We start from the raw sequence: 143,831 nt of genomic DNA, 5'->3' as shown, positions 1-143,831 counted from the left end.
TGTTATAAAAATAACAAACTCTTTTGCTGTAAACTCTAGGGGAGAAGATGTGGCTCAAAATAACAACAGCAGCTAGATTTTCTGGCCTGGAAATTATTTATTATACTTGTACCACACCAAAAATAACTCTTGGTAGCTTGTAAACTATGGAGGCTTTTTTAAAAACTCTATTTCCCTTTATAATTATGAAAGCTACTCAGTTCTTAGGAGGTAGCAGTCTTCCAAGTCTTTTTTTTTTTTTTTAAATTCATCCATCCAGATACATCCACCCTCTCAAAATCCCAGAATCTTGGTAGGTTGAAACCGTTAGGTTTCAAGACTGTCATGAACTTAATATAGGTAGTCCTCACTTAATAAGGGTAATTGGAACTGGCAAGTATTACTAAGTAACTAAGTAATGTGTGATGTCACACCCTTGCACTGATGACAGCAATTGGGAGTTTCTAGTTGCTATTGTTAATTTAATCCCATGCAATGAGTGACCAGTAGTTAAATGATCCATCACTATTTGCAACCACCTGCTGACTTCCCCGTTGACTTCGTTGGAAGCCAGCAGTAAAGTTGCAAATGATGACTGTGACTATGTAATGCTGAAATGTCATAATTATCACCTAGATGCCAATCGCGGTCACGTGACCGAGAATGCTGTGACCGCCACAACTACAAGAACCTGTTGCAAGTTCCTCTTATTCAGCGCCATCATAACTTCAAACTGTCTATTGCTGTTGGGGAATTCTGGGAGTGGAAATCTGCACATCTTACAGTTGTTAGGATTGAGAAGGGTTTGGTAAAGAGCCAGGCTAAAAACCAGGAGACTGTGAATTCTAGATCTGCCTTAGGCATGAGGCCAACCGGGTGACCTTGGGCCAGCCACAGACTCTCAGCCCTAGGAAGGCAAACGATGTCCAAAACCTTGCCAAGAAAAGTGGAGGGACTAGTCCAGGCAGCCGCCAGAACAAAACACTGACTTGAAGATATTTTTAAAAAAATGTTTTATAAACGGCAGACTACAAACATCCAAAATGCCACGAAAAAAATACATCTTTCTCTTCCCTCTCCTCTCACTCCTCCTTGCCCCGCATATAGCCGACTCTGAGAGCCGCAAAGATAAGGAAGGCGCCTACCCCGGACGTTTTTCGGGCGGAAGTACTTCCGGAGCTTGCTCTCCTAGTGTCACTGCAGCCGGAAGCCGGCTGAGAAGGACCAGGCGTGCTGGCGGGCGGCTCTGTGGGAGAGCGGTACATAGAGGCCGGGCATGGCGTTGGCGCTGCTGGGCGATATTTGGGCCGAGAACCCCGTGGAGAATCGGATTTTCGGCTCCGTGCTGCTCTTCTCCTGGGCCGTCTACCTGTGGGAGGCCTTGCTTGCCTGGCGGCAGGTCAGACCCTTCTCTTCCCGCCCAAGCCGGGAGAGCCCCGTCAAGTTTAGGGCCGTGAGGAGCCGGGTCATCCCCGCCGCCTTGTGCTGCGCCGAGCGGTGCTTCCCTCTGGGGGTGCCGCGTACCTCTGGGGATTCGATCGGGGGATGGAAGGCTTGGTTTCTAGCTTGCGGGCGCAGCTCTCCCGAAGCCTCCACAGACGGCCGCGGGTCTCGACGTGGGAGGACCACGCGCTCGTTATTTCTGTCCTGTCTTGAATGTAACGGGTCGGCATGAGAACCACGTTACAGTACTGTGCCACGCGAGCTTAGATAGATACAAGCCACGCTCGGCACACGGCCAGTTGGGTTGGGCAGAGGCTTGCTTGGGTTTGGCCGGAAGGAATGCAAGTCCGTGCACGCCTAGGAAGGAGCACGCCGTGTGAATTACACCCGCCTAGGACAGGTGTCTACGGAGATTCTCAGTCGTACAGGTCATGGTTGTCCCGAAGGTGCTTTTTCAAGAGGCAACCGGACTTTTTTTGTTTTTGCTTGAAGATGTCTCGCTTCTCATCCAAGAAGCTCCTTCGGTTCTGACTGAATTGTGATTGACCATTCAGTCAGAACCAAAGAAGCTTCTTGGAGGAGAAGCGAAACGTCTTCAAGGAAAAACAAAGGAAATCCAGTTGTCTTTGAAAAAGCACCTTTGGGACACTGTAGGACGGACTCTTTTCCTTAAAGTGGCTTCATTTGCATTAAGGCTGCATTAAGTGCTAGGCTGTCATTGAACTTGTCTTCTCCCAAGGGTGTTTTCAGATTCCCACTCTCATAGGCGCTAGGAAGGAAGGAGTTGGAAGTCCAGTGCACAGTGGCATCCCATATTTTCAAGACCTATGTAATTAAGAAACCTAAGATCTTTGATAGATTATAAAGCCTGTTTCCTGAGGTGCCACCTATATGATACTGGTTCTAAAATGCCCCTTGTTCTCTCCCCCCAGCAGAATTGCTGTGTGTCTTAGCTTCAAACACTTGCATGCTTCATACTTTTAACACTGCGTTTATCTTCAGCACTGGTATTATTAAGGCCAATATCATATGAAAATTACACACCCTTTCCTAGGGTACTTAGAAGGGTCTCTTAACTGGTAGAGTTTGTTTCTAGGGTGGATCCTTTTAAATTTAATGAAAAATAAGCCAATCTATCATATCTGTGGAATGTTTGACAGGGCTTATTTTGTCACATAGCCTCAGAAACAAACTTTGATTAGTTTTTCCAAATGGTTTTGTCCCTAAACCTTAAAAGAACTGATCAAATCTATTCAGTAAAAGCTGTCAGGTAAACTGTAAGGAAGATTCTTCACCCAGCATAGAACTTGGATTCATTGATTTAGAGATGTATTTCCTAGTCTCACACGAGTGCTTTTGTAATCATGGTGTCTTTTAACTATCGTTATATATTTTAACAATCCTTGCACTGTTGGACATTGAACTTCCAGTGGCACATGAAAGTATCCTTGAAAATGCAAGCTAAATTACTGCTTATTTTTAAATATTTCAGAGGACTGTCTACAAGACAACCACCCATGTCCCACTGGAATTAGGGCCAATCATGGACTCAGAAACATTTGAAAAATCCCGTCTTTACCAATTAGATAAAAGTGCATTCAGCTTTTGGTCAGGACTGTACTCAGAGTTAGAGGGCACGGTAGGTATCTTCTCCTTTGGTTTCATGTATTTTGAGTGAGCTAGAATGTATTCTAAAATGTAAATTTGTGAGTATATTTGCATGCTTACATAAGAATATTGACAAAGTAATTGAATAAAATTGCCAGAAGGATATATTCTGTGATAGAATGTAGAAATCCGTAGGGTTTGTTTTTTACTTCATAGAATATTGAATAAAAGGGATCTTGGGCTGGAAGCAAATGCTACAAAGAAGCCCAGATAGATTTCCTTCAGGCAGAAGTGAGGGTGACTTTTCTTCTGTCTGCTAACATTTCCTGAAGTTTGCCCTTTTCAAGGACTGTGTGTCAATAGTAGAGGAAGACCTAATAGATCAGGGGTGGACCAACTATGGTAACTTTATGACCTGTGGACTTCAACTCCCAGAATACCTGAGTCAGCTGGCTCAAGAATTCTGGAAATTGAAGTCCACGATTTGTAAAGTTGCCATAGCTGCCCACCTGTGCAATAGAACTAGCCATGAATGCAGTTTGCAGGAGTAATTAATGCACTTGCATTCCGTGTCATCTGTCTTAGGCAGCATTTTGTCTATGATGCTCCATTTTTCTCTCTCTGCGACCTGCATATAATTGAGCTTTAGCTCAGAGCTTCCATGTCCCTCTTTTTTTTCCAATGTTATAGAGAATGGAAGAAATTTTCAGTGAAAGTAGTGCTCAGGTGATTAAGCTGCAACATTAAATTATTTGCTGATACATGAATGAGCTTTGGGCTCACGTTAGCTCTGGCTGTTAGTTGATTGACACCTAGCAAGGTTTACAGTTAAATACAGTTTTAAATCTGGACCTCTTTGATTTCTGGAATCCCACACTTAAAAAAGATTATATACCATGTTAGCTTGTTACATAAAATCATATTTTTGTTCTTACAGGTAATCCTTCTTTGTGGAGGAATTCCTTTCCTTTGGTCTGTATCTGGAGACATTTCAAATCGTGCTGGTTTTGGACCTGAATATGAAGTAAGTGTATTGGTTTGTTTGAGTCAGCTGAATACTAACCTAATTATGTTTGATCAAGCGCCAGGTAACCCCTTAATTTCTGTTTAAATTTCGGATATGTAAGAAAAGGTGTGCTGGACCAAACCAAAGAAGTATCTGGTTTAGAAGGCAGAATAATATTCCCATCTAGTCTGGATTCCCATTTAAAATCTCTCTAGCTAGTTAGTATCTAGGTGGGGCAGTATTCAGACATACCTCTAAGAAACCTGAAAACAGGGTCAGAAATCTGTGAATGGTCATTAAGCGAATCCAGCTTTCCCCATTGATTTTAACTGAACAGTCATAAACAAATGATTGTAAGTAAAGGACTATGTGTATGATGATTCTAGAGCAGTTCACATTGTTTTGGTGCAGTGATCAAGCAATTAAAAAGAAGGAAAATATATTTGAATTTTGCTTCATTGCTGTGATTGTAGAAAATCTCAGTAACAACTAAGAAAGTGTCACATTTCTTGTTCTGGGAACAAAAGGTTCTATGCCACCCCAGCAACATATCTATCTGACCATTCTCTGGTTTACAACCATTAATCATCCAGATTGCAAGCTAACATTGCATTCATCCAGAACATGACAAACGGTTTCCTGTTTGGAAGACTGAGTACGTCAGGTTGGTGTAAATCAAGAGGGGGGAATGGAAAATACAAGAGTTTTCCAGAATGCTCCTTTCCTGGATTTATAGATTTTGCCAAATTTCCATCTGATATTTTTCATAATGGCTTTTCTTGGCTAGTGTCTGCTGCTTGATCATGCAAGCTGGGCAGCTAAGCTCAATGGCATTGACTTAAATAAATGTGACAGCTTTGTAGTTTGGTTAGTGCTATAAATGTATCAAATACTTTGTTTTGTTTGTTTTTCCAAACAAACTGGTCATTAGCCATGATTTATTCTGGCTCTCCTAGAGAGAACCCAACTGGGAGTCCTGGTTTGTTTGTAATATACAGACTGTGAATGTATCTACTTATGATTTTTAAACTCATTTTTTCTCAGACTTGGCAATTTTAAGCTGCGTGGAGTTCCAGAATTCCTCAGCCAGCATGGGTGGTGAATTCTGGGAATTGAAGTCCATACAATGTAAAGTTGCCAAGATTAACTTTTATTTAAACTTAACCTTAATTTAAAGTTGCCAAAGTTGAGAAACTGGATTAATTGCTTTCAGTGGCAGAAGGAACTTCAAACTGTTTGCACCAGCATGTAATCAAAATAGTTGTAACTAATTGATATCCCGTTTATATTGTAGGGAGACTTTGCAAGTAGGACTAAGTCTCAGTCTGACCCTATTATGTAGCTAAGGATAATATTTATCTGTAACAATTATCTTCTTCATTATTCTGATGCACAGATTGTCCAGTCGTTGGTGTTCCTACTGCTTGCTACACTTTTCAGTGCAGTCACAGGTCTGCCCTGGAGCCTCTATAATACTTTTGTCATTGAGGAAAAGCATGGTTTCAATCAGCAGGTATTACATCATTTCTACCTTCTCTGATGTCTTCTCCATGTTTTGGAATGTAATATCTTACTGTGGATGTTTTAATGATGCACTTGTTTGAGTTCTCCTATCCATGTTCTATAGGGTAGAACATTGTGGATGTTTCATGCTGTAAACTATCATGGGTCAATTTACTGAAATCAGCTATGGAAAAATGTAATAATAAATACCCATGACTAACCATGCTGCCTAGCGGCTGAGGGAGAGTATAATCCAGCTAAACTTGAGGAATTGCTATCCTATATTTATTAACAGGCAAGAGCTCTCCCTGCCTGTAACAATAATAAGATAACCTTTAGTATCATTTACCTGTATACACTGCAGCACACATTAAAATGAAATTCCAATGCCCCACTCTTGAAAGAAGGAACGCCACCTAGGGGAGACATGATAGCACTGTTCCAGTATCTGAGGGGCTGCCACAGGGCAGAGGGGGCCAGGTTGTTCACCAAAGCACCAGAGGAAAGGACTAGAAACAATGGTTGGAAACTAATCAAAGAGAGAAGCAACCTGGAACTAAGGAGAAACTTCCTGACAATGAGGACAATCAACCAGTGGAACAGCTTACCCCCAGAAATTGTGGGCACTTCATCATTGGAAATTTTTAAGAGACTAGACAATCCAAGATGGTATAGGTTCTCCTGCTTGAGCAAGGGGCTGGACTAGAAGACCTCCAAGGTCCCTTCCAGCTCCTATTCTATTCCTGTTCTATTCCTGTTCTATTCTATTCTATTCTATTCTATTCACAATGTCACCATCCCAAGGATTGCAATAATAATAAAATAACAGCAGCATCACCAAAAATGCTCAAAGCTATTAATCACAGTCCATTTGGAAAAAAGAGTCTTGAAGAGTTAACAAGCTTGATACTACATGGAACTGAGCTGTTACAATATAGACTCTAGTTGTTCTGCTTCAGATACCACAAAGCTTCCTCCCAGAAGGCAACAATGAAAATGGCTGCATTGCCATGATTAATTGCTGAAATATGAGCTTCACAGAGAACAATCAAAACATTTAATGTACTTTGCCTGTGTTCTTTTAGCCCTAGTTCCTTTGCAGATGTTTTAGGGAGTTGCCCATATCCTTTATTTTCTGTTTTACTTTAGTTATTTCCTGGTAGCATGTCTAAGCACATTCTCTTTCAGTGCCATCTTGAGTAAACTTTTTATGTTTGGGGATTTTGGATGTGCTGCTTTGTCATACTTGGGCAATGGATGTTTTTAATGTTCTGTTTATTTTAGCTGTTTTGGCAAAATGGTCGGACAATTCTGAAATGTAACTAAGATTCACACAATATAAAACTTGTCATATTTATGGAGTCCATTTCAGATTTCCCCTGCTTATTATGTATGCTTCTCTTTAATAGACCCTGGGATTCTTTTTTAAAGATGCCATCAAGAAGTTCATCGTGACACAGTGTATTCTCCTGCCGGTGACCTCGCTCCTACTTTACATCATCAAAATAGGTGGAGACTATTTCTTCATCTATGCCTGGCTTTTCACTTTAGTTGTTTCCTTGGTGAGTTCACAACATCCGGATGTTTTGTTTAGAATTAATTCAAAAATCATCTCCGCTATTAAGGTTTTGCTCTTTATCCCTTTGCTGATAGTGATTTTCCTTTTTTAAAAAAAATATTGAATTTACAATAGAAGTTTAAAAAATGAAAAGAAAAATGAGAAAGGGATGAGTAATAGGAAAAAAGTGAAAAATGGAAAAGAAAGAAAACATAGAATTTTGACGTTCCCCTGTATATTTAATAAGGACCATCTTACTCTTTCTTCTCCCTCCTAAATCATCAATTCAGTCTTTCCTTCTTTCAGCAAAAACTCCATTATGAGACTTCCATTTTTTAAAACAGTCCTAATTGCTTTTTCCCAGACCAAACTGGTCAGCTTTGCTATTTCTACGAGCTCCATCATTTTTATAATCTAGTCCTCTGCTACTGATGTTTCTTCCACCTTTGTGCATACAATACTCTTACCTCAGTTAGTATATACAAACTTTGTTCCCGCATGTTTTTTTTTTGTAGTTCAGCATCCATAAAATCAAATAAAAATAATTCTGACTTCACTGATAATTACTTTCCAACTTGCCCTGTAAGTGTGCAAGCTGGATTTTGTAAGTGAACAACAATATCTTTATCATTGTAAGGGATTTGTGTTCTATCCTTTTGCTCCATTCCAGGTTCTTGTCACAATTTATGCTGACTATATTGCTCCGTTGTTTGACAAATTTATTCCACTGCCCGAAGGAGAACTCAAGCGGGAGATTGAGACAATGGCAAAGGATATAGACTTCCCGCTCACCAAAGTTTATGTTGTGGAAGGTATGAGAATAGAGTGCTCAGGTTCTGATTTTGAAGACAGTCCTTCACTTAAACCATTCATTGTGACTGCTCAGAGTTACAACTGCATTGAAAAAAGTGACATATTTTTCACACTTACGATGGTGATCATGGGATTAAAATTCACTTGGCAACCGGCATGTACTTATGACAGTTGCAGTGTCCTGGGGTCATGTGATCTCCTCTTGCGACCTTCTGATAAGGAGAGCCAATGGGGAAGTCAGATTCTCTTAACAATGGTGTTACTATTTTAACAACTATAGTGATTCACTTAACAACTGTGGCAAGATAGATTATAAAATGGGGCAAAACCCACAATTGCCTTATTTATTTATTTTATTTTATTTATTTATATGCCGCCCAATCCCAAAGGACTCAGGGCAGCGTACAAAATTAAAACAATCATCGAGAATAAGACAATAAAATAATTCAATCATACCGCAAGTCCGATCATGTCCCGCCCCCCCCCCCCTGGGGACATCAGCCCCAGGCCTGCCGGAACAGGAGAGTTTTAACGGCTTTCTTAAAGGCCGGCAGGCTGGGAGTTGTTCGAATCTCGGGGGGAAGTTGATTCCACCAGGTCGGAGCCACCACAGAAAAGGCCCTTCCCCGAGGGCCCGCCGGCCGACATTGTCTGGCCGACGGGACCTGAAGGAGGCCCAATCTATGGGACCTCACCGGTCTCTGGGAACTGTGCGGCAATATGCGGTCCTGTAAGTAAACTGGCCCTATGCCATGAAGGGCTTTAAAGGTGATAACCAACACCTTGAATTGCGTCCGGAGACCCACAGGAAGCCAGTGCAGCTCGCGGAGGATAGGTGACACGTGGGCGTACCTTGGCACGCCCACAATCGCTCTCGCGGCTGCATTCTGAACCAACTGCAGCCTCCGAACGCTCTTCAAGGGTAGCCCCATGTAGAGCGCATTACAGTAATTCCTTACTTAGCAAAGGAATTTTTGGACTCGTGGTCATAAGTCAAGGACTACTTCTATTGCCAAACTACGCTGGTTTTCTGAAATTATGCTGTTGGGGAGGCAGCCTTAGCTTGCTGACCATGGAAACCTGTTGCAGACATAGAGAAAGAACATGAATTCCTCCAGGTGTGTTCCTTGGGATCTTAGCCCATTACTTTGCAGCTGAGCATATAATAAAGTGGGGAATTGATTCAACCTCTTGAATTGTCCAAATTTATTATATGCTCAGCTGCAAAGTAATGGGCTAAGATCCCAGGGTTAGTGATTATAACAATAATCAAGCAGTGTCAACTTTCCGGTTGGCGAATCCAACATTAAAGAAACTCTATGGCCTTCAGATGCCATAAGAGTTAAATTTTTATCCTGGCACTGAAGAAGTAAAATCAATCCTAAGTTTCCCGCGTAAAGTTCTGATTGGTTACCAATAGCTTTTCATTAGCCCTCCACCACCATGTGTTTATGTTGCCCAATCACATTCTTTCTGTTTGCTATGGGAACGGTCCACTTCTCTGTCAGACACCTGCTTTGGATGATCTTGGTTCTCACAGTCAATGGACGGCTTCTTGACACTCCTGTTTCTTTCCCAGACTTCCCCTCCCCCCCTTCAGAGGTTAGCAAGCGTCTTAGCAGTTCAACCTTGATAAGCAGTAAGGTTCAGAGAACTTCAACATTGGCAGTATAAGCCAATGTTACAAGTACCTGCAATAAATCTCAGTCCTTTAACTGGTACTATATAGCCTGGACCTTTAGATCTTAACCTAGCTTCCTCCAGTCTGGATGCCCTCTAGATGTGCATGACTGCTACTGAGAATTCTGGGAAATTTGAAATCTGCTTATCTGGAGGGCATCCAGAGTGAGAAGTGTTGCCTTAAGTGCTTGAAACCTCACAGTCATATTACAGGTTTGCAATGTTGCCCAGGTGGTCCTCCACTCTGCTAGTATGGAAAGAATGGCCCATAGTCACCATCAAAGTTTGCTAGTGCACAGTGCCACCTCCTTCCTTGGGTTAAGCAGTTTGATCCTGCTCAGTATCTAGTTGGATAGTCTCACAAAGTCCCACAAGGGAAGACAGGTATGATATTTATACCCTATTCTGCCTGTGCCACTTTTCTCTATGCTTCATGGAAACCATTCACTGAAGCTACATCATTTGAAATAACTTCTGTTTAGCACTCAACCTTAAAGCTATGCTGGATGCTAAACTTGATTCAGGCATTTCCAATTGCGCTATAGTCCATGTGGTTGGGTCACCAGCTGCATGCAGCTGGAACAAGTGAACAGTTTCATACCCAAGCAAGCTTACTGGTCTCTTAACAGGAGGCTGATGCTGTAGGCCAAAAACACATAAGCCCTCTCCCTCATAAAATCTAGTGGGTGAGTATACTTTAATATGACTGAATTTTGCCCTACTCTTTCTCCCCAGGCTCCAAACGTTCTTCCCATAGCAATGCTTATTTCTATGGTTTCTTCAAGAACAAACGTATTGTGTTGTTTGACACTCTCCTGGAAGATTATTCTGCCCTCAACAAAGAGCATTCTGAAGAGCCTGGTGTGGACACGGAAGTAGCTGGAGCAGATGATGGAGGACCCGAGACGAAGGCTAAAACCAAAGTGAGCCCTGATCTGTTTATGTTATCATTATTGACAGACCTGATCCAAAGTTTCCAAATAACAAAGATGCCTAAAAAAGAAATCCCAAGCAGGAATTACAGGAATACTAGCATGCCTACTGAATCTTTGGCTATTAAAATTAAAGTGATAATGAATTGCCAAGAAACAATTTCAACATGGTTTATTACTTGTGTATGTGTGTAGTGACAGTCTTGGTCTGGGTTTTTAAAGGAGCTACGAGCATCTTAGGCAGTGGTGGGATTAAAATATGTGAACAACCAGTTCTTTGTATGGATGCCGCTTCCAGAAATCCATTCTGGGCCTGGGCAATAAAAAATTAGCTACCAGTTCTGCTGAACTGGTACGAACTGGCTGAATCCCAGCACTGATCTTCGGTCTTGCCCTCCTCTTTAAAATCCTTTTAAAGAATCCATCCAGACCTGGTAGTCCAAACAAGAACATTGTGTCCTATCCATTCGTATTTGTGTGTGCATGCCCGCAAGTTAAAGAAATGAATTTATATTTTTCTCCACATGTCTAGAGTAAGAAGCAAGGTTGCAAAAATGAAGAAGTTTTGGCTGTGCTGGGTCATGAGTTGGGACACTGGAAACTTGGCCACACCATTAAAAATATTGTCATTAGCCAGGTATGTAAGAAATAATTAGGCACCTATCTACTGTTACTATTTTCTCAGAAAATAAAGTGGTTCCATTTTTTTGCTCACTTTCTGCTTTCTTCTATCTCTGTTGTATAATTGAAAAAAATGGAATGAGGACATATAAAAACTTTGGGCAACGTTGATAACACAGACTAAATGAGACATTACATAGGAAATCTGAACCTTTAGCCTTTTTTTAAAGTTATAAGAGCAACCCTGGATAGGTGTAGGTATCAGTGGACTGGATCAGAGCTGAAGAGAGGTTGCTTTTATTTATCATTTGTAATTTCCGTTTTATGTTTTAATCTTCCTTGGATTGTTATATAGAAATGATTGCAATAGAACTGAAAGATTGCTGGCTCTGAGTGAAATGCATAGCCAAACAAAATCGAAAAAGTCCCTCTAGAGTTTGGGAATGCTTCACATTCTATAAAATGGTATATCTTTACCCACGGAAGTGTCCATGGCCCTTCTAACATGAGAGGTTCCTGTCTTTGGAGACTCAGAAAAAGCTGTGGTAGACCAAGTCAAATACTTCTCTGGTCCAGCATTCAGTACCTATGGTAGCCAACCAGATGCTCTAGGACACGGGTGTCATACTTGCCGTGTCACTTGACGTGTTGCGATGTATCACGACTTTTTTCACATTGCCGGAGCTGGGGTGGGCGCGGCCTCCATATGATGCAACCGGCCCATAGGCTGACAGTTTGATACCCCTGCTCTAGGAGTATATCCATTCAGGCATGATATAAAGGATGAAACACCCACTTCCCTCTTGCATTATCCAGCATGTGATATCCAACTTGACGTGAGAAGATAAAAATGACAGATTAGCTATTAATAATCACTTGTTCAATGCATCTTCATAATTTTGTGTACTCAACTTGCCAAGACCAAACACATCAGCTGCAATGTGCTACTTTTTCCTTCTGAATGCCCAACTGATTTATTATAGATCATTTTTAGTGTAACATTTACTGTGGTTAACGATTCCTAACACTCTGTGTCTTGTTTTCTCTCAGATGAACTCCTTCTTATGTTTCTTCTTATTTGCGGTGTTGATTGGTCGAAAGGAGCTTTTTGCTGCCTTTGGATTCTACGAAACCCAGCCTACCCTGATAGGCTTGCTGATCATTTTTCAGTTTATTTTCTCACCTTACAATGAGGTAAACTTCAGTTTTGATTGGTGCTTTACTCAACTGATAAGAGCTGCTTTCCTGGCAAAGTTGCCTGGGTTCCATGTGGAAAGTTTGGTTCCTAAATTACTGTTACAGTTTGTCTAAATGGATTGGATCCCAGCATCCTCCCGTGAAAGGAGACGACTTTTCTGTTCTTAGTTCTCCATCCAGACCTTTGGTCTTCCCAGAAATGTTTTTCCCAGGACGTCCTTCTCACCCCTCTCCCAGAGGTTCTTCTCTGAGGTTTCCCAAAACTCTTCCATTTTTCAATTCGCTAATTCATAAGAAAGTGACTTCTTTCACTCTTTGTAATATTTTTTGGGGAGGGTGGAATCTGGGGCCTGACAAGAAGGAAAAAGAGCTAGTTCCTTTCTGCAAATATCTAAACTTAAGAATTAATCCCAAATCTGGCCTATTTTCTCCTCCCTTTTAGTCTTTGGAAGGTTTGATGAGATTTGGAGAAGTGGTTTCGAAAGACTGTTAAACTCATTCTGAAATTTCATCTCCTCTTGTTTTCCATTGCAGGTGCTTTCCTTTTGCTTGACTGTATTAAGTCGACGATTTGAATTTCAAGCTGATGCATTTGCCAAGAAACTCGGAAAGGCAAAAGATTTGTATTCTGCGTTGATCAAGTTGAACAAAGATAACCTGGGATTCCCCGTTTCAGACTGGTTATTTTCAATGTGGCATTATTCTCACCCTCCACTGTTAGAAAGACTTCAAGCTCTAAAGGAATCTAAACAGGACTGAGGGAAAAGAACTGAGGAGGCCCAGAAGAGAAACCTAGTCTCTCCAAATCAAGTTTCCAGGTTTTTCTTTGTTTAAAAAAAGAAATATATACAGTATACCCATTTCATTCCTAAACACAACATCCTGCATAGCTCTATGCACTGTTCACTTGATTTGAAACAACCTCCCCAAAGTCCTGCTTCTGACTAACAAATGAATTGTAATCAGGAGCTGAGGGAGAAATGTAATGTGTAACATTTAGCTTAATCACAAAAGCCATGCTTGAAAGGAAAAATAATTTGTCACAACCAATGTGTCCATGCTTGAATCTGTGAAAGCTTTGAATGTGACTTTTGTACCTTTTAAGCACTTTGTCCAGATGTTCTTATACAGTATGGGAAACTCTTAACTCATCTGTGGCAGAGGTGGGTGGAGGATAAAGACCTGAAAAATAATTTTTGAACCATTGGGATTTGACATTTCTAAACCCAATCGCTATCTAGATAGGAACAGTGGAGCTTTCTTTCACGGTTCAAGTTCTTATCTGCAATGAAATTACAGGTGTGATGAAAACACCTCTTTCCCCGAATAGGGGAAACAGAAAATAAATTACAGATGATATGTATCGTAGTTATGTGTCCTACATATATTACTGTTATAATGGTTTGGAATTTGGTTTACCTTGTCTGCTGTCCCTAATTTTTCCTGGTAGGAAATAACTGCAAATTTTTCCCCAAATATCACATAAGGTGTTGGTATACCTACAGACACCCCTTGGTTTCTATTGTCTGTCTTTCCGACTTTCAGTATGAGAATGGGAAGCTGACACATTCCAGATTAAAGTTCCAGCCTCCCTATTGTATCTGTTTCCAAGAAAGCTTCTAAGACATGAGGGTCTTTTTCTGTTTGGAGGCTTTCGTAATGCATCTGTTGAGGGAAAAGCGGGCAGGCAAAAGTTTAATATTAGAAAGAATATTCAAGTCAAGTTTGTGAAAAAAAAACTTTTACTATAAGAAGTGGAGTGCCACCCATTCAGGACTATTACTGTATTTCCATACAGTGTTGCTGTTTTTCCCAGGGGAAAAACAAATCCGAAATTAATCTATCCTAACATAATCTTTAAAATGAACCAATCTAGAAAATAATATTTCTTAACAAAAATATTTGAGACGTATATTGTGTGCCGTCTCTGGGTTCACAGTCGTCCGTTTGCTACACAAGCGCTATACCAGTGTTCCTCAACCTGGCTGGCTGAGGAATTCTGGGAGTTGAAGTCCGTGCACCTTCAAGTCGCCAAATACTGCACTAAATCCTTTGGTTCCCGTCCTCATCCATCCAGGGAAAGCGGCGCTTGGCAAATCAATGGCTTTTGGCACGCGTTGCATTTACCTGGGACGGAGGCTACAGCGCGCGCGAAGGGACAAAACGCCTCGTTTCTCTACTCCCGCTTCCTCGACCGTTCCTCACAGAGGAACCGGCTTCGGGCGGGGCTAGAAGGATGGTGACGTAGCCCACGCCGCGGGGGGGTGGAGCTTCCGGCGCGCCCGGGCTCCTCCGAGCGGAGTTGCCTTTGTCCCTCTGGCTGAGGCGATGCTGTCGTCGAGCAAGAAAGTGGCCGCCGCGGAGGTCCCGGTAAGCAGTGGCGGGAGCGGCGCGGGGAGCGATGGCGCTTCCGAAGCGCCTGCGCCCCCGCCGCCTCCGCCGCCCCCGGCCCTCTCCGCTTCCTTGGGGGCCGCCGCCACAACGGCGGAGGCCGGCGGCGCCTCGGAGCGCACGCCGCGTAAGAAGGAACCGCTGCGCGCCTCGCCGCCCGGGGCTTTATCCGAGCCGCCTCCCGCCGGCCCCGGTCCCGCCGTGGGCTCCGAAACGACCGGCATCGCCGAGACCCCCGAGGGCCGCAGGACCAGCCGCCGGAAACGGGCCAAGGTGGGTTGCTGCGCCGGGTTCAGGATCTCCCCCGGGGCTTTCCTGAGGGTGGCGGCGGAGGTGATGGTCACCCCCAGGTCGACCTGCTCCCCGTGCTCCTTTTCCTGACCCGGTGAAATCTCTCTCCCCGGATCGAAATATAAAATTAGGATGGAGTGGTGCTACTTTGGTGACCTTCGACTTGACCTTTCAGGCAGACCTGCATTGCAGGGGTGTTGTGAGGGCACACTGGGAGAGAGAACGGCATTTCATCATGAGTTAGGCATAGGACTTTGCTAGCCTCTGTCATTAGTCTGCAGATATTTTCCTCCTGCTGTATTCTTGTAAACCGCTCAGTCCAAGACAAGAGCTTTAAATAAAAGTGGCATTCCCCTCCTAGACAAAGATAAATTTGTTTTCCTAGTATTGAAATTATTGAAAGCTTATGTAGCAATAGTAAAGCTTAATATCATAAGCTTAGTGTTGAAAGCTTATATGGTTTCGAAAGACTGTTTTGTAATTTAACTTTTCAAAGGACTATAAACCACATTTCACTGAAAGCAAATTTTTATGTTTGCTCAATATTAAAATTGTATTGCATTCCCCAGAGTCATCTCTGCCTTTTTGGGGAGGTGGGAGGCTGGCCTGCTATATACCCATTCTAAAATCCTTTAATATCCCAAGCGCATAAAAAGGCAGACAGCGGGATAGGATTTTAGTTTAGTTCTCTAATTTAATTGGTTTATGGGTGGAGTCATGATACAGTTGTTCTTCCCGTGTTCCGTTTTTTTGCCATTTGCAAAATGTTTTACAGAATGTTACTATTTAGATAGAAAAATAACTTGGGAGCTTCTAGAATTCTTCTCTTCTTCCTAGGAAGAGTAATATTATTATTTGCAAAATTACTGAAATAGTTCCGAAAAATGTAATTCCATGTTTTTTTGATATCTTGTGCTATATCTTTTATGATATCTGGCCAGATTTCCTCTGTGCCAGATTTGAGGGCAAAACTTAGTTATGAATGTGTGGTAGAATGTGTGTGAGAATATGACACTGCATGATATGAGAGGGGAGTAGGGCTGTGTATATTGTCTTACATAATATTAAGCTCTAGCCCTAAAATTAAACTCTGTTGTTGAACATGGTTTTGAATAAATATTTCAGGATTGTATAGACCAGTGGTTCTCAACCTGTGGGTCGGGACCCCATTTGGGGTCAAACGACCATTTCACGGGGGTTGCCAAACAACGCAGTCCGCCATTTTTTTCCCCTTTTCCTTAGCTGTGCTACTCCCTTTTATTCTATTGGCTTTTGAAAGCCAATAAAATAGACTCTCTTGAATTGAGTCTAATTCTATTGGCTTTCAAAAGTCAATAGGAATTGTCCAGGCTGTCTCTGCCCTGCTGAGCCCACCAAAAGTCCCATTCTGCAAATGGTGCTGCACCAGTTGAGTAGTCCTCGACTTACGACCGGTTGGGGGTCGCGGCATTAAAAAGGTTGTGAACCACTGGTATAGAATATTGAATTTGCATGTCATTGTGGAATAAAATCAAATTCTATTATCAAAAAGAACTGATACTTAACAGTTTTGAATTTGTAATCAAATTATGAAATAATTTCTCTTAAGCGCTACTTTGGAATCTGTAATGACCAAGTGTGGATTTCTTCCAGAACACATCATAGGATTTGATAATCTTATGAGGATAACTCTGTGACTTTGTCTATGATGTATTGCATCTTTAAGCTTGTTCATTTTATTCAATACAATTTGCATTCAGTGTTTTTTATATTGATCACCTCTCCTACTGCAATTTACTTGATTGGTCAACATTTTTTCTGGCCAACTCCAATTACAGGTGGAATACAGAGAAATGGATGAGAGCCTTGCTAATCTTTCTGAAGATGAGTATTACTCTGAAGAGGAAAGAAATGCTAAAGCAGAAAAAGAGAAAAAGCTACCGCCTCCCCCTCCCCCTCCCCCTCCTGAGGAAGAGAATGAAAGTGAGCCGGAAGAACCCTCTGGTGAGTGGAAGGTCCCCATCCAGCAAGGCCACAATTATTTTACTCCTGAGATATCTGTATTTTTTTCAAGACAGCACAGACAGGCACACAACCTAATGCTTGAGTTCACCATAGGTTTTGCTGTGGAACAAAGAAAAAAAGTTATTTCAATCAATTTCTTTTTTCTCTTTAAATGTAGTCAGTTACATCTTTTAAGTACTACACATTTTCATATTTTAGTTACTCAGCAAGGTAGAAATTGTTGGACAGTGTTTTAAAACAAGTTAAATTTTCATGAGAACTGCTTATAGTTTTTTTCCTCTGCACTTTATTAAATAATCACCAGGCATTTCTGTTTTAGAGAAAAAGTCATCCTGCATGCTAGGCAAATTTCTAGCATCTAGTTTTTCTAAGGTCCAATTACATGTACAGTATAGTGTTAACATTGTGTCATGCCTTAAGGAAAAAGAGTTGACATCTGGCTTTTTTAAAAACACAGTGAACCTTGCATGGCGCATGGTTGGTAACTGGCAGTCTTTCCTGCAGTTGAAGTTCTAAACCCATTGTTTCAATTAAGAGGATGGCATCAAGTGAGAAGGCATAATTTAGTAGATACCACAGTTTGGTTTTAGACAATTGAATAGATTCAAGTTTAGTCGTTGTTGAATTGTTGAATATATCTATTTGGAGTATTGAATGAACTTTATAAAATTAGATAACAAGGCAGTTTAAGTGTATTTGGAGTTGTGTAAGTAGGTTAAACATCAGTTTTGTGTTTCTTGATTATATTATTTGTGGAGAAGACATGGCTTGGTAGCATTTCTAATCTATATATTTTCTAACTTTCAATCTTAATTTGCTGAATTGCCAATTGTGTTAGCCATTTCTTAAGAGATGCAAGCTTTGGCTTTTGCTGCTAGATATTTTTGCCAGTGTTCTCTGTACCAGAAATCATTTTTCTATTTAATACTTAAGTGCTGGGAACATTTTCCTCTGATGCAGAAATACACTAAAATTTGTCAATTGATAGGAGTGCAGTTATAAAGGTAAAAGAATTGAAAATCCAGTTGTAACCTGCACTTATATGGGTAGTAGATAAATACAGTCTTCTCACATAAACATTCATTTCAGGGTCACCCAAGCTCCTTTTTTAGTGTGTAATATAGGGCAGGCTATTGGGAAATACTTGAGGGTCTTGCTGATCTGTTGCAAACCTACCAGAGATCTATCAGTAATTCCAGATCTGTCTTACTCTTTGTATTATGTGTTATATATGTAGATACTTCAGAGAGAGCAAGAGGGAATACACAGTTAAGCCTGAATATTTTGAAGGTGCAGATATATCTCCAAATTCCATATCTTGGAAGGAATTCAACATAAATACTTGCTAATTTATGTACTGTATGAATCAGAATTATATAGTTAGTTGATTTGAATTCACTTCTTTACCTGGAGATAAGAGGAGGCACAATAATTGAATAAAGCATGTAAGTTGCTGCTAATAAGAAACTTTCATTGACAGTTTAACGTAAATTTCATTAATTAGGAATTTCAATCTTGGTCTTTGAAAAATGTTTTGACCGTGCCTTACTACTTTGTCGTAATCTTATTTTTTTGAAAAATGTATTTCTACTGACTGCAGAGTTAGCAGAATAGTACACTGGCTTCAATTTCACTACAAGGTATCTAGCTGTTATCTTTATTCTTTAGCATTATTTTCAATCTATTTCTGTTGTCAGCTTATTTATGATACATTATAAATATATCTTTCAAATTTTGACAGAATGTGTGTTCCTTTTCCAGATCCCAAGTATTTGTTTCATTGATAGTTTGCCTTTTGTTATAGAGCTCAAGGCAGTGTTCATAGCATTTCCTCCTTTCTTTTTTCCCATAGTAACACTCCTGTGAGGTAGGTTGGATTGTGTGGCTGTGACCAGTCCAAAATAACTCAGAAAACTTTTACATCAATTAGTGGATTTGAATGTGGATTTCCTTAGTGCTAATCCAATACCCTAACCCAGGGTAGGCAACCTTGGCTCTTTTATGATTCGTGGACTTCAACTCCCAGAATTCCTGAGCCAGCCAGTGCCCTAACCAGTGCAAAGTCAGGTTTCCTTTTCATTTCTGGAAAAGATCTGTTACTTCCCTCAGATCCATTCTTATAATTGTGTACTTCATTTTTTTCCATTTTTTGACATTGGCAGAATATCTGAATAAAACATGTTAGAATCCCCTGATTGCATTTCTGTGGGTTTTTTTTTAGTTTGCAACAAAATAAGAGGCAACCTTTCAGTTAAAAGAAATTCAACAGCTTTGAATATATCTCTGACCCGTAAATATTTCATGACCTTTTACTGCACATGAACACTCATTCAGAGAAAAAGTGTCTACTACTTTTTTATTTTTGTCAGCAAAGAAGAAGAATGCTGGTAGGGCTACAATAAGAATGCTACTTTAATAATTTTGCCATAGAAAGGGGCTGCAAAATAAAATAGGATGAATTACTTTCAAATATCATGCAGTAAACATCAGAGGGGTTATGAACTCCAAACACAAAAGACTACTCTTTTGCATGTATTTTGTTGAGAGTGAAAATAACAACATGTAGAAAGGTAGGAAGAAAGAGTTGAGTTCAAATACAATGAAGTGCCATGAGTGTTAAGTTGTGTTAGTGCTGTGCTAAATACAATATGAGCATTGCCCTCAACAGTAAAAGAAGGCAATTTACATGTCACTTACCCAAAAATGTGGAATGAATTATGTTTTTTAAATTCATCTGGGTTACAAAGAATCAATATATGTATAATTCAAAATCACAATCTTGAGGAAAGAGGAGAGTACACATTCCTGAGATTCAACTGTACCTAAAATTGTCTTACAAGGAAAAAGATGGGCAAAAGACACAGTACAAAAGTTACTTAATTTAAAAAGAGGTTTGGAGTGTCTCTTCAACCACAAATATTGTTCTAGGATGCATCTTTTATTCATTATCTGTTAAGCAATTAAATAATCTTTGTCATATTTGAAAAATATGTTTTAGTTTAATCTACTCTAATTCTTATTTATATAATAATCATATAGCATTATATTTTACTGAGATTGCTCTAAGCTGTGAAGAGGAAATTGATATATGCTAATGTTTTTGTTTGGAGGAAGTATAAAGCTTAATTTTCCTACAGTACAGGTTATCTACTAATTTGTTTTTCTACAACAGAAAGGGTTTATTCTACCAAGATTGAGAATTGCTGTTCTACAACTCTTGTCATCCCTCACTGCTGGCCAAGCTGACCGTACAGTTATACTTAATCTACATTTAGAGGGCTGCAGAATTACCAGCTGTATCTTATCTATCCACTAAATAATTCCATGTCTCTGTTGATAATTAGAAACCTTGCTGTTGTATAACCATGTCCTTCTAGGTCTTGGCCATTCCCTCAGGTTTTCCTTCCTTTGTAATATTGTTAATTGTGCAATCCCTCTTTCCTACACATTTCTTTGCTTGCATTGTCCTTACTGTAGCACTGCATTCTGTGCATTAAAGGGACATAATGGTAAAAAAAAAGTCATGCCATCTCATCTCCCCTTTTAGATGTTATAACATTCATATAACCTTTCTGTTTTCTTATTTGTCCATTGTCTAACACTAGGTCCCCCTTCTGTGCCCCAACTCCACTTCTGTAGCTACATGAAGGTTGACTTTTTAATAGGACCCAGAGGAGGTTCAGTAAGCAATTCATTTTTCTATAACACCTTTAACTTCCCCTGCATCTTCAGATGAAAAAGTGTTTCATCCCATTTAGGTTGCTCGTTTTTGCAAATGAAAGGAAACTTTGGGAAAAATTGAGAGAAGCTTTCTTCAAAGTAAGGCAAATTTTGAAGAAAGCTTTTCTCACTTCTCCCTTAGTAAGGAGGCTCTGTTGGTTATGTGTTCTTTAAAGTTATTTTACTTTGAGTTAGGACCCCCCCCCAATTTGTTACTGTTAACGAGGGAAAAGAAAGCTAATGGAACAAGAGGGAAATTACCTTTTTTCTGTTTTTTAGCTTATATACTGGAATATATTACTGCTTTTTGTTTCCATTTGCTTTTTGGAAGCGGCAGTAAGAAAATTGATATTTCTTATGGAAGCTCAACTTATTGCAGGTGAAAAACCCTTTTTCTTTTTCTTTTATCCAACTGGGGCTCTGCTTCCTGAAAAGTCCTGATGGGAAAGAAATTAACAGTTCAAGTACAAATGATCCTTCCTTCTGTTGGACATGCCATGGGTTTCTGGAAAGCATATTTTTGGGGGCTGATATAACAAGACAAAATGAATTAATAGAGTACAGTGTGGTATATTTAATGTAAAATAGTTGTTAACTATTGCTAACTGTTGTTCTATAGCCCTTAACTCAGCAAAAATGGGTGAGGTTGTATTGTGTTCTGGCTGGACCATAATCACTGGCTCATTCCTGATAGTAGTTTCTTGTATTTATCAAGGATGCTGTGTTAATACGTTGTGCTTGAGTCTCAGTAAATTCTGCTGACAAGACTGGATAGACCTTAGTGTCAGAGCTTCTAGTGTAGGACTGCTGTGATAAAAGATTACTGATAAATAGCTGAATTACATAACTATCTGCATGGGGAAATTTTTTTAATTAAGGTTTATTATAAAATACAAATGAAAAATTGAGAAAGTTAGAGAAGAAAAGTGCAGAAAGATAATTATATAACTGTATTCACAAGTCTTCTCTTCTGAAATGAGACACATGGTAGAAGATTTTTTTTTCAGATATACTTTTAGTTTAGCTTGTGGGAAAATAAGAGGAGGAAAGTCTGTGAGGTATGTTTGCCCCCTTGAGTTGTTTATAAAAATAATAAAAGAGGGATACAAATAAATAATATTCTGTCCTGCAAGGTGAAAGTTTAATTTATTGAAACAACCTGAACATTTCTTCTTCAGAGTTGCTTCAACAAATTACCCCTTGAACTATTCACCATTATTTAGGTACTTCTTTTCTTCTGGTATTGGGCAAAAGTGGAAACGAGAGTAGAGGGAAGATTAGGGCTTCCTTCAAGTGTATTTACTTCCCTGCCTCTGAATAGGCCGAAAGCTTTAACACTGTAGGATAATTCAGTGATACATGAATAAATATGACAGCATTGTATATAATGTGAATCCTAGCATAGTAAAAGTTATGTAGCATTTAAGTACTTGAAGGTGCACAAAATCAGTCTTAGAAAGTAAGAGGTTATGGGAAAGAAGAACAATATATCAGATTTCTTGCCCTTTAAATAATATATGTTTCCAAGGACATCCCAACCAAGACTTTAAAAATCCTTGGTGTTTCAGACCCTTGGTTAGACTACTCACCTACATGGTCTTCCTAATTATAATGGGAAGTATATTTTTATTTTGTCATAATCTGTTAGTACACTGGTTCATGCATATTTATCCACCAGGTGACCTGAAAATACTGTATATATCTATCTTTTCCCTATAAGAGTCTGACAAAGGGTTCCAACAACAAGGATGAAGCATTAGAAGACTGGAGAGTATGTGAAGCCCACGACTCAGATTTCCGAATTTCGAATTCTCAGAAAATGTTTTCCCTCCATTAGTTGGTGAACTTCTAAACTGGAATCACCAATTATCAGGCCTCCCTGTCCCCAAATGACTTGAACTTATGGAGAAAGGTCCCTGAGATCTCCTCTTTCCTTCCACAGGGCAAGCAGGAGGACTTCAAGACGACAGTTCTGGAGGGTATGGAGACTGCCAAGCATCAGGTGAGGGTGGCGTTTGATGCTTGCCACTTAGTAGCAAGAGCCCCCAAATCAGGGATTGATGCTTGCAAATGCGTGTGGGTGGGCGGGCTCAGACTTAATTTGAAGTACAAGGGACGTGCATTTGCCTGTTGAAAAAGGAAGGTAAAACTTCAAATCCCAGCTGGTGAAGATGATGCGGAAAGGAAAGCATTCTGAATTTTTTAGGCAGAATTCCCAGCCCTCTGTTCTTCCATGAATTTGGTGGAAATCAGAGGCTTATGTTTATACAACTTAAAGGGCAGTTTCCCTCCCTCCTTTCAGAGCTGTAGGCCTTTTACATTACATACTGTAATTCTGCACTTTAACCAATTTAGCTTACACTTTCTGCTTATATATCCCACTAAGAATTAGACTTATTTTCAAATAAATGTATATAGAAGTGTGCCGTTAATTTAGGGATTGATCACCAATCTGTCTTAGTTTCTTACTTTGACAACCTTTTTGAGAACCTTTGATACAAATGATAATCTCAGTTCCAGCTGATGCCTGCAGGGTAGAATTTTTGTATCTAAGGACAGACGTGGTCAGTTTAAGGTGCAGCTTTGGTCTGCTTTTCAGAGCAATTTATCATTTGTTTAATTTTTGAAGCCTTACCTGTTTAAATGGGTGGTTATTTTGGATATACATGTTGAAGAGATAAAAGTAGAGACCTTGAAATAAATTTATTTGGCCTGTCTTAATGATTATTTCGAAGTCTGGATTGGGTTTGAAATTCTGAGCAAACAGATCTGTTAAGTGCTGCTATACTGCAATGCTGAGAAGTCTTGGCAAGTCTGACAAGAATTTAAGGTCCAACTTGTAAGTCGTTATGTACTAGTATTAGACATTCTAATACTTTGATCTTCTTTCTTAAATTTCAAAAAGGTGGTATGGGTATCTATCTGGAATTATGTTCTAAGTATCAATGGTTCTGAATTTGTGATTTTTGTGTTCTCTTCTTCCTTGAAATATTTCCCAGTTCTGATCCCCCCCCCCCCGGTACATTGAATAACAAATGATCCTCAGTCATCATGACTTGGATGGTGTCTAAGAAAGATGATTAACACGTGGGTGGCATTAGTTGGGAAATTATTATCTTAAACATTTAGATTTTCCAGCCAAGCTCAGGTACTCAGGAGGCCCTTTATAGCTTAAAAAATGGAAATACACTTTTATATGGTTTTATTTGGGAAGGCAAAAATTTGGGAAGGCAACTTTGGGAAGGCAAAAATTCCAGTGGTTAATATATGCTTATATGAGGACCACAACAGTGTCAACTTCCAATTATTATATTCAAATTACTGTACATTTGTGTCAGTGACAGAGATGAAAGGTTCTTCCTGCTGAGCCCTGAATCTTCCTTTCAGCACACTTTCAGTCCATAACTGTGTGTTTCTATGGTCTGCATATTCCTTTGAAAAGAATACAGTTAAGCTATTACTTAATTACAGGTAGTCCTCCACTTATGACCACAATTGAGCCCAAAATTTATGTTGCTAAGTGAGAAATGTCTTAAGTGAATTTTGTCCCATTTTACAACTTTCTCGCCACATTTGTTAAGTGAATCACTGCGGTTCTGAAATTAGTAAAGTTAAGCGAACTGGGTTTCCCCATTGACTTTGCTTGTCAAAAGGTTGCAAAAGATGATCACATGACCCTGGGACAATCCAACCAGCATAAATATGAATCAGTTGTCAGACATCCAAATGTAAATCAAGCCATGGGGATGCTGCAATGGTCATAAGTTAACTTTTTTCAGTGCCATTGTAACTTTGAACGGTCACTAAATGAAGCTTGTAAGTCGAGGACTACCTGTACACTTTAAATGACTTGTGGCTTATTTACAGTAGTAATATTTTATTTAGTTGTTTTTCTTATACCATTAGGCAGTCACTCTCAGCTGAAATGGGAAAGCTGATCATCTTATAGGACATCATCTAGCAAAAGACAAATCTATCTTTGTTTGTACAATTGGCTACATCTATGTTACACTCAAGGATTATGTAAATGTTACTACACTTAAATATGCAAATTTATACATACATACATACATACATACATACATACATACATATTTGTTTTCTGAGGTTTTCGCAGGTGTTTGTATGTAGGTCTTTGGTTATTCGGGTTTTCTCCCACGTAAAATTGGAAGTGTCTTGGCAATGTTTCGACGAAGTCCCATTCGTCATCTTCAGGCTGGTGTTTTCAGCTTCGTGCTTCGAGGGGCAATGTGTGGTCTTAGCTGTTTCTTCCTTTTAACTGCCAGTGGAGTTATGAACTGATTGGGTGGGACCAATCAGTTCATACCTCCACAGGCAGTTAAAAGGAAGAAACAGCTAAGACCACACATTGCTCCTCGAAGCATGAAGCTGAAAACACCAGCCTGAAGATGGCGAATGGGACTTCGTCGAAACGTCGCCAAGACACTTCCAATTTTACGCGGGAGAAAACCCGAATAACCAAAGACCCACACACACACACACACACACACACACACACATATGCATGTTTCAGTTTCAACCTTGTAATTTCAACTTTTGTCTACAGAAGAGCTAATTATAGAAAATAACATTTGAGAGACTCAGACTGTTACATGCTATGTAATTATTCAGCTCTTGCACTCATATTGTAGCTATACAGAGCTCTTATATCTGTAAGGATGTGCATTATATCATTTGGGTTTCCTGAGGGTATAAGTTGTAGATGAAAGTGCTGCTGGCAGACTTTTGTGAATAGGAACAATTTATAGAAGAACAGAATGCTGGATGAATTGTTCTTTGGATTGGGTCCAGTATAAAGCCAATTTTGTTTCTAAAAAAGTTCATTACTCCATCCAAACTGCATTTGGATCGCATGGTTTATTTTTAAAAATGCAAGATTTATTTGCACTTGACATCTTATGAATGAATATTTAATCAATTTGTAACTGCAGCAAAAACATTCTAAGGTCAGTTCAGGGATTCATGTTTGCCCAAAGCAAACATCCAGTAGGAAGGGAAACAACAGTGCCCTAATTCTCCCAGTGGTTGCTTACATAAATAACAGGTAATATTAACTTGGGCATCCATTTATAAATAATTGCAATTATGCACATTTGTGGGCCTGTATTAGCGTTTATTACTGTTGTAGATCAAGCATCACAAATGAGCAAATGTGAAACCTTAATACTAATTTGTACAGAGATAGGCGCTTCAGTGTGGTTTCCTCCTATGTTCAACTCTAGTACCGGTAAGCACTCAGGCAGAACTGTTTTCTAGTGACACATAAATCATAACTCAGTCCTGCTCCTATTTGCGTTTTTCAGCACAACTAAAATATCCGTGATTTTCATTCTGAAATGCCAGTGTTCCTCAAGAGTTAAAAATTTTAAATATACAAGCTTATATATTAGGCACATTGGCATCTGATATTGGAAATTTATATTTCTTTTTCAGTAGTTTTGCTTAGTGGACACGTTTAAAAACCTGAGAGAGATAGCCAAAAATATGCTTAGGTTTTTCACCCAAAAGCTAGGAGAAAGATTGACAGTCTGATTTATATAGCATGTGAGGAGTTTGTGTGACCCTGTCTTGATCATATCTTGCTAAATATCTTTTTGGTAACGTGCCATAGAAAGACACAATCTTGGCTAGATTTAAAGAGAACAGTTGATAAAACTTGTCATTCTATGTGAGTGTTGCTAATATTTTAGGCATTCCTGAAAGTAAATGCTTTTATCTTGGGACAATACTTTTATGTGAGAATGAAATCCCAGATCTTTGCAGAACTGTCCATCTCCTCCTCATCTCTTTTCACCAGCTTATTTTTTATTTATTTTTTTGAGCATGAGCATTAGAGTCTCCCATGCTATGTACCTTATCAGGCATCAAGGGATCTCCAGTATTTTCAGTTTGGGGCGAGTACTTAAATGTCTTCCCATGTGATGTTTAAATTCTTTAAGTTGTCCATGAATGTTCTTTGCCGTGTATTTCAAGGGTGCCCTTTGGCATTGTGGGGCAGTCCATCTCATTGCCATCTTGGGAATTTGGTTGTTCTCCATACCGAGTATATGACCTGCAAGCTGGACATTGCCGGTCCCAAGTCCTGATGAAAAAGGAGGAGGGTTGGAATCTGAAGAAAATTTAGTTAACCAGCTTATTGGGCCAGCAGATATTTACAGATAGTGCTCCAACTTATGACCACAATTGAGCCCAAAATTTCTGTTGCTAAGCGAGACATTAGTTAATTGAGTTTTGTCCCACTTTACAACATTTCTTGCCACTGAACCACTGCAGTTGTTAAGTTAGTAACGTGGTTGTTAAGTGAATCTGGCTTTCCCATTGATTTTGCTTGTCAGAAGGTCACAAAAAGTGATCACATGCCTCCGAGACACTGCGATCGTCATAAATATGAACCAGTTGCCAAGTGTCCTAATTTTGAGCACATAACCACGTGGATGCTGCAATGGTCATAATTGTGGAAATGGTCAAAAATCACTTTTTTCAGTGCTGTTGTAACTTTGAACGGTATTAAATGAATCACTGTAAATCGAAGATTACCTGTAGGAGGAAAGGGAGAATTGTATGGGGAAAGAATTAGTGTAACTGTCCAAACACTTCATCCTAAAACCTAGGCTAAAATAAAGCTTTCTTATTAGATAGGTGTGACCTGCTGGGAAATCAGCATCAACCAACCAGTTTTCTGCATCCTATTTGGCTGTTAAATGATGTGTAATAATTAAGAAAAAAAAGCATTACAGTTCCAAATGTCAGCAGTTTAAAAAGAATAAAAAGAGGAAAACACTATAAAGAAAGCAAGTAGAGAAGGGAAACTTCATTGCATGTTATATCTCAACATTATGATTCCGTTTCCTTTTTCATCATTGTGGCATTAGTGATCCTTATGATGAAGCCATCACAGATTTCGTGAGATATTGTTCCTAAAATAGGAACATATTCTTGGATTTTTCTAGAGAGCATTATGGAAGACCTTTTGCTTCAGCTCCAATGACGTCTTCTCAAGGCTAAATGTGATCAAATACCACAGCTAGATCATATAATTTTAGGCTCAAATCTATGCTATCCTAATATGTAATTGTCCTATAAGTTCAGGAAACCTAGGGAATTATTAATAAAAAGAGCCATGGTGGCGTAGTGGCTAGAATGCAGTATTGCAGGCCAACTCACTGCTCACTGCCAGGAGTTCGATTCTCACTGGCTCAAGGTTGACTCAGCCTTCCATCCTTCCAAGATCAGTAAAATGAGGAGCCAGATTGTTGGGGGCAACAGGCTGACTCCATAAACCGCTTAGAGAGGGCTGTAAAGCACTGTGAAGTGGTATATACAGTAAGTCTAAGTGCTATTGCTAAAAACTAAGGCAGAATTGGAGACAATAGCACCACATATATGACTTTTATAGAAATCAGTACAGTTTCCTGATGTTACAAATACATTGGAACAAAGACTTATAATAAGGTGTTAGAAAGTTCAGAATGGGCTAGTTTTCTAAAGCTGTAATAAGCATAATTACAAATCTGTGGGCCTAATAATGGGTTGCTGATTACTCTTGCTCTAGAAATTTTTATTTCAGTGGGTGCATAATTGGTGCTATTATAGTACCATAATACAAAATTAATGTTTCCAAGTTTGTGGAACTGGAAAGAAAAGGTTCTTTCCAAATTACTGAGGATTAAAAGAAAGCGTCCAAGTAATTTTTCAATAGAGAATTCATTAATTGCTTGTTAGAACGTCGCAAAAGGTGATCACATGACCCCAGGACAATGCAGTTGGCATAAATATGAGCCAGTTGCCACGCATCTGAATTTTGATCACCATGGGGACACTGCAATAGTCGCAAATGTGAAAAACAGTCATAACTCATGTTTTTCAGTGCCGTTGTAATTTTGGTCACTAAACAAACTGTTGTAAGTTGAGGATTACCTGTTCTTTTGTTTATTTATTTTTATTTATAATTTCCACTTTTAAGGCCTGTACCCAAACATGAATCTGCAGGACAATGCCTTTGTGAAGCATTGATTGCTTCTTTTAGCAAGCCTTCTCACTTACTAGCAGGATCCTGATGGATGTTTGACTTGGTAAATAAATGCTTCATTAAGATTGCAGTGTCTGCACAGAAGCTCAGTAGTACATTTGACTAAAGATGTTTTAAGACTATATGCTAAAGTCTCAGACTTTTGAATAAGTTTCCTGAGATAAGAACCCTCCAAGTAAACTAGGTTAGGTGTGCCCTTGCAAAAAGTAGAATAGGATTTAAGAGGATTGTCAGTCAGTTCAATGAACAAAACTGTGAGAGGTTGAATTGATTTTCATTACTCAACTAACTTTGCAACATTTTCCAATGTCTCAGCCAATAGTTTTAAAGAAAAAGACAGTTGCATTTAGAAATGTGTTTCGAGTGTAATGTCAATAGTGCATTAAGAGATGTTCTTTCTGTGAAAGAGTAAAAAACATATATCATCTAAGACTGTCTGTTTCTTAGTTTCTGCACTGTGTAGCAAGATTTTGCTCTTTCCTGTACTTTTGCATACTTGTCACATGCTTGTTCTTTCATTTTAGGTGTGGAAGGCGCAGCTTTCCAGAGCAGGCTTCCACACGATCGAATGACATCACAAGAAGCAGCTTGTTTTCCAGATATTATCAGTGGGCCCCAGCAAACTCAGAAGGTTTTTCTTTACATCAGAAATCGAACGGTATGCTAATTATTTCAAGCTCAAATACTTTCCCCCCCCCCCAGGTCGATAAGGTTTTCCAAATGGTTTTGGATCTCTCAGACATGCACTTTGTAATTTTGTGTTTACTGAATTCTTCCAGTGTTCCTGTTCTGTCCATATGTAGAAAACTGAAGCTGTTCATTGTAAAGCAGCTTATTTAATACTAATTCTGATGGCACATACTGAGAAATTTCCCTTTGTTAAGAGAAGCCATAAAATAAGGGAATCAAAGCCATGTTTTAGTATGCAATTAATGTATTCCACAAATGGAGCCACACACATTAAAACTCCTCTTCCCTTAGTCATTTTCTGTGCTCTTTCTCTTTCCACAGAGTTGAAATTATTTTCTGCTGACACTTTTTGGTTGGTTTTGGTAACATTTTGAAATGAAAAACCTGCAGTTCTCTTATATAATAATAGGGAGTCAGTTTGGTCTAGTGGTTAAGGCTCTAGGCTAGAAACTGAGAGACTGAGAGATCTAGTTCTGCCTTAAGACATGAAAGCCAGTCACTTTCTCTTAGCCCAACTTATCTCAGAAGGTTCTTGTGGGAAAAATAGGAAGGAGTATTAGGTATGTTTTCTGCCTCGAGTTATTTATTAAAACAATAAAGGTGGGGTATAAATCAATACATAAATTCAGCTAAGGATGTGGTTTCATGATTGGTTCCACAATAGGGACACAGTGCTGTGGACTTTAAGGGTACAAGTAAACTTAAAATGTTGTTTAATGATGGTTCAAATAAATAAATCCACCCCTTCCAATGTTTTCTTTCTCTTCTTTGATACTCACAACTTCCTCTTAGCCACCTGGACTTATGCTTTGTTTGCATTTCTTTCTTTTCTTTTCTTTCCTTTTTTTTGGTCTTAGTTTTTCTTTCAGTTTAGGGTTGCAGCTTATATAATGTATACACTGCTTTTCTGATCAGGTGCTTAGAGAAAGAAGAGGAGAATTTATCATAAAACCATGCAGGCTTGGTTCACGTGAGCTTGCTCACAACCCATTCAAACTCTTCCACTGGCATAATTATGGGTTCAGGTCGATGAATATTTTGTTTGCTCTTTTTTTAAAAGCCAAGTGAATTTCTGGCAGTGTGGGCTACATGCAGCCTATATCTAAAAAGTGTTTTTGCAACCTTGATTATTTTTAAACAAATTTGTTTTCACTTTTAATATTCTACCAGAATACAGGTAGTCGTCAACTTAATGACAATTCATTTAGTGACTATTCACTAAAAAGTGACTTATGACCGTTTTCCATGCTTACACCCATTGCTGTATCCTCATGATCACATGATCAAAATTCAGACACTTGGCAAGTGACTCACATTTATGACAGTTGCAGTTTCCCAGGGTCATGTAATCCCCTTTTGCAACCTTCTGACAAGTCAAGTCAATGGGGAAGCCAGATTCACTTAACCAACCATGTTACTAACTTAACAACTGCAGTGATTCACTTAACTGTGGCAAGAAAAGTCGTAAAATGGGGCACAACTCACTTAGCAAATGTCTCACTTATCAACAGAAATGTTGGGCTCAGTTGTGGTCATAACTCAAGGACTACTTGTATAAATGGATCCTCATGCTTTAATTTTTTTTTCTTAAATTAATGTTAAATGCATGTAAAATTGCAATGCAAATTCTGCTTTTAAAATGGTTAGTACCTGTATTAATGACAACATTTTGTGTGTGTGTGATTAAACACAGTTGCAGCTTTGGTTGGATAACCCAAAGATTCAGCTGACCTTTGAGGCAACGGTACAGCAGTTAGAAGCACCCTATAATAGTAAGTTGCTGACGGGGGGCGGGGATTTGAGCATGTCATAGATGGTTCTTTGGTGGTAACAGGCATCGGGAAGAGCTCAAAATAATTACAGCAGAAACGCTGAACCTGAAGAGGTGCTTCAGATGGTCATATCTCCATTCCAGCCTCTTTTCCCTTTTCCTGCTATTTTGCCTCTTACCTTTTAACCAACTGGTGTTTGTGCTTGGGTCTGTGTGACATGCTGCCCTTTCTATTCCTTCTATACCAGGGGTCTTCAAACTTGGCCCTCTTATGACTTGGGGACTTCAACTCCCAGAATTCCTCAGCCAGCCACGCATGCCTGGCTGAGGAATTTTGGGAGTTGAAGTCCCCAAGTCATAAAAAGGCCAAGTTTGAAGACCCCTGTTCTATACAGAGTGGTACGTATTTCATCCGTGTTTTACAAGACTTCTGTGCCAGAGCAAAATAGATTTTTCATACTGCCTGCAACTTACACAGACTAGTTCTCACATTTGTGGAACTTGTGCCATTTCTCCTGGTAATGGGAATGCTCAAAGAGCAGCAATAGGTGCTAATACCCTGGCTGCTGGGTTGGGGACAGACTCCACTCCCCCCCCCCCCCCGCTCTCTGCTCTCCACCCATCCATGTTTTTGTTTTCATGCTGATGTATTCTCATGTTCTTTTTCATTGTTTATTGTTCTGTTGTTTCACCTATGCTCTGTTTACACTCTTTTCATTTCTTCCTTTTTATTGTTGTAAGCCATCTAGCACAGCCCCATGGCGAGATAGGTGACAAATAAGTGTAATAAATACCACAAATCCCCTAATCACAGTCCTTTTGGGGCTCCTCTATTTCTTGAGGTTACACTGCCTTATCAGTTCATTTTGAGATATTGCTGCTTAGTCTCTCTGTGCTAGCATGTGTGGGGAAAGTAAGTTTTCAGATGAATTGGGACCATTTAAACCAAATGGAAACATAATTTGCCATGGCCTAGGACAGACATGTCAAACACAAGGCCCGGGGGCCAGATGCGGCCCGTGAAGTGGTTTCATGTGGCCCATGAAGCCATCCTGGAAACAGTGAGGGAACGGCCCCCACTGCCTTGGCCCTGGCCCAGGCCAGCCGGGAGCCAATGTATAATTTTATGGTGGCCATCTATGCTGAAACACATTCAGTCTTAGCTCCACAAGGCCGCCTGGAAATGGCTTGGTGCCGCAGGTGCTCGAGGGCCAGGCTGGGCATTTGACCTCTGCTGCCCAGGGCTCTGGGCAGCCCGTGCCACCATCCAGCCTCCCACACATGGCCTGAGAGGAACGGTGAAGCTCCTCCAGTGGACCATGGCTTGGCACTTGCCCTGATCCCACCCCCTTCTGCCAGAGACCCTCAGATCTGTCCCACTCCTGCCCAGGCCCCCACAGGCACTCTTGACACGAACGATGTAGAGCTGGCCATGCCCACATAATAGGCCACACCCACTATGTCCATGCCCACCCAGTAGGCCGTACTCACCCTGTCCACCCCCCTCCCGAGGGCAACTGCAGTGCTGATGCGGCCCTCAATGAAATTGAGTTTGACACCCCTGGCCTAGGAGCTGGGTCATAGCTCTCTGTTCTAGCACTTATCAGAAAATTCCCATGGCAACCCTTTTCATCTATTTTTTCTCAGACAATTATTTGTTTGACATTTGGGTAGTAGAAAGGCAGGAAGTAACCCAAGATCTGTTATGAATATGTATACTTGCATCGTCTAATACTTATGAATATTTATGCCTGCATCTTTTTTCTCCTTTCACAAAATGAATAAATATCACCGCATTTCTTTATTTGCAGGAGTGATTCACTTTGGTAGGGTCTTCTTCAGTATGTACTGTTTATATAATAGCCACTTCAGTGAGCTTTGATTATTTGCTTTGGGTCCTGTGTTCTTTTCACACATGGTTACTGGAGAAAAGGGCTGTATTAAAAAGTAAAAGTCACTGGTGGACTATGAAATATTTGTTTATGGAGATTTTTAGGAAAAGAGTTTCTTGGGTTTGTTCTACTATGATACTTTTTTAATTAACTCTGACCCTTTCTTGTTTGTTGGACTTTGTATTGGGAAACGTGTAATTAGAAGTGAAGACTGGAGTGACACTGTCAAGACCGATAGAAATATCCCCACCTCGCCATAATCAGTGCTCATTAAAAAATATTTTGTTGTAGGTGATACGGTACTTGTCCATCGAGTACATAGCTACCTAGAACGGCATGGCTTAATCAATTTTGGTATCTACAAAAGAGTGAAGCCCCTACCAAGTAAGAACTTAAATTATTTTTTTATTTCAAGATACATCATTTCATCTTTTAAGTTAAGGCTAAGTGATTTCTGCCATATGTAAACTGCTCTCTAAAACTGAACGCTTTTTCTAGATACTTCCTTTTTTTTAAGGAAGTAGTTAGGCTCACACATCCTTTTGAGCTGTGCTTATTTTGACATGGTTTGACATACAATTTATGTTAAATGCTAAACCATTGCCTGTAAAACATTGTAGATAAATTTGCCTATCAGTAGCTCAGAATGAGACAGACCATATTATAGCTGATTACAATGTAGATAGCTGAAGCTTTGAAGTTTAAAAGAAAGACCAGCTATTGAGTTGATCATTCTAATCACTGAATGTAGCTCGCTTGTCAGTCAATAGTTATATTCCACCTCAAAATAAAAAAATATATACTATTCCAATAGATCAAGTGGTCTGGCTGATCACATTTGAAATCAGGAAGAGGTTAGATGGCAATAGGGGAGAGCAGAGAAATACAGATAATTCTCGATTTACAACAGTTCATTTAGTGACCGTTCAAAGTTACAACTGCGCTGAAAAAAGCAGCTTATGGCTGTTTTTCACACTTACGACCTTTGTAGCATCTCCATGATTAGGTGATCAAAATTCAGATGCTGGGCAACTAGTTCATACTTACGACCTATCCTGTGTCCTAAGATCATGAGGTCACCTTTTGTAACCTTTTGACAAGCAAAGTCAATGGGAAAGCCGAATTCACTTAACAACCGTGTTATTAACTTATCAACTGCAGTGATTCATTTAACAATCATGACAAGAAAGGTGGTAAAACAGGGCAAAACTCACTTAACAAATGTCTCATTTAACAACATTACAATTGTGGTTGTAAAGTCAAGGACTATCTGTATCCAGCCCCTGAGCTGGAGAAGCGCAGAATGCCTGGGTGCCAGTCAGGCTGGAGAATTCAGCCCTTGTTTAGGTATATTTTATATTTTATTATGCTTTATTGCATTCAGAGGATCAGGATTTCCAGAAACCTCTGGCCCCTTTGGAAGGATTCGCTCCTTTAGTCAGAACCTCCTTTAGTCTCTGTTCATCTGCTCCCTAACGCAGTAGCACTTCTTGATGTTTCTAGCCAAGAAGACTGGCAAGGTCATCATAATTGGTTCTGGAGTTTCTGGGTTGGCAGCAGCTCGGCAGCTCCAGAGCTTTGGAATGGATGTCACACTCCTAGAAGCACGGGTGAGTGGACAAATGTCAAAGTGTATCAATCTTATAAAAAGTACACTCTTATAAACCAATTTTCTCCATTAATCTTGGCTGGAAGGACTCACAATGCATAAAGGAGAGGCTAAGATTCTTTGTTACCCTTCTTAGATCTTCACTTTGCATGCTAACTGAGTATGTAATTTCCAGTTCACTTTATTTATGCAGAGCCTGTCTTTTATAGAAGCGTAAGAATAAGGCTGAATAGACTTCCTTAAAATGGCACATATTAGTAATAGTAATAGTAGTAAAGTTGGAAGGGACCTTGGAGGTCATCTAGTCCAACCCCCTGCTCGGGCAGGAAACCCTACGCTATTTCGGACAAATGGCTGTCCAGTCTCTTCTTAAAAACTTCCAGTGTTTGAGCATTTACTGCTTCTGGAGGCAAGCTGTTCCACTGATTAATTGTTCTCACTGTCAGGAAGTTTCTCCTTAGTTCTAGGTTGCTTCTCTCCTTGATTAGTTTCCACCCGTTGCTTCTTATCCTGCCTTCAGGTGCTTTGGAAAATAGCTTAATTCCCTCTTCTTTATGTCAGCCCCTGAGATATTGGAATACTGCTATCATGTCCCCCCTTGTCCTTCTCTTCGTTAAACTAGACATACCCAATTCTAGCAACCGTTCCTTATATGTTTTAGCCTCCAGTCCCCTAATCATCTTTGTTGCTCTTCTCTGTACTCTTTCTAGAGTCTCAACATCTTTTTTACATCGTGTTGACCAAAACTGGATGCAGTATTCCAAGTGTGGCCTTACCAAGGCATTGAAGAGTGGTATTAATACTTCACGTGATCTTGATTCTATCCCTCTGTTAATGCAGCCTAGCACTGTGTTGGCCTTTTTGGCAGCTGCAGCACACTGCTGGCTCATATTTAAGTGATTGTCTACTAGGACTCCGAGGTCCCTCTCACAGTTACTACTATTGAGCATGGTGCCACCTATGCTGTACTTGTGCATTTGGTTTTGTACGAGGTTTTCTCCTTGCCTAAGCTGTGGTAGTTCAGAGGGCTTGCTAATATGTTTATAGTGAAGACTCTGAGGTTGTCAGTCTTCAACATTGTGTGTTTTTTTTTAAAAAAAGGATCGTGTAGGTGGCAGAGTTGCTACTTTTCGCAAAGGAAACTACGTTGCAGATCTAGGAGCCATGGTAGTAACAGGACTTGGTGAGTCTTACCTTGAAAATGTGCCTGAATTCAGTTTCCACGGCCACATGCCTGCACAGAATACAATCTCATTATAACTCTAGGTACTTCCAGATTTTGAGCCCTTGTTTTGTTAAATTTATGTTTTTTTCTCTGTATAAAATCTTTGAAGGTGGAAATCCAATGGCTGTGGTAAGCAAGCAAGTAAACATGGAACTGGCCAAAATAAAACAAAAATGTCCACTTTATGAAGCCAATGGACAAGCGGTAAGTCTCATTGTTCTTGGAAAGCAGTTTTGAGGAAATAGTTTAGTTGAAAATACTGTGATCTGTTGACAGAATGCAAGAGTCTTTGCCAAGGTGGTTTTCAGCATTAAACTCTCTTGCCTGAATTTCCATGTTGCACGCAAAGAGTCAATGTTTTCCCTAATAATGTTTTAAGTTTTAATTAAATATTATTCTCACATCATATGCATTTTCGGATCTGATACATTAAGTCTGATGTTGCAAATATCAGTATAGTAACTTCCTAAACCTCAGTGATTATTTAGTCATAAAACAGAAGTGAACCTTCTACAAGTCATTCCTTCTCTCCTGACTGAGTACTCAGAATACGTTTCTGGCAGGGTTTGAAATGCACATTACATGGAAAATGCACTTTAAGGTTAAGGGCTTGATCTGACCTCTCCATTTTGAACTATCTGCACCTGTTTACTTCCCCTTGCTAAACCACAGGTTCCAAAGGAAAAAGATGAGATGGTAGAACAAGAGTTCAACCGTTTGCTAGAAGCTACCTCATACCTCAGTCATCAACTGGACTTCAATGTCCTCAACAACAAGCCTGTTTCCCTTGGTCAGGCTCTGGAAGTTGTCATACAGTAAGTAAAATTAAAGGTCACGTCAAGAGACAAGCCGAGTATTAAATCTCAGAGTTTGCACCCATGTTGGGGTGATGGCATTGTATGTTACAATCTTGCACATGGCACTTTACATGGCCCAAAACTTTAAAGTCCTCCTTTTTATGCCTCCATGGTTCATTAGCTTCTTCTGTTTCACTTTATTGCACTTTTCTACCTTGAGAAGACTGAACACCAAATGTCTTGCACGCTCTGGAGAGGATTGGCATGGGAAGATGTTTCAGTGTAGTTTCCTCACTGAAGTATAGTGGCGTCCTTGCTAAAGGTTTGTGGTAGTTGCTGACTCTATGGCTACTTGTTTCCTTTCCATAGATTACAGGAGAAGCACGTCAAGGATGAACAGATAGAACATTGGAAGAAGATAGTGAAAACTCAGGAAGAGCTTAAAGATCTCCTTAACAAGGTTAGCATTGTTTTTAATGCATGACTTTGAAAAAAGCTGATCTGCTTTTAAGGAGTTGACTTAATTTAATTATAAAGCAGCCCCAGCTTTTTTCATGGAACTCCAAAAAACTTAGGCTTCTTTAAAAGATTGCCAGAATGTGTTGTGCTTATACTTGTGCAAAATTCAAAGTACTTTCTTCTAAATCATCTTCAAAGTATGCACAGTCCTAATATTTGTGAACGCAGATTAACCAGTTCAATAATAATGGGCTTCAGTAAGCAAGTGATTTTTACATGTTCAGTTTTTATTTGTATTTGATAATACAAAAGATCAGTTAATAAACCACAAGATTCACGTTAAAAAAAAGATAAATTTCCTTTCCTTAAAATTCTGCAGCAATCAGGAAGTGCTTTGCTTCTCTCTGTTGACTAATGATTTTCCTCCCTGTTACAGATGGTGAACTTGAAAGAGAAAATAAAAGAACTTCACCAACAATACAAAGAAGCTTCGGAAGTAAAACCGCCTCGAGATATTACTGCAGAATTTCTTGTGAAGAGCAAACATAGAGATCTTACTGCCCTTTGTAAGGTATGAATTACTGGGTCTACTGAATATGTATCTTTTTTCAACATTGGCTATTGTTGAAATATCTAATTTAATATTAGCTATTCTGTATACCTAATAAGAACTTTTTTCAAATATTGCCTTTTAGTAATCATCTATATATTTGTGTCCGTATCTTATTTTGTGATTAGGAGTATGATGAGTTAGCCGAAACACAAGTAAAACTGGAAGAGAAGCTCCAGGAACTAGAAGCAAATCCTCCAAGGTAAAATTGTAGGAAAGAGACTGGATTTTTTATGCTGGTGACTGCCCTGGTCAAATAGCTCAATTGTGAAGGAAGAATACTTTGTTGTTTAATTTATAATATGCAAGTACATTCATAAGTTGTCCTATAGTTATGCAGATAAACATAATCAGAAGAGTTGCAGATTCCTTTGAAGAGGAAATTTGCAGCTCAACTGAAATGCAATGAATTAGATTTTAAAAACTGGTTTTATCTCATGCTGTAGAAACATGTGAGAACTCCTTTGTTCTGTAAAATTCTCTCCTACATGATCAGTTTGCTAGGGAGTAGCAGTAAAGAACTAATCCAGCATTCAGATTTCTTGCCATTATTCATACTAAACCATAAAGGACAAGATATGTTTTTAATCCAGGCATCCTTCATTTAGCAGCCGTCTCATTTAGTGATCATTCACAGCTAAAGTTCCTTTTTCATCACCGTTTTATGGCCTATTCTCTCATTTATGCCCTACCCCGTTAAACAATAGTCTTCTAGAATAGCGAAGAACTTTTTTTAGACCAGCTCGGGTGCAGGAAACCTAAGTATAACACTGTTAAAAGTTTATGGAGAAAAAATGGTGAGAGCATATACTCAGTGTTGTATTTTTTTCTCCTTTCAAAAATGTGCAGTGATGTGTATTTATCATCAAGGGACAGGCAGATTCTTGATTGGCATTTTGCAAATCTTGAGTTTGCAAATGCCACACCACTTTCTACTTTGTCACTGAAGCATTGGGACCAGGTAATTACTCTTTTTTTCCCCCATACTAAAATTTCAGTGGGGCTGAATGAATAAACACAAACGGCAGGGGAATGCAAGCATTCTTCTCCATTGAGGTATAAAAGTGATACTGCAAATAATAAGGCTAAAGCTAAAATTCAGAAAACTCAGCCACAAGTCTGCATGCACTGCTCTAAATTGAACTGATCTTGCATAAGCAATCCAAAAGGAAAAGTGGAAAAAGAAATACTATGGTGACGTCTAAACATTAGATGTAACTGGCCTGAAGAACCATTGTCCCTAGCCCAACAGAGCTATTCTTTACCAGCAAATTCAAATTAGAGGCACCAGGATTATTCAGAAAAACATCAAGTGACAAATATTAAAATTTACTTGATAAATACTTCTGAATTTTTACAGGGGAATACAAAATTTAAAAAAGACATGGAGGGGAAGAGAAGATAACTAGACTCATGCTCTTATTCGTCAAAACAGAAACAACCCTGTTCTTAATGATGAAAAGCTAGGGGAGGAGGGATTTAATTGTGCAGTTCCCACAATTCCTGAATATTGATTAAGGTTGGAGAAAGTTTGAACTGGACTTTGTGTAACAACAGATAGATGGACTTCTTTTCCTATTGGTTGCCTATATTCAAGTAGTATCCTCTTGGCTGTCACCCGTGGCAATTAGTCACTCTAGAGTATGGAACATTAGAACAATATGAGGGAGAAATTACTGACGTTACAAATGCTTTGTGCTGAGGAGTTTTCTAAATCTCCTCCCCTCTCCCCCCATTGCAGGATGATGATTTTGAATTCACAGGCAGTCATCTGACTGTGAGGAATGGCTATTCTTGTGTGCCTGTGGCTCTAGCAGAAGGATTAGATATCAAACTAAATACAGCCGTTCGTCAGGTTCGCTATACCGCTTCTGGTAAGCAAAATTTAAGAATTCTCTCTGATTATCCTGTTGGCTCAAGTGCTTCTTTTGGAATAGTCTTCCAGCAAGTGCCGTGAATGGATTTGAGCATGCGTTCACGCACAATTTGTCAGTGCTTGGAGGTCATATTATCTGTGGGTGCAAAACTGATAACCTGTTTTCCCATGGGTCTCCCAAAATAAATAAATGCAATAAAGGGAACAGTCAGATAATGGATGCAAGTATGAATGCAAAATGAATATTTAGTAGTCTTATTTATGGTGCATCAATGATATTTTATAGTGGAAATATAAGCAAATGTAAGATGTTTGAAATGGGCAAACCCATTTGCACAGGAAGTTCAGAAGTGCAGCTAAAATACGGTGCACTTGCTTGGAATTACAGAAAGCTTAATAGGAAGTAAGAGAAATAGAATTGGTAGAAAATAATAAAACTTCCGAAATGGTTTCAGACGAGGATAATCTGGTTCCAGTAGCACAGGCATTTTTTTGGCTCAAACAAAGGCAAATCTGAATTAAATCTCTTCAGTGCCATCATGTTGTATTGGCCAAGTAACATGGAAAAATTGTCAACTAAAAGAATGCTAGATGGAGATTATGGCATTGAGAACTCGTAGAATTTGAATTTTCCATTTAATTTTCTGAAGCAATGAACTGAAAACAGTCACAATGGCACTTAATTCATCCATTCATCCTCCTTCCTCACGGGACGGTCTCTTTTTCTCCATTCTTTCACTAGGATGTGAAGTGATAGCTGTCAATACCCGTTCTACTAGTCAGACTTTTATTTACAAGTGTGACGCTGTCTTGTGTACCCTCCCCTTGGGAGTACTGAAGCAGCAGCCTCCAGCAGTCCAGTTTGTCCCTCCTCTTCCGGAGTGGAAGACATCAGCTGTTCAGAGAATGGGATTTGGAAACCTTAATAAGGTAACATGAAAAACACAAAGAGATATTTAGCAGAATTGGTCTGCTAGTGGACTGTCTGCATGAATTGGCATTTTGAAGTTCTTTCATCTGCTGTGAACAGGGACTTCTTTAATTGGCATTATTTTCCTCCTTTGCTTGATAGGTTGTTCTATGTTTTGACCGCGTGTTTTGGGATCCGAGTGTTAATTTGTTCGGCCATGTGGGCAGCACAACAGCAAGCAGAGGAGAGCTTTTCCTGTTTTGGAATCTTTACAAAGGTAGTTGTGTGAAGGCATGTGACACTCTCATGTTCGAAGGAATAAACTGGAATCGCTGAATACAGAAAGTCCTGTACTGGGAATGTAAACTAAGTGTTCAAAGCGCATGAAATATTAAACACTGATATCTGTTTAAATACAAAGTTGTGCTTCCTTTTAAGAACATGGGAGCTTGCAAACCTGGAAAAGTTTGACGTGGCATTAAACAACAATGTAGGAAATGCAATGGAGTTCTTCAGGTTGCATGGGCCTCAAAGGAAAGAATCAGAACTATATTAAGTGAAAAGTAGTTCCTTGACCCCTGTATAGCTCTCACTGGCTCTCTATCCTTCTATAACTGGGGACGCCAATGCCAGCCAGCGTTCCAGTATGCGCTTTCAGCATAGTATGAGAGCTTTTCTTAAACCTCTTCTTTTTTTGGACAGACCTGACTGAACAAAATAAATCTTAAGTTTAGCTGCTGTCATTGGCCTACCCAAGGCAGTTTAGAATACCAAGCAGTACAATTCAGCAGCATCATAAGACCACCTTAACTTCAAACCATTTACATGGCTGAGAAATCTGTTTCCTTTCTAGGCCAGAGGTCCCCAATCTTTTGGGCATCAGGGACCAGTTCCGCGGAGAGAGGTTTTTCTGCGGACCGGAGGGGGTGTGGTTTTGTGTGCTGCCTGCATCCCATGGATGGGGCTTTGCTTGTTTGCGCAGACCGGTTTCTGGCATGCTGCGGACCAGGGTTTGGGAACCCCTGTTTTAGATTGTTTGCAGACGTTCACGAGGTGGGTGGCGTTAATATCTCTCGGACTTGCTCTCTGTTAATGCCCCATAAACTCGTTTCCCTAAACAGCCCCGATCCTTCTGGCCTTGGTGGCAGGTGAAGCAGCAGGAATCATGGAGAACATTAGCGATGATGTCATTGTTGGACGCTGCCTTGCTATCCTCAAGGGTATTTTTGGCAGCAGTGCTGTCCCTCAGGTATTGTTTTGTGTCCTTTGTAATGCAGGAAGTTTTGTGTGATGTGTAGCAGCCTAAAAGCTGGACTATTCTAGAAGCCCTTTTGCCCACGTGGCCTCCTGTCTGTCTATCATAGTAATGCCCTCCAACTTCCTTCAAGGGGCTGTTATTAAAGCTAGTGTATTTAGAAAAGGGGCTCTTTTCATAACACAGCCAACTTTGCCTAGCCTTAATCGTCTGAGATGCATAATTTAAGGCAGGCGGGGACTGCTTCGAAAAAGTTATTTTGATTTCACCATCATCTGCTATCAAGGGCAGAGTTCTTCTGGGCTGGGAATTCCCTTCTCTGCTTCATCTTTTATCTGTGTAAAGAAAAGTTACGATTGTGGAATTCTCCACGCTAGTTAAATAGCTTAATGCCAGCCTCATTGCTGTGTGGTGTTGTTAATCTGATCAGCTTTGAGGTCTCAGTGCAAGAGGAAAACGAAAAATCCTAATATCCCATGATTATGGCTTGGCAAATGTCTCTTTCCATTTTGCATTCTTTGTGAAGGAGGTGAGTTGACAGAAATCTACCTGTTGCTTGTCCTCTCTTGGATGTTAAGGAATCATAAAACCTTTTGTGTAGGTGCCCCAGAACTTTTCAGATGTTTGCTGCTTGCAAGACTTTTAAATTTTGTTGTAAGCTTGAATTGCCTATTAATACATTCTCGCCCTACCCTTATCCCAAGGACTTCATAAAAACCTCACTTCAGCAGTGTTCCCATTGAATCTCTCTTCTCATGCCTCTTCTGCTTCTCTCTCAGCCCAAAGAAACGGTGGTATCTCGATGGCGGGCTGATCCGTGGGCCCGAGGCTCTTATTCCTATGTAGCAGCTGGTTCGTCAGGAAACGACTATGACTTGATGGCTCAGCCAATTACTCCTGGACCAGCCATTCCAGGAGCTCCCCAGGTGAGTCGAGAACAGTCGACTTTAACCTTATGTTGCTAGGATGTGACTTCAACTCCCAGAATTCCTGAGCCAGCCATGCTGAGGTGAAAGGGAGACGTTTTCATACTGAGCCATGCTGGCTCAGGAATTCTGGGAGTTGAAGTCCACGAGTCATAAAAGAGCCAAGGTTGCCTACCCCTGTGCTAGCATAAGGAAGCCAGCAACCTGGGCTTAATTCTGGCACTTCCAATGATGTGTTTTATTTATCTGATGCAGGTTTGCTTCTTTATGTAACTAATAGTTGCCTTTAGTGGGGGTGAAGTTGCCTTTATGCTTTTACCTCAGTTTGTCTTCAAGAGAGTACACATAGTCCTCGACATGACCACAATTGAGCCCAAAATTTCCATGGCTAAGAAAGGCAGTTGTTCATTTTATTTATCAAATTTATTGGCCACTTAATTGAGTTTTCCCCATTTTATCACCTTCTTTGCCATAGTTGTTACGTGAATCACTGCGGTTGTTACTGGTCATTAAGCAAATCTGGTGTCCTTCATTGACTTTGCATGTCGGAAACCCACTGGGAAGGTCACAAAGGGTGATCACATGACCCCAGGACAGTGTAACTGTCATAAATATATGCCAGTTGCCAAGAGCCCAAATATGATCGCAGGACCGTGAGAATGATGCAATGATCAGGTGAAAAACAGCTTTAAAGTCACTGTTTTGAGTGCTGTTGTAACTTTGAAGGGTCACTAAACAAACGGTTGTTAAGTCAAGGACTATCTATATTGTTTTCTACTTGATTCCTTGAATCAGCTTCCCTCTCTGAGTTCCTATTAATTACATGCAGCCAAACTTAGGGTCCTGTTGTCCATAGAAGTCACCTGGACCCTGCTCTACAACCATATCAACCTGATTCTCACAACACACTCAATTAGAAGAAAGTAACTTGGGTAATTTGTGTGCTGGGGAAAACCCAGCCGTTGCCTTATACCATGGGTCTTCCAAAAACTTGGCCCTTTTATGACTTGTGGACTTCAACTCCCAGAATTCCTCAGCCAGGCCCGGGAGTTGAAGTCCACAAGTCATAAAAGGGCCACATTTAAAGACCCCTGCCTTATACTGTGTGGATCAGGCCATCATGCTAAACTGCTGTGTTATTTTATATATGTATTGCAACTGCATTTTGATAACCCATTTTAAGCAAGGGGGGGTTAAATGCATTCAGGCACTAAGGGGTCAAGGAGTTATGCCATAAGGCAGTGTTTCCCAAACTTGACAATTTTAAGGCATGTGGACTTCAACTCCCAGAATTCCACAGCCAGCATTGCTGGCTGTGGAATTCTGGGAGTTGAAGTCCACATGCCTTAAAATTGTCAAGTTTGGGAAACACTGCCATAAGGGAACAAAGAAACCGATCGTACTCACAGGGGGCTCTGTAGAAGTGCTGCATTAGTCTATGAGGGCAGAAAAATCAGGTATTTGGTGGCATCTTTTCCAACTAGCAAAATTTTATTAACTGGCATCAGCTTTCATGAATTGTAACGGTCAAATACATAGAGCGGCTAGACCAGTTTTTCTCAGCCTTGGTGACTTTAAGATACTGAAGCTTCCAGAATTTTCCAGCCACCATGCTGGCTGGGGAATTCTGGGAATTGAAATCCATGCTTCTTCAAGCTGCCTAAGTTGAGAAACACTGGGCTAGACTGATGTGGAATTTAAGTCTTTGGTGCAGGGCTCTGGGTAAATTCAAGAAGGGAGATAGAGGGCAGGCTGAAGGTGTGTCATGCTATGGAGGTTGATGCTTAAGAAAGGATGTCTTATTACTTGGTTCGGAAGCCAGTTGAGTCCCCACACCAGGTTGAGCAAGTCCTTCCATCCATGTTTTAAAAAGTTTCCTATCTGAACATGTTTTGAGGCTCACCATTATCATTTGCTAAATTTAAATTCTTGTTTTTGTATCAGAGAAATATGCTATTTTCCTTTGCCCTCTTCTTCTGAAGCGCATGACACATTTTTGCAATTCTTATTGCTGCTTCTGCAAAATTTACAAATTATTCTCCCATCCAGTCTCCATTTCCCAGGGGTATCACTAAAAACAAAGCTGACTCTGACTGTCCTTATTTTACCAAAGCCCCATTACCCTCCCCAAAGGGTCTCAAGCCATTGCCCACCTGCTCTTTCTTTTCCAGCCCATTCCTCGCCTCTTCTTTGCTGGAGAACATACAATTCGTAACTACCCAGCGACAGTTCATGGAGCACTGCTAAGTGGCCTGAGAGAAGCTGGACGTATTGCAGACCAGTTTCTTGGTGCGATGTACACTCTCCCTCGCCAAGCGACCCCTGTGGCAACAGCACAACAGACGCCTCCTATGTGAAGATGCCAGTGCGAGAGATGGTGCAGTAGGCTCAAAATTCTTGGCGTGGACTCTGTTAGAAGCAAGTGAAATTGTGTTCTGTAGCACTACTGGTTGGAGGGCTTAATCCAGAAGTTGGAAGTGGAGAACAGAGAAGGTATCCATCACTTGAAAATGCTTTCCACCAGAGTAGCATTCATACTACTCCGAAAATAAACTGAGTCTCTCAAGTTGGAACATCTTAGGTACATATGTGGTTTTGGTTAACTTTCTTCCTATGGTTTAGAGTTCTTGTAAGATAGCTGTTAGTAATTAAGGTAAGTTCGTTTTACATTGATTTGGCTTAGAAAGCAAAAAAAAAAAAAACCTTTATAAATTTTTTTTAAAAAAACTTCCAATGTGTTCTTTTTTTGTTTAAGTACAGCATGCTATTGTGTTGTAGGGTCCTAGGTGTTCTGAGTTTGGTTGTTTCCTTGCAAACATTTCATTATCCAATCAGCACTGATACTATTACCTGGTTGGGTAATGAAACATCGGCAAGAAAAACCACCAAATTCAGAGAGCACCAAGGGTCCCACAGTTCAACTTTGAGCTACAAATATTCTCTTCTGTTGGGTCTCCTTTGTGGGTTTTAAAAGTTAAAAAACTCCCAACTATGGACCCCGTCAGAAGGGTGAGGAGATGCAGGCTTAACTATCAGAATGGTACACTTTGTGATCCATAACATTGTCAACACATCATCCCATGGAAGAAGCAAAAGGACTTTTCTGCCTCACAAGTTGCATTAACATACAAATAATTTTATTGATTATGTACTGCAGAACAGATAGCATTAGTCAGAAGATAACATGCGGACAAAAAAAAAATGTGTTTAAACATAACATGCAGACTCGTTGCTCTGTGTAACTGGCAGGTTCACACTGCCTGCTGTCCAGTGCATAGGCGAGTTTGAGAGGTGAAAGAATGGGAGCCTTTACCCAGCCAGCATGCTAGTATTCTATTGCTTCCTTGCGAGTCAGGGGGAGCGTGACCTGGATAGTGCTGGTCATTGGCTGAGCATGTGGCGGTCTGGGAGCTGAGGCGCTCAGGATATTGTGGGCTGAAATTGCACTTGCTTTTTTTCTTCACCTGAAAAGAACACAACACTGTCTGACTTCTGCAGTCCCTTTTCCACCTGGCCTGGACATTAGCAAATAGAAAAAATATATTTTCATCTCTTAAAAATACATTCCACAGAAGTTGAAGGATTCTCAAGTGTTTCATGGCAGGAAGACCAACATGCCTCTCCTTTTGTGCAGGTATGGAAGACGAATTTGGGCTTCCAACAGCTACAAAAAAAGAGAAAGTAATTCCTTTGGTCTCTAACCAAGAAGGAAAAAGAAAGGGAGAACTTCTGCACAGCAGTCTCTCCCTGCTCTTTCCTTCTTTGGCGATCACGTTGGGCTTTTAACTAAAGCAGCAAAACAGCCTTCTCATTACGTAAATTGAGTGGGCAGGGAAGGGGCTGCTGCATACATGCAGGGCCTTTCTGACTGACCCTATGGCTAAAACCCTAAGTTCTTGGCACTCGGATGTCAGCGTTTTATCACTAAATCAGTCTTGCCTCTTAATGGCATACTAAAGTATGAAGCTAAGTACGCCAAGTACTGTCTACTCTGGCTGGCAGCAGCTTGCATATCGGTCTCATGAAGTTGGGACTTCATGCGTACAAAACTCTAATTTGGTCAACAAGATACCTGGCTCTCGATCAGAGCTGCAGTGTTGCTTCAGCAGTGATAGGAAAGGAGCAAGGACAGGTCATTGTGCTTGTTAAGAAGCGCACGTCTCCTGATCCTCTGGCGGGAGAAGCTGCATGGTTTAAGTTTCTTGAGTTAAAGAAAGAAATGAAGAAAATTCACGTGCATCAAATATAATTACAACACTGGATTGTTGTTTTTTGTTCCTTAAAAGTCATACAATTTTTCAGCATCAGAAAGTCCCTGGGGGATTCCCTACGGTAGTTATACATCTTACACTTTAAAACAGAAATTAATTAATTCACCCCAAACACTGGCAAATATTTACAAATACACTTTACAGTTGTCTTTCATTAAAAGTGTGCAAGCTGAACCAATCATCATGTCCTGAAATCCTCACTTATGTTCACAAATACAATCAGCTCTTATTGCACTCGGGGTTAGCCTTCCTGTAGGGTTTATAATCCTGATTTTATGGAGCCATTTACTGAATAACACCCCTTCCCCTCTCTGGCAATAAGGATTATTTATTGCTCTACATCTAGTTTAATACAAGATTACTGATGTGGAATTACAAAACTGAGAATGGGAAATAGACTCCCTGATATGTAACAGTGAAGACACGGTCTTAATATTTAATTAAGGAAAATATATTTCTTCTGCAGAATCTTATTTCTGCCCCCACCCAATCCCTAATAAGAATGGATATGGTAGCTATCAATTCAGTGGATTTTGTAAATACATAGAGCAGAAGAAAACTTTGCTCAAACGAGGACAGATTTATGTCCCAAACCGTTCTCAGAAAGATCTCCTCTTCTTCCCAGCTGTTCAAGTATATTCTAAGGCAGGCAGTGTCCAACCTTGACCACTTTTAAGACCTATGGACCTTAACTCCCAGAATTCCCCAGTCAACGATGCGTAGCTGGCTGGGGAATTCTGGGAGACGAAGTCTGCAAATCTTAAAAGTGGCCAAGGTTGGACACCCCTTTTCTAAGGCCTAAGAAACAGAAACCGATCGCACCCACACCCCCAAAATAAAGACTGCAGTAGTGGAGAAACAAAGCTGATCTTATCGGCTGTGCCAGAGCTATGATAGCATGTTGGCAACTTTTTAGAGCTAGCATAATTTAACTTCCGGAAGGAATAGAGAAATGAAAAGGCCTCTACTAGGGTATACAGACCACTTATATTTGGGCTTGGACAGGTTACTTGGAAGACAGCTTGTTTTTCACAAGTGAAAGCTACAGAGTTCTGACGAGTTAACTGAAGTAATCTTGGAGGTAAAAAAAAGAGATTGTCCCTGCCTTGTTGAGTTAAAGACTGAAAATATTTTCAGGGGCTGTGTTTGCATGTAAACTGACATCAACATGTTGAACCTGGTTCCTGGATTAAGCTACTTTCTGCGTTTGGACAATGCATTGAACCATAATTTAATTCAAGGGTTTCAAATGGAGTTGGGCCAGCCCAGTAAGGAAAGGATCTTTTTAGAAGAGGGTTATAATCTTTGTAACCATCCATCTAGCACAGGTAGACAGATTTAAAATTTATTCTGGCCTTTGCTCTTCCCTTTGTCTGTTTGCTGCAAATGTTATGATTGCCTCTGATATGCAGGCTAACCATGATTCGAAGTAAACGGAACATTTATTTCTTGCTGAAACTCTACCCTCATTAAATCAATTATTGGGAGAGGGTCTCACAAAAAATGCATTTATTGTTTTAGGAAAGCACTAAAAAAAAAATTGGAAATCCCTGAACTACCCAAAGGGACTTGGATCAGTCCACACCCTAAGCCCAACAAACAACCACCAAGTTTAAGACTAATCAAGCTTAGCATGCCACTAAATGGTGCTCAGCTTTGCATAAGTGTCTTGGTTAAGTATCTACTAGGGCTGCAGTTGACGAGGCACAAATGAAAATGACCACATTTTAGCCCATAATGCAGGGGTCTTCAAACTTGGCCCTTTTATGACTTGTGGACTTCAACCGTGCCTGGCTGAGGAATTCTGGGAGTTGAAGTCCACAAGTCATAAAAGGGCCAAGTTTGAAGTAATGTTAGCTGATTGAGGAACGTTAACACCTGGAATTTCATTGCTAAAAGGAATATGCTTTAGGAAGGAATTTAAACACCCTGTAGGAACCACAATCTTTAGAATTAGGGTTAGATGTTGCAATTGCCCCCTTCCCCCGGCATTGCAGTATCTCTGACCCAATTGAAGGAATGGCTCAAATAGCAGCAGAATCATTGCAGATTTAATTTTCAAGTTGCCTGAGATCAAGAAGAATGGAACTGTTTATATCGTGTTTCATATGCTAAAGTGCTTTCTTTAATTCATGGTGGAATGGCTTCTTTTTGAGGGGAGGCACTATTTTAAAAAAGCATCCTTTGGGGGGGATTAATCCACAAGCCTCATCTTATTACTAGATCAGGCACACAAAGCACACTCATTAAAATGGCTACTACAGGTTGGTTACCACATAGAGCAGTGATGGCAAACCTTTTAGAGACCAAGTGCCCAAACTGCAACCCAAAACCCACTTATGCATCGTCGGGTGCCAGGTGGATGTGGCCTATTGGCTGGGCATGGCCAATTGCGTGGGCGTGGCTGTAGTGTTAACGGCAGACTGGGTGGGACTAAAAAGTTCAATCAATTCCAACTTTGCAAGACCTTTTTTTCCCCGCGAGAAGTTGAAATTGACTGATTGAACTTTTTTTTTTTTTTTTTGCACACGGTGGCAGAGGCCTAAAGTGAAAAAGTTTTATAAAACCCAGCTGAAGGCCTAGGACTGGGGTGACGGCACGCATGCCCACAGAGAAAGTTCTGAGTGCTGCCTCTGGCACCCGTGCCATAGGTTCGCCACCACTGACATAGAGCAAATAAGACTTTCATGTAAACTTGGCACCCATCAATGGACACAAATCAGTTAAGGTTTTCTTCATTCCCCATCCCTCCATCCTCACAAGCTGGAAGACTTGCCAAAAAATAAAAATAGTGTTACGTTGCAACAACCTATCCAGAAATTGCTGGAGCATGAAATAAAGGCTTAGATCTTAAAAAGAGGTGCAAAACTTGGTCACCATCATTTGGTACTACTCCATCAAAGGCTGAGCCTTGGCCCACTGAACTAACCCTGGTTATGCAAATACAATGTGCAGAAATGTAGTTTTGGAACTAAGGCATTCAGTCTCTTGACTACCTCCCCAATTTTCCCTTTATTCTGTTATGAGACAAGAACCAGCTGTGATACCCTTTCATAAGCCAAACCAACAGTGGGTTGTTTCAGCTTCATGTCTGAAGCACTAGCAGATAGAAGCCCACTGACATTTTTTAGCCTGCCTTAGGCTTCCCAGGCTTTTTAAAACAAAAAACAACCCTTCCATCTCCTTTTATTCCTGTTGTGCTAAAGAAAACGTGGCATGCAAATGGGAGCATTAGTTTAGATTCAAAATATTACAAGGTAAAGAAATAAATACCCTTTGTGGTTCCAGAACTGAATTCATGTTGAAATCCTCGAAAGGTACCAAAATGGCTGGTTTTTCAACAGCAATGAAGGAATGACAACACTGATTGTGTTCCCACCTGGCCCCCATTCTGGTCGCGCATAAGTTTTTAAATAAAGTCTGATTGTGTTATTCAAATCCTTGTTTGACATAAAGCAGACCTTTGCACATGCAGCATACTCTGGCTATAGTCTCCTGTTTCTGTAAGTTTAACATGCTGACAACTCCAGCCACGGCTGCCACAGTAAGTCTAAACTTTCCATTAAACTCATATTCAGTGGGAGTAAGATGGCATGGAACACATGCACTTGTTAACGGTGCTTCTTGGTTTAGCCTATTGTGTGAACACAGGCACTCATCTTTGCGGGGAAGAGATGAATGGGGGATGTGGGTTCTTTTCTCTTGAGCAAAGATATTCCAGTGGGATTTCCCCTTCTATATGGTTGAATAAGGTGACGATGGCTTAGAGCAGGGCTCTCCAAACTTGGCAACTTTAAGACTCATGGACTTCAACACCCAGAATTCCTCAACTAGCCATGCTGGCTAAGGAATTCTGGGAGCTGAAGTCCACAACTCTTAAAGTGCCAAGCTCACAGACCCTTAGAACAGGGCTTCCAAACATTTTCCTTCATTACCCAAAACTGCTTATCAAAAAGCCTCATCAAACTTTGAGGACCTGTTGTAACTCCCTTCCTCCAGCACCATTGTAACTTCAAACTGTCACAGAATGAATGATCGTAACTCGAGGACTACCGGTATTAAACAAACATTTATAACCCAATTATCTTTACGTCATTTCAACAAATTACCAATTGTAATTTCCTCTACCATCTTAATAGGAAAGCTTTGTGAGATACTTTAGCGCACGTGGCAATCTTTAAGTCAACTGAAATGTCCCTATCCTGATTGGTAAAGGAGTCATGCGCTGTTGCTCAAAGAAACAAAACACAATTTTGCTCAGTTTTGAGTAATGTCTTCCCATTTGGGAAGCACCGGCTCAGAGGGAGGCAAATCTTTTTGAAGCGCACAATGCTACACTCTGAGGCCTAACATCATCAGACAGCCATCAAATGCTTTTGGAGGAAGAAATTGATGGTGGGTGGTGGTAATAGGTAATGACTGACAGTGAGGAGGTGATGGTTGATGGTGAGGAGGTGACAACGTTGGGTGGTGCTGATACAGCCCTCCCCTTTCCCCCCAAAAGGTGACTACTATGCTTCTGAAGCAGAATGACACCAGAAGCAAGGGAATTATAAGGCTATTCTGGGGGGGGGGGGGAGGGAAGAGAAAATGACCAAGTTTGAATAGAACCTGGTTTTGAATGCCAAGAACATCAACTTCACGTTTACTTCCCGGTGTGTGGGTGAAGCAACTTGCAGGACAACATTCACAGGAAAAGGAGAAGCATGTTACCCACATATTCTCACACCTCAGAACTTTCCCACGTTTGCTCCCAGCTACCCAAATGCAGAAGCTTTGCAGGTAGTAGCTTTGCAGTGAGGAAGGTGTGCAGGTGAGTGAACTCAGCAACCCCTGGCTAATCCCTCAACCCATTACTGTCATCTGATCCTCATGGACTGTCTGCCATAATAATTGCATTTTTAATTAACTCTTGGAACCCATGCACATCTCTTCTCAAATAGCTGGAGGCTGGAAAGGTGTTATTTGTGAGTTGAATGACGACTCACAGGTCACATGCCCTAGAAAACCCCTGGACTGGTCCTCATCATTTTAGCACTCGGCATGTACATGTGCATGAGAGAGATTCATTTAAAAGGGGAAGAGCAGCTAATTGTGATCAATTCTCGAGTCGCACCTTGGCAAAACGGGCAGAGGCGGGTAAGAAGACCTACAATACAGCAGCATCTGAACAAAGCACATAGAGTACAATGGAAAACAGACCTTTGGGGGGGGGGGGCTGGGATGATTGTGTGAACAAAATTCAATTTGCTGTTTCAGAGGTGGAAGAGGGGCAGCCACTGGATCTCTGGAAGATCGTACTCTGGTCCTCCTGTCCAAGCAAGTGGTGAGGTAGCAGAAATAAAAGAATGTGTTCCCCCCTCCCCCCAAGGATGCGCTGAGGAACTGAACAAATCAGACGCCTCCAACTGCCGGCCACACTTGAGTCTTCTAGGTCTTTAGTTCAAATGACGTCAGAACAGCCTCACCGAGCAAGCTGGGTCCCGGGACAGGCTGTTCCTTTGGATCAGGCTGCAAGTTGATTGGGAGCAGAGTGGAAGGCTTGCCGATGAGATTTGTGGTTGTATACCCCAAGTCTGGCTGGGTTTGCAAGGAGTGTGCTGTGCCAACAAGAAAGGAAGCAGAGACCGTTTTTTTTTTGAGGCCAAAGAGAACCCACCAACCTTTGCTGCTCCAGTCCCTGCCAGTGGAGCAGGAGATGCTGGAGGAGATGCATCTCAATTTATTGCTTCTCTGGATGGCTCAGTCAAACATCGGTATGAGCGGCCAAACTGTTACAGTGCGGGCAAGGAGGAGGAAGAAGAGAGGCTGCTACTGTGAAGCAGTGGCCCATGAACCCTGCTAGGCCATTCTTCAAGAGTTATGGCCAAGAGGGGTCAGGTAAGTGGCTCTCCAAAGCTGAGGACCACACAGAGACGAGTCCAAAGTGGTTCTCCATGAGACTTTCAAGTCAAACCAAACCAAAAGTTTTTCCTGGAGTGGAGTCAACGAACACCCAAGTCGAGAATCCAAAGTTCTTGGAGATTTCCAAGGAGTTGCAAGCTGAGAGTCTCTATTGATTCGCGCTCGGTAAAGTTCCAGAGTGGGATTCCCCTGAGCAAAGTCTCCCCTTCCTCCTTCATGGAGGAAAAGGAGAACGCAAAGCCACCATTAAAAGAAAAGTCCATCTGGGTTTTGGGGAGAGGAGAAGGAGAGTACTTGAGCACTGAAAGGGGGTAAAGGTCAGGCACTGTATTAGTCCCCCCATGGTGGACTGGCAGCAGCAGCAGCAGCAGGAGAAAGATGGGAATTCCAGGTCTGGAGGTCATGCAAACTGCAACAGGAAATATGCTGGGGATACAGAGAGGGAAAGAAAGGACAACATCAAATGTCAGTTTGAGAGCTAGTTTGATGTAATGGTTAAGATGCTGGCCTAGAAACCAGGAGTCTGTGAGTTCTAGTCATGAAAGCCAGTTAGGTGCCTTTGGGCCAATAACTAGGAGACTGTGAATTCTAGTCCCACCTTAGGCGTGAAAGCCAGCTGGGTGACTTTAGCCTGTCATTCTTTCTCAGTCCAACCCATCTCATAGGGTTGTTTTTGTGGGGAAAATAAAAAGGAGGGGGAGTATTAGTTATGTTTGCTGCCTTGGATACCATACTTCAGTCATATTGGGAAAGACCTCAAACCTACATTCTGAGGAGAATCTATTCAAGAACTTCAGGAGGCCATTAAGTGACCATCTTCCACACAAAATAATCTTCATTCTGTTTACAGGCCAATTCAAATGCTACATATGAAGTTCTGTAATATTTTTTAAAGCCATATATTAAAAATGCTTGAGGGACAATTGTGCAAGACCCAGTATGGAAACCTCGCAGTAGTTTCCACCTGTAGAAATTTTAATCCATGTACTTCATATGATTTATGTATGCATTGAGCTCCATCAGTAACTCACTAAGTGGCTAACTGAGGTGACATTGCACTCTGAGAGCAATACCACCAGCAGTATTCTGCAAGAAATCAAAATGAGGCCAACATTTCTCTATTTGTATGTCATTTTACACTCTTGGTACACCTCCTTGTTTTGGTCTGAGTTCTGTAGATTTCCAAATAGTTTTAAGAGTTAACAAGAGAAGCAAATTTCAAACAGAATAGAACTGGAAGGGACCTTGGAGGTCTTCTAGTCGACCCCTTGCTCAAGCAGGAGACCCTATATCATTTCAGACAGGTGGCTGTCCAGTCTCTTCTTAAAAACCTCCAGTGATGAAGCACCTACAACTTCTGAAGGCAAGCTGTTCCACTGGTTAATTGTTCCCATTGTCAGGAAGTTTCTCCTTAGTTCCAGGCTGCTTCTCTCCTTGCTTAGTTTCCATCTGTTGCTTCTATGTCTTGCCTTCTGGTGCTTTGGAAAACAAGTTGACCCCCTGTTCTTCTTTGTAGCAGCCCCTCAAATACTGGAATACTACTATCATGTCATCCCTAGTCCTTTTCTCCAGACTAGCCATACCCAGTTCCTGCAACTGTTCATATGTTTTTGTCTCCAGGCCTTTAATCATCCTAGTTGCTCCATGCATTTTTTCCCCAAAGTCTCATCATCTTTTTTGTAAGGTGGTGATCAAAAGTGGATGCAACATTCCAGGTGTGGCCTTACTAAGGATTTATCAAGCAGTGCTACTACTTCCCGTGATTTGAGATAGTCTTCCTTTCCAAGCCAACCTGCAAGGTTGCTGTGGCAAAAAGGGAAGAAAGGAACACTATCTAGGCGGTCTAGAACTCCCGAACTCCCGAAAAGACAGACTGAAGCAAATAAAAAGGTTCAAAAAGGTGAATGTAATTCCTAGCCTTACCCTCAGCCAGTTCAGTGGGCTTCTGAGTGGTCTCTGGACCACCGCCTCCGCTCCTCGGCCCTGCTGCTTGGAAATTGGCGGCTCAGTTCCGCCTTGACCTCTGGCCTCCTCCTTGATGTCAGTTGCTCAGAGGAGCTGTATGCTTTTCTCCTGGGAGCAAAATCTTTGTCTTCCTGTATCAAAAGCAGGAGAAAGAACTTTAACAAAGCAATCCCTTGTGAGTCACTTATACAGGTAGTCCTCGATGTATGGCCACGATGGAGCCCAAAATTTATGTCGCTAAAGGAAACATTTGTTAAGCGAAGTTTGCTTCATTTTATGACCTTTTTTGCTGAAGTTGTTAAGTGAATCGCTGTAGTTGTTAAATTAGTTAAGTGAACCTGGATTCCCCACTGACTTTGCTTGTCAGAAGGTCGCAAAAGGGGATCACGTGACCCCTGGGACACTGCAACCGTCATAAATATGAGTCACTTGCCAAATGTCTGAGCTTGGATCACACGACCCTGGGGATGCTACTACAATCGTGTGAAAACGTCACTTTTTTCAGTGCCATTGCATCTCTGAATGGGCGTCACTAAACAAACTGTTGTAAATTGAGGATTACCTGTGGTCATCTGGTGGTGAACATCCACCAAGGGCCGAGATAGCCACAGACAGAGATGGTACACACACACACACACACACACACACACACACACACACACACACACACACATATACACACACACACACACACACACACACACACACACACACACACACCAAACAGGAGCAATATGGGCAGGGTTTTTTTTGTCATAGAATGCCCAGAATGGAGTTCCGGCACCTTTTTTGGATGGAACCTTGTAGGGTAGGCAAGGTAGGTTGTATGACATGTGTGAGTTCTGGCGTTTTTTTTGTTTTGTTTTGTTTTGTTTTTTACAAAAAAAAGCCACTGAATATGGGGATTGGGTGGAGCTGGGAATCTCCAGTTAGCTGCAAGGTTTCTGGTGACTAGGCACCAGCATGATTTACAAAACACAACTGTTCTGGTTTTCCACATTTGGAACCATAGTCTATCAACTCACTCATTTTATCCTAGTTGAGGATATTGTATGAACTTAACTTTTCTGTTTCTTTGCCCGGTCTAATTTGCTTCTCTGAACCATGGAGCTGGACTAAATGCTCTCTAGAATCCCTAGTTCTAAACCCAGGCTTGTTAATCCTAGTCCTAAATTCAGGTTTTGGTTTCCCTCAAATAGTTCTCCCTCTTAAGGAGCCAGTAACTCTGGAAGTTCCATTCCTGCAGGCTTTATCTTCTGAACTGAAAACATTTCCCCAAATCTTAGGTGGTATTTAGCATTGAGTTTTGATTTTACTTTTAATTGTCCCACTGCTGTTTTTTTAGATGTGATTTGGATCTACTGGCTGTGACTTTTAATCCATTAAATAAGCTAAACAGACTTCTTACTGTACAATCCTGCACTTTCAGGCTGATGCCAGCAGAGTGCATTGTATTACAAGATCTAAAATCTTTCAAACATTCAAAACTGGCTCCTTTCAAAAAACCTGCACCTTTACACATTTTTAATTGCCACTTTCTGGTTTCATGAGCAGTAGGGGAGGGGTGTGTGTGAAAAGACAAGACAACCCTTCCACTCCTTGCCAGAAAAAAATTTGTATTTAATGATTGTTTTGCTGAACCAAACTGCTTCCATAAAACCCTCATCCAGAGAAGTCACTGCAGAGAAAAAAGGCCTCCGTGATGGACCTTAGACTTTTTCAGTCAGAGAATTACATCTGCAACTCTTGTTCTCTACACGCTCACCTTTAGTGAAATGGGTGGCCACATAAATGTGTGTGTGTGTGTGTGTGTGTGTGTGTCCATGTGTGTATGTGTGTGGAGAGAGGGAGGAAGAGGGAGAAAGAGACAGAGAGATGTATAGATAATATATATATATAAATAGACAAGGCAAATATTGAAAGATGAATGAGATGATAGGTACATAGATAGATACTAGAGATAGATATAGATGATAGATATAGACAGAGATAGATAGATACATAGATATATATAAAAAGATATGTTAGAGGTGTGTGTGTGTGTGTGTGTGTGTGTGTGTGAGAGAGAGAGAGAGAGAGAGAGAGAGAGAGAGAGAGAGAGAGAGAGAGAGAGAGCTGTGTAAATTACTAGTGCATCAGAAAAAGAAAACATTTGCATCAGGTACCTATTGTTGGTACTTCATGGCAGGATCCGGAATTAGGTGAGGAGAAATTTGCTTCCCAAGAGTTACCCCAAATCAATTGGTAGTCATCATCCACAACTACACAGATTGCAATTTACAGGTCTCTACTTCTTGATGGTTATACAATTAAGCAAAAAGTCTACAGTCAGCAGGTTGTTTTTAAGGCAGCATTCTGAAGGTCAGTTAGGACAATGGGTCTTTTTCCTTGGGTATTCTAATTTCTGAGACAAGATTCCTTTTCTGGTGTTCAGATGGGAGAGGGAGAGAGAAAAGCTGGCAAGGAACATGGCGAAACAGGAGTGCAATTCATGACCAGCTCTAACCATCTTGTGAATTTTCTGGCCAGAGTTAGACTCTGCCAAAGGGGTCAAGACTGTATCGCTGGTGCTCAAGACATCCTAATGGTTGGCGGGCACCACACCGAGCAGAGCACTGTCCTTCCTCAGAAGCCAATAGTCATGCTATGCCTTTTCACTGACACTATCTGACTCATGCAACCATTCAGCGCAAATAGAAGAGGATTTAATTTAGATCTTTCAGCATCTAAGAGGCAGCTTTCCAAATGCAATTAATAAATAAAGGCTGGAGAACTACAACTCATTTGGGGCAGTTTCCATTGAAAAGGTTTGGCTTGGAGAGACATAACAAAAGGAGAACAAAAATGCAATCCTGGAGACCGGATACTGTGGTGGCTTGCCTAACCATGGTCTATGGGAGAATTTCTCTGGGGGTCCCTATAGATCCCCGAGAGAAATTCACCCACAGAACGTGATTAGTTGAGACATTCAGATTTGGGGTGGAAGGAAGGAACTTCAAGTTTTTACAGAATCCAAAGTGCTGACAAGTTCTTAAGGACAGGAAAAAGAGCCATGGAAATGCTTATTGCTGTGAACTGTGAGCAAGTAGCACACAATGATGTAATAGTTAAAGCAGACTTGTCGGATTCTGGACAAGAAAATCCTCCCCTGGATTCTTGGAAAATCAGCAGGTTATGAATGGAATAAACAAGAACCTTCCTAACAATCATGGGATTTCTCAACAGATATTTGGTTCCTTCCCTATATGGATTACTGGTGAGCTGCATTGCACCACATGTTGTGGGCCAGAGTGTCATGACAGGATCCTTTGAAAAATGAGCACAGCCAGGACAAAAGAGTAAGGGGAAAATAGTTTTAATTCAATTAGGTTTTAATTCCTTTTTTTTCTTCTGTTCAGTAGTGTCTGGTTCTTGGAAACTGCCTGGACTAACTTAAGCCCTTGCAATTCACTTGAATTGCAAGATTTTTCATAAGTGGTTTGCCATTGCCTCCTTCCTAGGGCTGAGGGAAAGAGATTGGCCCAAAGTCACCCAGCTGGTTTTTCATGCCTAAAGCGAGACTAGAATTCAGAGTTTCCCAGTTTCTAGCCTGATTCCTTAACCTCCGCACCAAATTGACTCTCTTTTAATTAATTAAATGCAGTTAATGTGACAACTCCCAAATCTTTAAAATTTGAAAGCAGCTCTTCTCAAAAAGAGTTTCTGGAGGATGGATTACAAGCCTGGGGTGCTAGGTTGGATATATAACTGATCCATAAACTGAGCTGTTAGGACTTTCTATCTGTTGCAATTTGATTCTAGTTGCACAACACAAACAAAGACTTTGGAACGTGCTACTTTTAGAATCCTAGCATTGTTATGTTTATCTGATTCGGCTGGTTTTCATGTTCTCACCACTGTTATTTTATTTTTACCATCGTCCAGCATTAAGTCAATAAGTACCAAGGATTGAGGGAAAATAAACACTATCAAATAAGACAGCATTGGTAGAAATTCTTGAAAGAATCAAAACATATCCAATGTAGAGGGACTAATAGAGGCAACCACAAGCATTTTGTGATGATTTAAGTTAATAAAAGTATAAGAAAGGATGGGCGTGCCTATGTTGCTTAAATTCTTTTGCATGAGTCTACTTTCATCCCAACAGGGCAGTCCAGCTAACCCTTTGTCAATCTTGTGCTTAGATTTGTGAACCCCAAATATCTAACTCAATCAACCAACCAAAGGCATTCTCTAAAAGAGCTCACCCATTAAAAAAATGTGGTCCAGAATCATTCTGATCAGCCATACCATCTCCCAGATTACAAATTCTATTCCCCTTTATTTACTATTTCCGATCCCTCCCCCACCACACCATAAATCAGCAAGCATTCAATACTTTCTAGGCATGCTCAATTGTCACACATGAAGACTGAAGAATCATTTCAAAAGATCCCAAAAGATCTCCCCCAACAAACACACACACACACACACATAAAACGGGGGAGAAAGGGGTATGTAGGATTGTGTGTGCCTGTGGTTACTTTTCATCTGCATGAAATTAAGCATTTGAGAACTGCAGACATAACTGATGCAAAGGCTATGCATTGTTGCAAATCCAGAGGGAAAGGGGAACTTTGACTGACTGCAACTCTTTAAAATAGCCAAGTTTTTCTCTGGGTGCCTTCTGCAAAATCCTGAGAAAAGATACAACCTATATTCGTATCTTCATGTGCTCATCTACCTTTGGCCCTGAGAATCTGAAAAGCACAAATTAACAGTCCACATTCTGAAGAGAAGCTTGATCAAACTGAAGCAAGGATGGCTGACCTATAACTCATATAAAAAGGCAGACACTGAGTAAGATGTTCAGAGGAAACCACTGACATTTATGTACATGTTGATGTATTTATTAGTCGGAGTACAATGGTTTTTTTTTAGGGCTGCTTTTCTTTAACTTTTTTTCTTTTATTTTTTTCCTTGCTCTTTTGTTTTCTGTTTAAATGATAATATCCATTTATCCTTTCAATAATGATAAATAGTCAGCATACTAATATTATGTTCAGGTTTTTATAAAGTTCTCCATGGAGGTTTTTGTAGATGATATAATGAACTTTGTTCTATGCAATTAATTAATGAAAATCATGAACTTTCAATTTCATGACAATTGTAAACTTCCTTCCTGTTTACTATTTTGCTCTCTTTATCCACTGTGTTTATTTTTATTTTTCTTCATTTGGTAGCTATTTATTCTTTTTAATATTTCAGTAAATAAAATGAAAAGTTAAAACAAACCCTACCTAGTGCAAAAATTAGACCACAACCCAAATCTGTTTCCAATATGCCATTAAAATTGAAACAAATGTGTTTCGTATCAGAGACACAACAAGATACAAGGACTAAGTCATTCTGGTCCTTGACATAATTGTGGGGAAATTCCACACTATCCATGGGAACACAGGAAAGACCCAAATATCTAGAGATGAATCAAGAAGTAGCAGATCCTAGAAATGTCAACTGTAGGACAAGCCCTTTTACTGCTACTCAGTTCTGCCGCAGCTCCAAGCACAATATCAAGATTTAACATTTAAGGCCAGAAAAAACAGCAGTTTATGGAAGAGTTCTGAATGAAAATTAACCAGCTGTTGAGTTTGAGGCACAAATGAAGATGAACAGAATGTTGGAAAAAGCAAATATCTTCCCTTCCCTTTGAGGTATAGAGAGATCTTGCTGCCCCAGCCCTTTTTAACTGTTCTTGAAATTGTTGTAATTCATATTGTTGTCAAAGTTAGGTTGCACATGGACCATAAGCTATGCAAATTTAAGGGCTGAAAGTGCAAAAGTATAAAAAAATGTTGATGTACATGGATGACCTACAGAAACACAATCATCAAATGCAGGATAGATATGCCAAATCAGCAAAGCACCCAGATTATGGGGCATGAAATGAATGCTGATTGGGTAATTTCTATCTAATGGAGTTGTACAGACACATCCTAAGCATCCCTCTATATGCACATGAATTACATCTAAACTCTCCTATAGGGCAAGGATATCAGTAGAACCCCTTAATAGAGAAATTGAGAAATTTATAGAGTTGAGTCAGTCAGATGCATACAAACATGTAAATGTGATTAACTCTGATTATTACCAGAACGGATGGAGGAAGGTTAAGGCCAGGTGAGACAATTCTCTTGCTTAAAGCAAAGGTTCCAGCCCCAGAAAAGAGTAATTTCCCCTTTTTATAAACAGTCCCCTTCCGACCTTAATTTAACAATGCAATTATTCCAGAACAAAAGAACACACTTACTGGCATTACTGTGCAATTCCAAGAGGAAGCGGTCACAAGCTCATTGACGCAGCTTTTCTGGCTTAGCATCTCCGAGGCACTCAAGTTACTTTTGGTCCTTCTAGAGTCTAATTCTGGAGTATTCCAAGAATTTGTCCCGGCACTTGCCCTTCTGGAATTCTGCTCAATCGCGTAGATGCGTGCCGTGGTCCCTTCTGGTTTGGAAGGATCAGTAGATGACCTACATGGAGTCCGAGGATTTACGTGTTCAACCTCTTTGGCTAGAGAGTCTTCCAAAGAACGCAATCCTCGTCTTGTCCGCCATGAGCTTCTTACCGTGATGTTCTTGGCCTCAGATGAGTTTGTCCCCAGAATACTGTGACTCTTCCAACCGACTGTCTCCGTGGGCGGTTCACTGTTTTTTTCGGTGGTGTCCAAAGGCCTTATTGTAATACTGCTTTTGGAAATGACCGTTTCTACTCTGCTTCTTAGAACAGACTCTCCATTTTTATCAGGCTCTGGTACCTTTACGGTTATACTGCTCTTGTTAAATGAGAAATCGTTAGGAATGCTGGTTGCATCTGCTCCTGGAGAGAGTTCACTTGGAATGGTTTGAATTGTAGCATCAACTGTGCTGCTCCTTGGAGTAATTGGCTCAGATGGGTAAATGGTGATGCTGCTGGTCATTTTATGTGCTACTGTCTTACAGGTGGCAGGCTGTTTTTCACAGCTGGTTTCCAGACCAGAACCCACACCACCCATGATTTCCTTCACATCTTTCTCCACAATTGCAGGTTTGATGACGGCTTTTGAACGCAGAGCTTCTCTTGGACTAAATGGCCGTCGGGATTTCAAACCTGACATCGCACCAGCTGCTGTCATTTTTGATGGTCTACTAAGGTCTTCGCTGCTTGCACTTCTATCATTTTCAAAGGAAGAGATGTGAGCGGATCCCCTGGAGGTTGTGAATTCTCGGGAAGTGGTTTCTTTTTTTATTCCTAAGTCTAAAGTAGCAGAAATATTTCCAAATTTGCTTGTCCCTTCCTCAGTGCGGGATTTCTCAATGCGGCTGGGATTGACAGCTTTGGATCTTGTTGCTTTTAGGTCCAAATTGTTGCAGTTTACAGTCGACAAAATAGCTTGGTTCATTTCCTCTTTTTGAGCAATTGGATGGTTCTGCGAGGTATCTTCTTGGCTTTTTGAAATGAGCCAAGGCTTCGATAAAAGAGAAGGTTTTGTCATTCCAAGTGGAGGCTCCACAGACTCTCGGAAGTTGATTACCTTTTGAGAGTCCTCTTCCAAGTGCTGTCTGCAAGCTGAAAATGTAGCTTCCATCTTTGAGCTCACGGATTCAGAAGTCAGGGTTTCCCCTGAGGGATACTGCCCATAGGATGAAGCAGCACCATTTGGAGGCCCACCATTAGTTTTGGAGGTATGAGTCTCAGTGGTAAGAACCAGTGATTCTGTGACATGCATCTTCAGGCCCTTTTCAGAAGATGGTCCTGCGAATTCTGGTTTGCTAGGCTGGTCTTCGAGGTCTTCAAGTTTAACATGATGAGCATCGTTCAGTGGCTGGGGTTCTTTTTCAACTCTATTCCTTGTGGTATGTTCATTTTTGGGTTTTGAAGAGATCTTCCAAGATTTATGCTCCTGGGCTGCAGGTGGATAACGGCTAAGCACTGAAGGCTGCTCCCTAGATTTCTTCACTTCGGTGGCTGAGGTGCCGCTATCTTTTGGCGGAGAACTGTTCACACCTAAGGTTGATTTGTCTTCTACCCGTTTAGCATTAGTTGATAAAGAGTCTAATACTGTATATGTGCCAGATGTTTTGGCTGCTCTTCTGCTGTTCATATTAGGGCTTGTAACTCGCTTGCTACTTTGGCCATAGCATTCATTATTCAATTCTCGATTGCGTAGCCTCTCCCGCCGGTGTTGAGGTGAAAGTTCCCGTGACTTATGCTTAGAAACTGCTGACTCAATTGTAACAGTTCGATGCTTGGGTCGGTCGTGCTTAACTCGGCTGGGCACATTCACGTCCTCCATCTCTGCTTCACCATTCTCCAGCTCCTTCTGCTTTTTCATCTCTATTTTTATTTCTTCCAGCTGGCCCATGAGGATCATGTTCTTATTCTGTTCACTCAAGTAGCTGTCGTGGAGGTCATTGTTTTTGGCTCTAAGGGTTTTAAGCTCCTCTTCCAAAGACTCAAAATGTTTCATCTGGGTCTTAAGCTTCTCAATTTCTTGATTGAGGTCCCTCACTTTGTTGTCTTCTTGGTTTTTATTCTTCTGGTTTTCAGATTTGTTTCGAGTTTCATTTTCCACAAGCTTTAGGTAGTCCAAGCTGGCTTTTCTCCTGGTTTCTTTTGAAGATAGTGCTGAAGTTGTCAAGTCAACCTCAATCCTTAGGTCATTTCTGTCAATTATACTATTGGACGATCTCTCCAGCAGATTTGATGTATTGCGAGTTTGGTCAGCCCGATTAAGTTTATTATTCTGTTCCAGCTTTTGGGTGAGCTCTTGGATCAGCTTTTCGTTCTGCTTCTCCTTTTCAGTGAAATGTTTTCTTTCACTGACAAAAATGAGAGCTAAAGATTTCATCTTTTCCAGTTCACTCATTAAGCTTTGCTCTGTTTTATCGAGCCGGTCTTCTGACTGTTCCAGTTCTTTCACTTTTGCCCTAAGAACTTCCAGTTCTGTTGAAATCTTCTTGGTCAGGTTTTTCTCCTCGTTGAGGCTGAGGCAGAGCTGAGTACAGTCATTTTTACTCCGACCGAAAGCCTCCTCCAGTTTCTCCAGCTCAGCCATTCGCTTCTGAAGCCTCTCGATTTCAGATTTCAGCTCTCGGGTGAGGCTCTCCTCATCCTCAAGCTTGGTCTTCATCAGCTGGCACAGCTCTTCTGCCTTTCGGATTTCCTCGTCCTTGCCTTCTATTTTCAAAACTCTCTTTCGCAAGGTTTCCACATCAGCCAACATGCTGGAGTTGCTGCCTTCCGCCTGGATCACTTTATCCTGCAAGTCTAAAAGCTCATCCTCTGCTTTCTGGAGATTTCGTGTGGCTTCCTCTAATTCATCAAGGCGGCGGCTGAGACTCTGAAGTTTGAAGCGCAAATGCCGATTGGAGGTCTCTTTATAAGACGAGTAGTCAGCCATGTTTGCCCCTCAGTTTATTTCCTTTCCTATGTCTCAAACGAAATTTTCAGTTGATGGGTTCTTTTCCGTGATTTCATAAAGCTTTGTAGAGAATCAGCAGCTAAAAAAAAGAAAGAAAGGAGAAAGTCAATACAAAGAATGTGACCTGTTTTACCTTTGAATGTATAAATAGTTTGTGAATGGTTTCATATTCGCTCATTGAGAATGTAACTGTGACATATTTTTTAACATTTTCACCACAGGCTAAATAAATAATTAAAGGACTTAACTTTGATTACTGCGAAATTAAATGAAATCAGATCCAGTATTTGTGGTGGCCCCATCCATTTTGGCATGGGTCCTATGACACAGGGTCCCAATATCTTGGCATAAGCCAGGGGTGTCAAACTCTCAATGTCACGTGACGTGATGCAACGTACCGTGACTTTTTTTCCATTGCCGGCAATGGGGTGAGTGTGGTTTTGATATGATGCATCCGGCCGGGAGGCCGGCAGTTTGACACCCCTGGCATAAGCAACCAGAAGCCCCACTGATTTAGGGTACAGCCACCGAGATGGCACGGAGACCTTATGTGCATACTAATTTATTATTCTCCGACATAAAATGCACAATGGGCATGAAGGTTCAGTGGGCCAGCATGTTGTGAGACCTCCTTGGACATGACGTATGTCATCCATGTTGTACACTGACCAACAATGGCACAACCCCCGCAGTCACACTAAAGCAGGGCAGATCGTTTCCTTATAGTGGAAGACATGGCTTGCTTTCCATGTCTCTAGCCCTGTCCAGCTGGAACTTCAAGAGAAGGCAGGGGATGTGTGCACATCAGGTACAGGTGAGCAAATTGTACCCTTCTATGACCCAAAGACAGAAATGATGGCATAGAGTCCCTAAGAGGGCCAAGGATGAAAACGAAAAAAGAAAAAATCAAGTTGATATCACACACTTAAACAAGCCAACAATATCATGCCGCATCTTCTTCTCCTTGGCAAGCCCTTCCCTCTACATCCTGATGCCATCTGGTTGCAAGGGAAACCCCTTTATACCCCAAGTGCAACCTCTTGTGATACAAATCGCCCACAGTCCTGTTACACCATTTCCATCTATCAGATGTCCTTTTCCAGAGAGTTAGTTCACTTCCTTTTCCTTTCCTACTGGTGAATTACTCAGCCTTGTAAAAAAAAAATGGGCAAAGAAGCATTTTGTATATTTGAGACAGGGAGCCCAGCTTGAGGCTGGGACTGTTACCTCCTACAGGCTAGAGAACACTTGGACTTGGCCCATGGAATTAAAATGGACATCAGAGCAATTAACAGAAGAGAAAGGAAAATCACTGCAGGAAAGTCTGAGATAATTACAACTTCCATAAAGACTTCTTTCTTTCTTTCTTTCTTTCTTTCTTTCTTTCTTTCCTTTCTTTCTTTTCCTTTCTTTCCTTTCTTTCTCTTCTCTTTCCTCCTCCTCCTCCTCCTTTTTCTTCTTCTTCTGCAAAATGATCCCAAATTCAAGTATGGAGCTAATTTGGAGCTAATCTCTACAGGCCTACAACCTGACCTACTATACTATTCATACAAAACAGTTAACCAGGTCAGTTACAAACCTACTGGTTCCTTGAATCCAAGGCATTGTACAAATCCAAATTGTCGCTTAAATTCAATAAACATTTTGTATGTAACAACCACTGTAAGATTGCTTTCCTTACTCCTAACTCCATGCTAGGTTCAAATATCACATTAAGCCACAAAGGGATTTGTTTGGTTTTGCTTTATGAGATCTATGAATCCAGCAGAGTGTGTAAAATATTCTTTGTGGTTTAGTATTATGTCAAAATTAGATCACTGTGGCTTGTTCAGACCAAACACAGTGTGTCTAACAAAGCAATATTTTAAAAGATATTAGCTTTTCCCAATATTTTTACCAAGTCTGTGGGCCTTCAGATGCTGCTGATCTACTATCCTAGCATAGCCAGTGGTGAAAGAGAAGTGGGAGTTGTTGGGATGGGATGTCTTACTAACCTGAAAAGAAGAAGAGGAAACAAGACCATTGCAAATGTCTATGGAGATTCTCAATCATCCAGGTCATGGTTGTCCCAAACACGCTTTTTCCAAAAGACAACGGGACTTTCTTGTTTTTTTTCCCTTTGAAAACATTTCGCTTCTCATTCAAAGCTTCTTCTTCAGATGATAAGCGAAACGTTTCAAAGGGGGGGGGGGGAAACCCCAAAAAAGTCCAGTTGCTTTTTGGAAAAAAGCACCTTTGGGACAAGACCATTGCAAGAGAGACCTTGGCCCAAGGCAGTAGGGAGGCTTGTGGGGAGAAAGAAACTTAGAGCACTTCCTCCTTAATTACATTATGTATAGACTGAGAAGGATAACCTCCTTGATAAGCTGTCAAGGTTCTGTTTTATCAGGGGTCTTCAAACTTGGCCCTTTTATGACTTGTGGATTTCAGCCAAGCACACTGGCTGAGGAATTCTGGGAGTTGAAGTCCACAAGTCATAAAAGGGCCACGTTTGAAGACCCCCGTATTATATTATTCTCCTGGTAATAAATATCTTCCAGAAATCCAAAGGGTTCTTCTTTCCTACATTTGCCAGCCTCAAAGGGCTTGGCCACTGTACTTCAGCCATGGTTATTGTCTTCACAAAGCTATTTAGCCTTTGACCCACACACAAGATCTTGCCAAGGCTGGGAAACTCTGTCTTAGTCCAACATCTTATTTCTCATTGTGGCCAAGGGACTGCTTCTCTGACACATGTAAAAAGAAGACAGAGGGCAATTGCTCCCCTGCCATTCTTCCCCTGCAACTTGAACTAGGCTGCTCACAACTTGGGAGGTAAGGCTAGGTCTTCAAGGCTAATAGCCCTTATTAGACTTGTCCTTCATGAATTTATCCAGTTTATTTTAAAGTCATCCATGTTCAGGGCTATCATCATGTATTCTGGCAATGAGGTCCTCAAGGTAATTTGTACCATGTGAGGTTGTGTTTTCCTTTGTTTGTTCTAAATCTCTTTCCAATCAATGTCCCAGGATGACCCTATAACCACCCAACCACTTCCTTCTAGATCTTCCTCATTCCATCTAGGTCTTCCTCACTATTCTGCAGAATTATCCTTCTTATCCAAGAGCTTTTGGGGGGGGGGGCTTCTTTTAAATTGATCAGCTGTTTCCACAGCTTTCTTTGCAGCCTTAGAGTATTAGAAAATTGCATTAAAATATAAATTGCAATGCCCCACTCATTCAAGTGATGGATTCTCCATTTTCCCCACGAAGTGCATTCCAATGGCAGGGTTCTAATTATTGCAGAAAATTTAGGGCTTAAATGGAACAGGGGTCCTTTTATCATAAATATTTATACGTTGCCTTTGTGTGGAGAAAAGTATTTAACACAAAAATATTCAAAATAAAAAGGAGGGTGTGGAGATGGTGAAAGCTCAGAGGGCAGGAATACTATAAACAGCCTTTCCCCATTCCCCCTTTTTAGTTTTAGTTTTCCATTGCTTTTTATCATTCTTTTTTATTGGGACAAACCAAACATCAACAAAACATTCAAGATAAAAAGGAAGTAGTTGTAAAAAAAATGGAACAAGAACAAAAAGCAAACACTGGAGAGGGGAAAACACAGTTGTGGGCATATGGGAATATACAAACACACATTTGTGGTCTTAAGGAGAAAGACAAAAAAAAAAATAAACATCTGCATTCAATACTTCTATCTGGAAAGGCACTGACACAGATGGAGTTTATCTACTAGATATGACATTATTGCAAATAGTGAAAAATTTTTCTTTCCGTTCCTGAGATGGCACTGCTGTAGCTGCTCTTAAAACCAAAACGATAACTGAAGGTTGGCCTGACTTTGCCTCTGGAGTATTATTTACCAACCAAGACCATGCAGATGTTTTCTTCCCTTTTTAAAGAGCAGGGCTTCCTGTCCACCAGACAGGAATAGGGTTTTTTTTTCTTTATAAATAGCAACCACTAAAGGTAGCTTTGGGCTAAGTTAAATTAAAAATATAAAATGGCTTCTCCCAGCTCCTTAGACAGTCACTAGGAAGACTCAACATCTGATATTCTCCAGATGTTTTGGATGACACTTCCTTGCCATAAATCATAAATCTGGAAACTACCAGGTGACCTTAGAATACTCTTCCTTTCCCTGATGCTTGGAAGGCACTCCCGTAGCGAGAAGAGGTTTACTGAAATGTCTTTATATTGTAAAAATGAGAATATAGGGCAATGACAGCCAGTTTGGTCTAGTGCAGGGGTCTTCAAACCTGGCCCTTTTATGACTTTTGGACTTCAACTCCCAGAATTCCTCAGCCAAATTTGAAGACCCCTGGTCTAGTGGTTAAAGCGCCAGCTAGAAACCCGGAGACTGTGAGTTCTAATCCCACCATAGGCATGAAAAAGCCAGTTGGGTGACTTTGGGCCAGTCAGTCTCTCTCAGCCCAACCCACCTCACATGGTGGTTGTTGTGGGGAAAATAAGAAGAGGATGGTGTGTTGTATATGTGCATCGCCTTGAGTTATTTGTAAATAATTAAGTTGGAAGCAAATCAATAAATGACTTTCTATATGGTCTAGATGGGGGGGGTCCAAACTTTGCAAGCTGAAGGTGTGTGGACTTCAACATCCAGATTTCCATATTTTTAAAGTTGCCTAGTCTGAAAAATACTGATCCAGGATTTAATAATATTGTAAATGTTGAGCTAAATCTATATTAATGTATGATAGAGTTTTGATTTAATGATGTTGCTTTGCTGAGTATTCTTCTAGTCCTCAAACCTAGGACCCTAAATAAGGGACTGGAGAATTTTAGGAATGTAGAAATATGCAAAATTAAAGCTCCAGAGTGTCTCTGCTCTCATCACTTCCCAATTATCTGTCCAGAAACTTTGTTTCTCATTCGGTAAGCTAAAGTCAGCAGCTTTTGCTGACAGCATTAAGCACACTAATGTATTGAGATTCCAGCAAGTTTAGATTTCCTGATGATTTGCTGACCTTCTAAGCTAAGGGAAGCAAAACAAAGGAAAAAAACAACAACATTTACACACTATGCAGATGATATGTTCTGCTGCAGGAGCAAATTATCTTGTTTCAGCCTGTCAAGGTAGGTAAGAAGAATAAAGAACTGAAAAGGGGGGGGATATTAAAGATAAAAGCTTTCTTTTTTCTATACTACTAGTAGTGAAGAACGTTTTTATTAAGACACACATACAAATTGCAGAGGACTAGAAATGTGTTCCCGTAGCACCTTTTTTGTGATTATTTTTTAGTTTATCTTTCTCTTTCACCAGTTCAAAGGCTCCAAGTGACTGGAACAGGCAATAAAAGACACAGCCATGGCCTCATGTTACTTTTGAAATGAAGAATAACATGGATGCTATCTAATAGCACTTAGACTTATATACCGCTTCACAATGCTTTACAGCCCTCTCTAAGCAGTTTACAGAATCAGCATTTTGGGTCTGGGTCCTCATTTTACCGACCTCAGAAGGATAGAAGGCTGAGCCAACCTTGAGCAGGTGATAATCGAACTGCCGGCAGTTGGCAATCAGCAGAATTAGCCTGCAGGACAGCATTCTAACCACTGTGCCATCTAAGCAGAAGGAAAAGCAGAAACATAGACTCCTAGGGCTGGAAGGGAGCTGGGAGGTCTTCTTGTCCAACCCTGTGATCAAGGCAGAAGACCTTATATCATCCTAGTCAAATGGTTATCCAGTCTATTTTTGAAAACCTCCAGTGATGGAGCACTCACAACTCTGGGAGGCAAGCTATTCCATTGATTAATTGTTCTCACGGTCAGAAAATTTCTCCTTATTTCTAGGGTACATCTCTCTTTAACAAGCTTACATCTATTACTTCTTAACCTGCCCTCAAAATTCATCAGAAAGCCCCTTTTGTTTTCTCCATTTACCTCACAGGAAGCTCATGTCACTGTAGGTTCCAAGGAGAAAATGGCACTTCTTTGTATGCAATTTTTATTAAAACTTTTAAACAAGAAGATGAAAAATAATGCAAACTAATATAAAGTAACGAAGAAAAAAGAAATTAAAAAAAACTGAAAAGTGCTAGAAAAGAAAAAAGTTGAAGCAAAATAGAAAAAAAAAGTTATAAAGTAGTGGCTTCTAATATTCTTCACAACAGTTATAAAGTACAAATATATTTTAACTTCTCTCTCCAAAGTTACAACTCATTACTCTTGTTTCTATACTCTATCCTATCTAATCCTCAAAACCATAAATCAGAAGTTCATTTATTTTCGTGCTTATGCAAAAAGGCTCTAAGAGGCTTCCAGACACCAATAAATGTAGGTAATACCTTTTTTCTAATCAAAGAAATCAATTTATCCATTTCAGGAAAGTCTGACAAGTCTACTAAACATTCCTCCACGGTCAGCAGTGCTGAATCTTTCCACAGAGAAAAATGACAACTTCATCACCACCCCTGGTCATTTGTCAAATACAACCCAGAAAAAAAGAAAGGAAAAATTCTGGTCTCTGAAAAAATGCTGACCAGTCAAACTGTGAGACAGCTCAGTCTATGGTAGATAAATTTGTGCAAGGAGAAAGCCTGAAATGAACTCTTACAGAGCCGGCTGTTTAGGGCACCAAGTACAGATCTGGGACAAAGAGATGGATGGTCACTAGACAACATAACAAGAGAAGGGGCGTTGTCTTACCTGAACGCCTTTTCTCAGCATGATTATGTAGAATCCACTGGATGGGCAGTTTCAGCCCTCCAGCTCAGCAAGAGACTAGGTCAGAACTTTGGCCAAGCCTCCCTCTGGGTGTGTCTTCCCAGTTTTGACAAGGCGAAGCATCACTGACGAAGTCCAGCGCAATGGCTCCAATTTTTGTGATACCTGCCTAGACTATCATAACGGGAGGGTGTGGATTCTACATCATCATGCTGAGAAAAAGCGTTCAGGTAAAACAACGCCCCTTCTCCAGCATGATGAATGTAGAATCCACTGGATGGGACATACCAAAGCCGTTCATGTCCCCACGGGTGGGAAAGTCTAAGCTTGTGTCCCTTGAGAAGAAACAACCTGTTGCAGGACTCGCCTGCCAAATGCAGTGTCCGCCGCTGCAAAAGTATCTAATAATGTCTCACAAAGACGGAAGGGGATGACCACGTCGCCGCCCTACAAATCTCAACTGATGCCTGCTTGGACCAAGCAGCAGACGCAGCTGCGCTGTGCGTTGAGTGAGCAGTAATGTGTGTGGGAACTGGAAGTGACTGAGAAATATATATACCTATGGTGGAAGATGAAATCTTCCGACCCATGGCAGAGGGTTGAAAGGACACGAACAAGGCCTCTGACTTGCGAAAGACCGAGGTTCACTTGACATAGTGGCGCAGGGCCCTGCACACAACCAATTTATGCCACTGCGGTTCCAGTCTATGTGAGGGATGCGGACAAAAGTTGGGAAGAACTAATTCTTGTGACCTGTGAAATGAGGTATTAACTTTTGGAACGAAGAAAGGATCCAATCTTAGGACCACCCTATCCTCGAAAAAGGTACACAAATCATCCCTAACTGAAAGTGCAGCCAACTCCGATATTCGCCTAGCCGATGTTATAGCTACCAGGAACGCCACCTTTAAGGACAGAAAGTGAAGAGAACAGGAACTAAGAGGTTCAAAAGGAGGGGAAGTCAAAGCCTGCAACACCTTGGGTAGATCCCAAGATGGATAGCGGTGTACCACGGGTGGCCTGGTATTGACCGCCCCCTTTAGAACGGCATTGACTGCTGGATGTTGTGATAATGGGCTCAAATTGTCGCAGGAAAGGACCGTTGAAAGGGCCGCGATCTGCCTGCAAATGGTACTGGGTGCTAAGCCCCGGTTCAAACCCTCCAACAGGTAATCTAGGATATTGGGAATTGTAACTGAAAACTGATTGAGGTTATGTTTGGCACACTACGTGCAGACGTTTCTCCACGTGGCGTCATATATCCTATTAGTCGAAGGGCGCCTCGAGGCTTGAATCAACGAGATCACCCTGCACAAATAGAATTGCTTAGCTAGAGTTTCCTGCTCACGTGCCAGGTGGCCAGCTGGAGCCACTGAGGATCGGGATGTTGAAGGTTCCCCTGACTGAGAGCCACTCGGTCCGGGGGAATCCTCCATGGTGGTGAGATTGAAAGATCTACAAGGTCGGCAAATCACGGATGCCTTGGCCAATGTGGAGCAATGAAGATGACCTCTGCTCTTTCCTGGATCAACTTGCGGATAGTTGCCGGTAACAATGGAAGGGGAGGGAAGGCATAGAGTAGACTCGCCGGCCACTGGCATCGGAGGGCATTCGTTCCCTCCGCTCCCCGTGCCGGGAACCTTGAAAAGAACCTGGGGAGTGTTCGACGGGGAGGCAAATAGATCCAGCTGAGGGCGCCCAAACCTCATTGAGATGTCCCTGAACAGGGCTGGATCCAGTCACCATTCTGAGTGGTCCACCGTGGCCCTGCTCAGGGAAACTGCTTGTCGATTTGCCTCTCCCGAAATGTGTTCTGCCCTGATGGACTTCAAGTTGGACTCTGCCCAGAGTCCCAGATCCAAAGCCTCCTGCATGAGCGCCCAGGACCCGGTCCCTCCCTGTTTGTTGACGTGGGCTTTGGCTGCCATGTTGTCCGTCAGGATGAGGACATGTTGTCCCTTCACCAGGGAGGAGAACTGTAGTAGTGCTAGATGTACGGCCCTGAGTTCGAGTCAATTTATATTGTGGGCTAGGTCCGATCGGGACCACTGCCCCTGGGCCAGATGAGTTTGGAGATGGGCACCCCAACCGAATAGACTGGCGTCTGTGGTTAGGGTGATCCTGAGAGGCTCCTTGAAAATGCTCCCCCTGGTCATCGTGGATGTGGTCCACCATAGTAGTGATAGCAAGGTGTGGTGGGGAACCCTGACCCTCCTATTGGATGCACTCAGATTCTGTTTTGGAAGGGAAGGAGGAACCATTGTAGGAGCCTTGAATGGAGTCTGGCCCATGGAACGATGCCCATGCAAGATACCATCTTTCCCAGGAGTTTGGACAACTGTACCAGAGGTATTGTTTTGTCCCTCCGAATTTGAAGTACCAGCTTTTGGATGCTGATCCGACGCTCCTGGGAAAGATAAACCTTGCACAGATCCGAGTCTATGACTGCCCCAAGGTGCAAAAGTTGTTTTGTGGGAATAGTGTGGCTCTTTTTGAAGTTCACTGAGAACCTGTGTGTCTGAAGAGTGTGTATCGTGATCTGTAGATCTGACTGGGCCGACTGAAAGGAACTGGACTGGACCAGAATGTCGTCTAGATAGCACTGCACCCGCACTGGTATCAGCCTGAGGTGAGCCGCCAAGACTGCCAAGACCTTTGTGAAAACCCTTGGAGCTGAGGATAGACCAAAGGGAAGTGCTCTGTATTGGTAATGCCGGTGTGCGTAGCAGAACCTGAGGAATTTTTGATGATCCGGATGTATGGGGATATGTAGGTACGCCTCTGTGAGGTCTATGGATGAGAGGAAATCCCCTTTTCTGATGCTGGCGAGTATGGACTTTAGGGTCTGCATTTTGAACCTTCTGTATGTCAAGAAGTGATTCAGACCCTTTAAGTCCAGTATCACCCTCCATCCTCCTGAGGCCTTGGGAACCACAAACAGGATGGAGTAGAACCCCTTTCCTTCCTGAGCCCTTGGTACAGGTTCTATGGCTCGAATTTCTTCCAGATGGGAGATGGCCGTAGCTACCAAGTTTGCCTTGGTTGCGTTTCTTGATATTGGGCATCTTATAAAGCTGTTTGGGGGGGTGAGAGTAAAACTCTAGGATGAGATTGTACTTGACGGTCTCTCATATCCAAGAGTTGGAGGTAGTCCTTTCCCAGACGTCGCTGAACCGCTCCAGACGACCCCCGGTGGGAAATCCCTCCCTGGCGTCACTTGGACCACCTATACAGGCAACCACCTGATCCCCTGAAGGGACGCTTAGATCAGTGGTTCTCAACCTTTCTAATACCGTGACCCCATAATACAGTTCCCCATGTTGTGGTGACCCCCAAGTGGGTGTGGCCATCAATAAGAGGGAGTAGAACAGCTAGGGAAAAGGGAAAAAATGGCGGACAGCGTGGTTTGGCGACCCCCGTGAAATGGTCATTCGACCCCAAATGGGGTCCCGACCCACAGGTTGAGAACCACTGGCTTAGATTGAAACTGGCCTTTAGCTCCAATGTTCTGGCGATCCTGCGGACGATCCTGCCTGGGGGTGGAAAGATCGCGAGCCTCTTGACCAATCCCAGGACTGCCCCACCCGAAGGGGGTGTCTCCACTCCCAGGATCTACTGGGGTGGAAGGCCTGCCTACGGAACTCCTGCTAGGGCCACCTGTCTGACAATTTGGAAGGATGAGCAAGTATCTTGCGTTTGTCCTTGCCCTCAATAATGTGAGGTTCCAGGATCGATCCAAATAACTGTGTCCCGCTATATTTGGATGTGGACAAGCGCCACTTTGATTTCAAATCAGTTTTCCACTGCTTCAACCAAAGAAGCCTACGAGAGCCAACCGTGGCCGCTATGGACCTGGCAGAGTATCTGGTAGAATGCAGAGAAGCATCTGCCACATACTCTGACGTGGCCAGTAGCTTTCCCAGGGTCTGGTGTGTTCGAACCTGATCTGGTGGAACGATCGCTTGCAGCTCCCGAAGCCACATGATAGAAGCCCTGGCAAAGAAGGAAGACGAAGTTGCAGCTTTGATCACCCAGGCCGAAGCCAGGTGTGCTCGACGGAGGGAGAGTTCAAACTTCTTGTCCTCTACCTTCAAGGCCTCCGCCATGTCCCCTGGGATAGCATATGTGGAGAATAGAGAAGTCAATGGAGTATCTACAGAAGGTACCTCCAAGAGAGAGGCAAATGAAGGGGAAACGTTAAACAATTTCCTCTCTGAACTGTTAAGGGAAGGCGGAGTGGCAAGAGCAGTCCACTGTTTTTCCACTGAAGTACGGAAAACCTGTGGACAAGGAATCTGCATGTCCTCCACCACCTTTTCCCGCAAACAGAGGGTTAGACTCCTGACTGGTGGAGGTAGAAGGCTTCTCCTCCTGCATTGAAGTGAGGTTGACAGTGGTAACAGCCTTCAACAGTAAAGACCTGAAGAGAGAAGGGTCAAATAGTCCAGAGGTTGACGCCTGTTCGGGCGCTGCCTCTTCATCCTCTGACAAGGCGTGTCAGCTATCTCCAGGTCAACAGACTCTTCCTCCCCTAGTTGTGAAGAAGTCTCAGAAACCCCTGAACCAGGGACATTAGAGAGTCCCACTTGAGAAGGAGGTATAGAAGCAGGTGGTGGTAGATGAAGGGATCGTTGGCCCTTAGAAGACATGAACTGCCTAAATGCATTGTGCATGAAGGACTGAAATTTGGCAGACCACCTCTCCTCCTGATCCACGTGACGTCTGCCAGCCTTAGCTGGGATAAACGTGGCCTCATGGCCTTGGTGAGGAGAGGGAGATGAGGAGCGAGGGGGATCAGCCTGCACAGTTTCCCCCTGAGGAGACCAAGCCCTTGTAACATCTTGAGGAGGTGCAAAATGAGGCTCAGAAATAGTGTCCAATGGGGCGGGAGAAGCCACTTCAGCCTCACTTGACCTGAGCCTTTGGGCTTTGGAAAATTCCCTTTCCAGTACCAAATGTCTCCTCGAGGTCTCTCGCTCAGCAGATTTTGAGAGCTCCCTGGGAGAAATATGCTTTGTCTTAGCCTTTTTCTCCCCCCCCCTCCGTGGCCAAATCAGTAGAACTGCGCTTTGGTTGAGGTGGGGGAATACCGGAACCCTGTGATGCCTGAGGTGAGACTGATTCTGATGACACTGAGCTTCCTCCCCGCCCGGTAAAGTGTCTGACAAGTCAGACCTACAAAGGGGCCTTCTAGTCCTTGTATCTGCTAGGCATGATAAGACCCCCCCCCCAATGGCTGTCGTATTCAAAATCCGCACGAAAATGGCGACCGCCTCAAGGTCACACCCAAAATGGCGTCCGTTCTCTTCTGAACCCTCTCAAGATGGCGGCCGCCTGTAAACCATGTGGCCAAAATGGCGACCGCGCCCTTCTAAAACCTCCCCAGAAGTATTTACTTCAAGAAGAGAGGATTTAAAGATGGCGGCCGCCTGTGAAACATGCGGCCAAAATGGCAACCACGCCCTCCGATAAACCTCCCAAGAGGATTTACCCAGGGAAGGGAGGATCGAATGGGAAGCAAAGCGAGAGGAAAGGATCCCAGGCAGAATATGGCTATAGGAGTAATGGGAGAGGAACCCTCTAATCACATGCTGTTTGAGACGAAAAACCTCCGCCAGAGAAGACTGAAGCAGACGTCTCGTGTCAACGAAGCCAAGGAGAAACAAACCACTGATCAGACCGCGTCATAGGAGGTTTGAATCGCCAAAAAACAGCTGCTCATCTGTCCCTCGCCCCACGGACAGGAAAAACACTGAAAATCTCTTCTCTGAAAGCTAATAGCTTTCAGCCTCCAAGAGGGCCTATAGCCCAAAGCCAAAGAGCCCAATAACAATTCTGAATTCCCAAATCTATCAATTTGTACTAATTTAAATTAAATATCTAATTAAATATACTCAATTCTGACTGACTAATTTAGATTCTCTAAAATCTTTAAAACTAACTTAATCTAGCTATGGAGTTAAGAAATTTGTGCCTAGCTGAGCCAGAGACTAAGTCAAAACTGGGAAGACACACCCAAAAGGAGGTGTGGCCAAAGTTCTGACCTAGTCTCTTACTGAGCAGGAGGGCTGAAATCCAGTGGATTCTACATTCATCATGCTGGAGAAGATTGGTCTCTAAACAGCGTAACGAGATTCTTAATACAGAGCAAGGAAGAGAGAATGGAATGGAATAATAATAATAATGTTGGAAGGGACCTTGGAGGTCATCGAGTCCAACCCCCTGCTCAGGCAGGAAACCCTACACCATTTCAGATAAATGACTGTCCAGTTTCTTCTTAAAAACTTCCAGTGTTAGAGCATTCACCACTTCTGGAGGCAGGTTGTTCCATTGGTTAATTGTTCTAACTGTCAGGAAGTTTCTCCTTAGTTCTAGGTTGCTTCTCTCCTTGATTAGTTTCCACCCGTTGCTTCTGGTCCTGCCTTCAGGTGCTTTGGAGAATAGCTTGACTCCCTCTTCTTTGTGGCAGCCCAAGATATTGGAAGACTGCTATCATGTCCTCCCTCGTCCTTCTCTTCATTAAACTACACATACCCAATTCCAGCAACCGTTCCTTATATGTTTTAGCCTCCAGTATCCTGATCATCTTTGTTGCTCTTCTCTATACTCTTTCTAGAGTCTCAACATCTTTTTTACATCGTGGTGACCAAAACTAGATGCAGTATTCCAAGTGTGGCCTTACGAAGGCATTGTAAAGTGGTATTAATACTTCACGTGATCTTGATTCTATCCCTCTGTTAATGCAGCCCAGCACTGTGTTGGCTTTTTTGGTAGCTGCAGCACATGCTGGCTCATATTTAAGTGATTGTCCACTAGGACTCCAAGATCCCTCTCACAGTTACTACTATTGAGCAAGGTACCCCCTATACTATACCTGTATATTTGGTTTTTCTTGCCTAAATGTAGAACCTTACTTTTTTCACCATTGAATTTCATTTTGAAGGGACCTTGGAGGTCTTCTAGTTCAGCCCCCCCCCCCCCACTCAAGCTGGAGAACCTGTACCATCTCAGACAAGTGACTGTCTAGTCTCTTCTTAAAAATCTCCAGTGATGGAGCACCCATATATCACCTTGATGTATATATTTCAATGATAGCACAATTTACATGTTAGTCCTTTCCCAGAGTCTCTGAATAGCACACAATCAATTTTTTGTTACAAGGAATTTACATCCAGGAAGCAGCCACAACACACACAGAATGTGTGGTCCCACTTTCTCCCTCTCCAGATGTTAATTGCCTCTGTACAAGCAGGTTCATTTAGCCATTGTGGCTAATCCTTGCCTCCTAAAGTTCAGAGCATTTTCGGGGACTCCGCCAAGTATAAATACTTCCAGTAGTCCTCAATTTACACCCATTTCTTTAGCGACCATTCAGAGTTACAATAGTATTGAAAAAAGAGACTTAACGGCCAATCCTCACCACCTACCACTGTTGCAGCATCCCCAAGGTCACAATTTGGGCCTTTGGCAATCGGCATGCAATTTGTGAGACTTGCAGCATCCTGAGTTCACATTATCACTATTTAAGACTAGCCAGTTTCTACCAAGCAAAGTCAATGAGGGAAGATGGAATGGCTTAACGGCCACATGATTCATTTAATAGCTGTAGTGATTTGCTTAATGAAGCTGGCAAAAGAGTTTGTAAAATTGGGAGCATCTCACTGAACACACTGTCTGGCAACGTAAATTCTGGTCCCTATTGTGGTCATAAATAGAGGACTACCTGTACTTCAATAGCATCCTCAGGATGCTATTTATCCCATCAAGCTGCTTTTTCAGTCCTGCCCCTCTTCTGTCTCCCACTAGGCTGATGATTGATTTGTGTTAAAGGCCCTGCACTCACCTAACCAAACTCACTGTTGCATAGCTGAGATGAAAATCTATAATGTTCAGTTTATACACATTGATATCCATGCTAATAAAATACAGACTGAATTTAGCCAACCCTTTCTGGAAAGTAACAGTTTATCCCATCAAGCTGCTTTTTCACTTTTATTGCTGAATTAGCCTGTTAATATTAATAAAACACAAAGCCCCCAGGGAAACTGAGGTTAACTTTTTCATTTCCATACTGCAAAACAAACATGCCCCTCTCTTTAAATCTGCCTTGAACCCAACTGAATACATCTGGCACTGCAAGCAGCTCCCCCAACTTCCTTATTTACAGCATCAGGACACTTACCAGGCTTGCTTCTTTTCAACAAAAGGAAAAGCAACAAGGGTGCAAATAACCAGGAACACTTGCTGGGTTCAAAGCACTAAAGCAGGGGTGTCCAACCTGGGCATCTTTAAGATCTGTGGACTCCAACTCCCAGAATTCCCCAGCTAGCATGGCTGGCTGGGGAATTCTGGGAGCTGAAGTTCACAGGTCTTAAAGTTGCCATGATTGGACATTCCTGCACCACAGTTTATTACTGCTACCTATGCACAAGAATCTGGTCAACTAACAGTCAAAACTAAATGGGCACTAGATAAGAGTCAATGGAATTCATGGGACAGGGGCTGGACTTGAGTTTCTTGTGGCTGCGCAATGATTCCAAACTGATGACATGTTTTAACCCCGCCTTCCAGTTCAGCCTGCTCATCTCCTACAATGGATGTGTGGAACTTTTGCTAGGCTTAAGTCCCCTCTATTATTAAAAAGCAATCGATCTCCCCCGCTTCCCTTCCTCACACCTCAAATGACTGCCAAATGTTTTTTTGCTCTTCACTGCTGATGCTGCTATACCCGCTTTGCTTCTTTGCTTTTTAAAAGTGACCCAAAGCAATCTGCTTGATCGGTGAATCTAACCCAATCCTTGCTGAAATTCTCCTTACGACCACAATGGGACCCAACATTCCTGTTGCTAAACAAGGCAGTTGTTAAGTGGGTGTTAAGTGACTCCTGCCCCATTTTATGAACTTCTAGCCATGGTTGTTAAGTGAATCACTGCAGTTGTTAAGTAAATCTGGCTTCCCCCATTGACTTTGCTTGTCAGAAGCTGACTGGAAAAGTCACCAATGATCCTGGGACAGTGCAACCGTCATAAATTATATGCCAGTGGCCAAGCACCTACATTTGATCACGTGATCTTGGGGATACTGCAGTGGTCATTAAGTGTGAGAACTGATCATAAGACACTTTTTTCAGTGCCGTTGTAACTTTGAATGGTCACTAAACAAATGGTTGTAAGTTGAGAACTACCTGTAATGTCTTCAGAATGGACTATGTTGGGGCTGACATCCACTGCTCAAGGCTCCTTCTTCCACTTTATCCCAAGGGTTTTGCTAAGGCCCAGGATAGAAATTGACTTGAAGTCTAAGGACAACCGGAAGTTATGACCTGCGGATTAGGAAAACTTGCTTTGCAGTTAATCAGAAATGTTAGCTACTTCACCCATTTCTGCTGGACTGAGTCACCTGCCAAATAGTTTTGCGTGAGTCCCCTGCCTTTGCATTCCAGGTTGGTGGCAGAGCTTAATAATCAGCTCTGTCGAATCTTCCAACACGTCTTTGCTTTGCACACCCCTCCGGAACCCGGCTGCTTGGCTCACAACACCGCACACTTTTGAGTTATTGTTCCTGGATTTCCTCTTGGCATTCAAACACAACTTAGGAAAACAATGCCAGGGCCCCATGTGAGTCAGCTGCAGGAGGCACAACATTCCATGTTGGTGTGGCTCAGGAGTCACAAGTACGCCAATGGGGACCGTTCAGGTTAGCGCACAGGGCTCCGGGCAGTGCCACCCAACGGGAAAGCCATAAATACAAGCACAAAATTTAGCACTTTGCAGTCGGTTTTTAATTCGGCATTGTCAAGATGTGTTCAGTTGGCTTCTCTGGGATCTCGCCCAAGAAATCCATGGAATTTGGCATCTGGAGTAAAAGTCGGCACTTAGAAACACCCAGTTTTCCTGTTTTGCTTTGTTTCTTTAAAAAAAAAACTGGCTTGAAGCCTGCATCCTAATCTCTATGCCCAAAGCAAGCTCTGAATTTGATAATTCCTTTCCTCTCTAGCCTTAGAACTATCAGCAGGTTTAAGAATAGTTGCGGACATTTTGAAGCCAAGTGCTGCTGGTATGGGAAGTCCTTGCTAGGCAGATAGACTACTCCCGTAAAGCGGGTGCTATATAGAAAATCCAAGCCTAAAGAGCTGTCTATTTTTCTCCTCTCCTGCCAAGGTACATTCCTGTGTTAGGCTCCAAGAACAATTACCGAAGAACCCCTACTAACTTCCCAATATCTTCTGTTTTCATTCTAACTAGCCTTGTGGAAACTAAGTCTGTTTTTTCTGTCATGTTGTGGTCCATCAAAGTTGCACGCAGATCATTTTTTAAACTCCCTCCTCTCAGCTAAGCTCCGTTGAAACAGGCAGCTAAACTGGCAACAATCTGGATTGAAGCATTTCAGATTGCAGGCAAGGAGCTGTGCACAAAAATGTCACGGATGAGCATAAAAGGCCTGAAGCATCGCCTATCTAGTTCAGAATTCTGGAATGCAGAACAGGAAGTCTCATGAATCCAGACAGTTCACAAATATGGACAGGAAGAAGACTATCTCATTTTTTTTCCTATCCTCATTCTGCAGAAACTGGTATTGAAGGAATGTTGTCTACAATTCTAGGGGCAATAAACAGCCAGCAAGTTGACTTACCACTGATAGGCCAGACCTGTACAAATTTGTCCATTCTCTTTTAAAAGCCTCCCTACAGGCATCTATGACCCCACAAACAATGGAAACAAATTCCATTGTTTAATTTAGCATCATGTAAAGAAGACTTTCTTGAATCCGTCCTCATTTTCCTTGCTCTTCATTCTGACTGCCGGCCTCAAGTTCTTCTAACATTATGAGAAACGAAAACAAAAAGTTTATTTTTCCACTCTCCCCCATGATTTGACATACCTGTGTCATGTCTTCTTTTAACTGCCTTCAGTCTAAGCTTAAAAGCTCCAACTGTGGACATCTTTCTCCATAAATGATCTGCCTCATCTCTCTAATCATTTCAGTTGCTCTTTTTTTGCAAACTTTTTAGCTAGGTGTTCCTCTATTGAGGAGACTGGGTTTGCAGTGGCTAATCCTTAGATGCCTGGTCAAAATTTGCTACCCTAGAACGCCTTTTCTCAGCACGGAGATGGATAATCCACTCAGAGGGTTGAGACTGTATTCCTGCCCAATCAGATCAGTCAGCCAAAGTTGCCATGCCTGTCCTGGACCACGTGATCCCAGTCTTGACACGAGCGAAGCCACTGACTGACAGTAAGACATTTTAGCTCCAACTAAATATACCTTACTATTCCTGTCTAGAAGGGTGGGTGTGGATTATCCATCTCCGTGCTGAGAAAAGGCGTTCAGATAAGTCAACGCCCCTTCTCCAGCACTGGAGATGGATAATCCACTCAGTGGGACATACCAAAGCCTATTGTCCCTTGGGTTGGAGACTAGACTGGTCCCGTGTGTAACTTTGGTCTAGAACCTGTTGGAGAACCCTCCTACCGAAGGAGGCCTCTGCAGAGGAGTACTTGTCGATTTTGTAATGGCAAATGAATGGAGAGGGCGAAGCCCAAGTGGCCGCCCTGCAAACCTCTTCAATAGAGGCTTGCGTGGCCCATGCTGCTGAGGTGGCAGCGCTCCTTGTAGAGTGGGCCGTGATATGTCTGGGAACTTGTAAGGCCTCCGCCTGATATGCCCCAGTGATGCATGCCCTAATCCACCTTCCAATGGTACAGGACGAGACCTTCCGGCCCCTAGTGGAGGGGTGGAAGGATATGAAAAGCGCTTCTGAGTGTTGGAATTCCGCTGTACGTGAAATGTAATATCTTAATGCCCTGCATACATCCAAGGTGTGCCATTGTTGCTCTAGGGCATGAGTTGGGTTTGGACAGAAGTCTGGTAGGACTATCTCCTGTGCTCTGTGAAAAAGGGAATTGACCTTTGGGATGAATGAAGGGTCTATTCTTAAGACAACCCTGTCTCTGTGAAAGTGACACAGATCCTTCCTCATTGAGAGAGAAGCTAACTCGGATATTCGTCGAGCTGACGTGATAGCTACTAAGAATGCTACCTTATGGGTCAGGTAGCGGATGTCACATGTCTTGAGTGGTTTGAAAGGTGCTCTGGTAAGAGCTTGTAGTACTCGAGGCAATTCCCACGATGGGTACCTGTGTACGGTTGGTGGTCTGATGTTCGCAGCCCCCTTGAGAAAGGACCGTATTAAGGGATGCTTATCCAAGGTTTCACCGGGGCTGGCCGAAAGAATAGTTGAGAGGGCGGCGATCTGCCTGCGCAGCATGTTTGGCGAAAGGCCCCTCTCTAAGCCATCTAGCAGGAATTCTAGGATCTTGGGAACTGTGATCCCTTTGAGTGGCGATTCCTGTTTAAAGCACCATGATTGGAAGCTCCTCCACGTGGCCTCGTAGATATGGTTCGTGGAAGGACGCCTTGAAGCCTGTATTACCCTAATTACACCCTGTGAGCAAGACCCCTTGGCTAAAATTGACCGTTCAAGTGCCAGACGGCTAGTTGTAGCCATTGTGGCTCTGGGTGGGAGATCTCCCCGTCTGGGAGATCCTCTCCGGAGGAATCCGCCATGGATTCGTGCGGGAGAGACTCCTCAGGTCTGCGAACCAAGACCTCCTTGGCCAATAAGGGGCCACAAGGATTACCTCGGCTCCTTCCCGCAGGATCTTGCGTACTACCACCAGAAGGAGAGGTAAGGGAGGGAACGCATACAGAACTTCCCTTGGCCATGGGGTTCGTAATGCATCCGTCTGTTCTGCTCCCTTGGATGGGAATCAGGAGAAGAAGCGAGTCAGGTGGGCATTGGAAGGAGAGGCAAATAGGTCTACTTGGGGAGACCCGAAGCGGTGACAGATCTCCCTGAAGATCCTCGGGTGAATTTGCCACTCCGAGTGATCTATTGTTGATCTGCTCAGCTGATCTGCCTGGATGTTTGCCTCCCCCGATATGTGGTCGACCTTTATGGAGGCCAGATTTTGTTCCGCCCAAGCTCCCAGTAGGAGGGCTTCGGCCGAAAGAGCGCGAGAGTGTGTGCCCCCGACGGTTTATGTGGGCCTTGGCTGTCACGTTGTCCGTCAGGACTAGTACATGCCTTCCTTTTATGCTGCTCTGGAAATGTCTTAATGCTAGGTGAATAGCTCGGAGCTCGAGCCAGTTTATGTTGTGTCTGAGGTCCACTGCTGACCAGCGGCCTTGTGTCCACTTGGTCCCCAAGTGGGCTCCCCAGCCGAATAGGCTTGCATCTGTTGTGACTACTATTCTGTCTGGTTCCCTGAAGAGAGACCCTCTGAGGAGGGCCGGAGATAGCCACCACCTGAGGGAATGTCGTACTCTCAGAGGTAGGCCTACCCTTCTTTGGGATGCACTGAGCTGCTGTCTCTGAAACGGAAGCATGAACCACTGTAGTTCTCTTGAGTGCAGTCTTGCCCATGGAACAATTGCTATGGTCGAGATCATCTTTCCTAGCAGCTGGGAGAGGTAGACCAGCGTCACTGACTGACCGCAGCTTACCTGTTTTACAGTTTCCCTTATGCTGCTGAGGCGTTCCTATGATAGGTACACCTTGCACTCCCTTGTGTCTATGACAGCTCCCAGATGGAGTATTCTCGTAGTTGGGATTAGGTGACTCTTTGGAAAGTTCACCGAGAAGCCATGGTCCTGCAGCAGTTTTATTACTAACTTTAGGTCCGCCTGAGACTGTTGGGCGGACGATGATTGGATTAGAATGTTGTCCAGGTAACACTGGACTCTGACCGGGATGTTCCTTAGGTGTGCTGCCAGAACCACCAGTATCTTGGTGAACACCCTGGGCGCTGATGAAAGGCCGAAAGGAAGCACCCTGTATTGGAAATGGTGTCCCCCCGTAGGCGAACCGTAGAAAACGGCGGTGAGCCAGAGAGATGGGGATGTGCAAGTATGCCTCCGTGAGGTCGATCGATGCCAGAAAGTCCCCTTTCCTTACGCTCCCTAGGATGGAGCGCAGTGTCTGCATTTTGAACTTGCGGTATTTTAGGTAGAAATTTAGCCTCTTTAGATCCAGAATGGCTCTCCAACCCCCCGATGGTTTCGGAACCACGAAGAGGATAGAATAAAACCCCTGATCTCTCTGGTTCATGGGCACCGGTTCTACAGCTCGTATGTTTAGGAGGTGCTGAACAGCCTCGTTCATGAGCCTCCTCTTTACTGGGTTCGTGGGGTAGGGGCAGGGGCGGAAACGGTTCGGGGGTTTTGAGAGGAATTCTAGGGATAGGCCGTGACGTATGGTGTCTCTGACCCATGCGTCCGTGGTGGTCTCTTCCCACTGGGGGACAAACCTTCCCTATGGGAAGGTCTGGGAGGGAGTTATCTGGTACGGCGGAAGGGGTGGTTGTTCCCCCGAAAGGGCCGTCTTCCCTGTGTCTGCCTATGTCTTGTGTTCTGTCTGTCCCCCTGTCTTTCCCTATCCTGCCTAGCTTGGAAGGGTTGGGAATTTTGAAAGTAGTTGACCCTGGTTTCTGCGTGAAAGGATTGCTTCCTTCCCCAGGAACCGGGTCTCTTATCCTGTTTTTTAAGCATGTGTTTAAGGACTTTGCGCTTGTCCTTGTTCTCTGTTAGGTATGGCGTTAGTGCCTCACCAAACAGCTTTGCCCCTTGGTACGGAGCCGAAGCCAATTTCCACTTGGATTTGGTATCAGCCTGCCAATTCTTTAGCCAGAGGAGGCGCCTGCTCGCGATTTTGACGCCATTGCCTTGGCTGAAAACTTGGTCGCTAAGAGTGTCGCGTCCGACACAAATTCCGTGGCCGCTACCATTTTGCTGAGTTCCTGGTGGGTACGTATGTCCTCCATGGGGACCCGACCCTGTAACTCTCGGAGCCAACAGAGTGTGGCTCTGGTAAAAAAGGATGCGGAGGTAGTCGCCCTGGTAGCCCATGCTATTGCCTGGTGTGTTCTCCTGTAGTTGGACTCACCCTTTCGGTCCTCAGCTTTAAGAGCCTCTGCAAAATCTCCTGATATGGCCGTGTCCGATATCAGGGGTCCTATGGGTTCGTCCACCACTGGTACCTCCAAGGTTCCCTCCAGCTCCCTTGCTACGTTAAATAGCTTCTTCTCTGCATTGCTGGGAAGCGGTAGGGAGGTTGGTGCTGACCACTGTTTCCTTATTGTGTTTAGGAACATGGTCGGGCATGGTATGCGGTGTTGAGTGGTTACCTTTTCGGCGAACGTTGGCTCAGCCTCCGTGTCGACTGTGATAGGTTCCACTGTTGTTCCATGCCCAAGATGGGCTGTGGCCTCAGCCTTGCGCAGAATGGTGACAAAAAGAGAAGGGTTAAAAAGGCCGTTGAAGGACGGTACCTGAGGTGAATTGTCCTCCTCCTCGGACATTTGGATCCTCTGTGACATACCTGGCTGGTCCAGGTAAGGTTCCTCGGAGACCGACGAGTCTGAGAGGGAAGAGAGGTCCTGATGGTCCTCTGTTTCCTCCCGAAGCCTCGCTCTGAGCCCTAGAGGCTTGGCCTTGGAGGTCTGAGCCCTGGCCTCAAATGCCCGGTCTACTGCCTGCGCTATTAGGGTAGCTAGTAGATCCCCCGTCAGTGCAGGAGGAGTAACCATTGCCTGCGACCCTGCTGGTGCTGTGGTTAGCGTGGTCACCGGAGTTTCTTGTATCCTCCGTGGAGAGGGTGATCGGGAGAGCGATGAGAATTCGCCTAACCCGCCCTCTGTTTGGGACTGGGATGAGTTCCTTATAGACCAAATGCCCCGTGGGGATGAAGGGAGTCCCAGCGGTAGTTCGGGAACTATTCCCCCGCTCTGCCTATTTTCAATTCTGGCCCTTTTCTGGGCTCTGTTGAATTCTTTTTCTAGGGCTTGGTGCCTTCTGATTGCCTGTTTGTCAGCCTTTTTTGATGACTTCCTTGCAGCCTTTCTAGGGGCTGCAGAGGATTCCGAATCCTCTGAAGCGGGTGCTCCAGAGGTTGAAGGCAGGGCTCCAGCAGAGGGAATGATTGCTTCTTCCATCCTCCACTAACTCCGGGCCACGATAGGGGGACCCAGGTAGTAGGAGAGTTCCAACTCTGAGTAAGGACAGGCGCACTACAGGGGGCGCCTGGAACTCAGGAACAGACTCTACAAATGGTCAGAGTTAGTCACTGTGCACGGATAAGGACAGGCACGCTAATGGGAATGCCTGGAATCCGGCTTGACTGTGGTGGGTAAGGACAGGCACACGACTGGGGATGCCTGGAACCCACCGCTAAATCCAGACGCGTACGGGCCACTAATGTGGGACCCGAAGTCCAGAAGGAGCCAAAGGCAACTTATTTTTTTTTATTATTATTATTTTGGGGGGTGAAGACACCAAGTCCTAGGGTAAAGGCTCTGAAAACACCCTTGCAAGGGAATTATGTATTTCAGTAAGGAGCTCTATTATCCTAGTGCAGAAGAGCTCCTTACCTTTAGGCCGGACCAAGAAGGAGGTCTTTAAGGATTCTTATTCTATACCTGCTTCCTTAATCCAAATTCCGGCCATGCGTGCGCACTTGCTGGCTGCGCACGATTTTCTGGCCCTTTGTTTGTTCCGAAAAAATGGCCTCCGTAGGCCGGAAACTACTGTGCATGCGTTAAAATGGCTACCGTGCATGCACAGTAGCTCCCCGTTGCTTGTGCCACGTGCGTGAGGAAGACAAAGGCCGCGCGTGTGCTGAGCCACCCCTGTAATGGCAGCTCTTTTAAAAGTCCCGGAGAGTGCCTGGTGAGTTAAGAGAACAGCGACTCGCTTCCCCAGCTGCTTAGCGCCGCCCGCAAGCGTCCCCGGACTTCCCTCCCCCCCGCGTGCGTCCCTTTAACTCTCTGCTACCCCCGCAGAACTAACGTTTGTTAAAAACCGGCCCTACATGGATAGCAGAGGGAGAGGGATTGGGTCAGGGAGGGATTCTAAGGGGTTTACTCCCTTCCTTAACTAGGGAGATAATCCTTTAGGAGTCTAAATTTCAGTTCCCTTTAGAAGAATTTAGAAATTTTAGAGTATTCAATCAGATTAAACCTATTTAATTCCACCAACCTAAGCTAAAATCCTAGCTACTGGAGAAATAATCCACCAATGGAAAGAAACTATACCTGCCTAGGAGCCAAAGTTGAAAACATCTGTCTTCTGGGCGAGATCAGTCAAGACTGGGATCACGTGGTCCAGGACAGGCGTGGCAACTTTGGCTGACTGATCTGATTGGGCAGGAATACAGTCTCAACCCACTGAGTGGATTATCCATCTCCAGTGCTGGGGAAAGTCTGAGGAGTCCTTGGTGGCTTCTGAGCTTGGTTGTTTTCTTGCAAATATTTCACTACCCAAACTAGGTAGCATCAAATGTGCTCATGTTTGGGTAATGAAACGTGTGCAAGAAAACAACCAAGCTCAGAAACCGTCAAAGACCCCTCATTTCAACCCTGAGCTACAAATATTCTCTTTTATTGGTACCTAGAAAGTCTTCATAAGAACAATTTTTGCGGGGCAAAGTCTACCTGAGAGCTGAATGTTAGGATTCTCAGGCTGGAGTCCTACGTGAGCTTTTAGGAGCATAAAACCAAACTTTTCTCAACTCTTCCGTTGCCTCTGACCACATCACTGTCTCTTGGTTCAAAGCAAAAGAAACCAGCAACAACAATGACAACATCTTCCTAAGAACACCTAAGCTCCCAGAAGGACAGGCAGGATAAGAACATGTCCAGAAGACTTGCAGTGGGAAGTAACTCCAATAAACCCCATATGGAATTTCCTTTGGGAGACTTACTTGCTTAAAAACCATGAATTACTTTATTCTATGCAGCTGTTTCTTCCCCTACCCTGGAGGTTTTGAAACAGAGACCGGATAGTCATCTATCAGAGATGGTGTGGTAGTGAATACACTAGTCCACAAGGGACTGACTTAATGACCTCTTAGGTCTCTTCCAATTCTATAATTTGAGTGTATTAAATCCTGACTAATCAAAACAGAAGCCAGCTAGCAAAAATAAAAGCACAACACTTGTCTTAAGGACTTTCCTAAAGGAAAGCAGAGTGTGGGGGGAATTGTGGAAAATCTGGTGGGGGGGACATTCCAGAGCACAAAGACTGCCCCCAACAGGCACATTTCTAGGCCCCATAAGGGAGCAATGAAGGGGCATCAATATAGGCAGCCAAGAAATTGGGGCAGAGCCAAAGGAAATTTCTTAGCTTTGTTATATGAATACAGCAAACACAAAGTTCCCTGGCAATTTGGAAGAGCTAGATCAGTGGGGGGTTTTCCCCAAGCTTGGCAACTTTAAGATGTGTGGCTGGGAGAATTCTGGGAGTTGAAGTCTGCACAATTGCCAAGTTTGAAATACACTGAGCTGGATCATAGTTGATCTTGCCAAGGGTCCAGAACACAGCACCCACAGTGGGCAGAGAGGACAGGCTCTCCACAAGGAGGTTATGCCTGATGCTGAGTCATTCCAGAAGAAAGCATCTTGTCTTTAGCAGGGACTGGTTTCTGACTTGAGGCAGAACTTGTCTGCAATTATTTTCCCTCAAGTGAGGAAAGGTGGTTCTTAAGGGTGGGGCTGGACTAAGATGGGTTCCAGATCCTTAATTTGCCTATGAATTTCCTATGGACAAACTCTTTCAAACTTCATTTTTTTCCCCATGCTCTAATGTCATTCTCAGATCCCACCTGAAGTCACCAGGAATTGCTTCAGAGGGAGAACTCTAGGGAAAATGAAAGACACCATAGCCAACTTCCAATTATTAAGCAATTTCGTTTCTTCTCAAGGTGGTGCTTTGCTTAGAACTTCCCCTTGGCTGTCTTGGACAGAGAATTGAGCCAGTGGACTCAACAGCATCAAGGTGGGAAAGTCATTCCATCTTTATCTCCATTAACAGATAGTAACTATTCTTTACTGATCATTTGAAGTTACAAACGGCACTGAAAAAAGAGACTTATGACATTTTTCACACTTACAACCATTGCAGCATCCCCATGATCACGTGATCAAAGTTCAGACTCTTGGCAACTGACTCATATTTATGACGGTTTCAATGTCCCGGGGTCAAGTGATCCACCTTTTGTGACCTTCTGACAAGTAAAGTCAATGGGGAAGCCAGGTTCACTTAACAATCGTGTTACTAACTTTACAACTGCATTGATTCATTTAACAACTGTGACAAGCAAGGTCATAAAATGGGGCAGAACTCACTTAACAAATGTCTCATTTAGCAACACAAATTTTGGGCTCAGTGGTGGTCACAAGTCAAGGACTACCTTTATTCCACCAGGTCATTACTCAACAACATCAAGGTGGGAGATCCATTTCATCTTCATCTCCAAATTCGCTCATGCACCTCTCCTCCTTTTCCTTTGATATCATGTCTCCTGGATTTCATACTCATTATTTACAACAGACTTTGGTGGGATGTGTCATTAGAATTGCCTTTCCCAAAATGACAGCTTTCTTAAATAAGGGTATCAACATCACACAGAATTTCTGGGATTCTCTTACACTGATCCGTACCACAGGTAGCCCTTTATCCAGTCTGATAGTAGAATCCTAGGAACAGCTACTCAAACCTATTCAGTCAAAGCAGTGGTTCTCAACCTTTCTAATACCGTGACCCCATAATACAGTTCCCCATGTTGTGGTGACCCCCAAGTGGGTGTGGCCATCAATAAGAGGGAGTAGGACAGCTAGGGAAAAGGGAAAAAAATGGCGGACAGCGTGGTTTGGCGACCCCCGTGAAATGGTCATTCGACCCCAAATGGGATCCCGACCCACAGGTTGAGAACCACTGAGTCAAAGAGATTGGATTACTGCCTTAATTGGAATTGGAATATTACACTATTCTTTATTGGCCAAGTGTGATTGGACACACAAGGAATGTGTCTCCAGTGCATAAGCTCTCAGTGTGTATACAAACAACAAAATGGCAAGTCACAGGTCATAAGATACAATCATAAATCATAAGAAACAATAATGAAAGTTCTTGGTGGACCAAAATCCTTGTTGACTTTGCTTCATCAGATTTTTGCCAATTTATTTGTAACTACTACAGATGCTATTTTATTCTGATGTCACTTGATCCATAAAGCAATCCCAACTATTTTCACCTAATTTTTGTCTTCCTCCTCCTCATCTAAAAATCTGTCACAAAATTTACTCCATTCATCAAAGGACTGGAAGCTTAGGACAGGGGTGCAAAAGGGACACTGAATCACCCTATGTAGCCTACCAATGTGTCATTTTTAGCTTTTTACAAGTGGGCTTTGTATTTTGAGGTGTTCAGGAAAGTTTCCAGAGCAAAAATAAGTATTAAGTTATTACTGTATTTGCTCAAAACCCCAGAATGTTTTTTTTTTCAGAGATGTATCAGTATCATATAGTAGTCAAGATACTGAATTTGAAGTTCTCTGGCTGGTGTGGGGTCAGCGCTTCCCTCTTAGCTCAACCCACCTCACAGAAGCATAGTAGTGGGGGGGGGGGAAATGGAGGAAGGGGTGCTAGGAATGCTGCCTTCCATTCTCAAATGAAAAGGCAGGATATCAATCTAGCAAATAAATAAAGAGCATCCTTGGCTCTGGAATCTTCTGAAATGCAGCCTTCAACATATTGCATAATGCCTGAGGTAACTTTGAGCCAATGGCCTAAAACATTATCAAATTGGCTCACAATTCCATTACTATTTGGGTGCATCCACACTTGACTGAAGCTTCAAGTGATGTCACCATCTTACACATCTCGCAATGCCTCAAATGCACTATTTCTCAACAGAACAGCACCCATGATTGGGAGTCAAGAAGTGATGAGACATGAACAAATGCGTGAATCAACCCCTTAATTAGGAACAATCCAGGGCATTGTTGTTAAATCTAGGTATGAGTGGGCAGAAGCCATTACTCTATTCCTTAATGGGTGAATATGGTGCTCCCGCCCTTCAGCAGGCATTATTACCCAGTTACAACACCCTGCGTGCACTCTTATGTGGGGAGCAGGCATAGCCAAAGATGCCACGTGCTCATGATTTGTATGGAGTGTCCTATATAATTTTGGGAAGGTGTCTGGGGAATTCTAGGAGTTTTAAAGTCCATGTATCTTAAAGTTGCCAAGGTTGAGAAAATACTGTTTGGGCTAATTCTTCTTTCTCAGACAAAAAGCCAACGTGGGACAGTGATGAAGGTGTTTAGTCTGGGAACCAGGAACCCCAGATTCAAGCCCTTCGTCAACCACAGAAGCTCCCTGGATGACAGGGTGCCAGTCACTCTCTCTAGGCCCCACCTACATTACAGGGAGAAAAAAATAGGAGGGAGTCTTATGTATTCTGTCTTCAGTTCCTGAATGAAAGGCAGAATATCAATCTGGCCAATCAATCAATCAAATTGCCTTTGTTCGATTTCATTTCTTCCAACCTTAATTGAAGCTTGGCTATTGAAATGCTTACATTTTCAATTTAGCAGCATTTCGTCTAAAGAGATTTCTAAGAAGCCTCCTTTGCCAGCAGAGTCTTCTCAGGATCTTCACGAATGAAAAAAACAAAGCAGCAGCCCCAAACTGCAATTAAACCTCAACGCAAATCAGAAATGCAGCAGATAGATTCTGCATGAAGTGTAAAATTCGCAGTCAGCAGTTCAGACTCTGAGCTAAATTGCCTGCTGAATATTGTTTTAAGAGCTGGAATGACATCACAGGAGAAGAGGTGGGAGGGGGAGGAGGGAGACTGTCTTTTGAGGGCACTCCAAAAAGGATGTCTTTTGAGGGCACTCCAAAAAGGAGGGACTGAAAGTGGAAGAATTATTCCAGTTTCTAGATACTGACCTTCTGTGGATTCAGAGACGTTCTATGCATTTTAGCATTTCCCAACTTGGCAGCCAGTTGAAGAAAGTTGATATCCACACATTTTCAGGTTGCCAAGGTTGAAAAAGACTGGGTTAGACAGTGTTTCAGCAGAATGGTGTTTTGGTTTTCCATAGTATTGACAAGCAAAATTAAATTTAAATGAACCTCAGTAATAATAAAGCACATCAGAACACAGCAAGAGCAAAAGATTAAAAAAAAAATTGGGGGGATACAAAGACAGACTTCTGATTATATTCAAGATAATATGGATGTTAAATAATTCTTCATAAAGATAAGCATGGAATATAAACAATTAAGGATCACATTTTAAAATATAAGTATTAAGATATCTTCCTTCCCTCCTCCCTTCCTTTCCTTCCCTTCCCTTCCCCTCCCTCCCTTTCTTCTTTCCAACTTCCCCCCTATTTTTCTATTTTTAAAAATCACTCAGCAAAAAAAGATATACTTCAAGTTTGTGACATTTTTCCACAACAAAACCGGCAGCTAAAAACAAATGAAAAAAAAAAAGTCCTAAAGCTGGGGGAAATGGCCAAGAAGGCCTCAGTAGAATTAACTGCTGAAGATAGTAAAGTCATTTTTCCACTCCCCCCCCCCCCGCCAAAAAAAATCAGCTGAGCTCAATCCCAACAAGAGGCATCCATATGATGGCAACCAACTCAACCTATCTAGAAACGTTTCTTGAGTTTTGTGTCAGGAAAATTGGAGGATTCAAAAGGGCCGAGAAGGCTATTCAGGGTGCCCACGGGTGCACAACTCATTCCCATCAGCAAATCCTGTAAGAAACTACGCCTTCTCCTGGGCTTGTGAAGCCCGGAAGGTGCGACAGGCATGCCCACACATGCTTTTATCACCGTTCCACTTTTGAATCTAGATTGCTGCACAACCTACTGATCAGGAGCCAGCCTCTCTATTTAAGGAGATGGTGTATCCAAGTTACATGGCGGTGTATGGTGATAGGACCAGAAATGGGGAGAGCCAGCTTCTATTCCCACCTTCAACTATGAAAGCCTGGTGGGGGACTCTAGGTTAATCCCTTGATTTCAGTCAATCTACCTCACAGGGCAGTTGTGGTAAGGAGAAACAGGAGGTACTTTCTAGGTCTCCAACCTTGGCAACTTTAAGACTTGTGGACTTCGACTTCCAGAATTCCTCAGCCTGGCTGAGGAATTCTGGGAGTTGAAGTCCACAAGTCATAAAAGGGCCAAGTTTGAAGACCCCTGCTTTTGAGTTTCTGAACAAAAAACAAAAGCAGGACATACACCAAATAAACAAACACATATGTTCTATTAATGATTTTCCAGGCACCAACCAAAGACAACCTACTGGCTAAATCTTGCAGGGAAGTCGGGAGGAGAGCAAGAGGTCACTTTAAGCGGCATTCCCATTCCAGGATGACCGGGCCAAGTTACAAAAACAACCGACAGCAACACTTAAACGCTCCTCCGTCTGCTTGGCATTCTCAGCTGCACCGCCAAATTCAGGGAACGCTTTAGCAATCTACCGCGAAATTCTCTCTCTCCCCCCCCCCACCACACCCGTCGGGGGGGGGAGAAACAGGGAGGCGGGGAAGGCTCTATCCAAATTATTTATGGTAACAATGGAGGAAATGAAAGATGTCTTGGTTTCTGCTCTCCGTCGGTGCCTTTCACTGAAGTACCGCATGTAAGGACAAGTTCACAAAGGCATTTCAACAGATTCCTCCTCTCTTTCTCTCTCCCGGCCCCGCCAGCTTTTCATGGCTGCTTTGCACACTCCTATGGGAAAGGGGGCGGGCCAGCCAGACATCAGCAAGCTAAAAAGTTCTGCATTGAAATCAGGTGACTGATTGCCATTTCAATGTCTGCAGTCACCCTGCGAAGGAAGTAGGTCTCTCTCTCTCTCTCTCTTTCCCCCTCTCTTCTCTCTCTTCCTCTCTTCTGTCTTCCCTCCTGTCTTTTCCCCTCTTATCTCTTCCCCCCCTTTTTTCCTTCCTCTCCCTTCCCCCTCTTTTCTTCTTCTTTTCCTCTCCCTCTTCCCCCTCTCTTCTCTTTTACTCTCCTGTCTTCCCGCTTCTCTTTTCCGTTATCTCTTTCCCCCCCTCTTTTTTCCTCTTTTTTCCTTTCCTTTTCCTCTCCCTCTTCCCTCTTTTCCTCTTTTCTTCTTTTCCTCTCTTCCCTCCTTTTCCCCTTTCTCTTCTTTCCTCCTTTTTTCCTCTTTCCTCTTCCCCCATCTTTTCCTTTCCCTCTTCCCCTTCTTTTCCTTTCTCTTTCCCCCCTCTTTTTTCCTCTCTCTTCCCCCCTCTCTTTTCCTCTCCCTCTTCCCACTCCCACTCTCTCTCTTTTCCTCTTTCTCTTTCCCTCCCCCCCCCCTCTCTCACACGCACACACCCTTGTCAAATCACAGAAGCAACTAGCTCTGGCAGACATTCCTTGGTTTTTTTGTAATGGCAGGATATATTCAAAGCAGCTAATCCCACCTACGGAGCACAAAGGGAAAGGAAGGAACAGGGCAGACTCTCAGCAAGCCCGCAGCTCTGCAGCAAAAGCACAGAGCAAAATAAACCCCCAGCCTGCTAAAGTGCAGTTCCTTAATGCAGTAAAACTCCAGCAGGCTGTAAAAAACAGCAAGCAAGCTGCCACAGCCCCCAGGTCAAGCCTGATGACACTTGCTGACAGGTTTTTCTTTTTTTGTGCCTTCCCTGGCATCTGCCCAAGGATGCAGACCAGCTTTCTAGAGCCCGGTGCTTTCCAGTTGTGCTGAGTCAATAGATCTCCCATGTTCCCAGCTGCCTGGCTAAGAATTGGGGCCATTGAGAGCTTCAAGTTGTGGAAAACTGTAACGGGCACAATATTTTCGGGAATAACCCAGGATCAAATCAAATTATTTTGTATTAGAAGGTGACATAGGACCCAGAATGAGGACTTTTGTAGTTATTGGGATGCAGGAGTTTCTGTGAAAGATCTCTAAAGGAAAGTGACTAAAATCTGGCTCCTGAAAAAATCTGATCATTTCAAACCAGGCCATTCATTATCCCTTGTGGATTATGAAAACAGCTTGTTAAAACTAAATGGGGTTTCTGCAAACTGCACTCTTTGACTCACACAACACAACAAACTAAAATTCAGCAAAAAAAAAAAGTTAAATGCTTAAATGCAAGCAAGGTTCTCTGGCTGGAAAAAGACCAGGTGCATCAATTAGGAAGGAGGTAAATAGGGTTAAAAGAGGTGACTTCTCTCGCCAGGATTACAGCACCGTGAGAATGGATGCTGTCAACGATTTCTCTTAAACCAGGGCACCCCCACTGGCATGAGCAGAAGGAGGCTCAACTGAACCTGGGTCATGTTTGCAGTGGAATTGAGAAGGTAACAAAAATGTATATGCGCTGCTATAGATTAAACGTGACGTTTTAAAGGGCAAAGATAGTCCTCCATTCCAGGACCATTTATTTAGCAAGCAAAGTTATAATGGCACTGAAAAAAAAATTAGGGCTGGTCCTTGCACTCACAATCGCAGTGTCCCCTCAATCATGGGATCAAAATGTAGGCACTTGGCAACCAGTATGTACTGTATTTATGAGGGCTGCAACATCCTGGAGTCGTGGGATGAGTATATGCGATCTACCCAGAGGCTTCCAATAAACAAAGGGGGGGGGAGCTGGATTCATTTAATGACTGCAACAAAAAGTTAATAAAATTGGTCATGATTCACTTAACAAAAGCATCACTTAGCCATAGAAGTTCATAAGCCGATGACTACTTGTAGTTAAGAGAGAAATATTTGAGGGGCTGCCACAAAGGGGGGGGAGTCAACCTATTATGCAAAGCACCAGAAGGCAAGACAAGAAGCAATGGATGGAAACTAATCAAGGAGAGAACTAGAGAGAAATTTCCTGACAGTTAGAACAATTAATCAGTGGGATAAGTTGCCTTCAGAAGTTGTGGGTGCTCCGTCACTGGAGGCTTTTAAGAAGAGATTGGACAATCACTTGTCTGGAAGTCTCCTGCTTGAGCAGGGGGTTGGATAGAAGTCCTCCAAGGTCCCTTCCAATGCTATTATTCTGTTAAATGCAGCACTTTGTACCAATTTACACCAATGGGGTGGATCCAGCTCACAGCTGCAATTGTTCTCCAGAATTTTAGAGAGATGTTGCTTTCCAGCCCCCTTGATTATGTCAGAAATTCCACCTAGGACTTTTTGAATGTTGAGCAATTGGTATGTACACATAATTTTGAGTTGATGCAATACATCTTCCTATGAGATTATGGGGCAACCAAAAAGGCAGGATCCAGAGCAATTCCTGTCTGCTGGAGGACAGCAAAATGGTCCACCTTTGATGGCTTCCTCCTCCCCCGTTCTTCCATTCTATTCCATAGGTACCTGTCCTAGTTCAAGAGAAAGTTCTTCAGCCCATTCTATTTTCCCTTTTTTATTGGCACAACATAAAGCCTCCCAAACTTCAGATCTAATAGAAGAAAACTCAAAGACCTAAGACAGTAAAGGTAGTCCTCAACATATGGCCACAACTGAGCCCAAAATCTATGTTGCTAAGTGAGACATTCGTTAAGTGATTTTTACCCCATTTTACGATCTTGCTTGCCACAGTTGTTAAGTGAATCACTGCAGTTAGTAACTTGTTTGTTAAGTGAATCAGGTTTCCCCACTGACTTTGCTTGTCAGAAGTCGCAAATGGGGATCACATGACCCTGGGATCCTGCAACCGTGTCATAAATATGAGTCAGTTGCCAAGCATCTGAATTTTGATCATGTGACCATGGGGACACTACAATGATCATAAGTGTGAAAAATGGTCACACGTCACTTTTCCCAGTGCCGTTGTAACTTTGAACAGTCAGTAAATGAGCTGTTGTAAGTTGAAAACTACCTGTAGTACTTTTTTGCTGCAGTCATTAAGCGATTCATGCAGTTATTAAGGAAATCCACTGACTTTGTTGTAAACCTCCTGGGAAGATTGCAACCTTAATAAATTAACTAACTAACCATAAGATTGTTAAGGACTTGGGGTGACATGATAGCAGTGTTCCAATATCTCAGGAGTTGCCACAAAGAAGAGAGAGTCAATCTATTCTCCAAAGCACCTGATGGCAGGACAAGAAGCAACGGATGGAAACTAATCAAGGAGAGAAGCAACCTAGAACTAAGGAGAAACTTCCTGACAGTTAGAACAATTAACCAGTGGAACAACCTGCCTCCAGAAGCTGTGAATGCTCCAGCACTGGAAGTTTTTAAGAAGAGACTGGACAGCCATTTGTCTGAAACGGTATAGGGTTTCCTGCCTGAGCAGGAGGTTGGACTAGATGACCTCCAAAGTCCCTTCCACCACCATCACCACCACCATCATTATCATCATTATTATTATATCATCATTATGTTAAGGAAATGTTTCTAATGAAAAGGCAAAAAACTTTGTAAGCCCATCTAAAACCTCAGTGTAACTCAAAGTATATAATTACAATTAAACTTTAAGCAGATTAAAATATATGTAAGATTATGGCCTAAGCCTGAAATAGCTTATTAAAATCAATGGAGATATATTAAACAAGAAAGTGTAAGTCAGTAAATAAATCTGTTGTTGTAACCACAGGTTAGGATATAAAGCAGGCTGTAAAACACAATAGAACAATAAGATGGTGAAATTATAAAATAAAATAATAGAAGTATTACATGTAAAAAGTTTATTTTACAGCAGAATAAAGCCAAAGAGACAGCTATGAATTTAAGCATTTCTTTCTAAATTTAAGTGACAGCTTGGTTGCCGACAATTGGAACACATCTGCAAGGTCAAGGCAGTGTGTTGACTCACATCCGCCATACAGCTCGCTCTCAAAAAAATAGCACAAATAATGCAACCCGGACAGCACTTTGGCACATACTGAATTGAGGAGGGCCCCCCCCCACACTGCCTAACAGCCAGGAAAATGGTCTGTGTGGTACAGAATTGGCCTCCGAAAGCCAAACTTTAAAAGATGCAATGATATACAACTACAGTTGAGCCCCAAATCGCTCTTGCTAAGCAAGACAGCTGTTAAGTGAATTTTGCTCCATTTTACGACAATTCTTGTCACTGTTGTTAAATGAACCACTGCAGCTGTTACGTTAGTAACACGGTTGTTAAGTGAATCTGGCTTCCCCATTGACTTTGCTTGTCAGAAGGTTGCAAAAGGGGAAATCACATGACCCCAGGACTCTGCAACCATCATAAATATGGACCAGTTGCCAAGGGTCTGAATTTTGATCACGTGGCTATGGGGATGCTGCCACAGTTGTAAGGGTGAAAATGGTCATAAATCGCCTTTTGCAGTGCCGTTTTGCACTAAGCAAATGGTTGAAAGTCCTGTGTTTGACTTGGACTGAGGAAGTTGCAGTTCAAATAACTGATCAGCCAATAACTCTGGAAAACTTAGTGGCTGTAATTGTAATAGCTGGTACAAGAAAATTCTGCACTATCTTTCACAACAGGACAGCAATACAGTCCCTGGCTTTTTAAAGAAAAGTCAATCAAATGTTTTTGAGATGTTTTTGTTATGTTAAGTTTTAATACAAGCAATCCTTGACTTACGACCAGCCACTTAACAACCAACTTAGAAATTATGATGACATCCCAAAAGCTACTTACAACATGATTCTGATTTAGGATGGTCAAATGTACTCATGTGATGGCCTTTTGGGTGCTAGGAAGTCAGCTCATCCTGACCGCCATTTGCAGCATCCTGCAGTCTCATGACCATAATTACCTATGTTTTTTTGCTAGTTTCCAGCATTTATTTCCAGTTTCCATTGGGAGAAAACTGATTCACTTAATAACCACAGCATTCACTTAACAATTGCCGCATAGAACGTTGGGGGGAAAAAATCAGGTTTGGACACGTGATGTCTCAATTTACAGCCGCAACAACTTATAACCATAATTCCAGGATCAATTAAAGTAGTAAGCCAAGGACTACCTATGTATTAATTATACTAAAAATAAATAAACTACAAATAAATATCACCCAACCCCCCAGTTTTAAAATTAGGAGAGGGTGGAGAAGAATCCTGCCTCACCCCCTCCAGTGATGACATTAGAACATTTGGAGGAGACATGGACCTTAGAATGAATAAGAATATGGGGTAGTTTACACACCACACTAGACTAAGCTCAAATGGGTGCATAAGGAGAAGCCCAGCCTCACTATGTTATGTAGCTCCAGTCTTCATATAAAGCCACTATACAATTCATTGGAAAAGCATCATGTGATGATGTATAATTCCACTGCACTTTTTGCTCATCCAGATTTGAGTCTAGTGTGTTTCATGATCCCAGCCTGATGTTAATCTATCTCCTCTACAGGTTTGTGTCCCTCTGCACTAACCCCACAGACAGGGGTTATTCTTCTCACTGCTATTTAATCCTCTTAGGCAGAAATCCCAAAGAGGGAACATGGCACCATCAGCAGATAAAGAATGAGAACAAGCAAATAGGTATCAAGGAATCTAGGATTCAACTTCTGGTCTGGATATCTAGTCCAGGGCTTTTCAACCAGTGGTACGGGTACCACCTGTGGTACATTGGCACCTGGCTGGTGGTATGCGATCATCCTAGAAAAGTGGTAGTGGGGGAGGGGAATGAGCTGAACCGGTGGCAGCACCGCACAGGCCTGAGCGAGAGATGGCTGGAACTGCAGGGCTGTCAGGGCTCAGCGGAAGCGCCAGAATCAGCGCTTCTTTGGGGCTGTCAGGGCTCAGTGGAAGCGCCAGGATCAGCACCAGGCTCCAGCTGGAACTCGGCGCTGATCCTGGCGCTTCTGCTGAGCCCAGAAGAAGCACCGATCAGCTAGAATGTTGCAGCATCTCCAGGGTCTTGTGATTTACATTCAGATACTTGGCAACTGATTTATATTTATGACGGTCACTGTGTCCCAGGGTCATGTGAAGAGACCAAAACCTGCTGCAACCACCCAGCAGACGGGGGGAATAAAAACCAAACATCCCCCACCCCACCCCCGCTGCCAATCCTCAACAAAAGTGCTCACAACAATGAAAACCTCGGACAGGAGGAAGAGCGCTGCCGGGTAGACAGGCAGGCAGGTGTCTTGCTCGACTCTGGCTTGGGGGGCACTTTTTTCAATGCTGTTGTAATTTCAAACAGTCACTAAGCGAACTGTTGTAAGTCCAGGACTACCTGTACTTTATCACTTTTTTCCTTTTTTTTTTTTTTGGTCATCAATTTTTTGACACCTTGCTAGGTGACTGGTGATACTCTGATATTGCCATATCCTAAAAGTGGTACAATGGGTGAAAAGGTTGAAAAGCCCTGCTCTAGATAGTCCATCATGAAGAATATCCACCAAACTCTTATAGCCTCTGAACAAGCCCACCCACCCAATATCAATCTGATGCAGAGCTGTTAGGATCATGTTAAGGAGAAAAAGGACATTTTTCATTCCTGTACCAACAAAACACAAATTCATCTAGACTGACTTCCATCTAGAACAATCAAGCATTCTTCCTCCACTCTGAATGAGATTGTATGTTTTAAACTCTGTTGTCTTTGGCCTATAAATAGGAATGGGCTAACAAGTATATTACTGAAAAGCTGGACTCATGAGAAGCTACCTAATATGAACACCCTACACTCAATAAGTTCATTAATAGTACTAGTGCATATTACAACAAGGAAAGAAGGGTGCAAAGTGTATGGCTTGAATTAATATTTCAGTAAACAACTGTGATTTATGAAATATCCTCATCTTTTTTTTCCTGTGATGACATGTAAGAATATTGTCACTGGAGTTGAAGGAGGGAAGACCAGAGGCAGAAATGTTAAAATAGCAGAAGAGAAATAATCAAAACTCTGTATCAAACCCAGCTCCCAAGGTCTCCAAGTTTTCTTGGCAATGGGTCAATATACAATTCTTGCCTTTGCCTTTTTCCATAATTATTTTGGATTTTCCAGTCTGAGTTAGTTCTGGCTTTTTTTTAGTACTCTCGCATCCAAATAGGTTTTTTTTTTTCCTGTTCAATCATGTCCAATTCTCAGAGATTGCCTGGACAAGTCTCTGCAGCTTTCTTAGCAAAGTTATTCAGGTGTGTGGTTTGCAATTGTCTCTTTCCAAGGGCTAAGGGAAAGTGACTGGCCCAAGGTCACCCAGCTGGCTTTGTGCCTATGGTGGGGCAAGAACTCACGGTCTCACAGTTTCTAGCCAGATGCCGTAACCACTACACCAAACTGGCTCTCATCCAAGTAGTAACCAATTCTAAACCTACATATTTAGCTTTTGACATCAGCCAAAGTAGACCAGAGGCTGCTACTTATGTGGTCACATTTACTACTATTAATTTTAATTACATTTAAAATTTATCAGAACAAATTCTTCCAAAGTAAATCTGCCCAATTTCCCAGTCCATGGACCAGTACCAGGCCGCAGCATGCCAGCAACCAGTCTGCACAAACAAGTAAAGCCCCATCCACAGGATGCAGGCAGTACACAAAACCATACCCCCTGCGGTCCACAGAAAAACTTCTCTCCACAGAACTGGTCCCTGGTGCCCAAAAGGTTTGGGACCTCTGCCCTAAAGCCTGTCCTCAAGTTTTGGCTTTTTTTTAACCTGCACAGTTGCAGCAAGAAAGAACAAAATCTGAAGCACATAATACTTAAGCTGGCAGCACTTATTAAATCAAAGAATTCTATGTCAACCAAGTTTTGCTCCTGTAAAATACAAACATGATAACATCAATATAAGGCACCTAGAAAAATGGGCAAGCAACCTTAATTCCAGACAGATGTTCTGGACTTCAAATCCCACAAGATCATTCTGCATGGCCAAGGGGCAAGAGATTGTGGGAGCAGTAGTTCAAAGTATGTGAAGAATTTTGAAGAACTATCAAAAATTGAACTAGCTTCTACATTGCTGGGATGGGGTGGCCCATATAAGCACTATCAGCCACTTCTTCCCATGAGTGGTGGATGGAGCTGTTGTCCCACCCCCTTTGTAGTGCAGACGGTCAGCTGAGCCTCGGTGTGCATGTGTATGTATGGAGGGGATAACTAAACAAACTGACATGCCTGGGAGCTAAAGAGATTGCGGACACCAGCACTTCCCCATTCCTAGTCAAGGGGCTTGTAACTGGTTGGACCGGTCCCCCGCATCCCCCTTTTGGGAATCAGGGACCGCAGGCATGCAAAACATCCTGGCTAGCGGCTGCTGAAATCATTTTTCCCAGCTGCAACCTCAGTAGTAGGTAGAATGCTAGTTTGCATGCAGAATATTCCAGTTGCAATTCTTAACATCAAGAGCTTGCTTGCCTGCTTGCTCATTCATTCATTCATTGAGATGGATGGTCTTCAAATTCCAGAATTAGAACCAGCATTATCCATGCTGACTAAAGACATTTTTCTGACAGATTCTAGAAAAGTCAATCAGAATAGATTATACTAAACTAGATTAGAATTACCATATCTGGGCTGCTAAACTCTACAGATGACTGGGATTTGGCTGAAAAGAAATACAGAACATTCTCATTCATTGTTGCCATCTAGTGGTTATCTGGGATTGTGCAACCGAGAAAATATTGCCCTAAATTAGATCAAGTGGCTACATTGGAGACTTTGTTGGACACAGCAGTAATTTCCTGAGTTAAATACCTGTGGGTTTTTTAAACAGCCAAAATAGCACAAGATGTCAACCAGATCTCAAACTGTTAAAACTTCAAAGATCTTATACAATTTGGACAGTTGAAATTAATTCTTTGAGAGTCTGATGGATGTTACATTTCAAATCGGATACCATCATCATGATAAATCATCATAAATTTATTCAATCAGTGATGAAGATCAAGTGTTGTTTCAGATGTGAGTGCTTAACTTACTGGGATTATGTTCTTTTTGGATAATATTCAAATAACCAGTTTAATTAACCCAGTTTATGGATTTGTACAATACACTGCACCATAAACTCACTAAACAATCTGGGTTTACTCAGCACACAAAGCCACACAAAAAGTTAACCAAGGTTAAAACCAGTGCAGCCATTAGATTTCTAAATGACTTGGTTGACTAAGTATGTGGTGTGGATGCAAACATGAAATTAGTTTTCTATTATGTTTCTATTCACGATCTGAATGTGGTTCCTATTATATGTATGTAGTATTTGTTTCTGAAACTTTTGTGCTCTTCTGACACGCTAACAATTTTCTCATTCCTTCTCAACTTTCAAGGATGCCTGATGTTGTAAATTATTGGATTTAATGCATTCTTTTAAAATTACAGAGCCTCCTCTCTCCCTTCTCCTCCCTCCCCCCATGGCTTTCTGGTTTTCAAAAAGCATCTTGCTTACCACTGGAGGGATTATTTTAGCACATCCTACTATTTCATCCTCTGTGCTTAGTAAAGCACTGAATGTTGAATAGGTAGTCCTAAACTTACGAACGTAATTGAGCCTGGAATTATAATCGTAGATTCTTGAGATCATAAGTTGAGGCATCACTTGACTAAAAACTCCAAGTCAAAAAATAATAATCACAAATTGCAGCAATGTGACCACAAGAGTTGCAAATTGCTATAAAAGTGAACCCCTAGCCCAGTGCCTAAAATGCGATTACATGACCACAGGGCTCTATGCAGCCATCATAACTCCGATGTAAGTTATGATGTAAACTACCGTATAAGTTGCACTGGGGAGATTGGTCATAAGTTGGAATAATCGTTAAGTGTCCATTCAGGAGGACTATTTATACTGCAAGCATCGTCATTAGAAAGCTGATCTTCATGGAGCTAAATTATCATCTTCACCACCATCAGGAGCTAAATAGTCCTTGAAGTTTAGCTATTTTATCTTTGCTCTTTGATATTTTTTGCTATCTTATCCAACAAGATGAGGCTCATCAAAGCCATCCTTCTAAAAGTTAATTATCATCAGGGAAAGAGATGGTTCAAGATGAGTTGCTAAAATGCTGAACAAGTTACTAGTTCTGAATGCAAACATTAATAGGCTTATTACATAGTATGACTGTTCAGGCCTTAGGCCATGGTGAAAGGGCCAACAGCCAATGAGGGAAACAAAACTCTAAGGAAGGTTAATTTCATTATGCAGTACTTGAACAGAAGTTCCTGAAGTCCTCAATTCCAAACACAATGTGATGGCCAGAGCATAGTAAAACATATGTTCTTCAAGCAGAAAAAAACTGGAATTTTCAAAACATTTGATCTGGAAGAGTTGTTTCCTGTGTTTCTATAAATTTGGAACAAGTAAAAGCTCAGTAGCAGAGGACATATGCTGCATGTGGAAGGTCTCACGTTCAAGTCTGCTCCATTTATATCTCCAAGTGAGACTATGAAAGATCTCTGGAGATTAACTGTTAGTCCATGCAAAGCAAGTTAATCAGGGATCTGGAGATCTCACTGGTTATAAGGTTCCAAATGAAATTCCTGGCATCTCCAATTAAGCAAATTTCAAACATAAAAGGTAGAAAGATCTACTGACACAATGGAGGAGGGCCATTTCCATTCAAACACCTCCTAGATATGTTGGGATTATTATTCCTATATTCTCAAGCCTGCTGCCCAATATGCTATATAGCATGAGAGGATATAATGCTAAAAATAAAAATTCTCAAGCCCTCCCCATTATGGTTTGGAAACTGTCATTTCAATCCAACTGGAAGGTGAAGTAAGATGGGCCAATGTTTAATTGCTCTGTATTAAACAATGTGCTGTCTATTGAGAAAATACAGCTAATAAAAAAATAATGTGTAGCAGAGTCATATAATGTCATACAACCTGGTAATATTGTAATTTAATTTTATATATTTAAAAAATGTATAAAATTACAATATATAGACATGTAATGGTGGCAAATATTTGTAACTCGGGTGTAGGATGAGGGTGGAGGTTCGTTCTCTGAGCTTGTGGGTTGATTTCTGAACGTTTGATTACCAGGCTAGGTAACGACTTCAGCAGATTTTAGGGGATATCTGATATCTCCTAAAATCTGCTGAAGATGTTACCTAGTCTGGTAAAGAAACGTTCAGAAACCAATCCACAAGTTTGGAGATCGAACTTTCACCCTCAATATAGACATGTTCTCTAATTTCAATTACATACAATATTACAATTAAATTGTATAATATAGTACTCTATGTTACAAGCTACTTTTCATAAAATCAAAGACAAAATAAACCATATTCCACCTTGGCATAATATGCAAATGCAGCCAGTGAGTTCAATAAGACCACTCCCAAATCACATTCCATTTCCTGGAAAATAAGTAAGAGACATTCAATTGAGAAGGAAGCTGCATTTGGGAGCAGGGTGTTAAATATCTAAACTTTTTTTTTAAAAATTGTGCTTCTTTACAATATTTCAACAGTTGCAAAAAAAAATGTAAAGGGACCTGTGGCCTGTAACATCTGGCTTTAATAGTTTGTTGATACAATTTTATGCTACCAAGATGAGGTATTAATACAGATATGTTATGATTTTTCTTGCTGCCTCTCTAAATTACCCTTCCACAGATTACCCTTCCACTGTTTTATGCTGCTGAGACTCTGGATCTGAAATGTTAATAAGCAGCATCATTGATCCACCTTAGATTTTTAATGAAAGGGGGAAATTAATGTCATCCGTCTAAATCCTATTCATAGCTACCCTTAAATACTTAAGCCATACTAGGATCAGTGAGACTAAGTCCCAGGTAAACAAGTAAATGATTTATGGAACAGTGATTTGCATTACACTGAATCTGCTCTCAAAAATATTTGTGGCTCAACCACCCCCACTTTTTAGGAAGTCCGCTTCCTCCACACAAATTAACACAGGTAGTCCTCAACTTATAACTGAGATCAAAATTTCTGTTGTTAAGCAAGGTGGTTGTTAAGTGAATCATGTCCAATTTTATGACTTTTTTGCCATAGTTCTTAAGTGAATCACTGCAGTTGCCAAGTGAATCAATTGGCCATTAAGCGAATCCAGGTCCCCTCATTGGCTTTGCTTGTCTGAAGCCAGCTGGGAAGTTTGCAAATGGAGATCACATGATCTCAGGATGCTGCAGCTGTCCTAAATACCTGCCAGTTGCCAAGGGCCCAAATTTTGATCATGTGATCCTGCAATGGTTGTGTCAGGATCAAGTTGTAAGTCACTTTTTTCAGTGTCAACTGCAACTTTGAATAGTCACTAAATGAATGTTTTTCCGTCAAGGACTACCTGAATGCAATAAGATTTTACCATTCTGATGATCCTAAGCAATTGGGTAGCATCCTTCCAGCTGATCACATTTCATTAAGTGGCATAAGCTTTAACTTATGAAAGCTTCTGCCTTTTAATAAAATCTGTTAGTCTGGAAAGATGCTACTGGATTCCTTCTGATTTTTGACTATCCCACATAGGCACCCTTATACAATTTCTTACAATGTCTAGAGTTCTGAGGGATGTTTCTTTGCAGGAAATGAACTGGATCCAGACTTAAGTCATCCTTATAGACAGGCCTACGGAAAGAAATGAGTCTTAGATACTTGTGATTATCCCGAATTTCATAATTGCAATGATTCTTCTCTCCATACAACTCTTAATGTTTTAATGTTCTTGCTGTGTGATGATGCACTACAAGCTTTAAATTTGGTGCTGTTGTTTTAGATCCAGTGATCAGTTATACCCAATGATGTGCTATGTTTTTTAAGCTACTGGTTTTGTTTATGGTTTTAATCTTTTGTAAGCCACCCTTGTCTTGAAGGGCGTCTAATAATTTGGCTAATAACTTTTTTCAAAAGAAATGAGTAAGATTGGAATGAACCCTGGTAGCTTGGATGTATCATCAGGGTTTTAAAAAGCTTAACAAACTATTCAACAATAACATTTAATCACAAGCTGGGGCTGGAGAGAGAGGAAGGAGGAAATGCACAGGAATTCAATTGACTAATGCGATCGTTCACACTGTTTTACTCAGTAGATAATTTCAGATGTCTGGCTTCTCCAAAGAAATGGACCACACCTCCCCGAAAATCACTTTTAAAATGTTGGCCTCCTTTTCTGCATTTTAGCCAAGACATGACCCTCTTGTGGTCACTTTTATGTAATCTGGAAAGATAGCTAATTGTGAAATATAGCCTACACATAATTTTAGATGGAACTTGTAAGAAAAGGAGCAGTTTAACATTTGTGGAAGGCTTTCTTTTCTAACCATCTTCTTTATTCAACCTGGGTAATTTTGAAGAAGTCGTTTTTTCTAGATTTTTTTTTTGAGGGGGAGGGGGTATTCCACAAATCTTGGCATACTTCTTCTACCCTGTCTAGTGATCATCTTTCTTTTGCCTCCTAAACTGTGGCATTCAGCTTGAGCACAGGCATCTGACAGAAACATTGGGGGGGGGGGTAATTTCAAGATGGCTATTGTTTCCTTTAAAAAAGAAAGATTATAGAGAAATCTACCCAAAATCATAGCTTTCTTATGCCCTATTCTTCTTCTCCCATTGAAGTTTACAAAAATTATGGATTTCTCTAGGGAAAGTCAACACAAGTCTCGGGAGAAAGATTCACACAAACTACCAAGCCACTAAGTAGATTACTTGGTTTTTAGTTTAGCATACTGCGGGCACTTAACCAATCTTGCTGACAGATTATGGTTAAGCTTACCATACAAACAATGGCAGCTTCTTCAATAAATACAAGCTACAACTCCTGCCTTAGTCTCACTATCACAAACCTGGAGAACAATCTTTCTATGTGTGTGAACAGGCCTACTAATTTACAGATACTGTCATTTGTGCCCAAACACACACACACAAAATCCAGCCACCCTATCACTAGTGACATCATATTTCTGTGACACAATCAAATAAAGTTAGTATCACCAACGCAATGAACATGAATTTGGAAAAACTCTGGAAGACAATGGCGGACAAGGGGGCCTACAGTGCAGTGGTCCATGGGGTCGCGAAGAGTCGGACACAACTAAGCAATAGAACAACAAAGATTAAATGAAACATTACTTTTCAATCTTTGTTGTAAACATTAAAGCAAGAGTGAGCAATTATGGCAACTTTACAACCAGTGGACTTCAACTCCCAGAATTCCTGAGCCAGTCATGCTGGCTCAGAAATTCTGGGAACTGAAGTCCACCGGTCATAAAGTTGCCAGAATTGCCCATCCCTGCCTTAAAGCATACCATGGTGTCCTCAATGCCTTGCTTTCAACAGTTTTCATTAATCTATCTACCCCCACACTTAATATTACAGATTGTTTTATGCTTATCTTCATATTACGAAGGCGGAAATGGAAGCTGTCAAAGAAAAAGTTTGAAAAGCCTAAATATAACCGATTGACGTTGCATTTATTTTTTTAAAACAGAATTGTATTTCTCACTAACTTCACTAATTATTATTCTTGCCCATTTCTCTCCCTTGAACAGCTCACGTCATTTATTTCTTCATGAACTTGTTCCCACTGATGATTCAACAGCCACGAAGCCCAAGAAGCTTTTTCTGCAAGTTCCTATTGTGATTCATAACACAGAGTCCTTTTCCCATGGCTCAGCCAGTAATGGGACCAAAAGTGATTGTAAAAAGCTCCAGAAGATCTTGCTTAACTGAAGGATGGCCAACCACATGACAGATGCAATTAATTTTAAATATAAAATGATGCATGCTGGAGCAAAACTCTAACTTTACACCTACAGTGATGGGGACTGTGCTACTTAATAAAAACAATCTTGGGTGTATGTAGCTCAATGAAGGCATCAAGCAAATGTAGCATTTCTTGGTTGAGAAGTAAAACATCTTCAAGGAAAAACAAAGGAAGTCCAGTTGCCTCTTGAAAATGCACCTTTGGGACCTGGATGACTGAAAATCTCCATAGATATATTTTGAAGGCATCACTAATGAGAGTGCCTAGATTATCAGAATGTACACGGAGTTTTGCTGAATTGGACCAAAATCCTTTCTGATCCTGCATTCTGCTTCTCCCAAAGACCAACTACATGATCTTCTGGGAAGTCTTCAAAGATGATACAAGAGCTAAGATCATATCTGCAAGAATTCCCAACTCCATGCTCAAACCGTCTAGGAATTTCAGGAAGACATCAGAGGAAGATCCAAACATGCTTGGTATGAAGAATGTGGCCTTTTCCCCTTCTTTCACAACGTAGGAACTGGAGGGAGAGTGCATCAGGTATTAAAATGAAATACAAGGAGACCTGGGGCTGATACATAGATGTCTTTAAAAGGGGACTGGACAAATTCATAAAAAATGAAGTTACTATCAGTTTATTACTTTCTGGATCACAGACTGAGTTCCCAGTAAGCATCAGGGACAGAGGACAATTGTTAATTCAGTAACCACAAATTAACTGTACAGCTAGACCTCTACTTATGACCAAAACTGAGCCTAGAATTTATGTTACTAAGTGAGAAATTTGTTAAGTGAGTTTTGCCCCATTTTACAACCTTTCTTGCCACAGTTGTTAAGTGAATCACTGCACTTGCTAGATTAGTAACATGGTTGGTGACTCTGGCTTCCTCGTTGACTTTGCTTGTCAGAAAGTCGCAAAAGGTGATCACACGACACTGGGACACTGCAACCGTCTTGAGTCAGTTGCCAAGCATCCGAATTTTGATCATGACCTTGGGGATGCTGCAATGGTCATTTAGTGCTGTTGTAAGTTCAAATGGTCACTAGATGAACTATTGTTAAGTTGAAGACTACCTGTATTGTCTAAACACAGGCAAATTCTTTAGAAGTAAATTGACTAATGGTTTGATTCTGCTTGCTATAGATTCTGTGCCACTTCAAGCAAACTAACTTGAAGCATCTGACAAAATCAAGATGCAAACTACCATCAAGCATTGTAATACTGCCCAATAAAGCACTCCCGTGTTGCATTTTTCTCCAACATACCTTCCAAGATCATAAATTCTCTGATTTCCTGAAACAGTTAGCACCTCTGCCCTCCAAAAATTCTCGTTTCTTGCCTGGTTTCCCCTAAGCGGAGACACTCAACAGCCATCCTCTGCTTACATGCCTTGGGCAGCAGTTTCTATTTGAGATAGGCAGTCTTGAAGATATATAGGGCTTTAAAGGTCATGACCAGAATCTCGAGTTTTATGCAAAAACACTAGTGATGCTACTCCTGTGATAAAGGTGTTGGACAGCAATATGTGGCTACCATATTCTGCACCAGATTTACAAATGATGTTACAGGGGCAGCCCTGGGTACAGCAAGTTGCAGTAGTCCAGTAAAGAGCCAACGAGGCCATGAATTATTGCTGGAATGGGGTATGTCTAGTTTAATGAAGAGAAGGACGAGGGGGGACATGATAGCAGTGTTCCAATATCTCAGGGGCTGCCACGAAGAAAAGGGAGTGAAGCTATTCTCCAAAGCACTTGAACACAGGACAAGAAGCAACTGGTGGAAACTAACCAAAGAGAGAAGCAACCTAGAACTAAGGAGAAACTTCCTGACAGTTAGAACAATTAACCAGTGGAACAACCTGCCTTCAGAAGCGATGAATGCGCCAACACTGAAAGTTTTTAAGAAGAAACTGGATAGCCATTTGTCCGAAATGGTATAGGACAGTGATGGCAAACCTTTTAGAGACCAAGTGCCCAAACTGCAACCCAAAACCCACCTATGCATCGTCAGATGCCAGCTGGGTGTGGCCCATTGGTTGGGTGTGGCCAATTGGGTGGGCGTGGCTGCGGTGGAAATGGCAGACTGAGTGGGACTAAAAAGTTCAATCAATCAATTCTAACTTTGCAAGATTTTTTTCCCGTGAGAAGTTGAAATTGACTGATTGAACCTTTTTTTTTTTTTTGCACACAGCGACGGAAGCCTAAAGCGAAAAGGTTTTATAAAACCCAGCTGAAGGCCAGGACTGGGGCGACAATGCGCGTGCCCACAGAGAGGGCTCTGAGTGCCGCCTCTGGCACCCGTGCCATAGGTTCGCCACCACTGGTATAGGGTTTCCTGCCTGAGCAGGGGGTTGGACTAGATAACCTCCAAGGTCTCTTCCAACTTTATCATTATTATTATTATTGGTGGTGGTGGTAGTGCTTTCCTTCTCAGCAATAAATACAACTGGTATACCAGCTAATGCCAGTTAAGATCTTCCTAGCCAGACTTCCACTTGCTTTACTAACAAGAGTAATGAATCCAGGACACTCCCTAGATAGGATCTGTTTTTCGGGGGAGCCCAATCTCATTTACAGTCAAATTTTGGAACCTTCCTAGAACCACAACTCCATCTTGTTTGAGTTAAGCCTAAGTCTGCCTTTCTCCACCTAGAGCAGTGATGGCGAACCATTTAGAGACTGAGTGCCCAAAAACTGGCCCTGGCCCTGCTCCACCCTCTGCCCCGTCCCCGCTCTTCCCCCCCATCCCCCGCCCCGCCTGCCCACAGGACCAATCACCGCCTCCAGGGCCCGCCGCAAATCGCCCAGGCAGCCCAGCAGCGCTATGGTGGCCACACCTTCTGCCCGCACCCTGCAGCATCAACTGCATGATGGGGTGCGAGGGCAGAGTCTTGTCTACGCTGCCTGGCTGCCATGTCCTTGGCTGCGCTGCTCCATGTGGGGCACGCTCAGGGGCGATTCTCCTTCAGGGGGGCTGATGGAGAGGAGATGGTCGCAGGGGGAGGCAAGGCTGGGACAACGGTACATGTGCCCATGAAGAGGCTCCGAGTGCTGCCTTTGGCACCCGTGCCATAGGTTCGCCACCACTGACCTAGAGAATGATGGCCTCTAAACACCAGTCAAGACTTCCCCTGCATTTCCTTTCCAGCCAGAGTGGAGACATATGACTGGGAACCCTTCACATATTAACGATTCCCCACCTCGTGCTGACAGATGACCTCTCAAAGGTGGCTTCTTGCTAAACAAAATGGAGCAGAGAACTTCTCCAGGTCTCCAGTGTCCAAGAGAGACCAATGTTTGAAACTAGCTTCTCTGCTTGTTTCTTGAAACAATTTAGTTATTTTATATCCCACTTTTATTATTTTTATAAAGAACTCAAGGCAGGAAAATATCTAATATCCCTTCCTCCTCCTATTTTCCTCACAATCGCAACCCTGTCAGGTGAGTTTGGGCTGAGGGGGGGGGGGACTGGCCCATACTCGGTGTTTGCTACCTTCAGAATCTCAGGCAATACCTCTAAAGGGGTACCTGTTGGGGACAACAATGAAAATGTCTGAAATGGTATAGGTTCTCCTGCTCAAGCAGGGGGCTGGACTAGAAGACCTCCAAGGTCCCTTCCAGCTCTGTTCTATTATATTACAGAAAAGGGGAGACTACTCATTTTCCTGAGCTTCCTGAAAGCATCTGCTCAGTTAATGTATGCGACTCAAATTTTTATTTTTTGAAATGTATTGCCCACCCAGCCCCAATGGACTCCTACATAAATGCTAGACTAGATAGTGACGGTTGATCGGAGAGAGTTTTTCTTAACTCCTTAATACATCGGAAAGGCCACAAATGTGGGATGGCTGCTATAATTCTAGACCCAGAGTTTTTTAGAATCAGTATTCCCACCTCAATAGCACACATAGACAACAAACACACATACTTTTACTTTTAAATGTATTGATCAATATTTTTTAAAAAAAACCTTGCAAGGAATTATAGTACAGGTAGTCCTCAACTTAAAACTGGTCATTTAGTGACTGTTCAAAGTTACAATGGCACTGAAAAACTTAGAAACAATCCTCCCACTTAACAAACAATGCAGTATCAAAATTCGGCTGCTTGGTATCTGGCTTGTATTTACAATGATTGCAGGGTCCTGAGGTCACGTGATCACCATTTATGACCTTCCCACATTCAAAGTCAATCAGAATAGAGCTAGAAGGGACCTTGGGGGTCAAGCAAGAGACTCTATACCATTCCAGACAAGTGGCTATCCAGTCTTTTTAAAAACCTCCAGTGATGAAATACCTACAACTTCTGACGGCAAGCTGTTCCACTGGTTAATTGTCCTCACTGTTAGGAAGTTACTCCTTAGTTACAGGTTGCTTCTCTCCTTGATTAGTTTCCATCCATTGCTTCTTGTCCTGCCTACAGGTGCTTTGATAAATAAGCTGACCCCCTCCCTCCTCTTTGTGGCAACCTCTCAAATACTGGAATACTGTACTGCTATCATGTCACCCCAGTCCTTCTTTACTCTAGACTAGCCAAACCCAAATCCTGCAACCCTTCTTCATATGTTTTAGTCTCCAGGCCTTTAATCATCTTAGTTGCTCTTCTTTGTAATTTTTCCATAGTCTCAACATCTTTTTTGTAATGTGGCGACCAAAACTGGATGCAGTATTTCAAGTGTGGCCTTGGTAAGGCTTTATAAAGCAGTACTAATACTTCATGTGATTTTGATTCTATGCCTCTGTGTTGTGTTAGCTTTTTTGGATGCTGCTGCACATGGCTGGCTCATATTCAAGTGATTGTCCAACTAGGACTCCAAGGTCCCTCTCGCAGTTACTGTTTTTGAGCCAAGTCAATAAGGAAAGCTAGATTTGCTTAAAGACCATATGATTTATTCAACAATTGCAGTGATTCTCTTAACAACCATGCCAAAAAAGGTTGTTAAATTGAGTGTGAGTCACTTAACAACCACCTTGCTTAATAACAGAAATGTTGGTCTCCATTGTGATTTTAAGTCAAGGACTACCTGTATCTTCCAAACTGAACCAGGAGTCCACCAACAGAAGTGTTATTTTTCTAGGGAAAGGCACCCTTGCTATCCCACACACTCAGGCTTTCACACTGTGGCACAAGCAAACACAATTAATCATGACGGAAAGCCGAAACCCTTCCCTGGGTTTTCTTCCAGACAATAGGAGGGCCACAGCCAAAAGTGCTAAATTCCAGAGATCTTTAGTGAAAACAAATGCCATGTTTCCTCAGAAACCTAACGGGCCTGGCTCCCTCCACTCCCCCTCCCTCCCACAAAAAAACAGACTCACCCTCTTGTCAGCTCAAATGGACAAAAATGGACTTACAAGGCAATAAACAAGCAGAGATTCACACCAAGCCCTGCCTTTCAGCGCAAGGATGGTTTCACTTTAGGGAGAAGGGGAGGGGGGAGAGGAAGGAGGGGAAAATGCTGAAAAATTCCTCAGAGTAAATTGAGCAAAAGTATTTCTACCCAGGGGGGTGAGGGGGAGGCTGACTGAGTAATATAAAGTCTTTTGGAGGCCGAGGAATTCTCAGCTTGTTATGGAATTTAAAAATTCCCCGCTCCACCTGGGTGGATTCCCCACACAACACACATGGGCAGCCTAAAGATTTACACCACTATTTTAATTAACCAAAAAAGAGGCAAACTGACACTGAGACAGACATGTTTTCTCCTATTATGCCAACAGCATCCAATGTAAAAGGCAGCAAATACTTTCCCATCCCCTTGCATCAATTTCCACTCACTCCATACAGGTAGTCCTTGACTTATGACCATCTGTTTAGTGACCGGTCAAAGTTGCAACGGCACTGAAAAATGCGGCTTATGACTGTTTTTCACTTACGACCTTTGCAACATCCCCATGATCACGTGATCAAAATTCAGATGCTTGGCAACTGGCTTGTATTTATGACCATAGCTATGTCCCAGGGACATGTGCTCACCTACTGTGACCTTCTGATGAGCAAAGTCAATGGGGAAACCAGATTCACTTAACAACCAGGTTGACTACCTTATCAACTGCAGTGATTCACTTAACAACTGCAGCAGGAAAGGTTGTAAAATGAGGCAAAAATCACTTAACAAATGTCTCACTTAACAGAAATTTTGGGCTCAACTGTGGTTGTAAGTCAAGAACTGCCTGTATTTATTTCATGGAAGGTAACATTCCCATCCCCCCTTTTCTCCAGAAACTCAAGCCGGACATCTTTTTTCTCCAATTTTCCCAAAAAGAACAGGTAGGGCTGAGAGAGTAAGGGACTTGTCCAAAGTCTGCCATTCAGCTTCCATGGCTGAGGGTAGACTTGAATCTACTCTTACTCTGGTCTTAGTCCAAGGCTTTATTCAATATATATCAGTCTGGCTTTTTCAAAGCAAATTATATTATACTGTGCTACCATCAATTTTCTCTACAACAACATTGTGAAGTAGGTTGAGCTGAATGAATGAATGAATTACTGGCGTAGGTCCCTCAGACAGATTCTGTGGCTGAGGAGGAACTAGAACTCCAATCTCTGCTACTTGAACATCTGATTTGTTACAGGCAGTCCTTGACTTATGACCACAAATTGAACCCAAAATCTGTTGCTAAGCAAGACAGTTGTTAAGTGAGTTTTGCCCCATTTTACAACCTTCCTTGCCACAGTTAAGTAAATCACTGCATTTGTTAAGCTAGTAACACGGTTGTTAAGTGAATCTGACTTCCACATTGACCTTGCTTGTCAGGTCGCAAAAGGTGATCACATGACCCTGGGACATAAATATATGCCAGTTGCCAAGCATCCGAATTTTGATCACGTGACCATGGGGGTCTGCAATGGTCATTACTGTGAAAAAAGTCATATGTCACTTTTTTCAGTGCAGTAACTTCAAATGGTTGTAAGTCAAGGACTACCTGTACACTACATTGGCTCTTATTAGCCTTGTCCATATTAGTCACAGAATTATAAGGTTGGAAGGGATCTTGGAGGTCTTCTAGTCCAACTGCCTGCCCAGAGTTTTTCTATACTAATAAGGAGAGAGAGAGAGAGAGAGAGAGATGGAGATGTTGTAGTAGTGACTGCTTCCACCTGTCCTTTCTGAAAAATCTGCAGGAAGGGAGGGCCACCTACAGCTTCAATCAACTACATTCCTACCAATGTCCTGGGAAACAGCCAAGGATTTAACACTCACTGCAGCTAAAACCCATGAATCTTGGGTTTAAGACCTGCTTGACTATGAAGCCCTTGATATGATACAAGTAAAGTTCACAATACAATGTGAAATTTGCCTGTTTCTAGCTTTGTATGAAGCTAGAATGAACACAAACTCTGTGTCTTTAAAACATGGTTAACAGCTCCATGTTAGGAGGGAGCAAAGTCAGGATATAGCCATGATCTAGCTGCGCTATAAGGAGGTGGGCGTTTCGGTCTCCTGCCTTACAGAGGCTGCCATGAAGAAAAAAGCCATGTGCTAGGTGCTGCTCATAAAAAGGCTTGAAAGATAATAAAATGCTGCACCAGAATACTGCAGAAAGAGAAGCCACATTTAAAGAAAAAAAGCTGTCAGACAGTAAACTATACTCAGCAATGAAGATGAACTCATTTCCCCACACTTTAATAGTCCAGGCAGCCTGAATTGTAGTTCCAAATACCAAACTGGAAGCTAAGAAATCTTCAGTCACGCTCATCCAAACTGCATCCATACTTATTCCCAATTCTAAGATGCAGCTTGGAAGGCCTCCTGCTCTTTTAAACACTCCATAAAAGTCAGCTAAGAGGCAGACATTCAATCGATGCCCTTTCTGCAAGAGGCAGACACTACATCAGTTGAATTTCCACCTGTCCCTGTTTTCCAAAGGAACTGCTGTTAGGAGGAAAAAAGAGGAGCAACCAGCACACCACCTCATAATTTACCACTTTCTCCGGCAGTAATGTTTAACAGTCCCATAGAAATAATTACATTACAAGTAATACTTTCTCCCAGGAAATCAGGGCAGGATTTGCATTTAAAAAGAAATATTCGGGTGTCGCAGAAGCCTCTCCAAGGCGCAGTTCTGGAAAAAAGAAGTATCCTTTCAACTGCAATGGGATCACGCTCAACCACTGCGGGAAACAGCCTCAGCAAACCCAGCCTGCCAAAGAAAACCCTATCCAGTTCGCGAAAGCCCCCGCCCCCGCCCGCCCCAGGTAAACCGTATGGTAGTCCCGCCGATACTTCTGGACCCCCCCTCCCCGCAATTCCTGAGATGACCTTGGACTGGCTGGCTGGCTAGCCGCAATCTCCAGTCCGATCTCCCGCCACGGAGGGGCCTGACTTGGACGCCAACGCGCTTCGGAAACGCACCCTTTCCTTTTCCAGTCCCGCTTCCCGGGCAAGCCTACTCGGGATCAGGCTGCAAAAGGGCCGCGCTCGCCCCTCTCTTGGAGGGAGCGCCCCGCCTGCAGCACTGCTGCCTTCCCAGGGGGACCCCTCGGGTCGGGCGCTCAGCCGTCCCAGCGAAGGCAGCCCCCCCTCCTTCCACGTCTCCTCGGCAGGAAGGGGCCTGGCCGCGCCGCGTCCGAGCGGGAAGAAAACTTGGGATGGCTTCGGGAAGTTGCAAGCGCGGGGCCGGCAGCCTCTCCCGAGCTCCTGCCTGCCCTGCTCCCTCCCTCCCTCCCTTCCTGCTTTCCTTCGCCTCCAAAGCCGCTGCCAGTCGGGAAGTGTGCGGGGACCCCCGGCTTTTGCTGTTTTTGCTCCGGAGTTATCCGCTGAACAAAGCGGATGCCTTGAATTCCTTCTCAGCCCAGCACGGGTTTGGCAGCGCTCGGAAGCCCGGATCGGTCAGGAGGAGGAGGAGGAGACAGCCCCTCGCCGCCGCTGCCCCAGCCCACCTGATGTCCACGCCGGCCCCCAGCCCACGCTTTACCGGTCCTCCTCCTCGGCGCTGCCGCCGCCACTACCTTCTCTTCGGCGCGGCGCACAGGAGCCCAGGGCGCCCCAGACTTTCTTCGCCTTCGTCTTCTCCGCCTTTCCCCGCTTTTCTCGTAAAAGGCCCGGCAGGAGCCGCCCGCCCCGGCTGCCGGGGGGCGCCCACTCCGCGGCGGCGGCCCGCTCGGAGCTGCTGATCCGGCCCCGCGGACTGGCTGGCTGACTGGCTGGCGAGCTGGGCTTCTCCTGCTGACAATGAGAGGCGGCGAGAAGCCGAGAAAGCCGGAGCCCCTGCGGGCGGGCTTGACGTCAGGAGGCGGAGGCAACGGCCGCGACGCCTCGCTCCCTGGACGCGAGCCCCCGAGACGCCTTCCGCCCGCCAAAGGAGGCGGGAGCCCCGGCCGGACTCTCGGCCGGCCTTCCGGGGAGCGGCGCGCAGGCGGGCTTCGACGGGCGCCGGAGGGACTCCTGCGGGGAGCGGGCCGCCGCGGGCCCCGGAGTCGCGCACAATTCGGCCGGGACGGGCGATCGGAGTTTGGCTGAGCCGCAGCCGCGGAGAGGGTGCTCGTGGCTCGGCCTCTGCTGGAAACGCCGCCCTTGCTCAACCCGGCCTCCAGAAGCCGCAGCGCGGCTTAGTTGGGTGGGCATCCTAGACGTGTGAACGCACGGTCGCTTGGTTCCCCCGGGCTTAAATTCAATATATAAACCCGGCCACTGAGCGAACCTGGTTGGCTTAACGTTACTGCTGCTGTTGCTGGCTGATTCCAGCTCGAGTAACGCTTTGATTGTGGATTTGGGGAACTTCCTGTCTTAAGACGATGTGAAAAAGTGCCCTAATTTTCAGCCCATGTGGTCAGAGAGAACAAAAAGTGGGGTTGGGTCAAAGGTGAGCTGGTTTACCCCTGGTTTCAATGGTATTATTTATAAATTGACATATATGAAAATTGCCTGTAGATATGTTTATGATTCCTTATTTTATTATGCCTTTCCTCTGTTTTGGGCAACACATGAAAGGCCCCACTAACACTCTTGAGCAAGGAGTGAGGAGTGATTTACAGCAAAGAAAACACCTAAAGATCTTGAAGGCTGCTGATCATCAGGAGAGACAACATCAGTCAGAGCAGACAAATCTGATGTAGTAATCTTAAAATATTCACTTCCAGAGGCCCAGGGAAAGGGGTTAAAACAACAAGAATTGTATTGCTCAGGTGTGTAAGCTTACTGTTTAAAAACCAATTGCCTCAAGTAGGCAAAGTCGAGGAAATGTTTTTTCCAATTATTTAGACTATGTGAAAGACAGTTATAGAACAAAAGTAACAAAGGCAGTGCATTATTGTTTAGACAATTATATAGAAAGGAGGTAACATAATGTGTTAAGGGCCCCGTTTCCTAGTTGTATTGCTAATTGGCCAAATATCTTACTCCAACGTACATTTCATCTGGATGTTATGTGTTTTTATTGTTTTAATCTTTCAGCATTTTTAATTATAATATATTTTTTTGAATTGTATGCTGCCCAAAGTCATTGATCGAAGTAGGCAGCTATAGAAATTGAATAAATACTTTTTATTGCAAGAAGGTAATGGATTGGTATGTAATTGTAACATTTGGTCAATATCAGTGTATTCCTTTGCTGCCACAGAGTCACTATTTATTAGGGACAGTGACTAGAAAATAGAATAGTTTGTTATTAAATAGGAGTATCTTTAAACATGTGCAGAGTTCCCAAGTATAATTGTTTTGTAATCCTTTATTTCAGGCATGTCAAACTCAGGACATCACGTAATGTCGCATGACGGTTTTGCCATTGCCAGCAATGGGGTGGGCACGGCTTCCACATGACACATCCGGCCCACGGGCCCGCAGTTTGACACTTTATTTAAATCCTCAGGTTGATACTTAGCACATATTTTAAAAAGTCAGCACATTCAAGACATAAATTCAACTTTTGAAATGCTGAGCCTCTTTAATACAATACATATAATTGGACATTTCTTCCTTATAGATATTTACTTTTCTTAAGTGATCACAAGGAGGCATGCCATTGTACTAGTTGGTTATTCTGCCAGTACACAAAAGGAGTTAGATAGAAGATAGTTTCAAATGTATGCTGATTAATCCCAAATAGGCAGGTATAACTGATGATCAGAATCTAAGAAAGGGTCTTGTGGTTGTTTTTTTTTTTTTTTGGTTGGTTGAAAAAAGTAAAGATAACTCAATAACAAACATTAGCAATGCCAATAAAGATTGAAAAGCCAAAATGCATCATTTTTTCCATAGCTGTTATTGACTCTGTGACTAACTTTTCTCCATGTGCTCAAACAATTGTGTTAGGTTGTCTTGCTTTTAATCTTCTTGGCACTAACCATGAAGCATCTTCACTTTACCTACTGCACTTCTTACCCTCCCCAGTGGGGTTCCTGATATACAAGGAGAGGCAGAGCCTGGGGGCAGAGTCAAGAGAGGAATCAGTCTGGAGTCCTTTAGTTCCTATAAGCAGTCTTAAGTTCAACCCTTTTTTAATTCCATTACCTCTTATCTAGTGCCAGTTTAGTGCTGAGCTTTAGTTGACTAGATTCTTGTGTACAGACATGAGCAATAAATCAGCTTAACTACCATAGTGGCCAAAATTGTGGAAACCTTTTGGGAAAAGTGTACAGTAGAAATACCACCTTTGGTTAAGTTTCCACCAATTTTTCTTCTAATTTCTTTATAACTATAGCCTTGTTCACTTAATAATATTATTTTACATCGCTTTCTGGACAAGCAGTCAACTTTTTGCACCATTACTTTAATTTTATTACGTTTTACAAGTTCACTAAATGAAAGAAAACAAAAAAACCCCAACCAACTTGATAGCGATAACACACTGATACCTGATATCAACCTAAGCAAGTTGTGCTTCCTTTTTCTGGTTATTTGGCTATAACCTTTCATAGAATACAGTACAAATAATTGAACAAACTATATTACATTACATTCTTGATTATCTTTCCATTGATATATAATTTTATGGTACTACTCAAAAAAAAGTGTTATTAGCCATCAAACCTCAAAAATATACTTTTCCCAAAAGGTTTCCACAATTTTGGCCACTACTGTAGTATTTAATGTGTGGTCCTGATTCTTCATGCCTGACACCCAACATCAAAAGCTTGTCCACACCTGTCCTAGGGGGGTTTCAGCACTATCATGCACAAGTAGTGTGTGATGCATGCAGAAAGGGCATTTTACAAAATGTGAGAACTTGTCCTTTTAGACAAGGTTGGGTTGGCGTACAATTCCCACGTTGTCCAACGCTGGTCTGTTATACCATATATGGGAAAAGAATCATTCTAATAAGCTCAATACTGATATAAGACCAAGGAAAAAAATTAGAAATCTGAAGAGGGATATTTGTAGCTCAGAGCTGAAATGAGAGGTCCTTGGTGCTCTCTGAGCTTGGTTGTTTTTGTGCAGATGTTTCATTACCCTAACTAACATAATCAGCACTGATGTTACTAGTTTAGGTAATGAAACATCTGCAAGAAAACAAGCAAGCTCAGAGAACACCAAGGACTGCTCACTAGAAATCTGACTTATGGTACAATCTTCTCACAGATTAATTCAAAACATCCTGTGCATAACCTAGTAAACACATTTCCTCTCATCAAGAATTAGATGCTGGTGCAATCAGATTATTCTGATCCTTATGTGAGAAAGAGTTAACAGCAATCTTAGGATAACCTTAGGATGATTATTTCACTAACAAAGTTTAATGTAACTTGAGCATTGATTCACTTTTATCATGCTAACTGACTAATAGAGAAGGAAGGAGCTGAAAAATCAGAGATAAAAATCACTTGGTCAGCAGGAATCTGACTTTTTGCTTCTTCAACTGTGGGGACCCTTAGAACGAAAATAAAGCTGCTAAGCTTCAGGAAGTCCTAAAGCAGGGCTGTTCAACCTTGGCAACTTTAAGATCTGTGGACTTCAACTTCCCAAGTCTTAAAGGTGTCAAGGTAGAATATTTCTGCCTTGCAATGTGCTTTATTAAAACACAGCTTTATTTTAAAGCAAAAAAAAGGAATAATACATTAAATCAATTTCTCCAGTCTTGATATTTTTTTAATCTCCCCCATTGCCCCAATGTTTAATTGTTTAAGGCCTATAAACATTGGTTGTTTTTCTTTTATCCCCTTTCCTTCTTTTCTTGATCAAATCATAAATCACACGTACTCAGGATCCAACATAGAAAAGGGCAGGAAGGTTATAAGATTTGTGGCGCATTAGCACAATGACTATTCATGCATGAAAAAAGATGCTATGCATATCTTAATATTTTTTGCAGGGGCTTCACTGATTTCTAAAAGAGAAAATAGCTTATTTCCTCCCCCTCGACCTTACATTTTAAAATGCAGATTTTATTTACAATATGCTGGCTTAGCTACCTCATATGGTTGGTTTTTAAATTCTTGAACTAATGAAATGTATGCAGGAAGCAGAAATTATGTTTAAAAAAAAGAGGCATCATAAAATCTGTGATTCTCCTAACCAACCTTTGTTGGTTCCCATGTTTTAATATGCTAGAGAGGGCAGAGCAAAAATCTATTCAGTGGATTAGATAAGAAAAATTCACACCCTTTTGTGTTCAAAGCCAGCTAACCTAAACCATCTTGTGGCAGCTGCTTCAAAGCTTGCTGTCAGTGCATTATTCCTTCCTTTGCTAATTCAGCATAGGGTATGTGTTCTTTGCATGCTTCCCACCCTGATATATAACCCAATTAATTCCTAAAGCGCTCTTAGATTCAGCCTCATCCTTTTAGTTAATAGCTCATTTCCCCTTAAGTATTCACAGTATAATATAACCCAGACTCCATCAAGCAACGACTTTCTAAGCTCATGAAGGAAATGGATAGAAATTCCCAGCTGATTTTGTACTGATCAGCACCCTCCCCATCCCAATTCTGAAAGTGCTAAGTCCTGAAAATCTTATTCTCAAGCTTCAAGGTGGAAAAAAAGGTTTCCATTTTGGATATCAAACAACAAAATCACTTTAAAATTTATTTTCATTTATTCATTCAATTTGTATGGCTCCCCATCTCAGCAAGTGACTCTGGGTGGTGAACAATCTTAAAATAAGCCATTTTCTATCATAAATATAAAAATGAAAAGCACAGCAGCCAAGGACACTGTCCTAATCAGTGGTTGTTAGCACAACCAAGAGAATGGACCCTTCACACACACAAGCCCAGGTGCAGAACCAGGTTTATAAGGGTCTTATGAAAAGCCAAGATTTCTAATTTCTACAGGGAGAATGTTCCCCCAATCTCATTTCAAAGTAGCAGAGCCCTCTGTCACTTTGGGGTTTCTACTAAATACATCAACTGCAAAAAAATGTGTAGATGCAAACACAGAAAAACAAGAGGGTGACAGAATCTAGAAGGATATTTGTAGGTAAAACTCATTCAGTATAGCAGCCAATTGACTTTTTCAATCTCCTAATAATAGTCTCTCAATGCAACAAATTGCATGCAAATAGCGCCCTCTCCTAGTAAGAGACAGTTATTTCATTCACTAACATTTCTGGTTTAAATTGAATTGAAATATGACTATTTTCTTTTTGGCTCCAAATGTGGAAAACCCAATTCATAATAAGACAGAGTTCCTGTGTGTCTACTTTATTGCTCTGCATGCAAACAGAAAATGATCTATACATATACAAGCAAACTAACTCTACAATAAAACAGATCGTCAATTTTTCTTCCTGCTGGAGCTGAACATGCAGAAAATCCTTCTCTTGACACACCAACAGGGTGAGCCAATTTGTTCAATCGTAATTAAATTTAATGCAAATAGAACCAGATGTATTGTTCTTTTTTTGTCTTGACCTTGACTGTTTCTTTGGTCTGGCAACTCTGGCTTCTGAAAAGTATAAATCTGCTGTGCTGTCATCTAGAGATCAAACATGCCCCTTGTCTCAAAATAAGTCACACATCTCTGCCTTTGGACATGTTAAGGTCATTTCCAGGTTTCTTAAGTCAAAACAGTTGTCTCTGCTGACTGCCTCATCCTGAAATGCTGATTTCAAATCTTCTGGGTCTCCATTATGTCAGGGATCAGATGTTTTTCCTTCCGACAGTTAAGATTTGTTGATGTACAGCAGGGGTCTTCAAACATGTCCCTTTTATGACTTGTGGACTTCAACTTCCAGAATTCCTCAGCCAGGCACGCTGGCTGAGGAATTCTGGGAGTTGAAGTCCACAAGTCATAAAAGAGCCAAGTTTGAAGACCCCTGCTGTACAGTAAGTCCTCGTTCAGCAACTGCCTTATTGAGCGGTTGTTTGCAGTTACAATAATGATGAAAAAGTAGCTTTGCATACCGTTCCTTGAATTTATGACCTTTGCAAGTCTGTAAAGCAAAGGAAAGCTGAAGGAAGATGACAAACACACTTAGCAGCCACTTAAAGACTGAGTTGCCAGTCCCAGTTGTGTGGTCACTAAATGAGGACTGCTTGAAGTTGGGCTCTAGTATCAATGCTGGGTTTAATATGTCATTGGTTTTAAAATGCAGCAGTGATGGCGAACCTTTTAGAGACCGAGTGCCCAAACTGCAACCCAAAACCCACTTATGCATCATCAAGTGCCAGGTGGCGTGTGGCCCATTGGGTGGACGTGACCAATTGGGTGGGCGTGGCTGCAGTGGTAACAGCAGACTGGGTGGGACTAAAAAGTTCAATCAATCAATTTCAACTTTGCAAGATCTTTTTTTTCCCATGAGAAGTTGAAATTGACTGATTTTTTTTTGCACATGGCGGTGGAGGCCTAAAGCAAAAAGGTTTTATAAAACCCAGCTGAAGGCCTAGGACTGGAGCGACGGCGTGCGTGCCCACAGAGAGGGCTCTGAGTGCCGCCTCTGGCACCCGTGCCATAGGTTTGCCACCACTGAAATAGAGCTACAACAGGGCACAGTCAGCATTGTGGTGTGTGTTTTGCACCATTTCAGCATCCATGGGGCAAAAAAGCACAATCAGTGTTGCAGAGTATGCTCTGCACCATTTCAACATCCATTCTATTATACACAGACATACACATGGAGCTTGTATCACAACCTTGTAGTGCTGCCGTCATCATTTTGATAGCAGGAACCAAAGTTTTGAGTACCTTAGCTAAGGTGCATATTGTTGTATATTTGTAAAAAGAAAAGAAAACTAAATAAAACATTAAATTATATTAGGAAATTAAATTTCCAGAAGGAAACATTTAAAGCTCTCATTTTTTTTCTGGAAGTTATCAGCAACCATAAAGGAAGTGAGATCTGACCATGGGGAAAGTATGAAAGAGCTGTTAAGTGGGGGTTAAGTGGGAGAAGGAACAAACCATTAAGAAGGGATTTGGAGAAGAGATTATAGTAGGGGTGTCCAACCTTGGCAACTTTAAGCAATAGAAATAACACTTAGACTTATATACCACTTCATAGTGCTTTACAGCATTCTCCAAATGGTCAGTGTTAAGTCCTTCGTTCAAGGGCGAATGATGAATACACATGCTTTCGTTAACAACTCTTTATTCTTCTAGTAACAGTAACACCAACAACCCAAAGGCACGCAGGCCTCTTCTTGTTAAACATTCAGAGATCCTGACTAATGGCAACAAGTAAGTTAGCATCTCCGTGCCTTGCGCATGTGCACAAGGCTGGCACCGCTCAGTCTGGTAGGCTGAGGACACAACACCCCTCCCCCTAGATGGAACATCTCTGCGCACATATTTGTACATCCTTCATTGGAAGAGTGACATATAGTTCCATGAATCAAATGCACGGAGTGTGGAATATTCGAGGCTACCCTCAGGCAAAACCCCCTTCACTTTGTTTTGGGAATAAATGTATCCAAAATAAAAAAAATAATGCAAAATAACAATGCCCTTGTATTCAGGGCCATTATGAGTAGTTCCCCTTAACTTGACAGCAACTTCACAAATTCCCTAAGATATTTGGGTGGGCACTTGGCCCGCTGCGACCTCCTCAAACCAGGAGAGATTGCTTGGCCCACCTGCTCGCCTACCAGGCTAGGTAGGCCAAGGTGTTGCTGCTCTAAGTTCCCAGGTGACCCTGGTTCTGTTGCCTGGCCTACCTGCTCGCCTACCAGGCTTGGCAGGCCAGGACTTTGCTGCCCCAAATATCTGGTTGACCTGCCCATCTGCTGGCTGGCTGGACCCTCTAAGTCCAGGCCAGCATACCTAGGAGAGGTGGCATTCCCCTGGTCCACAATGGACCCTTCTTGGGAACACTGTCCCTCCCACCCAAGGCCAGCAGAGGGAGAATGCTGGGAATCTGAAGTGCCCCAGTACTCTGTGGCCCCCAGGCACGTGCCAGAAGTGCCAGAGTCAGGAGTCGCCTCCCAGGCTACCCCCACCCCTGTTGACCTCCTTCTGGGAGCAATTGCAGAATTGGGCCAGCACCCCTGCTGTAATTCTTGGTTTTTTGTTGTTTGTGAATTATGTGGATACCCCCTGTCAGTCTCCCTGTCTGGAGCACTCTGCGACATGTGTGAATAATGTGGATACCCCCGGTGTGACTCCCTGTCTGGAGTACTTATGACTGTGTGGGATGACCCCCTATCCTGTGACTTCCTGTTGGGAGCACTTGCGGAACCTTGGGATGACTCCCCAATAGCCTCAGCAGCGGCTAATGATGGTCTGTGAAACTGAACCTCAGAATGCATATTATGGTCCTCCCCCCTCCCCCAGAGCAGAGCCAGGAGCGGAAGGATGAGAGTCCAGTCTCCAACGCAGTTGGTCTATGTGTCTGCGAAGAACGCAGCCGTTTCCCAAGGCTACTTCGTATGAAAGCGGTCCAGAGACCTTGCAGACCACAGCTGTGACCCAGAGATGACCAGACCCATAGTTCCGTGCCCAGACAGGATCGCCCACTTGGAGTCTCCTAGGTGCCCGCGGTTGTGACACCTGTGAAGCCACCCGGTCAGGGTGCAACCTGTCTGGTTTAGTGATGAGGCGGCGACCCCAGCAGAGTTCAGCAGGGCTCTTCCCTATGGCAGTGCATGGTGTGGTGTGGTGTGCAAGAAGGAAATTTGCTAACCTGTGATGCCAGTTACCGTAAGTCAGCTTCTTGAGGGCATCTTTAGTGGTGCGTACCATTCTCTCTGCCAATCCGTTGGAGGATGGATGGAAGGGAGACGAAGTTGCATGACAGATCAGGTTGGCCTGAAGAAAAGCCTGGAACTCAGAAGAGGTAAATTGAGGATCGTTATCTGAAACCAGAACATCTGGAAGGCTGTGTGATGCAAAAATTCCTCTCAACACCTAGATGGTCCTGGCAGTAGTAGTGGATGACACAGGAACAACCTCTAGCCACTTGGAATGGCTATCAACAACCACCAGGAAGAATTGCCCCTGAAAGGGCCCAGCATAATCTATATGTACCCTAGGTCATGGGGTTTGAGTTTCTCCCACCTATGTACTGGTACCTGAGGTATTTCAGGCCGAGACTGTTGGCACACTTGGCACCCGTGCACCTGGGCCTTGATGGCTTTATCGAGTCCAGGCCACCAGAGATGGCTGCGCGCAAGCGCTTTCATCCTGACTATGCCAGGATGACTCTCATGCAGAGAGATCAAGATTCTAGACCTCAATGAGGCTGGGATCACTACCCTGCTTCCCCATAACAGGCATCCTTTGAAAATGGAAAACTCATGCTTCTTGTGCCAGAAGCTTTGGAACTCAGCATCTGGGCACTTGTCAGGCCATCCTGACAACACCCATGTCAGCACTGTGTGATCAGTGGCAGTTTCAGCAGCCACATCCCTAGCATTGAGGGGAGACTCAGGCAACTCCTGAATGGACAGAATATTGATGGCTGGAGCAGGATCTGGCTCCAATTGGTTCAGGGGTAATCTGCTCAGGCCATCAGCATGACCCATTTCCTTTCCTGGTTTGTGAACGAATGTATAGTCATATGCTGACAGGAAAATGGACCATCTCAGCATATGAGGAGAAATGATCTGTGGGGTCTGTTTGTTAGTGGTAAACAACCCCAACAGAGGCTTATGGTCAGCAAAGACCGTGAAATGGCGGTCGTATAAGAAATCATGAAATTTCTTAATGCCAGCCACTATGGACAAGGCTTCTCTGTCAATCTAAGCGTAATTCCACTGTGCAGATGACAGAGTCCTTGAATAATAGGCCACAGGGACCTGTGTCCCATCAGCCTTCAGATGGCTAAGTACAGCTCCCACCCCATAAGGAGATGCATCGCAGGCGATGCAAACAGGCAGTTGCTCATTGAAATGCGCTAAAACAGCATTAGATGTGAGCAAGGCCTTAACCTCATTGAAACTCTTTTCATGGATTTTAGTCCACTGCCAAGGAGCCTGCTTGTCTAGGAGCCTGTGTAATGGCTCTGCCACTGCAGCCTTATGCGGGAGAGATGCATGGTAAAAATTTAATAGCCCCAAAAAGGCTTGCAGCTCACTCTTAGATTTAGGGCTTGGGGCCTGCTGAATGGCTAGCAATTTAGTTTCAGCAGGATGAATGCCTTGAGCATCTATCCTGAATCCTAAGAAGTCAGTAGAAGTGACTCCTATCTTACATTTATCCTTCTTTAAGGCCTGCTTTTCAAAAATGAAGCAAGACAGCCCTTAACCTCTCTGCTAAGTTTTGAGATGATTCCCCAGCAATGAGGACATCATCAAAATAGGGACAGACCCCAGGAATACCCCTAAGTGTGCTCTCCATAACACTTTGGAATATGCCAGGGGCTACGTTTACCCCAAATTGCAGTCTTTTGACCTTAAAAGCCCGCCAGTGAGTTACAATAGTCTGGGCCTCTGCAGCTGCCTCATCAACAGGTAGCTGTTGATAGGCCTGTGCCAGGTCAAGCTTCGCAAAAATGCACCCCCCCCTTGAGGGAAGCCAGAATGTGACTTACTACAGGTACTGGATAAGCGTGCTGTTGCAGCGCCTTATTCAGTGTGCACTTGTAGTCTGCACATATACGTATGTTCCCATTAGCCTTTAGAAGTGTTACTATGGGTGTTTCCCATGGACTTGAGTCCACAGGTTCTAGAATGCCCTGCTGGAGCAATTTGTCCAGCTCAGCATCAATCTTGCCTTTGAGGGCAAAAGGTACCCTCCTAGGCTTAACCCTGATGGGCGTGATGGTTGGGTCTAACCGTAGTGAAACTGGAGGCCCCTTGTAGGATCCAAGTTCTGAACTAAACACATCTGCAAACTCCTTGCAGACTTCTGCTAGGCTTAACGTTTGCAAATGGTACAGCCCAGTTACCTGGATTCCCAGAGCCTCGAACCAATCAAGTCCAATAAGACTTGTGCATTCACCCCCAACAACCACCACATCTAGGGGACCTTCAAAGTCCTTATGCTGTACTTTAAGGGTGGCCTCCCCCTTAACACACACCACAGAATTCTGAAAGTCTGTAAGTATTAGATTGGATGGCCTGAGTTTAGCTCGAAGACCACTGCTGTTGCATATTCTTTTGAATGTGTTAATGGAAATAATGGAGAGAGCGGACCCAGTGTCCAACTCCATGGATAAGGGAACTCCTTGCAACCTTACTGTTGTGTTCTGAGCCTGCAAAGGCAGGCTCGGGACGTTGCAATGGTCCCGGGGTGTTGCAAGCTGCCTGGGACCAGACTTAGTGGCGCCGGCTTTGCACGCATGCGCGAGACACGGAAGCGCGCCAGATTGTTACCTTTTTGCCCGGGGATTCTATTAAAAGGAGACAGAGAGGCCTGCGAGCCTCAGAGTTGTATCGGAAGGAAAACTACTGAAAATAAAAGCTGTTGGAATTACAGAATGTGTGCTCTTCTTTCACCGTTGACTCGAGGACTCAACACTGGCGATGAGGGTGGGATCGCTTAAAAGAACAAAGAAGAAGATTTGTAAGCTTATCCCAAGAGTCCTGGAGAGAGGAAGATGGCGTTAAACTCAGCACCTGGCCTGCCAGTACAGCGTCGCTGGAGGTAAGCTGGCTGATAGACCCCTTCCTAGAGTAAGAAGCAAGAATGGCGAAGATAGGGAGACTGTCTGAATTTGACGATACTCACCCAGAAAGATGGGAGTCTTATGTTCCTAGAGTAGAAAATTACTTTAGAGTGAATCAAGTTAGAGAAGATAGCTTGAAGGCTGCTACTTTGCTGTGTGTCTGTGGTCAAGATGCATTTGAAATTGCAGAAAATTTGGCAGCCCCTGCGCCTCTTGAATCTGTCACTTACACAGATTTAAAGAAGTTATTAAAGGAACATTTTCAGCCCAGGCTGTCTGTTATTGCGTAGAGACACACGTTTGAACAGAGGGATCAAAGAGCTGGTGAATCAGCCAAAGAATACATTGCAGCCTTCAGAAGAGCAGCTAAGCCTTGTGACTTTAAAGATTTAGAAGAAAGGTTGAGAGACCGATTTGTATGTGGGCTTAGGAACAGAGACTTGCAACAGAGACTCTTTGCAAAAGAAGACATTTCCTTCCAAGATGCCTTGAGAGAGGTCACTGCAGAAGAGGCAGCAGGTGGGGCAGTCAAGAATATGAGGCCTATCAGGAACAACCCAGAAGCAGTCTCCGTGCAACATGAGGGAGTCCAGGAGAGCTCGGAGGAAGATCCTGAAGATGAGGTGGATCATCTCTACCCATCCAGAGAAAGGAAGCAGAAGGAAGGCAAAGAAAAGTCTTCAGCTGTACCCAAGTGCTTCGGTTATGGAGGTCGCCACAAGAAGACTGACTGCAGGTTCCGTTCTGCAATCTGTAGAGCATGTGGCAAGCAAGGCCACATAGCAGCTGTGTGTCTGGGCTGTCAGAAGGTACAACCTCGAGAAGAATTGCGCCTGAAAGGTACCAGGGTCCCCAGCCAAAACAGGGTGGTGATGAAGCTGCTGCTGAAGCGCAGACCATTGTAACTCATAGGGGAGCATTCAAAGTCAAAAGACTACAATTTGAAGTAAATGTAGCTCCTGGAATCTTCCAAAGTGTAATGGAAAACACCCTGAGAGGTATACCAGGGGTTTGCCCCTATTTTGATGATGTCCTTATTGCAGGAGAATCCACTCAGAATTTAGCTGAGAGATTGAGGGCTGTTCTGCTGCGTTTCAGAAAAACAGGTCTCAAGCTTAAAAAAGACAAATGCAAAATTGGAGTGTCTTCTACAGATTTCCTGGGATTCAGAATAGATGCCAGGGGTATTCACCCTGCTGAGTCTAAATTAAAAGCTATACTGCAAACTCCTAGGCCTAAGTCTAAAGCTGAGTTACAAGCTTTTCTGGGCCTCTTGAATTTTTACAATGCTTTCATACTTAACAAAGGTAATGTAGCAGAGCCACTTCATAGACTTCTAGACAAGCAGGCAGTATGGCAGTAGTCACAAACACATGAAAAAAGCTTCAATGAGGTCAAGGCCTTACTTACGTCAAATGTTGTGCTTGCACATTTTAATGAAACTCTTCCTGTATGCATCGCTTGTGATGCTTTCCCTTATGGGGTGGGAGCTGTACTTAGCTACTTAAGAGATGATGGAACTCAGGTTCCTGTTGCATATTACTCCAGAACCTTGTCCTCTGCTGAGCGAAACTACGCTCAGATAGATAGGGAAGCCTTGGCCATTGTTGCTGGAATTAAAAAATTCCATGATTTTCTATATGGCAGACACTTCACAGTCTATACTGACCATAAGCCTCTGTTGGGGCTGTTTACTACAAACAAACAAACTCCCCATATCATCTCCCCTAGAATGCTGAGATGGTCTATCTTTCTGTCAGCCTATGATTTTTCATTGGTTCACAAACCTGGCAAGGAAATGAGCCACGCTGATGGCCTAAGTAGATTAACTTTACAAATGGTGGAGGCTGACCCTGCCCCTGGGTGACTCCCTGGCTGGAGTAGGCACTGGTGCCTGTATTATTTCTTGTTCCCCTGAATTCCTGTTAGGAACACTTGCGGAACCTTGGAACAGGCCTTCTTCAGACTCACCGTTTGGCCCCGGCTGCTGCCAACACCCTTCCCTTTGTCCACAGTGGTCCCCCTTCCCGCCCTGAAATGCCTCAGACTCCTGTGCATAGATGGGAGGAGACACAGTCACTTTGGTCAAGGGTGCATGTAGATTACGCTGGGCCCTTTCAGGGACAATTCTTCTTGGTCCTTGTTGACAGCCATTCAAAGTGGCTTGACGTTGTTCCTGTCTCTTCCACCACTTCTGCCAAGACCATTCAAGTACTGAGAGGGATTTTTGCTGCACATGACCTCCCCGATGTTCTGGTTTCTGACAATGGTCCTCAATTCACTTCTTTCGAGTTTCAGGCTTTCTTGCAGGCCAACGTGATTCGTCATGCAACTTTGGCACCATTCCACCCTTCCACCAATGGTATGGCTTAGCGGATGGTTCGCATCACCAAGGATGCTTTAAAGAAACTGACCTATGGGGACTGGCACCACAGGTTGGCAGACTTTCTTCTTGCTTACCGCACCACACCTTCCACTTCCACTGGGAAGAGCCCGGCTGAACTCCGTTGGGGGTGCAAACTGATCACCAAACTTGACAGGTTGCATCCGGACAGACTGCCTCCTAGGGTCATCCAAACCAGGGCACCGCGGTGTCTGCAAGTGGGTGCCCTAGTATGGACCCGGAACTATGGGCCCGGTCACCTGTGGGTTCCTGCTGTAGTATGCAAGGTCATTGGTCCATTGTCCTACAAGGTTTCCTTGGACGACGGTCGTGTCCTTCGGCGGCATATCGATCAGCTGCGTACGAGACTGGACTTACCCTCTGCAACTCCTGGGCTTTCTCCCGGGGGGAAGGGGGACCACTGTGGACAAAGGGAAGGGTGTTGGCAGCAGCCGGGGCCAAACGGAGAGTCTGAAGAAGGCCTGTTCCAAGGTTCCGCAAGTGTCCCTAACAGGAATTCAGGGGAACAAGAAATAATACAGGCACCAGTGCCTACTCCAGCCAGGGAGTCACCCAGGGGGCATACTCATCATTCACAACCACAATTCAGCACTCCAAGCAGGGAGAATAACTGGGAGCATCCAAACAACCCAAACAATGCAAGAGAACTGGCATACAAACAATTAAGCTGGCCCAGTACTGCTACTGCTTCCAAAAGGAAGTCTACACACAGGGAGGTAGTCAGAGAGGCAAATCCTGATTCTGGCACCTCCGGCATAGAATGGGGGGCAACAGAGTATTGGGGCACTGCAGAAACCCCAGACAATCCCATTACGAGGCTTGGGAGTGAAGGGATGCGTTCACTTGATAGGTCCATTGTGGACTTGGAGAGTTCTACTGAAATGCCAAATACTGGCAGGCACATAGAGGGGCCTGAGAGCCTACAGTTAGGCAGGTCAACCAGGTTCAGTGGGGAGCAAAGTCCTGGTCTGACGAGCCCGGTGGGCAAGCAAGCAGACCAGGCAACAGGACACAGTTCACGGGGACCAGCAGGGTTTAAAAGAGGAGGAAACTCCACTCCAACCTCTGCACAAGAGGAATTAGGGGGTTCTCAGAACCTGAAGAGGTCACAGAGAGTAAAAAGATCTCCCAAATACCTTGAAGATTTTGTAAACTTGCTGTCAAAGCAAGGAAAGTGAGAGGATGCCTGCTGTTGTTGGGGGAACTTGAAAGTGCGAGTGTTGGGCACTTAATTCCAAAACAATAGCCTGGTACCATGCTGTAGTGTGGCTAGTGAGTAGCTGCCACAGATGTGCAGGTTCTCTGGGTTGGCACACCACGCTCGTGTTGAGGTCGCGTATAACTACCTATATAGTTAATAAGTCTCATCCGCGGGGGAAGGTGTGTTGTGTCCTGAGCCTGCAAAGGCAGGCTCGGGACGTTGCAATGGTCCTGGGCTGTTGCAAGCTGCTCGGGACCAGACTGAGTGGCGCATGCGCGAGGCGTGGAAGCACGCCAGATTGTTACCTTTTTGCCCAGGGATTCTATTAAAAGGAGACAGAGAGGCCTGCGAGCCTCAGAATTGTGTCGGAAGGAAAACTACTGAGAATAAAGGCTGTTGGAATTACAGAATGTGTGCTCTTCTTTCGCCGTTGACTCAAGGACTCAACACTTATATTAATGGACAGTTTCTTCTTAAGTGGTTTATGTGTGCCTGTTCTCAAAATACTCCTGCGTGATGTGCAGAAGCACACCCTATGTTGGCTGGGGACCCTGGTACCTTTCAGACGCAATTCTTCACGAGGTTGGACCTTCTGGCGACCCAAACAGATGGATGCGATGTGGCCTTGCCTGCCACACGCTCTGCAAATTGCGGAGCGGAACCTGCAGTCAGCTCGCTTGTGGTGTCCTCCACACCCGAAGCATTGAAGAGCTGCTGGGGCCTTGTCCAGACGTTCCTTCTGCCTCCTTTCAGCTGGCTGGTGAAGCTTATCCACCTCTTCTTCAGGATCTGCCTCTGGTCCTTCTCAGAGTCCTCTTGATGGACAGTAGCTGCCTCTGGAGGGCTTCTGGTGGGCCATAAAGTCTTCACTGACCCGCCTGCTGCTTCCTCAGCTGTCACCTCTCGAAGAGCATCTTGGAAAGAGACATCTTCTTTTGCAAAAATTTTCTGCTGTAAGTCTCTGTTCCTTAAACCACATACAAAGCGATCTCGCAGCCTCTCTTCCAGGTCCTTGAACTCACATGGTCTGGCTGCTCTCCTTAAGGCTGCAATAAAGTCTTTAGCAGATTCACCTGCCCTCTGGTCCATTTGCTCAAATGTGTGCCTCCAAGCAATAACAGACAACTTGGGCTGGAAATGTTCCTTCAGCAGTTTCTTCAAGTCATCTGAGTAATCTGATTTACTCTGAAGTAATTCTCCACCCTTGCAACGTATGATTCCTGTTAAGTTCTTCGTTTGATGGCGAATGAACATCACAAATGGTTGAATCAACAGCTCTTTATTTCTCCTTCTGCTCACTACAACAGCATCAGTGAGACTCGTAGGTCTCCGCTTTTGTGTCCAGATCCCCGGGCAAAAAGGCTACAGTAAATGGTGCGCTTTCGTGCCTCGTGCATGCACGCAAGGCTGGCACCTATCAGTCTGGTCCCGGGCAGCTTACAGCAACCCCGGGACCATAGCAATGTCCCAAGCCTGCTTTTTCAGGCTCAGGACACAACACCCTTCCCCCCAGATGAAGCTTTCTCCGCACACATGTGCAACCTCTATGAAGGGACGTGGTATAAGATTCCGTTAATCAAATGCATGGACTGTGGAACATAGATGTTACCCTAAAACCATATCTTTGTGTGATACCTGCTATTGTTTTGGGAATAATTGTGTCTGACCTCCAAAACAAAACCAAATAACTTCACCATTCATTTATGACATTTCTATTTCCCCAGGATTTGACAGCAACGTCACAAACTCCCTAAGGTGTTTAGGTGGGTATTTAACCCATTGCGACCTCCTCGGATCCAGGGAACACCCTTGGCTTCCCTGTTCCCCTGCTGGGTTAGGTGTGCCCACTCTTAGCTGCCTCTGGTACCCAGGTGACCCTGGTTCTGTTGCCTGGCCTGCTTGCTTGCCCACTAGGTTCGGCAGGCCAGGACTGTGCTCATTCCCATACCCAGTTGACCTGCCCATCTGTTGGCTGGCAGAACCTTCTAAGTCCCAACCAGTGTCCCTTGGACTTGGGGTATTCTCCAGGTCCACAATGGACCTGCCTTGGGAACAGAGCCCTTCATTCCCTATCCCGGCAGATGGATTGTCTGAGGTAGTTGCTATGCCCCAATGCCTTGTGGCCCCCCAGTCAGTGCCAGAGGTGCCAGAATCAGGATTTGCCTCTCTGTCTACTCCCCTTCCAATTGACTTCCTTTTGGGAGCAGGTGTGGAATTGGGCCAGTTCCCTTGAGTTGATGCCAATTCTCTTGTATTTCTTGATTTCTTTGGATACCCCCAGTCAGTCTCCTGTCTGGAGTGCTGTATAATGAGTGTGAGTAGTGTGGGTACCCCGTGTGTGACTCCCTGGCTGAAGTGATGGTGTGGGGAATGTTCCCCGTCCCAATGAATTCCTGTTGGGAACACTTGCGGAAACTTGAGATGGGCCTTCTCCGGCCTCCTCGGTGGCCAGTGACTGCTGATAGTGATCCCCAAAATGCACAATATAACCCTCCTCCCCCCCCCAGATCAGAGCCCGGAGCAGCAGAGGAAGAGTCCAGTCTCATACGCAGCTGATCTATGTGCAGCCGGAGAACGTGGCTGTTGCCCAAGGACACCTCGTAGGACAAAGGTCCAGACACCTTGCAGACTACAGCTGGAATCCAAAGATGACCAGGCCCGTAGTTCCGAGTCCAGACCAGAGCACCCACGCAAGCTCCTTGGTGCCCTAGGCCGCGAAGCCTGAGATGCCACCCGATCAGGGTGCAGTCTGTCTAGTTTAGTTATGAGCCTGCAGCCCCCTACTGTACTTCCCAGTAGAAGTACAAGGTGTGGTGCGATGTACAAGAAGAAAGTCTGCTAACCTGTGATGCCAGTTACCGTAAGTCAGCTTCTTGAGGGCATCCTTGATGATGCGCACCATACGCTCAGCCATTCCATTGGTGGAGGGGTGGAAAGGAGCCGAAGTTGCGTGTCAGATCAGGTTAGCCTGAAGAAAAGCCTGGAACTCAGAAGAAGTGAATTGAGGACCGTTATGAAACCAGAACATCTGGGAGGCCATGTGCAGCAAAAATGCCTCTCAACTCCTGGATTGTTCTGGCAGTAGTAATGGAGGAAACAGGAACAACCTCTAGCCACTTGGAATGGCTATCAACAACAACCAAGAAGAATTGTCCCTGAAAGGGCCCAGAGTAATCTATATGCACCCTGGACCATGGTGTTTGAGTTTCCTCCCACTATGAACTTGGGCCTGAGGCATTTCTGGCCGTGACTGCTGGCACAACTGACACCCGTGCACCTGAGCCTCGATAGCTTTATCTAGCCCCAGCCACTAAAGATGGCTGCACGCAAGCGCTTTCATCCTGATAATGCCAGGATGTCCCTCATGCAGAGAGACCAAGATTCTAGGCCTCAATGAGGCCAGGATAACTACCCTGCTACCCCATAACAGGCAACCCTTAAAAGTGGATAACTCATGCTTCTTGAGCAAGAAGCTTTGGAACTCATTACCTGGACTCCTGTCTGGCCAACCTGACAGTACCCATGACAACACACGTGTAAGAGTGTGGTCGGTGGCGGTTTCAGCAGCCACATCCCTGGCATTGAGAGGAGATTCAGGCAACTCCTGATTAGAGAGAATATTGATGGCAGGAACAGGATCAGGTTCTACTATTTTGAGAGGTAGCCCATTTCCTTACCCAGTTTGTGAACTACAGTATAATCATATGCTGACAGGAAAATGGACCACCTCAGCATTCTAGGGGATATAATATGAGGGGTTTGTTTGTTAGTTGTAAACAACCACAACAGAGGCTTATGGTCAGTGTAGACCGTAAAATGAATATAATAATAATATAATATAATACTCATGAAATTTCTTAATGCCAGCCACTATGGCCAGTGCTTCCCTGTCTATTTGAGCGTAATTACGCTCAGCAGAAGACAGAGTCCTAGAGTGATATGCCACAGGAACCTGTGTCCCATCAGCCCTCAAGTGGCTAAGTATAGCTCCCACCCCATAAGGAGCTGCATCGCAGGCAATGCAGACAGGCAATTGTTCATTGAAATGTGCAAGCACAGCATTAGACGTTAGCAAGGCCTTGACCTCATTGAAGCTCTTTTCGTGGACTTTTGTCCACTGCCAAAATGCCTGCTTGTCTAAAAGCCTATGTAGTGGTTCTGCTACTGCAGCTTTGTGAGGGAGAAAAGTGTTGTAAAAATTCAAGAGGCCCAGAAAAGCTGCAGCTCGCTTTTAGACTTGGGGCTTGGAGCCTGCTGTATAGCCTTCAACTTAGATTCAGCAAGGTGAATACCTTGAGCATCTATCCTGAATCCTAAAAAATGAGTAGACGTGACTCCAATCTTACACTTATCCTTCTTCAACTTAAGGCCTGCTCTTCAAAAACGGAGCAAGACAGCCCTTAACCTCTCTGCTAAGTTCTGAGATGACTCTCCAGCAATAAGGATATCATCAAAATAGGGGCAGACTCCAGGGATACCCCTAAGTGTGCTCTCCATGACACTTTGGAATATGCCAGGGGCTACATTTACCTCAAATTGCACTCTCTTGACCTTGAATGCACCCCTATGCGTTACAATGGTCTGTGCCTCAGCAGCTGCTTCATCAACAGGTAGTTGATATGCCTGTGCCAGATCTAGCTTTGCAAAAACTCGCTCCCCTTTGAGAGAGGCCAAGATATGGCTGACTGGTACTGGGTACGCATGCTGTTGCAGCGCCTTGTTTAGTGTGCACTTGTAATCTGCACATATGCGTATGTCTCTGTTAGCCTTGAGAGGCGTTACTATGGGGGTTTCCCATGGACTTGAATCTACAGGTTCTAAAATGCCTTGCTGGATCAATTTATCCAGCTCAGAATCAATCTTGCCCTTAAGTGCGAAGGGTACTCTTCTAGCCTTAACCCTGATGGGTGTGATGGTTGGATCTAACCTCAATGAAACTGGAGGCCCCTTGTAGGACCCAAGCTGTGGACTAAACACATCTGCAAACTCTTCACAGACTTCTGCTAGGCTCAGTGTTTGCAAATGTTGTAGCCCAGTAACCTGGATTCCCAAGGCCTCAAACCAATCGAGTCCTATAAGACTCGTTCATTCACCCCCAACAACCAACACATCTAATGGACCCTCAAACTCCTTGTGTTGCACTGTAAGGGTGGCCTCCCCCTTTACACTCACCTTGGAATTTTGAAAATCTGTTAGTATTATGTTGGATGGCCTTAGTTTAGCTTGAAAACCACTGCTGTTGCAAATCTTTCTAAATGTATGAATGCAAATAATGGAAAGAGCGGACCCAGTGTCCAGCTCCATGGCTACAGGAACCCCTTGCAACCTAACCTTAAGTTTTTTTCTTGAGGGGTTTGTGTGTACCTGTTCTGCAAATACTCCTGCGTGATGCACAGAAACCCACCCTATTTTGGCTGGGGACCCTGGTGCCTTTCAGATGCAATTCGTCTCGGAGTTGTACCTTCTGGCGACCCAAACAGATGGATGCTATGTGGCCTTGCCTGCCACACGCTCTGCAGATGGCGGAACGGAACCTGCAGTCGGCTCTCCTATGGCGTCCTCCTCACCCGAAGCATTTGAGCCTCAGGATTGTTTCTGATGGGCCGCATGTTCTTGACTGCCCCACCTGCTGCTTCCTCAGCTGTCACCTCTTGTAGAGCATTTTGGAACGAGATATCTTCCTTTGCAAAGATCCTCTGTTGTAAGTCCCTGTTCCTTAGACCACATACAAAATGGTCTCTCAGCCTTTCTTCAAGATCTTTGAACTCACATGGTTTGGCTGCTCTTCTCAAGGCCGCAATAAACTCCCTGGCTGATTCACCTGCCCTCTGGTCCCTCTGTTCAAACGTGTGTCTCCACGCAATAACAGACATCTTGGTCTGGAAATGTTCTTTCAATAGCTTTTTTGTGTACATTACAGACTCCAGAGAAGCAGGGGCCACTAGATTTTCCACAATTTCAAACGCGTCCTGACCACAGACACACAACAGAGTTGCAGCCTTCAAGCTGTCTTCTCTGACCTGGTTTACTCTGAAGTAGTTTTCTACTCTTGCAACATAAGATTCCCATCTCTCTGGGTGTGAAACATCAAATTCAGATAAGCGACCTATCTTCGCCATCCTTGCTTCTTCTTCTCGGGAAGGAGTCAATCAGCCGAGCTTACCTCCAGCGACACTGTACTGGCAGGCTAGAACACTGAATTTAACGCCGTCTTCCCTTCTTCAGGACTCCTTGGGTAAGTCTTACAGCTTTTCTTTTTCCAAGCTTGCAAGCATCCCACCTTCATCGCCAGTGTTAAGTCCTTCATTTGATGGCGAATGAAGATCACACATGGTTGAATCAACAGCTCTTTATTTCTCCTTCTGCTCACTACAACAGCAACAGTGAGACTCGCAGGTCTCCACTTTTGTGTCCGGATCCTCAGGCAAAAAGGCTACAGTAAATGGCACGCTTTCGCGCCTCTCAGTCTGGTCCCAGGCAGCTTACAGCAACCCCAGGACCATAGCAATGTCCCGAGCCTGCTTTTGCAGGCTCAGGACACAACAATTCCCATCTCTCTGGGTGTGAGATATCAAAGTCAGATAAGCGACCAATCTTCGCCATCCTGTAATTCCTAACCTTCACCACTCAGTTCTCTGAAACTTGTATTGGGGAAGGGGTCTTTCAGCCGAACTCACCCTCCAGTGATGCTGTAACTGGCAGGCTGGAATGCTGATTCCAACGCCATCTTCCCCTCTTCAGGACTTCCTGGGTAAGTCTTACAGTTTTTCTTTTTCCAAGCTTGCAAGTATCCCACCTTCATCGCCAGTGTTAAGTCCTTCGTTTGATGGCGAATGAAGATCACACATGGTTGAATCAACAGCTCTTTATTTCTCCTTCTGCTCACTACAACAGCAACAGTGAGACTCGCAGGTCTCCACTTTTGTGTCCGGATCCCCAGGCAAAAAGGCTACAGTAAATGGCATGCTTTCGCGCCTCTCAGTCTGGTCCCGGGCAGCTTACAGCAACCCCAGGACCATAGCAATGTCCCGAGCCTGCTTTTGCAGGCTCAGGACACAACAATTCCCATCTCTCTGGGTGTGAGATATCAAAGTCAGATAAGTGACCAATCTTCGCCATCCTGTAATTCCTAACCTTCACCACTCACTTCTCTGAAATTTGTATTGGGGAAGGGGTCTTTCAGCCGAACTCACCCTCCAGCGATGCTGTACTGGCAGGCTGGAATGCTGATTCCAACGCTGTCTTCCCCTCTTCAGGACTTCCTGGGTAAGTCTTTACAGCTTCTTATCTTCAGCCTGTAAATCATCCCACCTTCATCGCCAGTGTTAAGACCTTCGTTCAAGGGCGAATAATGAATACACATGCTTTCGTTAACAACTCTTTATTCTTCTAGTAACAGCAACACCAACAACCCAAAGGCACGCAGGCCTCTCCTTTTTAAACATTCAGAGACCCGGACTAATGGCAACAAGTAAGTTAGTGTTTGTGTGGGATTGACTTTGAGTTAGTTTTCGACTCCTGGCAACTGCCTGGACTAGTCCCTGCAGTTTTACGGACAAGATTTGAGAAGCGTTTTGCCAATGTCTCCTTCCTAGGGCTAAGAGAGAGTGACTGGCCCAAAGTCATTCACCTGGCTTTATGTCTAAGGCAAAACTAGAATCCAGGATCTCTAGACCAATCCCTTAATCTCTGCACCTAACTGGCTCTCAGTAGCATCCCTGAAATTCCTACCATGCCTGTTCCTTGACCTGTCCACCCTGAAGGGCTTGCAGCATGTACCAAATCATAGAAATAATATTTTGTTTGGATTTCTGCTGTTGAATCATTGAATTGGTGGGAAGGCATAAAGTCTGACAAAAAAAACAGCAATAATTTTTCATGCTACCTACTTTGCTAGGGTCTTGACAGCTCGATCCAACATGTGAAAAGGTAGAAAAATCATTTCCAAACAGGACCATTCATATTATAAGGTTTTGCATTTTTTAAAACAAAATATTTCCATACAGAGAATTGACAATGCTCTGAAGAAACATTATCTGCTCTAGACTGCATGCATTACCATTTTATCCAGGGTTAAACACAATTTAATAGACACACATGTAAGCACATCTGCCTTGTTTGGAAAGCTTATAAAAGTTACAGCAGCCTAGACAAGAAAACAAAGGTTGAGGATTTGTTTTTGAGTTCTATGTCCTGGGGACAAAGTATTCACTTAATGTCCATGGAGTTTGCTTAACAACTACAGTGATTTACTTAAAGATCACTGCAAAAAAAGTTGCAAAATCAAATGTTGATGACCCGCTTAACAACCAGCATGATTTATAATCATAATTCTGGCCTTAATTATGATCGTAAGTCGAGGACAGCCTATATTTGCCATTGCTACTACAGCTAAGGCTGAAATAACTGTATTATATTACTTTGTTGTTGTTGTTTTGGTGCCTGAGTCAGTGTTGACTCTTGGAAACTGCCTGGACAAGTTTCAGAAGTTTTGTTGGCAAGATTTCAGAAGTGGAGCTTGCCATTGACTCCGTCATATGGCTGAGAGGGACTAGTTAAAAAAAAAAGTCAACAACATAAACCAACATTTTTAAGATAAGACAGTGAATAATCATGCTTGATAAAACTTAGTTTGGATGATAATTCTTTAGGTCAATAGCCCAAAACCTAAACAATCTTCCAGGTGAAATCAGAACACTAGGCCTTCTTCAAACCACACCTTTGTAACCTGATTTAATTCCAAAGCCATTAAGTGAGAAATTGCAGTCCATGGAAGAACATTTCTGGTTTGTGTACTCAGTTCTTAGAAAGGAGGATCAGAGGGGGAGACAGAGAAGGATTAACATCTCAGCTAGTTCAGCTGATTCATGATTGTCTGACTGCAGCCAATGAGGTCAAAACAACAATTAAAGTCCCCAACCAGCAGAATCAAGCATATGACATCTGTGATACCTCTAAGAGCTATCCACAGAACAGCAAAATGAAAATAGTCACAAACAAGATACATTAAATAAAATGGCCCAAATCTCAGGAATTCACTAAATCAGGGGTGTCCAGCCTTAGCAACGTTAAGACTTGTAGACTTCAGTTCCCAGATTCTGGGAATTGAAGCCCACAGAACTTAAAGTTGCATGGTTGGACACCCCGGTGCTAAATCACACAAGATTTCAAATTTATGTGCAAGATCCTAGGCCAGAAGGCAAAATACTGTTGAGATTTCAGTGTTCTTATGCAAAAATCATAGGAACTGCATTGCTAAAATCTCAAGAACTCTGGTATTTTATGGATCCATTTAATTATTTATAGTGCCTGGCACCTAAAAAAATTACCAACATCTCCTAATCCACCCCAGAGAACTTCCAGAACCTTTGTGCATAAGAGGTTAAAGTCTATGACTGGGAGCAGGGTCCAAAATCAAGATGGCTAGAAGCAGTTTTTAAAGTGGATTATTTTCTGAAATGCCTGCTTGAAATCTTCATTAAAGATAGTATATATAATGGGGTTAATCAGTGAGTTCAGATAACCCAACCAGGTGAAAACATCCATCAGGATATGAAGAGGCCAACAGGCTCCTTGGCAAATAGGGTTGACCAAGGACACCACAAAGAATGGCAGCCAGCAAAAAATGAACGCACCCAAAATAATCCCGAGGGTCTTGGTAGCTTTCCTTTCTCGCGCAGCCAAAATCCTCTTTCTTTCAAGGATGGAATCGGCTAACTTGATCCTCACATGATTGATAACCACCGGTGAGCTCTGCGGATGGGAAGGTTCCTCATGAAGATTAGAGGTAACGGAGCAGAGA

General features: G+C 43.0%; 4 protein-coding genes across 8 annotated transcripts in view; 2 read left to right on the top strand and 2 right to left on the bottom strand.

Moving 5' to 3' along the window:
• The first annotated feature begins 1,167 nt into the window (after positions 1–1,167).
• Positions 1,168–13,708, top strand: ZMPSTE24 (zinc metallopeptidase STE24). The gene is made up of 10 exons (XM_039325764.1): positions 1,168–1,378; positions 2,915–3,061; positions 3,968–4,054; positions 5,433–5,549; positions 6,949–7,101; positions 7,768–7,909; positions 10,326–10,513; positions 11,055–11,159; positions 12,194–12,337; positions 12,875–13,708. Exons 1-10 carry the CDS (start codon positions 1,256–1,258, stop codon positions 13,097–13,099), a joined length of 1,431 nt encoding a protein of 476 aa, XP_039181698.1. The 5' UTR covers positions 1,168–1,255; the 3' UTR covers positions 13,100–13,708.
• Positions 13,709–14,593: 885 nt separating this feature from the next.
• KDM1A (lysine demethylase 1A) lies at positions 14,594–45,543 on the top strand. 2 transcript variants are annotated; one of them, XM_039325762.1, is made up of 20 exons: positions 14,594–15,004; positions 16,840–17,005; positions 22,689–22,748; positions 29,321–29,454; positions 31,180–31,258; positions 33,441–33,533; positions 34,653–34,759; positions 35,860–35,941; positions 36,093–36,187; positions 36,656–36,798; positions 37,150–37,240; positions 37,676–37,810; positions 37,978–38,051; positions 38,699–38,810; positions 39,591–39,723; positions 40,468–40,655; positions 40,798–40,915; positions 41,757–41,884; positions 42,670–42,816; positions 44,988–45,543. In XM_039325762.1, the coding sequence occupies exons 1-20, from the start codon at positions 14,669–14,671 to the stop codon at positions 45,171–45,173; spliced, it is 2,607 nt and encodes an 868-aa protein (XP_039181696.1). In that variant the 5' UTR covers positions 14,594–14,668; the 3' UTR covers positions 45,174–45,543. The 2 variants fall into 2 exon arrangements, with proteins under 2 accessions (XP_039181696.1, XP_039181697.1); XM_039325763.1 differs by having other exon boundaries at positions 14,595–15,004; positions 40,798–40,912.
• Positions 45,544–49,637: 4,094 nt separating this feature from the next.
• On the bottom strand, positions 49,638–121,045 carry LUZP1 (leucine zipper protein 1). 4 transcript variants are annotated; one of them, XM_039325759.1, is made up of 4 exons: positions 118,387–121,045; positions 61,246–64,474; positions 54,915–55,087; positions 49,638–53,417 (listed from the first exon to the last, which is right to left on the bottom strand). In XM_039325759.1, exons 2-3 carry the CDS (start codon positions 64,372–64,374, stop codon positions 54,926–54,928), a joined length of 3,291 nt encoding a protein of 1,096 aa, XP_039181693.1. In that variant the 5' UTR covers positions 64,375–64,474; positions 118,387–121,045; the 3' UTR covers positions 49,638–53,417; positions 54,915–54,925. The 4 variants fall into 4 exon arrangements, with proteins under 4 accessions (XP_039181693.1, XP_039181691.1, XP_039181692.1 ...); XM_039325757.1 differs by having other exon boundaries at positions 118,422–121,045; XM_039325758.1 differs by having other exon boundaries at positions 118,456–121,045.
• A 20,455-nt stretch (positions 121,046–141,500) lies between these two features.
• HTR1D (5-hydroxytryptamine receptor 1D) overlaps positions 141,501–143,831 on the bottom strand; it is a 14,439-nt gene continuing 12,108 nt past the window's right edge. Inside the window, exon 3 of the mRNA XM_039325792.1 lies at positions 141,501–143,831. This exon is cut by the window's right edge and continues 874 nt beyond it. Coding sequence (XP_039181726.1) covers positions 143,453–143,831 — 379 coding nt within the window. The 3' untranslated portion in view covers positions 141,501–143,452.

This window comes from Crotalus tigris, unplaced genomic scaffold (genome assembly GCF_016545835.1).
Source record: "Crotalus tigris isolate CLP2741 ecotype Arizona unplaced genomic scaffold, ASM1654583v1 scf7180000024338.4412243, whole genome shotgun sequence".
Taxonomy (NCBI): Eukaryota; Metazoa; Chordata; class Lepidosauria; order Squamata; family Viperidae; genus Crotalus; species Crotalus tigris.
This window is presented reverse-complemented; position numbering and strand designations above follow the sequence as displayed.

What these genes read in the sequence shown, in the direction of transcription:
- ZMPSTE24 (XM_039325764.1), top strand. Translation starts at nt 1,256, where the DNA reads ATGGCGTTGGCGCTGCTGGGCGATATTTGGGCCGAGAACCCCGTGGAG. An exon ending in GTTTTGGACCTGAATATGAA is followed by an intron (nt 4,055 to 5,432) that starts GTAAGTGTATTG and finishes TCTGATGCACAG; the next exon opens with ATTGTCCAGTCGTTGGTGTT. An exon ending in AAAATATTGTCATTAGCCAG is followed by an intron (nt 11,160 to 12,193) that starts GTATGTAAGAAA and finishes GTTTTCTCTCAG; the next exon opens with ATGAACTCCTTCTTATGTTT.
- KDM1A (XM_039325762.1), top strand. Translation starts at nt 14,669, where the DNA reads ATGCTGTCGTCGAGCAAGAAAGTGGCCGCCGCGGAGGTCCCGGTAAGC. An exon ending in ATGAAGCCAATGGACAAGCG is followed by an intron (nt 36,188 to 36,655) that starts GTAAGTCTCATT and finishes GCTAAACCACAG; the next exon opens with GTTCCAAAGGAAAAAGATGA. An exon ending in GCTCTGGAAGTTGTCATACA is followed by an intron (nt 36,799 to 37,149) that starts GTAAGTAAAATT and finishes TCCTTTCCATAG; the next exon opens with ATTACAGGAGAAGCACGTCA.
- LUZP1 (XM_039325759.1), bottom strand. Translation starts at nt 64,374, where the DNA reads ATGGCTGACTACTCGTCTTATAAAGAGACCTCCAATCGGCATTTGCGC. An exon ending in GGAATTGCACAGTAATGCCA is followed by an intron (nt 55,088 to 61,245) that starts GTAAGTGTGTTC and finishes CTTTTGATACAG; the next exon opens with GAAGACAAAGATTTTGCTCC.